The 144,179-nt window shown below is 38.6% G+C and overlaps 7 protein-coding genes and 7 pseudogenes across 13 annotated transcripts; 9 read left to right on the top strand and 5 right to left on the bottom strand.

Moving 5' to 3' along the window:
- Nucleotides 1–838: 838 nt before the first annotated feature.
- Nucleotides 839–2,539, top strand: LOC126585687 (protein CHLORORESPIRATORY REDUCTION 6, chloroplastic-like). 2 transcript variants are annotated; one of them, XM_050250168.1, is made up of 3 exons: nt 839–1,103; nt 1,547–1,681; nt 2,102–2,539. In XM_050250168.1, the coding sequence occupies exons 1-3, from the start codon at nt 890–892 to the stop codon at nt 2,269–2,271; spliced, it is 519 nt and encodes a 172-aa protein (XP_050106125.1). In that variant the 5' UTR covers nt 839–889; the 3' UTR covers nt 2,272–2,539. The 2 variants fall into 2 exon arrangements, with proteins under 2 accessions (XP_050106125.1, XP_050106132.1); XM_050250175.1 differs by lacking the exon at nt 2,102–2,539 and adding an exon at nt 1,789–2,048.
- A 179-nt stretch (nt 2,540–2,718) lies between these two features.
- Nucleotides 2,719–6,340, bottom strand: LOC126585660 (uncharacterized). Of its 5 annotated transcripts, none has more exons than XM_050250133.1 (6): nt 6,164–6,340; nt 5,995–6,060; nt 4,089–5,301; nt 3,896–3,966; nt 3,157–3,735; nt 2,719–3,056 (listed from the first exon to the last, which is right to left on the bottom strand). In XM_050250133.1, exons 3-6 carry the CDS (start codon nt 4,126–4,128, stop codon nt 2,751–2,753), a joined length of 996 nt encoding a protein of 331 aa, XP_050106090.1. In that variant the 5' UTR covers nt 4,129–5,301; nt 5,995–6,060; nt 6,164–6,340; the 3' UTR covers nt 2,719–2,750. The 5 variants fall into 5 exon arrangements, with proteins under 5 accessions (XP_050106090.1, XP_050106101.1, XP_050106083.1 ...); XM_050250144.1 differs by lacking the exons at nt 5,995–6,060; nt 6,164–6,340 and adding an exon at nt 5,432–5,960 and having other exon boundaries at nt 4,089–4,488; nt 5,238–5,301; XM_050250126.1 differs by lacking the exons at nt 5,995–6,060; nt 6,164–6,340 and having other exon boundaries at nt 4,089–4,246; nt 4,408–4,488; nt 5,238–5,959.
- A 9,166-nt stretch (nt 6,341–15,506) lies between these two features.
- LOC126584616 (uncharacterized) lies at nt 15,507–17,474 on the top strand. The gene is made up of 5 exons (XM_050248949.1): nt 15,507–15,754; nt 15,867–15,922; nt 16,221–16,302; nt 16,758–16,822; nt 16,917–17,474. The coding sequence occupies exons 1-5, from the start codon at nt 15,688–15,690 to the stop codon at nt 17,139–17,141; spliced, it is 495 nt and encodes a 164-aa protein (XP_050104906.1). The 5' UTR covers nt 15,507–15,687; the 3' UTR covers nt 17,142–17,474.
- Nucleotides 17,475–19,361: 1,887 nt separating this feature from the next.
- On the bottom strand, nt 19,362–25,001 carry LOC126585898 (uncharacterized; annotated as a pseudogene).
- Nucleotides 25,002–26,591: 1,590 nt separating this feature from the next.
- Nucleotides 26,592–32,633, top strand: LOC126614042 (ubiquitin-like domain-containing protein CIP73). Of its 2 annotated transcripts, none has more exons than XM_050281682.1 (16): nt 26,592–26,802; nt 27,841–27,984; nt 28,284–28,401; nt 28,566–28,646; nt 28,863–28,969; nt 29,059–29,130; nt 29,282–29,443; nt 29,567–29,636; nt 29,736–29,908; nt 30,150–30,314; nt 30,406–30,477; nt 30,563–30,692; nt 30,797–31,231; nt 31,562–31,944; nt 32,131–32,208; nt 32,323–32,633. In XM_050281682.1, the coding sequence occupies exons 2-16, from the start codon at nt 27,862–27,864 to the stop codon at nt 32,329–32,331; spliced, it is 2,178 nt and encodes a 725-aa protein (XP_050137639.1). In that variant the 5' UTR covers nt 26,592–26,802; nt 27,841–27,861; the 3' UTR covers nt 32,332–32,633. The 2 variants fall into 2 exon arrangements, with proteins under 2 accessions (XP_050137639.1, XP_050137638.1); XM_050281681.1 differs by having other exon boundaries at nt 29,721–29,908.
- Nucleotides 32,634–32,738: 105 nt separating this feature from the next.
- On the top strand, nt 32,739–47,165 carry LOC126614060 (40S ribosomal protein S11-like). Its single transcript, XM_050281698.1, has 7 exons — nt 32,739–33,313; nt 33,423–33,463; nt 33,617–33,716; nt 34,312; nt 40,464–40,608; nt 40,714–40,803; nt 47,075–47,165. The coding sequence occupies exons 1-7, from the start codon at nt 33,302–33,304 to the stop codon at nt 47,163–47,165; spliced, it is 480 nt and encodes a 159-aa protein (XP_050137655.1). The 5' UTR covers nt 32,739–33,301.
- A 910-nt stretch (nt 47,166–48,075) lies between these two features.
- LOC126587630 (KRR1 small subunit processome component-like) lies at nt 48,076–51,250 on the bottom strand (annotated as a pseudogene).
- An 11,437-nt stretch (nt 51,251–62,687) lies between these two features.
- LOC126587620 (40S ribosomal protein S11-like) lies at nt 62,688–71,723 on the top strand (annotated as a pseudogene).
- Nucleotides 71,724–72,452: 729 nt separating this feature from the next.
- On the top strand, nt 72,453–79,225 carry LOC126614058 (40S ribosomal protein S11-like; annotated as a pseudogene).
- Nucleotides 79,226–95,595: 16,370 nt separating this feature from the next.
- On the bottom strand, nt 95,596–99,095 carry LOC126614053 (KRR1 small subunit processome component-like). Its single transcript, XM_050281692.1, has 9 exons — nt 98,983–99,095; nt 98,586–98,773; nt 98,220–98,357; nt 98,050–98,126; nt 97,682–97,789; nt 97,459–97,548; nt 96,631–96,681; nt 96,274–96,312; nt 95,596–95,989 (listed from the first exon to the last, which is right to left on the bottom strand). The coding sequence occupies exons 1-9, from the start codon at nt 99,069–99,071 to the stop codon at nt 95,831–95,833; spliced, it is 939 nt and encodes a 312-aa protein (XP_050137649.1). The 5' UTR covers nt 99,072–99,095; the 3' UTR covers nt 95,596–95,830.
- A 723-nt stretch (nt 99,096–99,818) lies between these two features.
- Nucleotides 99,819–125,736, top strand: LOC126587613 (ubiquitin-like domain-containing protein CIP73; annotated as a pseudogene).
- Nucleotides 125,737–128,280: 2,544 nt separating this feature from the next.
- Nucleotides 128,281–128,989, top strand: LOC126614066 (40S ribosomal protein S11-like; annotated as a pseudogene).
- A 5,821-nt stretch (nt 128,990–134,810) lies between these two features.
- Nucleotides 134,811–135,341, top strand: LOC126614065 (40S ribosomal protein S11-like). The gene is made up of 3 exons (XM_050281707.1): nt 134,811–134,935; nt 135,057–135,146; nt 135,251–135,341. Exons 1-3 carry the CDS (start codon nt 134,811–134,813, stop codon nt 135,339–135,341), a joined length of 306 nt encoding a protein of 101 aa, XP_050137664.1.
- A 910-nt stretch (nt 135,342–136,251) lies between these two features.
- On the bottom strand, nt 136,252–143,630 carry LOC126614054 (KRR1 small subunit processome component-like; annotated as a pseudogene).
- Between the last annotated feature and the right edge of the window lie 549 nt (nt 143,631–144,179).

Raw genomic sequence — 144,179 nt, 5'->3', positions numbered from 1 at the left:
CGGAATTGAATTATAGTTTCTGTTGGCCAAACCAAACTAAAAAGCAATCTCTTTTTTTTTTTTTTTTTGGACAGTAAAAAGCAATATCTTAATTCTTATTTTCATGTGGATGGATTGGCAATGTGCATCATTCCATGTGGTTGGCACTTTTAATAGTGGTGGCAGGCTGAAGTTTGGACACAAGAACGTTATGTCGCAATTGGGAAACTTAGAAACATGTACGGGCTCAGTAGGCAAATCACAGGTATGCATCTCACAACTCGTGCAACGGTTAAATTTAAGGACTATGATTCTCTCCCCTCCTTTTTTCATCCCCTTCCATCCCCTCCTCTCACATTCTCTTATTTTATCTTTCTCTTGTTATAAAATATAAGATGTTGACGTGGCTTAACCGTGACCGTTCAAATAGGAAAGAAGGGAAGGGGAGGGAAATAAAAAGAAGAGAGAATCCTACTCCAAAATTTAAACTTTGAAAGTCGGTTTATACTAAAAGAATGGTCCACATTATTAGCTCCTCATTATGGAGAGATTTTTAAGTGTGCCTCGGAACGCGGACACATACACTATATGTCGTTATCCAAGTGGAGGGACATTTGAAAAAAAATAAAAAAATTCTTTCACTTATATAATAACATATAATATACCATTTCGTGTTTTAGACACATAAAAAATTATCTTCTCATTATGGGGCTCAAAAACACCAACGACCCTACATAATGGACTTTAAATTGGCCCAACCCAAGAAATGAGATGGTGGGCAAACTTGAAATAGATCTGTGATGCATGGAATAAAAAACCCACAAGGGGATATGAGCTCAAAACACAAGGCCACAAGAAACTGTATAAACTGTCTGAGACCATATCAGTTCACACACTGCAGTCTGCAGCAATGACTGCATTCTTCCAAACTCTGCTTCCCAGTTGTTCTTCGAGACCGACCATAATAGCCTCTCCTATTCCATGGGTTCCCCTCAAACCAATCTCAGATTCCATGGCCTCTTTGGCCATTTCACAGTTAAACAGGCAGCAGGGACAGACGGCAGTATCAGTTGCCTTCAACCCATCTAGGAATTTTGACATCTCTTCATATGATGAAGAAGAAGGTATGACCTTTCCTTAATTTGGTTTCTCCGGTTAATGTTTCTGTCCCTTCATCTTTGTAGTAATTTTTATTTGATGCTAACAATCACATACTCTTTTAAACGAGTAAATTTTCAATGTGGTTGTTGCACTGCTACATATTATAACACGTGTATATATTTATTAATATGACGATTTAGCGCAAATGAGGGAGAAAAATGAAAAAAACTATTAATCCAATGGTCAAGAATCCATTTATATCTCATCTTACGCATTAGTATTGTTACTACACCTTGGAAACACACTATCTTTGTTGTCCACTCATATTTAACATGTAAACTAGTAGCACAAAGGGGCGGTGCGACCATCACACTCAAAATTTGGGTGCTTTAATAAGATATAGAAGACACAATATTGGATATGAAAACTTGATTAAATCTGGCTCTAAAATGTTTGTTATTGGCAGACACATCTAGCAAAGTTGAACCTCCAATGCCACCAAGTGAAGGCCGTTTCGAAATAGTTATTGACAATGATATAATTCGAGGTCTTGATTTATCTCCATTTCATACTGCAACTAGGATTACCACTCCTTCATCAGGTAATTTAATTAACGAGTTAAGCATTAGCTGAACAAAGTTAAATTTCATGATTGACTTTTATGCAAACCCTAATGGAGTTTTACTACCATCAACTACACGAGAGAAGATTCGCGTGATCCTCGAGAACTATCCGAATTCCCTGCATAAGGCTCTGGTTTTTGAGACTTGATGGCTCTTATCCCTGGCTGCTAGTCCTCTTGGATTGGCGCGCTGGAGAGCTAGCTCGTTATGGTGCCATGTTGATTCACACCAGGTAGCATAATCTAGGGAGCTTTTATTAGCGCTCTGGGCAGTGCATGATGAATATTTTGGAGCGCTATTAATAGTTCTTTGTAATTTGTTACAATGCCATTGTGGAAAAGTTGGAGAGTGTGATGCTTATTCAATGGCCTGACTTTTGAAATCCCTCATCTTTGCAGATGAACATGAGGATGGGAGTTGTCTTCAACGCCGAGGCACTCAAGCTGTTCGTCATGCAGACATTCCAAAACCTAGATTGAAGACTAGTGACATGGCTAGGATGCTAGGTTTTGGGATTGGAGACGAACTTTATGACATGATCAACAAGCATCCACTGAAAACATCATAAAACAAGCCTAATGTCTCAACTTAGTGTTCCCTCAATGTCATACAGGATTGATTAAGAACGAGGCTAGGTGTTGATGCGCGTCTAGTTCACTGTCAGGAGGAGCTGCACACCGTATCCTTTGGCAGTGGCAGTAAACCAATATCAGAAAGAAGCTGCTACTATGATCGATGATTTTGCTACAGCTGTTTTTTCTAACTTCAATTTTTTATACAGGTTTGATTTACTGTACTTCTTAGAATGGTAATTTAAAAAATTCTGTTTCTGTTCATCTTGTTATCGTGCATAGAGATACATTTCGTACATAAAGTTCCAATCTGCACGAAAGAGAAATTTTTTGAGCATGTACATGAGATTCCTCATTGTTTTTTTATAAATAATCTGTACATTTACCAGACAAAAAAATGAAAGTAAATTAAACTAGCCTGGCGAAATTGAGAAATCGCCAAATACTTGGTCAACTTCATAAAAAATTAATTAGTTTACTGACTTTGAATGTGCGAAAATGAGGGTAGCTTAGAACTTAAACCAGGAGATTTGCACATAGGACAAACATTTTTATGCCCTAGCCATTGCTTAATGCAAGAAATGTGGAAGCCGTGTCCACAGTCCAATGTTCCTAGCTCATCCTCCTCTACAAAATCCTCCTGACCGATGCTGCAGAAGTCTTTCTGAACATTTTCTTCTTTAAACACAAAGTAATTGCTGCGTTTGAGAGACGTGACAGCTGCTTCCTCAGATAATCCTGTACTGACATACCCTATATGATCTTCTAAAGCCAATAGTTCCTACAGATGCCAAGAGAGATTATGACAATAGCGATACTCATCAAACCATTGTCGATCAAGATAGTTAATAAACAAAGAAAGTTCCGATGTGAGAGTGTACCTCATATGACATGCTATCCACATCGAGCCACATTGCTCCATAACGATCACGCATTTCAATCGAGAAGTGCAGAGGTCGTTGGTAAGTAGCTCCAGCGTTCTGCAAGCTATCAGGTGGCCTGTGCATGTATAGAGTCGACTCCGTGAGAAGTTGCCTCCACAGATCAATTTGGGTCTCATTTTGGAACCCGTTATCATCAGAAGACGCAGAAGCCTGACCTAATTGAAATGTATAATCTCCGTGTCTTATGTGGGGAGGCCATAAAGATCGAAAAAAATTGTTAGGCATCCCAAAAAGACGTTGAAAAAGATAAAATTGGCGAAGAAGAGGAGCAGATCCAAGAATTAATGTGGCGCAAGTTCCAGAATTGAACTCGTCTGAACCTGAAAAATTAGTATTAGTTCTTCCAATTTGGTTAAGTAATATTGTATGAGATGAGTTGAGGTCTGGAGTGTTGGCAATGCAACTTGTTATGCTCCTTGTGATGGCTGCTGAAAGCGGATCATGTGAGCTCCTTCGAACAATTAAGCTCACAGGTTTTAAAGCTTGATGTGATCCTCGCAGCGAGGACAAAGATGTCTGGAGAAGACGCAAACAATGTGTGAAAAATTGGAAGAACTTGTTAGAAAATTGTGCAACTTTGAAACTGAGGCCTATTGCTTGTGTCACAAGAAATCATATCGGGAATTAAAAAAATAAAACTCAGAAGAAGAGATAAAAAGTGTTTATTAATACTCACCCTCCCTGCAGATCCAAAATTGGCAAGTAAACCAGGATCTTCCCCCGTCTTTTTACTACAATCACATTTTTCTGAATTCAAACATTGACATATTCCGCGAATATAATAAATTACGCGTTGATTTCGCGTACAATCGAGTATCAAGTGGATGTGAAATAATTCGAACTTAATTTTGTTCTTCTAATCAACTTACGTTGGTTCTCGAGGAGGATTAGCATGGGAACAAGTTGCATGCATCGTTAGAACGAGAGGAGAGATTAACTCAAAGCATTAATCAAGCTACTACAATTAATGACACGCCCCGACCCCGATATTCCCCGAATATTAGGATAGGCATGTGCTGGCCAACACCTGAGGTGACGAAAGCCATTTATTGAATACAAGAGTAAAGATTAGGAGAAAATATAAATATAATTCTCAGAAGGTCTAAAGGAAATAAACAGTGCTTAAGAAAGTGGCTAGAGTGCACAGAGCATGTTCTAATTTGAGATTTCAAAAGGAAGGACTATTACAGATATCACACAAGGAAAACGGACGCAGCTATTGGTAGGTGAATGCCTCGTATATTGCGTCGTAGTCCTCGTCCCTAAGACCTGAATGGGGGCGCAAAATAAGGGTGAGTGGACCAAGTTTATATACATACATAATACGAAAACAATTATAAACATACTAACCCCCACAGTTAAGATAATGAAAACTACTAAATAATAAGTGATAGGTTTCTCAAAACCTCTAGCATGCCATAAAAACAATTCATATATCTCTCTGCAAATCAATCTCAGAAAATCATATCACAAATCATATCAGGAAGCATAACACAAGTTGTGTTGCTAGTGAGTGCACTGAATAACAATACTCCCGGCCCAATGCCTGCACCTCAGTCTCTGTGCCCGTAGCCAGAGATATCTCCCTCCCGACCCAATGCCTGTCTCCGTGTCCCTCAGCCTTTTGCTAGGGATTATTTCTCCTGGCCTCAATGCCAACACCAGATCCTCGCCTCAGTCGGCATAGTGTTCACTAGGTACGCACAAAACATAATTCATCTCTAAAATACAACTTCGTAGCATAAATTCATCGATCATCTATACTACGAAGAGGTGTTCGAAAGTCATTTGAAACACATTCTTAGTATCCTATCATCATCGATCAGATAGTCTACCAGAATGAGGGTTATATAGAAAATACAATATAATGAAAATAGTTCAAAATATATATAATCAATCATAATTAAATCATCATGCTTCTGTAAAGTATTCCTCAAATCAATCAATCTGCAAGGCATGCTATTAAATTATGCAATTCTATCAATAAAACATGCAATTTTTGAAGGTGGTCCACTCACAGATACTCCGAAGCAGCAGAATTGTGCGGAAAATTATTAAGGAAGTCTCCACTAGCAACTTCACCTAAGAACGAAAATGTACAACTTAATCAAACTACCCAAACAATATAATTCTAGGAAATGAAAATGGGCCTTGGGTTTGGATAGGTTAGGATCAAGAGGTGGTTTGGGCTTGAGCCCAAACCCATACTCACCAACACACACACACATGCAAAGCATGCATTACACACACACTTGCATATACATATACATATATAAACACACACACACACACAGAGCATGCATAAGCATGCGCTGCACACACACACTTGCATATATATATATATATATATATATATATATATATATATATATATACATATATAAACACACACACACACACAACATGCATAAGCATGCACTTCACACACACACATAACATGCACCGTACCCCACACACACACATACATGCACACGACATACACTCACACAGCACACGCACACCCACAGCACATACACGCACACGGCCCAACTTCCTACACAAACATACACACACAATTTACGTACATACACAACACATACGCACACACTCAACAGCTCACAACACACACCTGCACACACACACACGCACACCTTGCAGGGACCAAACATACCAAACACACACTCACGAACTCGCCGGAGTTCGTCATCGGAACCGGACATGCATGCACAAAGGATGGCAAGGGTTAGGGCTTGAATAAAGGGTTCTAAAACCTCACAAATATACCTAAGAACTCACCTGGACGCACTGCAGCAGGTTTTGGGAAGAAATGGACCTCGAACTCGTCGGAGTTCGTCGTCGGAGCTAGATTGTTGGCACAGAGAAAAACTGAGGTCAAAACCCTCGAGTTTTGTCATAAAACCAACATACATAACCCAGAAATTTGAAGAAGGAACACACTTCTCACCTGGGTTCGAGTTTTAGAGCTTTGAAGCATCTCGGCTTCAATGGCAGAAAGCTCCACGATGCTCTGATGGCGCATGCAAGGGTACCATTGAGTTCGTTAAGTTGATAACATTGCTAAGAAATGTAGAAAACTTAGGTATGAAGAAAGATAACGAATATCAGAGAGAGAGAGAGAAGACGATCTTTTGCAACAGATTTTTCTATTACTGTTTTAACTTAATCAATACAATGCAATTCTGCTATTTATACTCATACAAAATATAACACCCTAGATACAAAACTCAACAGCCATTAATAATCACACAAGACAATGCAGCAGTGGACAAAGTAGCAGTAATGAGTGTCATTAAAGCCTTATCATGAATCTTCCAGATTTTATATGCATCAGTTAACAGTTTGTGCATGTTCCACAGTATCATTATCAGAATCCGAGTCATCAAAACGTGCAGGACAAGGAATTGAGCCATCAAGAAAACCTCGAATTCCATTACCATCCAATCACAATTCCAGTTGAAAGTTCCAAGTAACATAATTGGAATCATCAAGTTTAACCGTAACAATATTACCAACACTGGGAATCAGTGAGGAAATCGGAGATTGTGTAAGAGCCAATTGAGCAGTGGTAACCATGTTTGTACAAATAACAATCAACAAATCGTGAATCACAAGAGAGTATACCACAGATAGGCGAAAAGAACCAAGAACAAGAATCAAGGAGTAGTAATATCACAGCAGAGAGAGAATGAACAAAAAATCAAGAATCCGCAACACCAATTTCCACATATTAGGATTGCAGTAGAGATCTTCAACAATAATCAGGGATTCAACCGTAACATAGAGAAGAAATCACCTCAGCAACTAGCGACAATGAACAACAGCTCAAGAACACCAAAAATCCCCAATTTCTAGGGTTTTGCAGAGCACCGACTTCGAAGACTAGCGACAGAAATCAGAACCCACCGACTGCGACTGAATCGAAATCCACAACCTGAACACCGACGACGATCGACAAATCACAACAACAATCCAAGAAAGAGAAAACGAGAGCGGAAGCAAGAAGGATCGACAACCGAAGGTGTTAACCGTATCGGCTTTGATACCATGATAACATTGCTAAGAAATGTAGAAAACTTAGGTATGAAGAAAGATAACGAATATCAGAGAGAGAGAGAGAGAAGACGATCTTTTGCAACAGATTTTTCTATTACTGTTTTAACTTAATCAATACAATGCAATTATGCTATTTATACTCATACAAAACATAACACCCTAGATACAAAACTCAACAGCCACTAATACAAGGACAAGTGGCATTCTCTACATAACTCTAATATAAGTCTCAAGGATTCCAAATATATAGATTTTGGGGTTTGATTTGTGAAGGAAGAGAGGTGAAAGCTAGAGAGAATCTCTCGGAGTTTAGAGAGTGAGAGAGAGAGAGAAGAAACCGAAAGAGAGAGAGCACTGAGATTGGAAAATTGTTTCAGGAAGAGAGGGAAGAAGAGAGAGATCTGAGAGCTGCCACATGGCAATTTAAGAACAATAGAAATTCTAAATTAAGGGTTAGGATTAAAAGAGAATAAGGGACTAAATTGATAGATGACAAATATGTTCTAGGGAAAAATAGAGATAGAATGAAAATATGGGGGTGGGGTTTAACAATTAAAACCTAATTATATGATTACGACTAAAGATTAGTGTAGGAAATGAGAGCCAGAGGGATTAATTATTAGTGAATGAAAATGAGAGAGGGGGAAATTAGGTTGTGACTTTGGGGGTGGCTTAGCGGTTATGGTGGGCGGGATTTGTAACGGTGAGTCTGGAGACGCTTCTCCACCAAATACTAGGGGAAACGAAGGCTGAACATGTAACTGGAAAAAGAGAAAAAAAAACATTATCAGAAGTGCACAATAAACTTTTTAGAGTGCCAATAACATCTCGTTAAAACTTTTATACTTGCGTAGAAATTAATTGTCAAATTATATTTGTTATTTTTTAACTTCTTTGATAAGCGTTGACGTATATTATTGGTAAAAACAAAACTTTATGATAGTTAATTAATAAAAATTCTTATAAACACATAAGATCACATTATTAATGCGGATAACCGTCCGTTAACAAATCCGATAGCGACTGCTAGTGACTTTGCCAGTGCAATCCATCCTTCTACAAGTCAGGAAGATTTACAATGACATTTCAGCCTTTTTTGACCACCATCATGAGATTTATGAGCCCCAGGAAATGGACTCAAAATATGTCGTGTGGGATACATACCTTAAATTCTTTCCTAACCACTGCGTCACCCCATGATGGTTAAAATAATGTTTATTAGGATTATCAATGATCTTTAGATTATTAGATCATGTCAAATGATTTTTCTTCTTAAATTGGATCCTATCACAATTGATTTAATTGATCCGTTTACAATCCTATTGATGAGTAATTTTTAGAGAAATAGTGAGGATAGTTGCTTCATGTAGAAAGAGTGATGGAGGTGGGAGGAAAAGTGAGGATTACTTGGAGAGAAAAAAAAAACGAAATTATTTTTGTGTGATTTGCTATATTGTCCATAACTTTTCTTTATTTTTGTTAGTAGGGGTAGAATGGTATTTTTACTTTCTTTTGATTGACAAAGAAAATTCTACTAAAGAGTAGAAATTATGTATTTATTTATGTCATTACATGATTGGCTGTATAACGAAAGATATAAACACATTACACATACTTATTAAACAAGACGGAATTTTTTTTTTTTGGGCCAGAGGTAGGGAGTCACTCACAAATCACAATCGTGTATGCGCGGAGGCTGCGTCGTATGAACCTACACAACACTTATTTCTTCATCAATTCATGTCAATGAATTAATGGATGTTATCTCAACATTAGTCGTCGTCTTCTTTTTCTATCATCAATCATGCATGAAAAGACAATAAGTAGCTATAGTATTGTCTATCAATCAACTATGTTGGTGTTACACCGTCATATGCCAACTGTGTCAAGACTCAAGGATGTGGAGTGGCTCCAATGCCTGCCCAACTGGTTGAAGAAACCTGTGTATAATTTTCAGCTATCTCCAAGGTTAGTTTAATTTCAACGTTAAGAAGTATTTGTTGCAACAGTGAACATTTTCTTGTACCTTTTTTTATATACAAGCAATATTTCATATATATTACGTTTATTAAAATTACGAAAAAGAATATTCGAACTTAGATGGAATCTTAAGATATTGACAATCTTTCATGAAGCATAGGAGGCAGTTTGAGCTTCTTTGGCGAAAATATTCAGTTCAAATGAGCTACTTGATCATTCAGCATCATTGTAACATAGCATTCATGCCATCAACAATGATTGTAGCATTCGTACTAACCTACAACGCCGGGGTGTTCGGTTGGAGACTTGTTGTCCACAATGTGGAGAGGAGACACAAGTACATCTCTTCTTCAAATGCTCTTTTGCTAGAATTTTTTGGTTTGGTTCACCATTACAGTTGGATGTGGTTTCAGTGGAGGGTGGGGATTTCTTGGGATGTTGGAAATGGTTATGTCGAAAATATAGTGTTGAGGTGGAGGCGGATAAGCTTTTGCGATGGGTGGTGTGTGGTTTGTGGCGTATTTGGAAATGTAGAAATAGTGTGGTATTTGAGAAGTCGGTAGTGGAGCCTCGGGTAGCTTTGGAGCTTATGCATCGTCAATGGAGTGAACTTGAGGGAGACCCCGGGGGGGGGGGGGGGGGGGGAGCACACACTTGTAGGTGGTCAGCAGCGGCAGGGAGGGGGGGACGGTACATGAGAGATGGGTGAAGCCTCCATTTCAAACAATTAAGGTTAATTGTGATGGAGCTTGGTGTAATCACACGGGAAGGGGTGGATTTGGGTGGGTGGCTAGAGACTTTGCATAAATTTTTCAAGGGGCCGGTGGTGTGGGGAATGTCTTGTGTGAGTCTAGTCTGATGGCGGAAGTGGAAAGGGTGAGGGGGGCTTTGGTGGCTTGTACAGAAAGAGGTTATGGGATGGTTTAAATCGAGACCGACTCGAAGGTTCTTGTGGAGATGTTAAATGGCCTTTTACTGTTGGATGCTAGTCTTGAAGGTGTGCTATGGGACATTGATCACATCAAACAACAATTGAGTTATGTGGAATTTATCTTTACTCCTCGGACCTCTAATGGGGCTGCGCACTTGATGGCGAATTATGTCACACGTATGGGAGGTTCTCACTTGTGGGATTGCTTTGAACCAGAGTGGTTGTTTGATACTCCGGCTATTGATGTAAACCTTTCTATTCGTATTTAATAATATTCCTCTCTTTGACAAAAAAAATGATTGTAGCATTCACGCTATTTTTGGGTGCATTATTTTTATTTAAAAATAATGTACTGATCTAGTTAACTTAACTAAACCAATATGCTATCTATCTTTAATTTCTCTAATTAATTAGTGCTTCTACAATAAATTGTGGAGCTTATATACGAGGGATGGCACCCATGTGCCAATGTAACAGGATGGAAAACACATGTTAGGTACACACTAGTACACACACACACACACACACACACACACACACACACACACACACACACACACACACACACACACACACACACACACACATATATATATATATGGGTATGGAAGGCCTACAAACAAACAAAAATGGGAACGAAAACCCAACATGTTTCTGTATCCATAATACATGATGATTTAGGTATTGATCATGTTTCACAATTTGGTGGAGACGACAAGTTCACAAACATTTCAAATCCCTGCATGACCCTATTTTTGTTTCTATCATTGTGAAGGAGAAGGGTTCCCACTTTCCCATTTTCCAATTCCCACTGTATACGTTAATTTGACAAGTTAAATGTTCAGCCCGAAGAGATTGAAAGGTTCTATCGCACTTGCACATGAATCAGTTTATCTTAAGAGGTAGAGAAGGTCTGCCTAGCTAGCACGTCTCACACAAACTTTCAAAAATCGAAATAAAAATTCATGGATGCTAATGTATATCGTGATTTATTTATTATGGATACCTAACCTGGCATTTATGCATGCATGAGATGTCACGTCGATCCCAACCAAATTAATTTTCATGAATCACGACGGTCTGTGCAAAACATCCATGTCATATCATAAACCTATCCATTGGGTCCAATATTAAATATGCATGTCTCCACATTGTTCAAATAAATCGCCCAACTCTCAACACAAATTTCTCGACATTTTTACAGACTTTTAATTTTTTGGTTACACTCGAATTATGGATCTAGCATACTCTTATCTATCATCATACACACCCTCACCATAACTAAGTTAACTTCATTGGCTTTCATCAGTCTCTTTGACGGATTGTGATGAGCTATATATAAGCTAGTTGAGGAAGTACCTAGGGTTAGCTATTTTATCTATCACCTTACCCACCTCCACCACTAAATTAACGACAACGATTTCCGTTAAGTCTCTCTAGCGGATTATGATGGGGATCAGATAACTATCAAATTTTAAGCTAGTGGAAGAAATATCTTGGTTAGCATTTTTCTCAGCTCATTAATTTTTGCAAGTATATATATTGTCAATCAGAATAAACGACAACTTAATACATAATTCGATGTTTTTATGTTCAAAGTCTATATACAGTTGTTAAGAACTTTCAAATATGGAAGCTTGATCCCATATATTCAAATTCGAATTGGATTATCTGGTTGTAAATGTATCCAGACATACGACCCTAAAAACACGTATCTAGAACAAAATGCAGGCGTTGAAATCACTGGACAGTGGTCCAATTCAAACATTAATTCAATCCCAAAAACATGTGATGTCTCTCTCTGTCGAGTGTCGGCTGATCAATATGTATTTCTCAATCCAACTTTTTAAGTAACTTGGATTTCTCCAGCAATATATTATTAATCCCATAATAATTTAATTAACTAAATATCTTAAATTATTCGTTGTACATGCGGCTCTAGAGGATGATTATGAGATCGATGTCTAATTGATGTTTTCTGTGGTCCTTTACTGCTTTTGCTCGGAGTTTTGGGTTCTGCCCTTCTGCATGCACTAACTATATTAATTATTTGCATCGATGACTTTAATTAACAATCATTTTATGTGTAGGAGACGCACTTTTCTTATAGTGTATAAATCTTCCTGCCTTTCCTTTTGATAAGATTTTATGTGCACTTTATACATTTATCATGCGATGTACTTTTTTACGTGTTATAATATGGGTAAGTAACATGTTTAATATGTCTCATTTTTAACATATATTAATAAAAAATAAATACATACGTTATAATTTGAATGAAATTGTAATATTACGTGACAGTATTTCAAGAACAAAAAGTTAGTCGTTCTGCTTTGATAAAAGATTTCAAATTAAGTAATAATTCCTGAGGGAGAAAACAAATAATTATTTCATTCTTCGTTAGGGGTGAAATAATATTCAGTATATAACTATAGACAGCACGTACGTACAAAGCATAATTGAAACTCTCAATGTCTGAGGAAAATAATTAGTTAATTGCATCATCAAGCCAATGACTTGCACTTTAGAGGAATTGTTAATAGTTAATTATGTTTCACTAATGATCAGATGATTAGGTCATTTGACAGCAGCCCACAATTCCAGCATTTTTTTATGATAAACAACATACACGGAACTTAGCATATTCCCATGGTGAGCGAATGGTGTGTAGTTTATTCAGTCTTGAGCTTAAACAATAGTATGGTCGTATGAATATCGTTCCAAAAGAAGGTCTCCAAAGTGGCTTCGTCGCTAAAAAAAATTAAAAAATAAAATAAAATAAAAATTCCTCCCAGACGAATAAACTTTTTTGGGCAAAATAACTTTTTATCACCTATGATTTTATCCAACCACATTCTGTTAGGTAAAGGTCGTCGCTCAAATAAATTAGATTGAGTGATTAAAAACATCATTGAAATAGTTGTGAGGGATATTGTTCCTGTTTAAATAACATAGTTAGGCAATTAAGCTTAACATATGCATGAAGAGCTGAGAGGAAAAAGAGAAATTTACGTGTAGGCGTGAATCCCCACCATTCACTTAGTAAACCAACAAAGAAATAAGAAACGGGAATCAAACTCAAAACATACATTTAGGAAGAAAAAAAAAACAATGATACTATGTTGAATAACCACTAACTAGGGCATGTGGTGCTTGAAATAGAATTTTAAGAACATTGGAGGTAAGAGAATGAAGGCTATGATTTAGGCTTGATGTTGTGGGTATACTCTAGCATTACTGGTGAGAGTAACTAATCTCTTCCTAAATTTTTTGTTAAAAAAATAATAATAATAATAAGCACAGTGCATGATCGGCAAACCGCCCTGAAAAGAGATGTTTGCGAAAGTCGTCACATTCCGCGCGCTTGGCAGCTTCGACAAACGTCGTCCCGGGTCCCGGGATGTTTCTTTGACGGTTAAAGGACAGACATGCCTCGTGATGCGGCGGTGCTCACATGGCCAAATTGTTTGCCACGTCATATTCTGGTGGGGGCCGCTGGATGTGGACTTCCACGTGGAGTTGTCGTGAGAAAGCAGCCATGAGCTAGAGACATTACTGCCACGTCCGGTGGGCGTTGTGAAATGGTGACTTTCAACTTCGCCTGTCGCCGTGGCATTTACTCCGCCTTGTCGCCGGTGACACGTGAGTTTGCTACCCACTTCGTTTTTGGTAGCTCAAGTCGTGACAGAGCCTAATTCACCATTGCGATAATTCTTATTGGAATTCCTGTCATTAGCATATTCTCACTCGATATATCAAACATATCAACATAGATATGAAGTTTTAAACTCAAACATATCAACACAGATATGAAGGTTTAAACTCCATTCACACGTAAATTAGACCGGTTGATTAAAACAGTATGTTTCTTGCTTTATATCAAGTTTTAATAGTCCCTTAGTGTAATTAAACATTTTGTGTTGTACATATATAATCTTGTTAAAATATAGAGGCGAAACGACATGACGTATATAGTATTAAAACACTTCTATGTGGTAATTATTTATTTACTATATATCTATACCAAAGTAGCATAAACCTAAACCCCCGAACTAACAATGCAAGGAGATAGAGTTATTTGATTTATCAAATGATGAAGAAGAATTATTATTTTCAACTTGAAACGTCAGTCTTGGTATTCCAGGGGCAACGAATAGTGCTATTTGGACCGTTTACGGGAGGAAGAGAGAGATTCAGACCCTTAATTTTTATTTTTTTTAGGCGGGCCAGTAGGATAAACTACTGAGATCGTAAAATTTAGAATTAATGAGTTGTCCAGATTACTTACTCCTTTTGCTCTGAAATATGAGATCCAGCGAGGATCTCGGCATGAAATTTCCATTTACCAAGGTTTTTCATGAATTACATCATGCAGTGCGGACAGTCCCATCCCTCACTCCAATCAGCCATACCATACGATCTGATTAATCACTCAAAACGGAACGCGTATGCTTTGCCACATATGATGTCTGTTGGCTTTCTCCAAGAACAAAGCTTCAAATTCATTAACTGACCAAATAATGTATAAAGCATAGCAGTTGGTATCACTTGGCAAGTCATGTTGTCTAATCCTACGGTAAGATTTGTTTATTTTGTTACATGAAAAATGAGATACAACATGAAAAGCAAAAGTGTACGAATTGTGAAATGGGATTTGATACATCATGCATATGAGAATATAGGACTCAAACCTAACTAGTGCAATGAACGAAGTGCATTATTACGTTCTCATGTCATGTCTATATCACTTTTTACCTAATGTTTTAGGTCAAGAAAAATATAAATCCAATTGTACCTAATTATCTCTCGAGTAAATAGAGCAAACCGGTAAATCATCTTGGTCAATTAATTCATATTTAAAACAAGATTTGAAAAGAGGATTCAGCAAATCCTCATCATACCCTGAAAAGATGGGACATTTAATTCTATGCAAAGAAAATCTGCTTTTCATACTTTATATGAGTAAAAGACAATTCTTGTCCCCATAATCAGCTGCCTTTTGAACTTGGAATTTTCATTAACACAACCTTAATCCAAATTATTATTCTATCCTTCTAAAAGATGTCTTTAATTTATTTGGACAAAGACTACACTTTATCCTACTCAAGTTACGGGGGAAAATAGTGTATTGAGAACACGGTTCATTACACTAAGTGTCATAATATAATTGGTTGAATTGTTTTTAAATTTTTAACCAGTTGTATTATTACATTTGTTGTGTCGGGACATGTTCCCGACACAAAAATCTCTTGTCGGGAGAAGATAAATGTGTGCCCAAAGATCTTATAAATATGTGCGTGTATATGTATGTATTTAAGCAGGCATCCCCCCAACCATACCATTCAGAAGTTCCCATACTGTCCATATTCAAGTTCCTCAACAGATATATACGAAAAGAGAAACCTGCAGAAAACACAACAGTTTTGTTCCTGACATCCAATCCTTTTTCATCTCTCCATATCAATTGATCTGCCATCTCTGCAGATTCATAAGATACACTCCAAATGACTACTTCATCTTCAGCAGTATCTCTTCTTCTTCTTTTTTCCCTCCTCCTTTCTCAGGCTCAAGGTAGTTATACAATTATATATATATGCAAAAATATTCACTTATACGCCTAGTTATTGTTATGAATATTGGTTATGAAAGTAACTTATATTTGTTGTTGTTTTCTTTCTTGAAGGGATTCGTTTGGAGAAAGGATTCATCTCAGTTAGACAGCAGAACAATAATATCCACGTGAGTACTTCTGTTCTTTGTTCTTAGTGAAGATCCCGCTGCACTGTAGCAAAAAGGGGATAGGTTTTCACGTTATGATAATACGTGGGTGATATATTGATGTATATGCAATATATGAGTGATACAACCATTTGGAAGGCGATGAATTATTTCATTAATCTCTGTCTGTTCCTTTGTTATAGTGCAACAGAATCCCTTATGAAGTTCCTCGTATATACATTTATACGTTTCTTAATTACGCTTTTAGTACAACATGATTCTTACAATAGTAATTCCATAATTTTTTTGTTAAATGCAGAAAGAGGAAAATTCTGTGGTGAAAAGAAGTAATATTGCAGCAGCTGGTCTTGCAGGAGAGCCTAGTAATATTGCATCATCAGGTACCTTGAAGAAAACAGTTTTTAGAGAATCCAAGAAGTTGTCACACCACCAGTTACCAAATATCCATGAAGATTATTGCGGACCTAGTCATCACAGACCCAAGCACCATTAGGATTACGTAGTTACCTTAATTTATAGAGAGCTAGAGCTAGATCATCAATTCATTCTTCTTTTATCCATTATTTTCGGCCATTAAAAGGACCGTCTGACAACGATTTAGTTTTCCGTTTTGAGTTTTATCAGAAGAATGATACCTCTACAATTATCATGTATTCTGCAGAACAATCTTTGTCCCGAAAAAACTAATCTAACTATAGACTTGCAGTACTAGTCATGAATTTTACTAAATCATGTGGCCATTTTCTTAGTAAGATTATGCAGTAAATTAAAGTTGCTGCTAAAAAAAGAGGACCTACCAAAATTAATCAAGTGGTTTTCATTTGTATTGTTGCAGGAAGCACTAGAAAACTAATCTCTGCCACATCCCCCTCTAGTACTACCACTACCACCACTTCAAAGGTTGGTTCTTAATTAATGAAAGTAACTAGAATTAATATACTGATAATTTCTAAGGGTTAGATGTGAAAACTTCCTCTATGTGATCCATGTACAGAATGAGAAGAATGGAAGGGAAAAGAGAGGTGATCCCGAACCGAAAGGCGAAAACATTAAAAGTACTACACAACATGGTGGAAAAAATGGGAATGTCAGAGCAAAATCACCAGTTATTTCTAAGCAGCGGGAGGCTGCTGCAGCTCACCAGCACTATCCGGACCTTGCAGACATGACGGAAATGGACTATTCTCCGGCAAGGAGAAAACCTCCGATACACAACTGATGAGTTTCTAGTAGTGAATAAAGATAAACAAAGAAAAACACAAAAACTAGTAGTGGAAAGGTGTTGGACAAAATAAATGAGGAAATATTAGATAGAGAAGTTGGACAGCATTTCAGAAAATGCTGCAGAATTTAGGGCTAGCTTTGTGTACAGGGAACTATGATATTCTATTGGGATTTTGTTATTGTTTTAGTTTTGAAGGCTAAGATTTGGATGATTGAGTACAAATGAGAAAAGCACTTATGGAGTGCTCACTTGGGATATTATTTGTAAGTTGTAACACTAATGTTACAAAGAAAAACAAAATGACACACTTTGTTGACGTTCTCTTGATTATGATATCCATATATTGATTATATCAAGATGTATTTTTTTTCATTATAACATTAACAAATTGATAACAAGTTAACAATACTTAACAATGTAAAAATCTCTCCGAAAATAGTGGACAATAATGAATGATTGTACTATCTGCAAGGAGCTAGAAATTTAAGTCTAATGGCTACAATGTTGGTGTTTGTATGGAGAAGTATGTCTTTGTTGAATCAGGCAACGGGGCCCACCAATGATTCTGGACTGAGCCACCATTTTTTAGATATTGAATGCATTTGGTGTGAAAATTGAGGGATCACTCCTTCTGCCTTTACATGTGAGCTCACATGTTTCTTGTTGGGTCAATATTTGCTAGGCCATTGCGGCCCACACAACTGAGAAGAACAACTTTTATGGCACAATACATCATGGTGAGTTGAGTCGGTGAAAATATATCCGTAAGTCGTAACATAGAAATCTTTCTCTACAGTTACAGTTGTGCCGTCAAACTTTAACGGTTGGAAAACTACCATACCAAAGCATGCATGAAATAGTGTTAGAAAGACTGCATTACAGACCACCTCTCTAATGTCAGTGGGTCTCATATACGATATTGGTGTCCTCTTTTATCAGGAGAGGTGTTCAACAATGTGATCAAGTTTGGAACGAGAATCTGCTTACGATGAGGTAAATTACTAGGTGAGAAGGGGTGAAAGTGAACAGAACATGAGAGGGGAAGAAGAAAGCAGTCAAACGCTAGGAAAGAAGAAGCCAATAAGACCAAAAGGCTCAAGTAACATAGTTGATAGTACTAATACATGCATCTAAGGGCCAGTTTGGGATTGTTGTGTTTTTTTTTAAACTGCTTCAGTTGTGCTTTTTTTTTAAACTGCTTCAGTTGTGCTTTATTAAGAATAATCAGCTGTAAAATAAAGTTGATGAGTGTTTGGTTAATTGAATTTTAAAAGCTATATGAGTATAAAAAGCACCGTAAAAGTAATAAATAATCAGCTGTAAAATAAAGTTGATGAGTGTTTGGTTAATTGAATTTTAAAAGCTATATGAGTATAAAAAGCACCGTAAAAGTGTTTGGTAAAGTTATATAATTGTATAGACATTGTAGTAGAATTGGAGGTGAGGACAACAGTGGTAGTAATGGTGATGGTGCTAATAGTGGGATGTGTTGGTTGGCGAGGAGAGGTCACAATGGTGGTAGGGCGGTGGTAGCACCGGTAGTGGCGGTTGAGGTGGTAGTGGTGGTGGTTGCGATTATGGTGGTAGTGGCGGTGGCGGCAATGATGGTGGTAGTGGCAGTTTTGGTTGTGGTGGGAGTGGAGGCGGTTGTGGTAATGATGGTGGTGGTGGTGGTGATGGCGGCAATGGTGTAACAATGGTGATAGTGATGGTGGTGACAATGTTGGTGGTGGAGGTAGTGATGGTGGTGACAATGGTGGAGGTTGTGGTTATGGCAGTGGTAGTGGCAAAAAGGGTTGTTGTAATGGTAGTGATGATGTAAAGTTAGTATTTGTAGTGGTAGATAGTAGCATTTAATTTTTTTAAAAGGATAAAATGTGTGTGGAAAGCTAAATAATGTCATTTAAAAAAAAATAATGAAGGTATAAAACAATTGTAAATATTTATTAAAGACACAACTCTGCTTTTTATTAAAGCAGCTTTTAAAAGCATTTAAAAGCTATTCTCCGGAGCCAATTGCTTTTAAAATAAGTAGGATATTTTACTTTTACCAAACATTTTTAACTACATAACTTTAAAGTGAATCAGTTTTTAATGAAAAAAATACAATACCAAACGGGGTCTAAGTCAAGGCTCAAAGGCTAATAGTTGACGCTAATACAAACTCTAGATATATCGTCTTGGCAAGCACTGCACTGCAATTACTAGTTACTGTTACAGGCATACGAAATCTACAGTAGAAGGCACTTTTTCCTTGAGATATCGAATAACATGATCTCTCGCATTCTCTTCCTCATTCTCCGGTAGGGCATTGCTCTCGATTCCCGTAGGCCAACACCAAAACCAGACAGGATTAATAACGATCTTCTCCCGTTCAACGTTTGTTCTTCATCAAGTACTTGACATGCTTAACACAACATTTATGACCACGATACCCCGCTATTTCTACTATCTTGAGGTTCTGATGGGGGGCACAGGGCAGCTTTCTCTATTTTTGCCATCTCTGCGTTGGATCCGAAACCCAACTACAACAACAACAACAACAACAACAACAAAGCCTTTTCCCACTAAGTGGGGTCGGCTATATGAATCCTAGAACGCCATTGCGCTCGGTTTTGTGTCATGTCCTCCGTTAGATCCAAGTACTCTAAGTCTTTTCTTAGAGTCTCTTCCAAAGTTATCCTAGGTCTTCCTCTACCCCTTCGGCCCTGAACCTCTGTCCCGTAGTCACATCTTCGAACCGGAGCGTCAGTCGGCCTTCTTTGCACATGTTCAAAATCACCGGAGCCGATTTTCTCTCATATTTCCTACAATTTCGGCTACTCCTACTTTACCTCGGATATCCTCATTCCCAATCTTATCCTTTCTCGTGTGCCCACACATCCCACGAAGCATCCTCATCTCCGCTACACCCATTTTGTGTACGTGTTGATGCTTCATCACCCAACATTCTGTGCCATACAACATCGCTAGCCTTATTGTCGTCCTATAAAATTTTCCCTTGAGCTTCAGTGGCCTACGACGGTCACACAACACGCCGGATGCACTCTTTCCATCCAGCTCGTATTCTATGGTTGAGATCTCCATCTAATTCTCCGTTCTCTTGCAAGATAGATCCTAGGTAGCGAAAACGATCGCTTTTTGTGATCTTCGCTAGATTGCTCCGGTCATTAGTGTGGATAAGTATATAAATGGATAGAGATAGGAAAGCAAACACAAGATGTACGTGGTTCACCCAGATTGGCTACGTCCACGGAATAGAAGAGTTCTCATTAATTGTGAAGGGTTTACACAAGTACATAGGTTCAAGCTCTCATTTAGTGAGTACAAGTGAATGATTTAGTACAAATGACATTAGGAAATATTGTGGGAGAATGATCTCGTAATCACGAAACTTCTAAGTATCGGAGTGTGGTGTCGTCTTGACTTGCCTTATCTGTCTCATAGGTAGATGTGGCATCTTCTCTGGAAGTACTCTTCCTCCATCCAGGGGTGGTATCTTTAACTGGTGGAGATGCACAAGGTAATGTATCAATTTCACTTGAAGCTTACTCGTAGTTTCAGGCTTGGTCAAGCGCGATACAAACCATGTAGTAGGAGTCCCCCAAGTCGCCGAGCTAGGGGGTCTGCTGAAAGAGGTGACAGACAAGGTAAGCAATCAGAGCTCCGACTGATTGTTCACCTTCTCCCCATCTTGCAGCAGCATGAAAGATAAAGAGAAGAAAAATGAGAAGAGATGATATGAGATACTTTTGCTTTTGAAGAAGTAACTTTCCACAGGTTTATTCTTGAACTGAGCTGGAGGGTTTTCTGGTTTCCTCCAGAGTATAAGGCCGACTGAAGAATTTGAGGGTCAAAACAAGTCCATCAAATCTAGAGTACGTTCCACCCTGCTGATATGGGATACTTTTGCTTTTGACAGAGTAATGAATGTATCGGCACGTGTGCTGTTACGCTTGTCTCCACATGCTTCCTTGTATCTTTCGCACTTGCCCTATCTGTTCCTCAAGCAGATGCGGAATCTTCCCTGGAAACATAAGATGTTGAAGATGAGTACTCGAGAGCAATGCCAGGTAAGTAATCAGGTAAGGGGTTCCAGGCAGTCAGTTCCTGGCTGGAAGCTTGATTCCAAGTGCTGACTGATTGCTCTCTTTCTCCTTGTCTTGCAGGTAAAAACAAGGCCAAAAGAAAAGACAGGGAAAAAGCATGATATGGGATACTCTTGCTTTTAACCCTGATGATATGAGATATTCTTGCTCTAGTATAGCTTGTTTGCAGAGGTATTATCGGGGGGAAAGAAAGCTGAATATTTCGAAAGGCTTCGTTGGGAGTGCCCTCTCCGATATGATGAAGGGTTGAGCATTTTTGCAGGTCTGCCTGTCCGTTGGGGATGGAGGTCGACATATATAGGAGTCTCCCTAACAACAAGTAGTAATGCTATTCCTTTACCCTGCTTGGTCATAGCACGGTAGTGGGAGCTGCCAGTTTCACATGTTTTAACTCTGTCAGAGCACTTTGAAAAAGTGGTCTGTGGTATCTGGCTCTCGAGATTCGGAGAACGATGCCTCTTCGATTTTTGAGAAAGCAATCATGCTGGGGGTATGACTCTCGAGATTCGGAGAGCAGTGTCTCTTCGATTTTTGAGGAAGTAATCATGTTGGGAGTCTGGCTCTCGAGATTCGGAGGGCGGTGCCTCTTCGATTTTGGAGCAAACAATCTTGTTGGGAGTGTTGTCTCGAATGTGAGTAAAGGTTGGGCATGTTTGCTAGTCTACCTTGCCACGAAGCACAAAGGTTGACACACAGGGACTTTCCAATTATCCAGCAATGGTACTGTTCATTTACCCTCTCTTCGATTTTGAGAAAGTAGTCATGTTGGGAGTCTGGCTCTCGAGATTCGAAGGACGGTGCCTCTTCGATTTTGGAGCAAGCAATCTTATTGGGAGTGTTTTCTCGAATGTGAGTAAAGGTTGGGCATGTTTGCTAGTCTACCTTGCCACGAAGCACAGAGGTTGACACACAGGGACTTTCCAATTATCCAGCAGTGGTACTGTTCCTTTACCCTTGTGGGTAATAATATGGTAGCTAGACCTTCAAAATTTATGGGTCTAAACTTTGTTAGTGCTGTTTCTTTACTATTCTTTTACCCTTCTTGGTCAGAGCGATGTAGTGGGAGCTGCAAGCTTCACGTGCTCAACTTTGGCAGAGAACTTTGGCAAAGTTATCTGTGGTACCCATGAGCTATTGTTGCGTGTGGGAAGTGGGTGATTGAACAGTAAGATTCATGTGTTTTCTACTTCCCCAGAAGTCTTTGACAGAATGCCCATAATTTCCGCAAAACTGAGTGTGCGTGTGACAGGTGCTGACAAGGCTGGAAAAGTAGGTGCCTCTTCGATTTCTGAGATCGGCCCTCGTGGTCTCTGGGGAGCCCAGCTTTTGAGAAAGCGAGCGCCTCTTCGATTTTTGAGATTGGCCTTCGTGGTCTTTGAGCAGCCCAACTTTTGAGAAAGCAAACGCCTCTTCGATTTCTGAGATCAACCCTCGTGATCTCTAAGCAGCCCAGCTTTTGAGAAAGCAAACGCCTCTTCGATTTCTGAGCAGGCGCCTCTTCGATTTCTGAAGCTTCGTCGAGTGCAGATTTTTATAGGGGCTGACATTAAGTTCCAAAGCACACTTGAATCTCCACCAGTAGAAGCTTCATTCTTGCACTTCTAAGATCTTGATTTGTCCGACCTCTTCTCTCTTCAACACCTTTGAAAATGTCTGGCCCCTCCGACCGTCGTTTTGACTTGAACCTTGTTGAAGAGGCAGCCCCGCATTCTCCAGACAACATATGGCGCCCATCCTTCGTCTCCCCTACTGGTCCTCTTACCGTTGGGGATTCCGTGATGAAGAATGATATGACCGCTGCGGTGGTGGCCAGGAACCTTCTCACTCCCAAAGATAACAGACTACTTTCCAAACGGTCTGATGAGTTAGCTGTTAAGGATTCGCTGGCTCTCAGTGTTCAGTGTGCAGGTTCTGTGTCTAATATGGCCCAACGCCTATTTGCTCGAACCCGCCAAGTTGAATCATTGGCGGCTGAAGTGATGAGTCTCAAACAGGAGATTAGAGGGCTCAAGCATGAGAATAAACAGTTGCACCGGCTCGCACATGACTATGCTACAAACATGAAGAGGAAGCTTGACCAGATGAAGGAAACTGATGGTCAGGTTTTACTTGATCATCAGAGATTTGTGGGTTTGTTCCAAAGGCATTTATTGCCTTCGTCTTCTGGGGCTGTACCGCGTAATGAAGCTCCAAATGATCAACCTCTGATGCCTCCTCCTTCTAGGGTTATGTCTAGTACTGAGGCTCCAAATGATCCCCCTCCGGTGCCTTCTCTTTCTGGGGCTCTACCGACTGCTGAGACTTCTCCTAAGCAACCTTTGTGAAGGCTCCATCTTGTGTGCTTATTTTGACTCATGTATATGTACATATTTGTAGCTTATCGGGGATATCAATAAATAAGCTTTCCTTCATTTCAACGTATTGTGTTAAATACACCAAAGCCTTCTTCGCTAAGTTCTTTGAATTTTCTTTTGTTAAAGCTTGTATGTTGAAGCTTTCTGAGTGGAGCATGTAGGTTGGGGTAGTGTTCCCTTAATTTCCCGAGTGAGGAAAACTTCTCGGTTGGAGACTTGGAAAATCCAAGTCACTGAGTGGGATCGGCTATATGAATCTTAGAACGCCATTGTGCTCGATCCTGTGTCATGTCCTTCGTTAGATCCAAGTACTCTAAGTCTTTTCTTAGAGTCTCTTCCAAAGTTTTCCTAGGTCTTCCTCTACCCCTTCGGCCCTGAACCTCTGTCCCATAGTCGCGGATCCGAAACCCAACTGCATCAAGGAAAACAGTTTGACAAAACTCAAAACCTTAACTTTTGCTCCCCAATATTTATACTATTGGTTCTTCGAAAATATTGGTAAAAGAAGGGAGAGAAGATACGAATGCAAATGCATACATACAAATATCAAGTTATACTTTGTAATGTATTGATAACAAACACATACATACCCCCAAAACAAGTTTCTGCAAGTTAGGAGCTGCGTTCATCAAAGAAGCTAAGTGAACAAGGGACAAACAGTATTCGTCATCAACTAATAATTCCAAATGCTTCAGATTTGATAGCACTGGAAATTTATAATTCTGATGGTAAACCTGAAACCCAGCGAAAAAGTTAGGAACAAAACAATACAACAAAGAAGAAAAGAAACTGGCACATCATATATAACAACATGGGTATACTAACCGCTCCTCTGATATCCAGCTTCAGAATCTCTATATGAAACAGTTGGCATGAGAGTCGGCTGAAGACACCCCTTAAAAATTCAGCAAGAACGCCAAACTTAGAAATGGATACCTCAATAACCAGCATCGGCACATTATTGAAATGAAAATCTGCCAGCCATCCATGATGACTAAACGAAACAATTTTTGCATAAAAAATCTCAATCTTTTGGAGTTCACGACAATATTCTCAGAAGATATTTCAATGCGATCGAGGGACCAACAACTCTTAGACTAACTAAGTCTTTGCCAAAACTCAGCGATAATCGTTCAAGAACTGGACAGTTGGACAATAAGAACTCAACAGCTTCTCCGGTCACACCAACATACTGAAAACGTTCGAAGAGCTTTGAGGGCCTTGAAACCAAAATTGTTTCCGCAAGGCGCGGTAGACTTGGAACGTCAGAAAACGGACCCATCTCCAGACCCAGTAGTAGTTTTTGGGGAAATGCATGTATAGTTATTACCTAAGAAAGCAATTGATTCTGCCAGAAACTCCAACTCAAGTATTTCAACCCTCTTTTCCATTGCAAATTGAATCCATTTATCAATGGAAGCTGCAAATCCGCTTTCTATAAAAAAGCAAGCCCTGAATCGTTCAATGCATGCATTGTCCTCTATGCTGCTCCACAACGTGATTCACCCAATTGACGTAGCCATGACTGTCCCGGTCTCTCGTTTCTTCTTCGAGGTACAAGAAGCGGTGTTAAGTATCACCTCCTTCAAAGTTAATAGCTTCGATATTGAGAGTCATAGCAGACGCCCAGACATACCGCCATGGCCTCGTAAGGACACTAGTAGCTGCTAGCTACTGCTTTCTTTATCGGCAAGAAAGACACTATACGAACAAGAAGTTCGGGTGGTGAATTACTGATTCGGTCCACATTGTTCTCATCATTGACATCCCACTGATCTGGTTCAACCTTGACCCTGTAACAATGGCGTATGAAGCTGGAGGTAGAAGACGAAGGAAACCCTAGAAGACGAAGGAGCAACAGAAGGATAAAACCAATTTCGTAACATATTAAAATACGAGAATGAGCGTTACGATATAAGGAAGGCCGTTGAGCCGTGCAAGTCACGTGGTGAGACCTCCATTGCCAACTGGCCCAATGAATAACAACCCTCTAACAGACAAAGCCCAGCAAATTACAATTTATTATTCCCAAAAGCCCATTTCACAAGATAATTATTTTTAGCGAACTTTAACGAAAAGCACCAGGTACTGTTCATTTTAACGAAAAACCACATTTTTATACTAAAAAGTCAATCCTGATACTATTCATTTTACCCTTTATTTTGTCATTATCATTAAAACTCAAAGTTTTCAAGCCTTTTTCATTAGTTTTCCATTTTTTTTATTATGATAGGAATACATATGATATATTACGTGTTTTTATGTAAGTGGTGAAAATTTTTATTTTTTAAGTTATTAACTTTTTAAAGATATTTTCACAAATATCGATACGCAAATTTGTGAAAATATCGACAAATAACGAATATCCATTGCTTTCAATAGAAATGATGGAAATTTAAAATGAAATTTTAGGGATTATATACATTAGTTTGGACAAAATTTAAGAGGACAAAATTTAAGAGGCTTTCTAGTATATTAACAGATGTGTAAAAAATATTAACGACATTTGTCGATTTTAACTTAAGTTTAAAAGTTTCTTTGATATAAGAACTTCATCCCTATTTCTATATCTTTCTCTAATATTTTTAGATATTTTCAAATATGGATGGTGTCGAGTAAACTTTAAATATTAGTCCTAGCTTACGTGCTCTATTTTATTTTCTCTTTCCCTTTGCTGCAAAGAAGCAAACTAGAGATTTTTCAGTGTGATCGTCACACGAAGTGGTATGCCATGTGTTTCTATATAAATTATGGAGTATGTGTGTTAAAAGGTTAATAATTTAAAAATTAAAATTTTTCACCACTTACATAAAAATACGTGATGTACTATTCATATTTCCGTCACATCAAAAAATTTCTCGAAGCAAACAGTAAGACAAAAAAGAACCAATCCCGACGGTGAAAATCCGGAGGTAAAAATAATATTTACCGCTCGATTTTGCCACCACCAATTTAGGCAAAAAATTTAGTAGACAAATATTTCCCTCCTGCCTCGACCTGCCCTACTCCCCCATCATTTGCCACACAGTGACAGAGTGGACGACGACCCAGAAAAATTTCAGTGGCAGAGACCACCACCTGCGTATAAACCTCTGTGTCTCCGAGGGCTTTTGTACATAGTTTTCCGCCGCTCTAGGGCTTCTGTCACGCTTCTGCATCTTCTGGAAGCTTTTCGAAGTTTCTGTATCGTAGGTAAGAACTATGATCATGTTTTGTGTATTGGGTTTTCGTTTTTTTCGATTTTAATTTGGTGTTCAATTGGGGGTTTTTGAGTTTTTGGTTTGGTGATTATTGGGTTGGTTTTTCTGGGTTTGAATGTATTGCCCTTGTTGATTTTTTAGATTTTGGAATTCTGAGGTTTTTGTTCTTGGGTTGTTTTTGATTCCAGGAATTCTGAGGTTTTTAGATTGTTTTTTGTTTAGGATGTGTTTTTTAATCATGTGTTCGTGTGGATGAGTAAAAGGTGTTCACTTTACTGAGGTTTTGAGAGATTGCATGCGATTGAATCCAATTTCACAAAGACAAAAATAATGGGAATTTAGTTGTTAATTCGAAGTTGTTAAATTCAAACAAAACCAAATCTTGTTTCAGCCTGCAAAAGTCGAACGAAGTTTTATGCGTGCTGCCAATGAATGCTGCCAATGAAAAGAAAAAAGAGAATGGGAAATTGTGATATGAGTGCTGTTGCTTTTCTTATAGTTCTCGTTACGATGTTTTCTTGTGGTGATGAGTAGATTTTGGTCATAAATTTTCTTGATGCGATGGGGCGTTTAACTGTAATGAATGCCCTTATGCTAACGTTTATGCTATGCCTTGCATGTGTGCAGACTGTGTAGTGCAATGTTGTTAACTAAGAATAGGGAGAAAGGGTTTGTATTTACACAAAATCATGTTTTGAAGTTGGCTTAGGTAATGGAATATCAAACATATTGTATATATGTTGGACTGGACATTCGAGTTTTTCGTTGGAAATACTTGTGGTGGTTTGGGAATTAACCAAGAATTGCTACCCATGTTTTTACTACAATTGTGTGTTATGGTTAAGTAGAGACGGGCATGCCTTATAACATTAATGGTTTTTCCTTTTTCTCATTTTGTTTTTCATGTTTTTCGATTATCAATGTCATTATATAAAGTAGTAGTTGATTGAATGCTCAAGTTTCCCCATCCCAACCTCTAATAATGGAGAAAGAAAGCTGTTTCATAATTTATACTCTTTCTCTTTTGCAGGTTCATTGCGGTCTGAGGAGAATGGGTAGTAATGGTACTGAACATATTCCCATGGATGAGCAGGTTGAAGGGTCTGAAGCCACTATTGAGATTAAAATTAAAACATTGGATTCACAAACCTATACTCTCAGGGTGGATAAACAGGTTGCATCTCTTGTGACTTTTCATTATATTTCCTGCTTTTGGGCAACAGTTATATCCTTGTGTACAATCTTGACCACCATAATGTTTGTGCATTTTTAGTGTACCCATATAATATGTTCTTACAGGTTGAGATAGTTTCCTTCAGTTAAAAGTGCTTTATGTGTGAAAACTCTAAACGTTAGTACTGAAGCTTATTTGTGAAGGGATATTGCATGTGAGGACATGCTAGTAGAAAGTCTTTTTTGTAGAAGTTTTCCAAACAGGTTTGAATTTACCAAATTGTGTCTTCTGAACTGCAGATGCCAGTTCCTGCTTTGAAAGAACAGATTGCTTCTGTCACCGGTGTGCTATCAGAACAACAACGACTGATATGCCGAGGAAAAGTTCTAAAGGATGATCAGCTTCTCTCTGCCTATCGTATCCTATTCTTTTTGTCTTTTGAATTGTGGAAGACTTTTTAGTTTTGAAAACCTTGTGGCACCTCTATGTTACTTAATTCTATGTGTGCTTCATCGGCCCATTTCCATTATACTCACCAACTTTTCATTTTACGGATTTGATATTTCCTTAACACAGTTTAGATGTTGAAGATGGCCACACCTTACATTTGGTTTTGAGACAACCTATTCCACCATCACCTGAAGGATTACCAGATCATCCAGGTTGATCTTAATACTATGTAGTATTCTACAGTTCTACATCTGTTAACATGTTTTAAGTTATGGGCACATTGATGGCAAATTATCTGATAGTTTGGGTTCCTGGGTTGTTTTGTAAGATTGGTTACCATTAGTGGCAAACCTTATTTCTCTTCTAGATCTTTGATTCAACTGTTACCGTCATTGACATTGTTTTCATACTGCCAACTCTCTGTGTAGGAACTAATCCGGCTTCAAGTACAAGCCGTCATGTTGGCCCTGGTGTTGTCATTGAAACTTTCAGCATGCCTGTTCAAGGGGATGGGTTTGCACCTGAAGTAAATCGGGTGAGTCTTTAATTATATACTTTGTATTCCTATTTGGTGTAAATAATTTTCATGGTAATGATTTCCACCTTATCTCTGTGTCTGAGCAGATAATCTCTGCTGTTCTTGGCTCTATAGGAATGCCAAATATTGCTGGTGGCAGTGAAGGGATCGAAGTCAGGGTAAATTTAAAATTGAAAATTTCTGAAGCTAATCTCACTTTAATGGATATTGCGTGTGTGTGTGCATATGTATATCATTTGCTATTTTAAATTCATGTGCACCTTGTGCTTACATATTTAATCTGTTATGGGGATGGTTGATATGCTGAAGGAACATGGGTCACAGAGGCCAGAAAGGACATCGGGTTTGGGGGGTATGTTTGATTTCTCCCAATTTCATTCTGAACAAGCTGCCACAAGGGGTCCATCTGACAGATCAAATGGGACTTTTATTCATTCAACATCATTTCCTTTGGGGCCTCATCCACCTCTGGCAAGTTAAAAGTTTCCAATTTGTTTGATTAAGTTTTAATCTTCTTGTGTGGTTTGAACTTAACTTAATGAATCTCCTTGAAACAATAGTATAAATATTCTGCTTTATCGGTGGTCTTTGCAGGTAATTCCTGATTCTTTGACCACTTTAACCCAATATCTGAGTCATATGAGGTGTGAATTTGAGGCCATTGGTGAGTTTTCTATGTGCAGGAATTTTTATTATATAAAGTTGTTTCACAAATGGTGCTAGTTTTCTGAAATATTTGAAGTGTCAGCTCACTTAACAACAGGCATAGATGCGGGAAGCAATCAAGCAGCTGCTAATCATAGGACGGAAGAAAGCTCCAATTCCTCCTCACGTTCAGGGACAAGGCAAGAGGGGCTCCCCACTCCTGCATCATTGGTAGAAGTCATGCGTTCTACTCGACAATTACTCGCTGAACAAGTTGGAGAATCCTTACTTGTGCGTTCTCATGTGTCATTGTAATTTTTCGCTATATTATTGCAAGTATATATATTGGTGTTCCAAGTTGACAACTAGTGCTGGTAGCTTGATTTTCCATTAGTTGTCACAAATGAGCAATTTATTGTTTAAAGTAGAACAATCTAGTTACTGTAATTCTATATTAGCTACAAGCTTTTGGCTGTTTGATTTATCATGTTAAACAAAAGGACCTTGCGATTTTCATGTTACATCTTGGCAGCAATTTGCAAGTCAACTGGATAATCAAGTGAATGTGACTGATCCGGCAGCACGGTTGAGCACCCAAGCTAGTGCATCGAGAAATGGAGCTTTATTTCATAACCTAGGTGCCTTTTTACTTGAACTTGGTCGTACAACCATGACATTGCAAATGGGTCAAGCACCGGTAGTGTTTCCTGGAATTGTCCTTGTCATGTCATTTTGTCCATTTAGATCTCTGCTGACTTATAAACTTTTATCTGGGTCAACTTATGCAGTCTGACGCGGTGGTTAATGCTGGACCTGCTGTTTTCATATCCCCTACTGGCCCTAATCCCATTATGGTTCAGGTACTGTAACTTTCTAAACACTTAATTAAGACCTTGTTGAAAATAGTTCTATTTGTACTGACTGAATTGAATCATATTTGGCTAGCCTCTTCCTTTCCAATCTGGAACGAACTTTGGTGCCATCCCCATGGGAGCTGTGCAGCCTGGTTCTGGTCTTGGTAGTGGACTTGGTACCGGTTTTCTTCCAAGGCGTATTGATATACAAATACGAAGAGGTACCTTTAAGTATTTATTCCCAGGTTATTTCCGTCGTTTGGTTTACTTTTATTTAATGCTTAAGTAGAAGTTAACTTTAAGAATTATTCATTTTATCCATAAGGTTCGTCAGCAACCACATCCAATGCCACTCGAGAGGAAAATGGGGAGACTCATCAGCCGTCAGGGCAAAGAAACCCAGCAACAAGTTCTGGTGGTGAAGATCCTACTAATCAAGCCACTTCAAGGGTCCCAGGTGGTTCAGCTTTTGCTGGAGATCCGGCTGTAAGGATAGTGCCAATGAGGACCATGGTTGCAACAGTCCCTGCTTCCCTCAGTCGCCAACCATCAGATTCTTCTGGTATTTCGGGAGGGTTATACTATCCACTGCTTGGAAGGTTTCAGCATGTAGCTTCAGGGAATGTGAGTAGTGAACGAGTAACTCCAGCGTCTAGAGATCATCACCCTGCCAATCTCCATACTGATCAGCAGTCTTCTGAATCTGCAGCAGAACAGCAAAATGCTGCAGATTCTTCTGCTGCAGATTCTGCAAGAGATGGTAATATACTCGTTGGCAGTGCCAAGAGAGGACAATTTGTTCTCTGTGGTGGTGCCAGAAGTTTCTCAAATATTTTATTCTTTTAATTTAGATAATGCATGTGTCTTAATTTGCTGTACTACGTAATTTGTGAAGTAGCATCTAAAGAAAAGATTAGTTCAACAAATAATAACACATAGCTCGTCCAAGGTCTTACGCACAAGAATTGAGTTAGGCAGTAGCTCATCCAAGGACTGGATTTGAGTTTTTCATCTCTTCTAATGTAGTTAACCATGGTGGTTAAGTTGCTGTCATTGGTTGAGTGTATTCATTAGTGGCTTTTTCCTGCAGGATCAGCTCCCAATGTCAGACGGCCATCTATCTCACGAAGTGTCAGTATCAATATTTTATCAGCTGGCGGAACCCCAAACAGCCAAGACTCTGAGAGACAGGTCCCAAGCAGTATATTACAGTTTATAAGGACCCTCTTTCCGAATGGTGAACTTCATGTAGAAGATGGCAGTGCTGAGGGAGTGATTGCAGGTTCTGTACCAGATCAGGCAAGGACATCTAGTGGTGGTGTAGCTGCACCGGAAGCAGAGCCAAGGGCCACCGATGAAGGAATATTTTTGTCTAATTTACTTCACCAAATCATGCCATTCATATCTCAAGCCACAGGGGGAGAGCCAGGAAATTCTTCTGAGCACAGAATGGCCCAAGATTCTTCCACCAGGGTACGTTTTCTACACCAGTCATCATTTCCATGGCATTTTACGCCAACATTCAGTGCCCTCGTTCTCGTGAATGGCCAAACAAAGCATACCTGCACATTAAGTTGTAAATCTTGATGTTAGGCTGAAACAAAATGTTATATCGGTTTGAAAAGTGATAAAGAACAAAAAGATGACTCTGTTTTGCAGGCTGAAACGTCCAATGTTGGGTCATCCCATCAACGTAGTGATTCTGAACCAGATCCTCCAACTTCAAAACGCCAAAAGGTGACAACGATGTAGATGAAAATCTAAATCCGTTTTCTTTTCTTTCTTGTACTCCTTATCTGCGTTCTTTGATTTTCCGATGTTTATAACTAGTATCTCATTTCTTCAATGCAGACGGAGTAATTATGATCGGACAGTTCAAGCAACGTTATTCATTGTCGTGAAAAAGTGATCGGTTTTTTTTTAGCACAATCATTAAGTATGGCTTTTGTTTTTTCAACACAGATTGCTTCTTGTTTTTCACTTCATGCGAGACTGGAAAAATTTCTTTCGAGTTGTGGAGATAGTATTGAGATATAGTTTTTGGTCGGATGTAATATCATAGTGTTACATAAAATTCGTGAAACAGAATTTCGTCTTTGCTAATTAATGCCTAGTTCTCCATGGAGTTTTGATCCAGAGAAGGCAGATAGATGCTTTGTTAATTTCCATTCCTCACCATATTGGACTAACCTGACGGAATTTGGATCCTCTATGGACCTTAGTGTTCGTAGGCTAAGGACCACGAAATATGGACCCTTGGTTTGTGTGCCAGAGAGATCGAAGTACTTGATTTCTATGAGCCGAGCCGATGGAATGAGTTTTTGAGGACTGTCAAATTTAATTTGAATGGTTCGGATTGTCTGGTCCTTGGACTCTGGATAGTGAGATTCAGAGAGGATCTTTGTCCAACCTGATGGGCTAACGGATAAGAACTTTACACCGGGCTACTTGGTTGCACTTATCATCTGTCGTGAACATACAATTAATTGTATGCATGAACGGCACTACGATATTTGACAAAATCTCCCACAAGTAGTAAATTAATCTAGTGAATATATTTTTTTCAAACAAGTAACTGGTAAATGTAGCTTAGAGTAGTAATATGCTCGTAATAAAAATAAACTTGAAATTCTCTCATCGAAAAAAAAGAAACGGAAACAAAGGCTGGCAGAGTGGGAGTCGGCCCGAACTCACTCAATTCGCGCCTTCTTTAAAAGATACATGCTAATACAAACACGCGTGCGGAGCGCCAACGTAAGAGGGGTAGGGTTTTGTGAAACGTTGAATCGCCTCCTCTGCTAACACCTGGACTCCTCTCGAGCTATCAATCATGGCAGTACAGGTAGGTTCTTTTCTTCTATACCTGCTAGTTGTTACTGTGTCCAAAATGTCGTCGTTTATATCTTTCAAGCAGTCGTTCTATTTGATATTTTTGACATTTTTGGTTGCAGACTGAGAAGGCGTTTCTGAAGCAGCCCAAAGTGTTCATCAGGTAACCGGTTAATCAAATAAATTTCAATTTTCTTGTTGGGATTAAGATTTGTTTGTTTTAAATTTGTTTTGCTTAATTATGCATTTGCATTTGGGTTTTATTTATATTTATATTTATATTTTTTGTTCTACTGTAATCGAATTTATTAACCAGCTCGAAGAAATCGGGGAAGGGAAAGAGACCCGGAAAGGGCGGCAACCGGTTCTGGAAGAGCGTTGGGCTCGGTTTCAAGACCCCAGGGATGCCATTGAAGGTCCCCTTGTAAGATGATTGTAAATAAAATCAGCGGAATAGATTAATCACAGTACCATAAGTAACCACTTACCTGAAGAAGACATCTCTTGGGAACTAGGAATCTTCTGCAGCTCTCCTCAACTGGATGCAATCGCTCAATGAATGGGATCTGAGTATTCTTTACGTTTGCGTGTGTTTGAGTGAGCGCAAGGACCCCTTGTTTTAAACTGTATACGATGATCATTGATTATGACTCTTCCCATTATGCAATCCTAATCATTCTAACCTTATCACCGAGAAAACCTATCATTCACATCCATTATAAGTGTTTTAACACTATCGTGACTGTTTTAGCTGAAACTCCAATTACACAAAATCCTTATCAGCTTACAACGTTAGTTAATTCCAATCTCTTCTATCCTCACGTCTCCAAACTAAAGATGATACAAGTGTTCATCTCTCATTAGAACTTACATTCTCCCACTAGAGCTAACACTTGATTCAATAGTAGCTGGCGTTATGTGAAGCTATTCTTAAATGGCCACGAGATCAGCACCAACTTGAATCACGAATACAAGTTCAGGTCATCAATTAGTATTCATGAAGAACTAAAGGGTAACATGTTCATTTCGTCGAACAATATCCCCATAATTACTTTCACAAATCTAACTAACACATTGAACTCCCACAAGATGCAAAAATTTGTGTAAAATGTGTCTGTAGATGTATAGTTTCTCACATCCTTCACTTGGTCCCCTTAAGAATCGATAGATCAATTCATCTTAAAGTTTCATATTGAAACCCTTTGGTTGTTTGCCCTACTGACAATCATAACATTGTCAAAACCCTTATGCATAATAAAATATACACATACTGTCATAACTAAAGCTGTGCATCTAGAGGGAAAACTTTGAAACAACCTCACAACTTTAAGACTTCAGTAGTGGGGAAACCCTATCAATGAAGAAAACTTTATTAATACTTATTCAAAAATACCAGTCATGTGAACTAGTGACTGATAACAAAACACGTTCGAAGATTTACTTGCTCCCACTAATTAACATCATCAAAACTAGCTAACAGACCCATCTTTGCAACATGCTTCTTGAAAACCACAATTGGAAGTGCTTTGTTTAAAGGATCTGCAATCATAGAACTGGTCTCTAAGTAATCAATCTTCACCAAACCTGCCATCACTTTCTCTCGAGCAATCAAATATTTGATATCTAAATTCCTCGTTGCAGATGATCTTTTGTTGTTCTTGCTGAAGAAAATAGCTGCATTATTATCATAATAAATTTGAATTGGTCTCGAAATAGAATCCACAACACTAAGTCCTCCAATGAAAATTTTCAACAAAATAGCTTGATTGAAAGTTTCACAACATGAGAGATATTCAGCCACCATGGTAGAGGCTGCCACTGTTGCCTGCTTCACACTTCTCCACGAAACTGCACCACCTGCCATAGTGAAAATATAACCCGAAGTAGACTTAAGGTCATCTGGACATTCAGCAAAATTTGAATCACTATACCCTTCTAAAACAAGCTCACCAGTTTCCCTGTAAATAAGCATATGTTCCTTGGTTCTTTGAAGATACCTCAATACCCTCTTGGCTGCATTCTAGTGAGTCTCTCCTGCGTCTGATTGAAACCTCCCAAGAACACTGATTGTGAAAGCAAGATCAGGTCTTGTGCACACTTGTGCATACATTAAGCTTCCAACAAGAGAGGCATATGGTTTGCCTTCCATGTTTCTTCTTTCCAACTCATTCTTGGGACATTGTTCTTTGCTTAATTTGTCACCCTTTGAAATTGGCATTTCAGCAGTGCCACAAGAAGCCATGTTGAATCTTTTTAAAACCTTGTCAATGTAACCCTTTTGCGATAACCCCAGCATTCCATTCTTCCTATCTCTTTTAATTTTAATACCGAGAACATATGAAGCTTCTCCAAGGTCTTTCATTTCAAAGTTTTCTTGCAGCAATTTCTTGGTTTCATCCAATAAGCTAGTTGTGTTCGTTGCAAGTAGTATGTCATCCATATAAAGAACCAATATTATGAAGCTACTCCCACTGATCCTCAAGTATATGCAGTTATCAGAAGAATTCTCAACAAAGCCATTCACTTTAACAACTCTATGAAACTTGAGATACCATTGTCTCGATGCTTGTTTTAACCCATAGATTGACTTTTTCAATCTACAAACTGAATTTTCATTCCCTTCTTCTATGAATCCCTCTGGTTGCTTCATGTAGATGCATTCTTCCAAGTCACTATTTAAGAACGCTGTCTTGACGTCCATTTGGTGCAAGATTACATCAAAATGTGCAACGATAGCCATAATAACTCTAAATTCATCTTTTGTTGAAACAGGACTGAAGGTCTCTTTATAATCCATTCCCTCTCTCTGAGTAAACCCTTTTGCTACAAGTCTCGCTTTTTGCCTCTCTACGTTTCCCTTCGAATCTCTTTTAGTCTTGAATAACCATTTGCAACCTATTGGCTTCATGTTTTCTGTTTTCTCCACAAGCTCCCAGACTTCGTTATTTTTCATTGATCTCAGTTCATTTTCCATTGCTTCTATCCATTTGGTAGCATTTATATTTAAGACTGCTTCTTTAAAAGTTTTGGGATCATCGAATTCTGACAAATCAATGTCGTTGGTTGCTGCTTCAGTCATGTACACAAAATCTTCTAAGGCGGTTGATTTCCTTACCCTAGTTGATTTCCTTAGAGCCATTGGTTGATTTTCAACTATGCCACCCTCTTGCCCTTGTTGTGTTTGCATGTTTAATGCTTCGGTGTCCATAGGCTCATTGACATCATTGGTATTATCAATCGGTGGTATGGCTCCCACATTATTTCCTTGCTCAGAATTCATGTTCCCTTCAACTTCATTTGTGTCATCATGCATGTGCATTGGAAATTCAATTGCATCCATGTCATTATGCATGTGGTTTGAAAATTCACTTGCATCCGTGTCATTATGCATGTGATTTGAAAACTCACTTGCCATTGTTGGTGCCTCGAGATAAGAAGTCTTTGCATGTTCTATAGTAGTGTCAATGTCTATTTCCTCTTCAAACACAAAATCATTATCATTTGTCCCAAAATCATCGTCCAGATTATACTCCATAAATATTGCTTTCCGTGTCTCAACAATTTTCGGACCTTGATTGCTAGAACAGTAGAATCTAAACCCTTTTGATCTCTCGGCATAACCAATGAAGTAACAACTAATTGTCTTGGGATCAAGTTTAACACTACTGGGGTTGTAAATTTTGGCTTCTGCTTTACATCCCCAGATGTGTAAATGATTCAAGCTCGGTCTTCTTCCAGTCCATAATTCAGATGGAGTGTTTTCTACTGCTTTTGAAGGAACTCTATTCAACAAATAATTTGTAGTTTTACTGCGTCTCCCCATAAATATTTAGGCAAGTGAACCCTACAAATCATGCTTCTTACCATATCCATTAGGGTTCTATTCCTTCTCTCTGCAACCCCATTCTGCTCGGGTGTGCCTGGGGTGGTGTATTGAGCCACTATTCCATTGTCTTGTAAAAACAAGGCAAATGGTCCTGGATGCCTACCATTTTGTGTATATCTGCCATAATATTCTCCACCTCTATTAGACCTTACGATTTTAATTTTCTTTTCCAAATGGTTTTCAACTTCAGTTTTATAAATTTTAAACACTTCCAAGGCTTTTGATTTTTCTGGGATCAAATATATGTAGCAATATCTAGAATAATCGTCAATGAAAGTGAAAATATTTATTTCCTTCGATTGTTTGTGTAGGGAATGGACCACATATGTCTGTATGGATTATTTCTAGGAGCTGCTTACTCCTAGTTGAACCCTCTTTACGTTTATTAACCATTTTTCCCTTAACACATTCAATGCAAAAATCAAAATCATTGAAATTCAATGGAGGCAAGATGTCACTTTTAACCAAAAGTTCCATTCTTTGTTTTGATATGTGGCCGAGTCTCCTATGCCAAAGATTTGAAGAATTTGTCGAATTTTTGACTTCCTTTTCAACATTAAAGACACTTTCAATCAAATTGGTTTTGAATTTAAACATACCGTCACATAGAAAACCAGTGCCGATATGAGAAGATTTATAAAAAACATTGAAGCCAATATTATTTAAAGTAAAATAAAATCCCAATAAACGGAAACCAATTTCCTTCTCATGGAAGGTACATAGACCACGTTTTCTAGCTCTAAGCAAAAACCAAAATCTAATTTTAATCTAACAGTTCCTAGTGCCTTGACTTCAACTCTTCTTCCATTGCCAACTGAAACCTTGACTTCATCCTTATTTGGTGTTCTCTTTGTTATGAAGTCCTGCAATGAATTTGTAACATGAATAGAAGAGCCGGAATCAAGCCACCAAGCATTGCTAGGTGTATCAATCAAATTGGACTTAAAACAAGCAAAAACATTTGAAAATTTATTTTTACCTTTATTTGCCTCTTGTTTGGCAAGCCATGACTTGTATTTAGGATAATTTCTCTTCATATGGCCTGTCTTTTTGCAAAAATAACACTTAAAAACTGATGAGTTATTAACTTTGAAGGTCCTTTTAGAGGGAGGAATGTTTTTGGCAGAATTCCTTTTGGTAGTATCTGAGTTATAGTTATTGGCATTCTTTGCATAACCTTGAACAAAATTCACCGACTCACCCTTCTCCTTTTCAGCCTTTTCCTTCTTAATCCTCACTTCCTCACCCACACATATAGATATTAATTCATTGACATCCCACTTTGCTTGCAGTGCATTATAGGATACTTTCAACTGAGTATAAGAACTAGGCAAGGAATTCATGATGACATGGACCAAAAATGTTTCAGAAATGGGTACGTCGAGTGTTCTAAGCTTCCCAGCAATGTCGATAACCTTGAGAATGTATTCACGGACACTCCTTTCACCATCGTATTTGATGGTTGTCAGTGAGTTCATCAAGTTCCCAGTTTTTGTCTTTTCAGATTCTTTGTTCTTCTCTTCGATCGATTTCATGAACTCCTTTGCATTAGTTGCATCTCGGAAGCCTCCACGAACTACATCAGTCATGGCCCTCTTGATTATCATGAGGCATATTCTGTTTGATTTCTCCCATTTTTCATGCTTGGATCTTTGGCTCGAAGTGCATCCTTCATTTGGCATTGGTGGTTCTTCCGTTCTCAGCTCTAAATCCATATCTATGACACCCAAAAGTATCTCCAAATCTTGTTTCCACTTCTTATAGTTGACACCGGTGAGATGTTCAACTGTGTTGAGGTTCATGGAACTTGGGTTCATGGCTGTATTCATATATAATGAAAGTATTAATCTTTAATCCCCATCTTTATTTCACAGACTCAACAATTTTATATTGAGAAGTATGCGAGTAATTCTCTTAATCATACCACCTTCATATCCAATGTATGAGTTTTCTGTAGTCATGAATAGAAACCTTTATGATTTATAAACTGACTTGATTCACACGTTGATATATGAAGTGTTATGCCACTTCGAATCCAAGACATAAACAACTGAACTTCTTTAGATGATCAGTGTCTATGTTTCAAATCCTAGTGCCATTACTGATGTATATATATTGGTATTGATAACACTTTCGTCAACACAGACAGCTTTAGTTGTCATGTGTTCATAGACATCCTTCTCTGTATAATATATATCAGTTCTTTAATCTGCAACACAAAAGAATTCTTGATGCTTTCTTCTTAGGGTTAATTGGTATGTGAAAGCTCTGATACCAAATGTAAGATGATTGTAAATAAAATCAGTGGAATAGATTAATCACAGTACCATAAGTAACCACTTACCTGAAGAAGACATCTCTTGGGAACTAGGAATCTTCTGCCGCTCTCCTCAACTAGATGCAATCGCTCAATGAATGGGATCTGAGTATTCTTTACGTTTGCGTGTGTTTGAGTGAGCGCAGGGACCCCTTGTTTTAATCTGTATACGATGATCATTGATTAGGACTCTTCCCATTATACAATCCTAATCATTCTAACCTTATCACCGAGAAAACCTATCATTCACATCCATTATAAGTGTTATAACACTATCGTGACTGTTTTAGTTGAAACTCCAATTATACAAAATCCTTATCAACTTACAACCTTAGTTAATTCCAATCTCTTATATCCTCACGTCTCCAAACTAAAGATGATACAAGTGTTCAGCTCTCATTAGAACTTACACCCCTTCCCACCCTCATCTCTCTCGATCTTCCTTCTACTTTTGTATCTTACTATCTTGTATATGTATAGTATTTCAAGTTATGCAATGAATGAATTTAAAGCGTTTTAGTATGATTGATTAGTTGTAACCGGATTGATTAGAACACGGTGTCTGTGTAATGTTGCATTAGCATTGCCCATTTTATAGATGATTTGCATTTTTGAAGTCTTCAGGGTATGCAACAATGTGGTTGATTAGCGTATACACAACTACCTTTGAATTAGAAGAATTAAGCAGACAAAGACTATTGTGGCGGGTTGACTTCTAAGTTATAATAGAAAGTTTAGGTACCATTATGATCTTGATATATGAGTGTTGTTCCGTGAAATAACTCGAATTTCAAATCAATCACTTGATATGCTTATGTTTTTTGGGATTTCTAAAGTTCGGTTCATAGTTCTACTCCAAATTGAGCATGGTTGTACTCTTCATTTCTTGTCTCAGTATTGGGCACGTGCAGTGTTGTATTGGCTGATACGATGGCTTCCTGTGCTTACTGTATCTTACAGGGACCTACATTGATAAGAAATGCTCTTTCACTGGAAACGTTTCTATCAGGGGCCGCATCTTGGCTGGCACTTGCCAGAGTGCTAAGATGAATAAAACAATCATCGTTCGAAGGAATTATCTACATTATATAAAGAAATATCAGAGGTATGACGTTCACGATCATTTTTTTTCACTTTCTATTGTGAGAATTGACAAGTACCATCCTCTTTGCTCTTCTGAAATCTTTTTCTTTCATGCCACTTACTTAAGATATGAAAAGAGACATTCCAACATCCCGGCTCACGCATCTCCATGCTTCCGTGTGAAGGAAGGAGATCATGTTACCATCGGCCAGTGCAGGTGATTTACCTCCGCTCGTTTCTAACTACATGTTTATATATGTAATTTGGCATGCGCTAGTGCTCATTTTGTTTATTTTCTTTTGTACTCTGCCAATGTTCAGTCCGCTGTCCAAGACTAAGTCTCCTGCTGGATCTTCCGGCACTGGCAAGAAGGCTTTCGCTGGAATTTGAATTTGGAATTCTTGAGTTTCATGGTAGGCCGGCGCTGTAGGCATTGAGGAGACAAAGTAGCTTCCCCTGTACCCTTTCAATTTCTTCCGCTGTAGGCATTCATCCATGCAACTTGGTGGTGGGGAATCAAAGACGGGCTGCCCGTCCTGGAAGGGGGAGGGGGATGCTTGCTGGGTTATTTTATGTTATTTTGGCCTTTTAGCGAAAATCTTCTCTAAAATGGGCATAACTCTTTATTTTGGGTTTTGAGATTTGAAATCACTAGAAATTGTCATTCCCTAAAAAATCTTCATTAAATAAGGATAAAATGACAAAAATACCCTCAATTTTGTTGTCAAATCATTTTGGCCAATTGCTTATTAAATTGAAGGTATTTTTTTGTCATTTTGGTCCTTATTTAACAAAAAATTTCACGTAAAGATTATAATGATTGATAGTGGACAAACTGAAGAACCACTTCTATCGATTTCAAATATCATGGACCAAAGTGAGGAATTATGCCAATCTCAGACCTTTTTGGCTATAAAGCCTTTTATTTTTTCACTATTTTTTGTAATTCAATTATTAAAAAATATTCAATGGATGAGATTTTATTAACTAGGCTATATATAATTGTGCCGTGTGTCCATTTATTTCTGTGTTGAATAATAGAGTTAATTAAACTTTAAAAGGCTCCTCCCCAACGCCGGACTAGCGCCTAACGCTTTTTAGAACCTTGATTTTCAATAAATAGTATCGTTCGATGCTTGAGCCCGAATAAAAGATGAATTTAGGCGTTTTACTTCGTTTAGAGGGTTAAATACAAACTTTGATATATTTATGTATATTTCAAGTAGTGTTATAACTCGCACCATTGATATCTTATAATATTTTAATAGGTTGATGCATATCTAGGGAAAGATCATATAGAATTTTGGTGTGAGGATGAGAAAAATTGGAGGAGAAAACTAGCCGTTGGACATTTTTGAAAAAAAAAAGGATTTTTTTTACCTTTTTTAATTTTATTTACAAAAAAATGAGGGTCGATGGATTAAATTAAGTGTTAGAATTGGATAATAAAAAACTTGCCATGTGGATTTTTTTTTTCATTCAAACCTGAACCCGAAAGAGCTTATTGGAGAACAGTAACAAGAGTAATTAATTAATGGCGGATTCACTCTCAAATCGTCCTTCTCATCTTTAAAAGCCAAATCATCGTCGGCATCTAAATTGGACTAGTATTTGGAATTACAGCTGACCATCGTGACAGGACCTGTCCGTCGATTATTATCAGTCACTCTCCCTCTCATGTGGCGTAAAGTGTACACGTTTGGCGCAAAAAAATAAAAAATAAAAAATTACCTCGTGGCTGACGTCAGCAAGAACAATCCTAATCCTCCTTTCCATTTCCTTAGTCACAGAGTTGTAATTTCGTTTGTAATGAAGGGTGACAAGAAAAAAAATGTATAAAATGATTATAACAAATAAATTGATCAAACTTTGTTTGAAACTTTCTATTTTATAACAGCAACAAGAAGGCTAGCAGGAAAACCGGACGGAGAGGAGTACTAAAACGAAGAAATTTTACCAAGACTCTGTTTTATCTTGCTTTCTGCTTGCCCGGCCCTGAGATTTCCCAGGTACGCCATTAATGTTTTTCCATTTCCTAGATCTTTTCAACTTTTTGCATGCATGCTTTCTTTCTTCAACTTTTTCGCTTAGATTTCCCAGGTATGCAACTAATCCTTTTCATTCCTACATCTTTCTAACTTTTTGCATGCATGCATGCTTTCTTTTCTTCAACTTTTTCGCATGCATGCTTGATTGCTTTGCTTTCTTTTCAGGTCTCTTGGTAATATGACAAATTTAAATGAAGAAATCAAACAGTACGAGCCAATGCTTTAATATTTACTGTCTTTTTAATTACTTTCACTGTTTGTCTTTTTAATTACTCTCGCTGTTTTGTACTTATGCTTCCTGCTTATGGGTTTCTTCTTCTGGCCATTGTTTTCTCGAATTTAGGGTGGATTCCTGGCTCAATTATGACTATGATCCATTTAACGAAGAAGCATCAAATCCCGAGGGTAAAAATGAGACGATAGAGTAAGTACAATTTTATGTGTATATGAATCTTGATTGATTCTTTGATGTTTCTTGGTTTTCTTTACATATTTATTCAATGTCTTTCTCTTTCTTTCTTGCGAACCACAAATCACATGGGTTTTCTTGTAATCTTTCTCTCTCTCTCTCTCTCTTTATAATTAGGGTTATCGTCTTCGGTGTGATCGGAGGAATAAGTCAACAGCGTACTGTAGCATTGCCCACTCAAGCCACAGTGGGTATCCTGAAGAAAAAGATACAGGAAATGCTAGGCCTGCCCATTGCTAGGCAAGTCCTGTTGCTCGACTCTTGCATCCTTGCGGACGATGAGAGAGAAGTCGTTGAGTCACTTGTATCGCCTTCACCCATAAGAATCGAGCTTACATGTCCAGACTCACCAGAACCCGTTGCACCTTCAACTGCAGATGCGACATTGGCAACAGCCACAGCTGCAGCTGTACAAGTGACAGACACAGCCACAGCTACAGTGCCAACAGCCACAGTTGCAGTGCCAGAAGTGACAGACACAGTTGCACTGCCAACCGTCACAACTTCAGCTGCAGAAGTGATAGCCAGCACGACTTCGTCAGCTCTGCTTCCAAAAGCACGGAAGTCTAGGGAGCCTAGTGAAGTGCTTCCAAATGCACGGAAGTCTAGGAAGGCTACCGCTGCACGTACGCTGAGGCTAAATGTAATGCTGAATGCAGGAGGAAATTCCATGGAGGTGGTAGTAGATAGACTGGACAAAGTCGAGGGATTGAGACAAATGCTACCATCACTGTTTCCTGCAAATGAAATTCCAAATTTCTATTTGTTTGCCCACAACAAATCAGTCATGGACGATAGCCAGTCATATTCGTGGAACGGCGTTCGACTAGAGGGGGAAGCCGTACAGGTTCTTACACAGGAGCAGTCTCCTGCAATGCCCTACAACATAAATGCCAACCTAAACGTTTGGGTGGCTCAGCGTGGGTGTGACAGCAAAGTTCTGGTGCAAGTGCACCCGGGAGCTACCGTGGAAGTGTTGAAGAGTATAGTTTCAGAACACCATTTGGATTTCAACGTTCCAGCACGTATCTTCTGGAACCTGTTCCATGAACAGAAAAGCACTGGATTGTTGTTCCAACTCAGTAATGTAAACAGGTCCCTCAGTTCCTACAATATTCGTGAAGAAGATATTTTACATGTGGTTCCAAGTTCTGCAGAATTGACTACAATGAAGGTGGAGTTTGCAGGGACAAATCAGATAATTGAAGTGCCTGTGCAAGTAACAGATGATGTAAGGATGCTGAGGAACTTGCTGATACAGAAGGTCCAGCACGAGCCTCTGCCACAGGGGTATTCCTTGATGTACAATGGACATCTGATGCACGAAGAAAAACCCTTCTATTGGCACAGAATTGTTGGGGACGGTCCTCATCAGAATATAAAGCTGCTTCCTCTACTTGACCAGTCTGCAGGATCAAACACTGTGTAAGAAGATGATCATACCTTCACTATTAGCTAGAATGCAGCAATGGGTAGCGAGCACCTACTAGCTTGTATATAACCTGATACACATTGGTTCACAAATCATTACTCCTCCGTATAGCTAGAAATGAATGTTCTGAAATTTGAAAACTTGTTAATGAGTTCCGAATTCTGATGAATGAAGTTAAGAAAAGAACTTGTTAAATAATCTCACATGTTTAACAGACCTGCATTTTTTTTTGTTTTTTTTTGAGCAATTTCACTACAAGAAAAATGGCCACCATACAGAATTATTTGTGCCGTATGAGACTTAATGACACTAATATATGTGTTCTATAATAATAGCAACAGTGCAGAACCAAAATATTATTTATGCATATATGGCCGTGCCTTTTGGTCATTGGGCATAACATGGGTGTTGTGTTAATATGGCAAGGCACAATTTGTGCCTTGGTTCTGACAGGTCCGACAACCTTTTCAACTGATTGGCACTACTTTGTAATCATGCTCAATACTATACTTACTTAAAAAATTAGAAAATTTATTTTAAAAAAAATAAAAACATTTCACATGAATTACATCTGGTCCGGGTCATCTTTTGCTCGAACCCGGCCAAGGCCTTGGCATCTGGGTTGCTGTTCCGGGTCTCCTAGCAGAGAAAAAACACGCGTTTGAAATTGGGGCTGGAATACATAGATGGAGCGAAAATGGCAGCAAAATATTGAGAGTGCGAGGGTTTATACCTTTTCTTGTCTGGTCAGTGAAGTATGAGATCTCTGTCATGCTTGTATTCATCCCACCGTGAGCTATGGCCCCCACCACGCACAGAACTCGTTGTCCAAGCATTTGTAAATCTCAATAAATCGCAATGGACTTAATTTGTCTGGCACTTTGTCTCCAAGCATTTGTAATCTTCCTTACTTAACTGAATTCAATGTGTCCAAGAACTTCTTCTCTGGTCCTTTCCCTAAGGGTTTGGCAAATTGTCATTATCTCGAGATTCTCGACTTGTGCACAAATAGGTTTCATGGAGAAATGTTGACCACTTTCTGCAAAATGACCAACCTTAGATTATGTGTTTGGTGAAATGCCTGAGGAGATAGGGAATTTAGCTTCACTTGAAGAGATTTTCATTTACAGTAATAATCTTATCGGTGTCATTCCCACGTCAATTAGTAAGTTGATTTGACTGTGAAGTTTAAAAGAAATGCCGGTTGGTGAAGAACCTTGGGTGGGGATTTGTGTTGACTTGACTGTGAATATCAGAATCTAAGTTGAGTTTTTGAAGATTGTGTTCAATTTGACCCTTCACTGAATTGCAGTTCGTGCCTTTGATTTTGGTGTCAAATTATAATGCTCAATTGAAGGATTGATATTTTTATACATATTGGATGTAATTATGCAGTTATTTTCACCATGTATGTCGAATTTCGAGTCAATTCGATATTTCTGAGAGTCCTGTATGTATTGTATCAAAGTTGGTTTTTTTTTCGTATACATTTTTGTACTAGAGATTGGCCCTTCTTGATCGAGTCGATTCGATTTCTGTAACTTTTCCATTTGCATTGTATTTGAGTTAGTATAGATGCATTGTATTTCTGTAACTTTTCCATTTGCATTGTATTTTACTTTTCCATTTGCATTGTATTTGAGTTGCAAAGAATTACAGCAACTCTATCTTTCCTATGAGAACACACCATCATTTTCATGGTTAATTTTATTTTTCTTGATCTACTTCTAATCTGAACCCCTCAGTTTCCCTAAACACAATCCGATGGCCCTTCTTATATCCAAACAGTTCCCTAAGTAGCTGGATCAAGATATCACTTAATTGGCTAACGGAGATAAAGAGAACCATTAGCAATCCGGACCGATGAGAGGCGCAATATATGAGTGTTAGTCCGTGAAATAACTCGAATTTCAAATCAATCACTTAAAATGCTTATGTTTTTTGGGATTTCCAATGTTCGGTTCGTTGATCTACTCCAAATTGAGGCGATTTGTACTGTTTATTTCTTGTCTCAGTATTGGGTACGTGCAGTGTTGTATTTGCTGATACGATGGCTACATGTGCTTTTTGCATCTTACAGGGACTTACATTGATAAGAAATGCCCTTTCACTGGAAATGTTTCTATCGGGGCCCCATCTTGGCTGGCACTTGCCATAGTGCTAAGATGAACAAAACAATCATCGTTCGAAGGACTTATCTACATTATATCAAGAAATATCAGAGGTACAACGTTCGCATTTATTTTTTGTCATTTTCTATTGTATCGGCTGTCATTTTGGAGAATTAACAAGTTCCATCCTCTTTGCTCTTCTGAAATCTTTTTCTTTCTTGTCGCTTACTTAAGATATGAAAAGAGACATTCCAACATCCCGGCACACGTATCTCCATGCTTCCATGTGAAGGAAGGAGATCATGTTACCATCGGCCAGTGTAGGTGATTTACCTTAGCTCGTTTTTAACTACATGTTTATGTATGTAATTTGGCATGCGCTAGTGCTCATTTTGTTCATTTTTTTGGGGTACTTTGCCAATGTTCAGGCCACTGTCCAAGACTAAGAGGTTCAACGTCTTGAAGGTGACTCCTGCTGGATCTTCCGGCACTGGCAGGAAGGCTTTTGCTGGAATTTGAATTTAGGAATTCTTGAGTTTCATGGTAGGCCGGCGTTGTAGGCATTGAGGAGACATAGTAGCTTCCCCTCTACCCTTTCAGTTTCTTATGCACTGGTTAAATTTTGTTCTTTCGACGACTCTCGTGGTATTGAAATAGGAACATTTTTTTTATCATGTTTGAATTATAGTGTTTCTATTTTGGTATGTAACACAAAGAATCTCCGGGTGTGCCAAAACTATGTTAGCTCACACAATTCGCCCTACGAGTATTTGTAACTCTTGCCATTTTAAAATGCCTTTGAACACCTTAGGCAGGCATCCGACTCTTTTAAATGAGTTATTTTTACGTTAGGCATGCCAATATTGGTTAAAACCAAGCAAAAGATTGAATAATTTTATCATTAGAATGTAAACTTGCACCACAAGTGAGTTGAGTGTTTTAATCAGATTACTATACCATGAATAGGGTTAAAATTCATGTTAGTTTCTTTTCTATGCCTTGTTCTTTAAAGGACTTCAAATATTGTCTTTATGTATGCCAAATGATAATCACAAACTAATTGGATATTAGTTTGACTCAGTTTGCAATCCTCATATAAATATAATCACATAAATATATGGCAGGCTATATGAAAATGAAGTAACAAAAATGAAGTGACGTTATTAAATACTTATCAAATATCCCACAACAAAACAAATACGAAATATAAGAGATTGGGAAAGTTTGTATTCAAGCAAACTTTCTCGCCAGTCGGACAAGTTTTTTATTGTGGTTGACGTGCTCCGGAATGAAGTTTTCTTAAAGGAAATTGATACTACTAACAATGTAGCAAAACTAAAAACATAAACACAAATGCTTAAGTTGGAACCCTAATATTCTTCATGTGAATTGGTATTAGGGTTTCACAATGATGTATATATGAAATCCTTCATAAATGCAAATGCTTAAAACTCCGCATCACTCGAGCGTCCCGTTTCATCGTGTTGATAATGCAAGTCGGACGCACTTTGTGAAGAATGCAGTCTCCCGCAATTTTCTTTACTAATTTCAACCAACGCAATGGACCTAAAGCACTGATATAATCTTCCTGTCCATTTACGAGCAAAATAAAATTTATTAATTTCATCATTCCCCACTTACGAGAAATTTTTTAGTGCTTCGGAAATAAGGCTCGTGTATAAGGTGTCATTAACACAAGTGGTTAGAATTTTTTTAAAACATCCAACTACTTGTATACAACACTTTTATAACAAATCGTGTTCCAAGCGTATTGAAAAATCTCTGTTTGCTCACATGGACGTGAAAAACCTAACAAACAAACGTACAATTAATAAACCATTTAATCACAAAAGGGGAATGGTAACACTACGCGGAAGAAAATATGGCAGTCTAGCTGTGCTGCAATTGCCTACAATTGTATTAGGAAAGTTTAGAGATATATACAACAAACATGAACAATTCTGAACTTGTTTGGAAGTGTTTAAAATCGATTAAAAGCACTTTTAGAGAAAATATTTTTGTAAGCACTTTCACTTGCATTTTTACTAAAGATTTGTTCACAAAAACTTTTCCCTAAGAACATTTACAGCCATATTAAAAGCACTTCCAAATAAGATTTAAGGTTGTGTAGACATAAATTTTCTTAACAAAAGATGAGTAAAACGGGATTAAAAATAATCTATGCACCTTTAAGCCTGAGGGACCCATGAGAAGCTTCCGTCGTTCGACATATTGGTCCTGCACGCACACAATTTCACCGTTACATCTTTGTTTCAATAACCCCAACTAACCAATTCTCAGAAACTTGAATTTCATCAACATTATTATTATTTTCGCATTTATATTACTTTTCACACATTTTTTTAATTCTTGACTGTCGTATTTAATGAATTGAAGAAAATTAATGATAAAAAATTATCAAAAGTGTGCAACATTCATGAATAAGCGATAACCCTATATTTAGAATGTGGGACTTTCAAAATACCAATAAGACTCAACGGTAATTATAAGTGCACTACACAAACATTACTATGAACTACTCGAACAATAAAATGCTACAATTTAAACAGTATACGACACTAAGCAAAGGACTTTGGGGTTAACATAGTCATTTAAAATTCTCTCCAATGTATTGCATTTGGTCATTTTTAAGTCTCTATTCAACTTATGTGGTGCATCCGTAATACATCTAACCTAAACTACATAAAACTTTAAAGCCTCATCCAACCATAAGACAAAAGTTATTCATAACTTTCCATGAATAACTAACACTAAGCTCCCAAAAAGGTAAATGGACGTTTGATCCCCTAAACTAACATATCCTAGTTGAGAATGACAACCCCCTCCTCCCCCCATGATTTTTATTTTTTTTTTGAAAAATTAAGGACTTAAACTTATTTGAATTAGTTAATTAACCTCCGGTCGGTAGATTCCGTCCAATAACAATTTACTCGCTCTAAAAATTAAAAATGAAAGAAGAGAGATAAGCAATACCCACCCGCGTGATCCCAAATTTTATGTGAAGACCATCACTTATATGCCCAATCCTGATCATTTCATACTGAATTTCACCCAGGACTTTCATTGCCTGAAATCAAAATATTGTGTGCTGAAATTTAAATTTTTTTATCGGAGATAAAGATATAAAAGGAGTTGCATGAAACAATAAATATATTTTTTTTTCAAATAAAAAAAATCAAAATATATTACCAGAGGTATAGGAATACTCTCTGATAAAAGGTCAACAATATCCCTGGCCTTGGGAATAATATCTGGGTCTGTTTTCTTGGTTGTTCTGAATACTAGGTTACAAAAAACCTGTCAAATATTGAAAATATACTAATTTAATATGTCAATTACACATTAGAGAGTGTGCTCGGAATAGAGTTTGGTAACAAAGTGTACTAATACAATAATACCAATCGATTGGAAGTTTGAAAAAAAAAATTCAATTAGTTGTATTATGACAGTGCCATTTGGTGTACGGGGTTCGTATTTCCAGTATATTCCAAACATTGGTCATCTAATAAAAATTTACAAACTCAATATTTCTATCGTAAATATATATACCAGATCAATTATGCATAAAATGCCGTATTCTTCTAAAGTAGATTTCAACGTCGGCCAAGCTTGAAGCAAATTTTTTTCTGAAAAGAAATATTCATAATTAATTAACAATTTGCAAAAAAAAAAAGGAATAAGTTCTTGTAATGGAAACTAAACAAAATTAAGTCTGATATAATTAGGTACCAAAGCATTTTGGATAGATCCTGCGTAGAGAGGGGCCTTCAGGCTTGCCATCTTCGTCCAGTTGAGGGCCCCACCTCTTGTTCGTCATATGGCGGATGTCTGGATCATCTTGATAGTAGAGCCGCAGCAACTTCTCTTCTGCCAAAGTCTCATAACAGTGAGGAAAGTATATTATATATCAAGTTACAAACAAGAAATTAATGAAATACACGACGTAAAACCGAGGACACTAGCGTTTTAGGATCTATACAACCAGCTCCACTTAACAAGAAGTTACCGAAAGACATGCCACAAAACGGAGCGACTCTTATAGTGATATGACTCGATTGTTGTTGTTGTATATATTAACAAGAAGAGAAAAATGTTACCAAAGCCTCTAGGGCAACGGCTGAAGAAAGAGGTGGCGTCAGGCATGCCATCTTCGTTCAGCTAAGGATCAAACATTGTCTTCGGTATCTGGAGGATCTCTGGATTCTGGAACCACTTGACTTTCTTCTGACCAACAGTGACGTCCTTCATGCTGTCGATCTCCATCATCGCTGTCACGGTTGAAACCCTAAGCACAAACAAAAATAGCAAAGACTTAGAACTCGATCAAATTGTTTTATTTTTTATATAAATTTGAATTGGATATGAGGATGGTTTTTATATCCTTGTTTTTGAAAATTCTAGTATGATCTAGTGTATCTCATACACCGAAAACTTTGCACCGGAGCATATTAGAAAATCCGGCTTCGTTTCCCTTCAACGGACGGCCAAACTAACCTCTTCTTCACCATCTGGAGGACTTTTGGATCTTCGTACCACTTGATTATTACCTTATCAATGAAGCTTCTCCCCTCTTTGGTCTCCATCGTTGCTCTTGAACAGATGAGATGAGAGAGAGTAATTTGGAATTTAATAGGAATAGAAGGAAATATTGTATATATGGTGGTTTGCCATGTGGATCAAGACTCTGTCTCTCGAAAAAATAAATCCACGAAGATCGCAGCCGCTCAATTGATCAGGGACAAAAGTTAGGAAATCTGAGCCGTTGAACATAATTGAATGGATGGGATTATAGGGAACTGAATCGCACACACCATCATTTTCTTGGTTAATTTTATTTCTCTTGATTTACTTCTAATCTGAACCCCTCAGTTTCCTTAAACACAATCCGATGGCCCTTCTTATATCCAAACAGTTCCCTAAGCAGCTGGATCAAGATCACACTTATTTGGCTAACGGAGATAACGAGAACCATTAGCAATCTGCACTGATGAGAGGCGTGATGTTTTACAAGGTTATCTTGTACTCTCTCCAAACTAAAGCGTTCCCACAAAAATAGGGTTTGCTCAGAATGGGAATTGAGTTGTTCATTCGAAGTTGTTAAATTCAAACAAAAATCGAACAAAGTTTTATGTGTGCTGGCTAGTGAGAGTGGATCAAAGTCAAAAGGGTCATGGATGCTGCCAATGAAAAGAAAAAAGAGAAAAGGAAATTGTGATATGAGTGCTGTTGCTTTTCTTATAGTTCCGTTACATGTTGGTTTGTGGTGATTGTTGATGCAAATTTCTTCGTCCTTGATTTTGGACAAAATTGCACCTACAAAACAATTAATACCTTAGAGTCAAGGCCAAGAGCCTTACGAGCCCACGATGAATGAGAGGGTTTTGGCCGAAGAACCTCCGATGCCAAAGTTAAAATTTAGAGAGAAAATTGTTTAGAGAGTTTTTGGAGTTTTGCAAGAGTGTGGACTTAGCTTTTTAGAGAAAATAGAGTTCAATATATAGAGCATGGCCGGCCCTCTTGGGAGAGAGAGTGGCCGGCCTTTTGGGTAATTTTGAGTGTAATGGGTGATTTATTTGGCAATTAATGGATTAATTAGGTAATTAATCCATTAATTGGCCAATTAACTCAATTTATATGGAATGTTTTGAAGGTTATGGAATAATTTCCTTGTAGGGAATATAAGATGGGGATGAATGATTTTGTCATTTTTACCAAAAAATCCACATGTCGCCTTGTGATTATTTTTGGCTCCACGGTGATCAGTAGATTTTCGTCATAAATTTTCTTGATGCGATGGGGCGTTTTTACTATAATGAATGCCCTTATACTAATGTTTATGCCAGTTCATGCTTTGAAAGAACAGATTGCTTTTGTCACCGGTGTGCTATCAGAACAACGACTGATATGACGAGGAAAAGTTCTAAAGGATGATCAGCTTCTCTCCGCCTATCGTATCCTATTCTTTTTGTCTTTTGAATTGTGGAAGAATTTTTTAGTTTTGAAAACCCTGTGGCACCTCTATGTTACTTAGGATTCTATGTGTGTTTGATCGGCCCATTTCCATTATACTCACGAGCTTTTCATTTTACGGATTTGATATTTCCTTAACACAGTTTAGATGTTGAAGATGGCCACACCTTACATTTGGTTGTGAGACAACCTATTCCACCATCAGCTGAAGGATTACCAGATCATCCAGGTTGATCTTAATACTATGTAGTATTTGTAAGACATATTCTGAAATCACAACAATAAGACATTATGATTACGAATAAATCAAATCAATATAAAATAGAGATTAACTAATTATATTAAACTTATCTGTGGAATACGGAAGACATTGCAGATTTCTAGGTTGTCTTCTACTTCCAGTACTTCAATAATATCTCTCTGCTATATGAATAGGGTTTAGCGTATCTGAGAGATTAAGCGTATGGAAGCAGGGACTTCACCATAGTATTTATATCATTAGCGTTTAATCACAGCCAGCCTATTATTGGTTGTGAAAGTCAAACCCTATCCCTTAAGTGTTTAAGTCCCACCATGATACTATATCTTTGTAGAGAAATCCATCAGATTTCTTTAGGTCAATTGCAAAGAATAAGACTTCATAATCCTTATTTCATTAGGACTATCAGATTACTTAAGTTGTTAACAACTCAATAAACAAGTGGCCTACAACATAAGTAATCCAATACATCATTCATTGTCATTCACAACCTTACATTCTCCCACTTGAATGTTAATGATTTATCCTAACAAATAAGAACTCATAGTGATCACTGAGTCTTCATAAGTATCCAACAACCTTTCCTAGCAACCTGTCACTTTGAATCGAATGCAAAACCAAAGAAAACAAAGAACAACTTGGTATGTTCCTTGCACTCCAAGCTCACATACACATTCAACTTAAAGCACTTTGTTGCTAACAAAGTCATGGTGTCAAGAGCTAATAGTCAAAACATTAGCTCACAATTGTCGAATTGAAAATATGAAAATATATTTTAGTACAAAAGTAGTTCACAAAAGAACTCAACAACGTTGGTAACAACATCCAACTTTTCTATCAATTTAGAATATGATAAAAGAACAAGTAAAATACGACATACTATTTACAAAATTAGGATCTCTTATTAAAACTTATGAACAAAACTTAAACAAAAAACACTTAAAATATCAGCCACTAGCACTTCAAAATTTTAACACAAAGGTAATCTCTTATTCCCACTGATTAAAAGAGACAAAATTATATAAATTATTATTACTCCCACTGATTAAGAGAGTAAAAAAAAACTTTGTAAAGGTCTACATAATGAAACATATACCTTTCAAATACTCCCATTAGCAAAGCATTAGGCACGGGATCTAAAACATAAAATTTGTGAGCTCAACATCTTTATTCTAGATATTTGTAGGGAAGTGATTCTTGTGACTAAAAAACTATACAAAATCATTTGGTTAGTTTTGTTCGTCTAACATTTGACAGAAATAGAAAACTTTAACTAAATGTTTTCTTACTGCATCAAAAACATATCATTCTAGAATCATCTTTAGACATAAACTAATTATATTAGGTTTGCATAGCTAAAACATAAAATACAAGGGCAAACGTATATAACTTCAACACTTTTGAGCAGATGAATTATATGCAATCTTGTCAATTTCATGTTCACTATACATTGATTTATAGTTGTATTGAATAAGAAAACACTTTTGAGCAGATTAATTATTCATCAATAACATATAAATCACAAGTCCAATTTCTTGAACAACAAACAAGAATTAATAAGCAAAACACTTTTGAGCATAATATACTCATTAACCCTTCTTGAATTTCCTACAAGATTAGTTGCATAGATAAAATATAAACTAGTATGATAATGTACGTTTTATCTACCAAAACTATGACCATTAAAAGCATGCAAAATTGATGAGTGTGAAGCCCATAATACATTATTTCTCCCACTTGGGCAAACACTAAAAATTGCAAGATTAAACACTAAAGAAAATGGTTTTCATATAACAAAATATAGGCTAGTTGAATCAATAAAGATAGTGTACACAATCCATTATATAATGTAACATGGCAACTTTTTACAAAGTTTGGAGTTAGAAAAATCTATCAAAATTGTAATCAAATAGGACACGTTGCAAGGTATGCAAAACTCCATCAGTATTTCCCAAGCTCCACCAAAATTTTAGATTTAATCATAATTTAAATAAAACCAATTTACAATCTTTAATATGCTCAAAACATGAAAATTTCTGAAATAAATTTGCCGAGTCACAAAATAGTTGATTTGGACATAATGAATCAATCTATATGTATCAAAATTAGGATTATTTAAGGAACAATATCTCAACATCATTAATCGATAAAAGTGACAAGTGATTAGATAAACCAATGGCTACAAAATTTATTTTAGTGTATGAGAGATGTGACGACCCGTCCCTAATTTTTTTATGTAATTTCTCCCCGAGTATGTGTATTGACGATTATACCCTTATTGGCAAGAGACGTGGACTTATTCTTATTGCTTTCCTTTTTATTTCTCACTATCGCATTTAAATTGTACACGCTAGTACGAGTAGACGTAGATTTTAAAGTGTAAAAATATCTACTTCGAATAGATTTCGATTTCCTTTTACTGTAGGAAATCTAAAACTTATCCATTGGATTCCTTTTTATCCCATCCTGTGCACTTCTCTTCATTATTTCACTCTCACATATCCCATCTCTTCTTTATTTTCTGTCCCCCTCTATCAGAAAAGGTTCTCTCTCTCTTCTCTCTCTCTCCCGTATTTTCTCTTCCTTTGCAACGCCATGAACGAACATCAAAGCTCATAGATCGAGCTTGAAACCAACCCCATTTTACTCCTCTCATCCTCACGAACACACCCATACCAACCAAACCAAGAATGGACGAGTTTTGACTCGCCAACTCGGAAGGTCTGAACTTGGACGAGTTGAGTTCGACGTGTTTTCAACCGAGTCACGATGTTTTAGGACTCGGTCAAGCCTCTACGCAACTCCCTAGGGTCTCTAGTCAAGGTTTGAGGAAGCTTTGACGTGAAACAACTCGGTTTCGAGAAGTTCAAGTCTGACCCGTGCCTTTCGAGCCAATTTTTTCGTCCAAACCACGGAGAGTTAGATATCGTGCGAGGTACCATTCTCTTCGTCTCTTCGAGAACTACAACTTTCGTTTTTGTTTCACTCGATTTCGTTGCGTAACGAGGAAGTTAGTAACGTTTAAAGGTTGTTCAGTTTTCTGGCCGAATCCGGCCTTCCCTTCCGTTTAACTCCGGCGAGCTGCAACCCAAACTCAGGCCCTTCGGGCCGTTCCTGCCAAGCCCAAAACCCTGGGCAGCCCAACCTAATCCTTTATTATTATTTTTATTATTATTTGGTTAATTAAAGGCCTTTGGCCATTTCCTTTTGGGCTTTAAGCTCATGCATTTTAAATCTTAAACCTTTTAGTTTAGGCCTTTAGGCCTAAAATCCTTAAGTCCAACCTATTAATCTAACCCAACCTAATAACCCTTAACCCAAATGAAATATTCCGTTAGAGAATTTTCCATCCGTCAGAGAATATTTCGTCTTTCAGGGAATATTCATCCTGTTGACTTTTCGGAAATTTAAGCAGGACCCTTCTTAGGGTAATTCGACGTTCTGAATCCGTTTTTGACATCCGTTTTTCCAAATTCAATTGTTATAGTATATTTTTATTAATTGTACCTTTATGTGCTTAGGGACAATTATTAGTGGCGTTTCCATCTTTGCTAGGTTGCGTGGCTTGTCAGCGGCGAAGTATTTGTGAGTGGGCAATTTGTTTTTATACCTATACATATTATAGTTTCCATGAATGCGTATTTACTTCAATTTTACGCTTATATTGCCAAGTATTCGATATTGTGATATGAAATGTGATAAATGCTGCTATATGGTTGAGATATTATTGTCATGACATTCATACTTGTGTACATGCTCATCTTGCTACACCCGGTGTTAGTACTCGCCCCAAGGCCAGGGCCAGTCCTTCACGTGTATGTTCACATTCACACCGTTCGCTCACCTTGGATCCAAGTTTAGGTGCCAGTCTTGTCGGGTAGATTGCATTAGGCGATCCGACTTGTATGTGATGTGTTTTTGCACCAGTTTTCACGTGATCGTAGTACTAGAGCATATTGATTACACCCAGTCCTGTTCGTGTCAGAAACCATCTGTTCGAACTTGTGTGTGTAGCTTAGATGATGAGCAACCTGCTTATAATTGATTATCACATAATTACATTACCTTGGCATTTGATATATCATGACTTGGCATTTTTCTGGTTATATTGCGGTTATATTTGATTACATACTTACGTAGTATGTTTTGAGGAAACTATACTTATTTTACAGTGAGGGGTTAGTATATTAAAAAATAAAGGTTTTCGTATAAGTATTGTTTTACTGACCCACTCAAATTGTTTTTCACCCCTCCAGGTTTAGTAGCGGTGTTTACGCGTATACGAGGATTCTGGCAAATCTCAGGAGATGGTTACCTTCAGTGGTGTAACCCTCAACCTATTTACTATACTGTCTTTTGCTCTGACATCACGTGTGAATAGGGTTCAAATCTGCTCACCTGCACACTCTCTTGATTAGGCACTTTAGGTTTAAATTTACCCATACCTTCCACATCACTACACTTTATGGCTACGTCACCCTTCAAGTGTCGGCCAGCACAACTCGATTTGGAGTCCAAGTGGACATTCCGGGTCGGGGTGTGTCAAGAGAAGACACATATGTGTTAAAGATTAGGTCATAAATTAAAATGAAACCTAATAAGAGAATCCAAACTTAAAATTTATGTTTTAATTCTAAAACAAAGTCGATTAAAGTAAACATATAGATATCTCAACAACATCAATTTTTCAATTTTAATCCAATTTAGAACTCACAGAAAATTAAGGAAAAAGATTGGCAAATTTACCTACTCATTCTCGATTCTGAAAGATTCATCATGGAAGTAGTCGAGTTGTGGATGATCGAACCAACTCCAAATTGCATGATTGTTACACCTTTGGGCAGAAACTAATCATGCAAAGAAAATACCTGCATAGCTAGCCAAAACATAAAATACACAACATACATATAGCTTCAATAACTTTGGCCAGATGAAAATATGTTAGAAGTACTTTAATGTTTGCTATAATACTAATTTATAATTGGTGAGTGATTTCCTGAAATTCCCATTGGGACAAAAGTATTCACCATATAAATTAGCAGAATTCTGATTTTTCAAAATAATTCTTTAGAACAGTATTAAATAACCGTTTTGTTGGATATTCAATGATTCTGAAAAGATTCAATCAGACACAAAAATATGTCATTGTTGACATTGAACAATAGAGTTCTCGAAAGAGGAAACATGGTTATTTAATTATTCGATAGGGACCAAAATGATCAATTGGTAAACTGATGCCACTTTCCAAGTTTCTCTCAAAAGACAATTATCATCATAATCAGAATTGATGACCAAACAAAACATTGGTTTAAACAAAACAAACCAATACATCTTTAAATCAAAATTTAATCAGTGTTGTCTATAAAATTCATTAGCATTGATAATTTGCATAAAATAAGGACATATTGGAACCATAAACTTGTATAATAGTTGGTACCAATAGATGTGCACAAATCAGTGAAACAATATCACATAACAAAGCTAGTTTTGAAGTACCAAAATTCAGCAGTACTACTTTAGTTTGCAAATTCACTAAGAACTCAATTCTCTTTAGATTGTCATGAAACTTTTAAAGTATGAACTAGACATATATGACTACTATTTTGCAAAATTTCATGATTTTTAAAATCGTATAAGCGAGCCAAAAATGAATTTGAAAAGAGAGGTGCTGCAGAAACAGCAGAAAATGTTCAGTACATACCTGAGATTATAAATTCACCAAATATTCATTGTTCATCCGATATTCATCAGAATTTTCAGACATAAAGTAAACATAAAAAACTGTTATTTCCCAAAATTTCATAAGTTTTGAGATTTTACAAGTGTACTAATAACAAATTCGAAATATGTTGTGATGCTGAAACAACAGAAACTCTGCAAAACATACCCGAGACTAAATAATTCACCAAAACTTCAATCTTCCTCCAATGTGCATGAAAATTTTCAGAAATGAAGTAGACATATAAATTTATTGTCCCCTAAAATTCCATAATGTTTTCATTCTTAAAAGTGGGCTTGAAATAAAATTGAAATAGAATGTGCTGCAGAAGCTGTGTAAATTCTGCAATGTACTCCCGAGGTTAAAAATTCAGCAATAAGTCATTTTCAAACCAATGTGCGTGAAAATTTTCAGACCTGAAATAAATATTTGAATGTATATCATACTAATATTTCATGAATTTATGAGTCACATAGATATGTCAAAATAATATCACTAGCAGACTATTCTACAGAAGTCTGCAGAATTCCAGCAATATGGTATCACACTTAAAAAAATTACCATAAATCCATTTCTGGTCCAAAAAAACGTGAAAAAATATCAACGTCTACAATCCATTTGATATTATGACATGACCAAATTTCATAAAATTTGGAGTTATGAAAAATCTATCAAAAACAGAAACTAAAATAGAACAAATTGCAAGGTATGCTAAATTGCATGAACATAGCTAGTCTTGTTTTCATAACTTTACTAAAATCTCATAAACGCACATACCTCTTAAACGCTCCCACTGATCAAGCATTAGTCAATGATTTATAATTACAAGAGTTGAGGATTCAACATCAACTACTAATTTTTCTCCTCATCTCTATGTCATAATTGAAACGGACAACCAATTTTAGAGAATACTAAAAGTAATATTCATTGCAATAATAGAAGCGACTATCACTTCATAGAGAAATAACCAAGAACCAAAACTTACTTATTCATTTGCATATGCGCTATAAGGATAAGAGTCGAAAACTGCAAAATTGAATTAATCCCAATTGAAAACACTGTATTTGCTTCAAAACAACAGGATAGTTTTCAACTTCTCAATTATAATATCACAAAATCAATTCAGTTGGAACCAAAAGCTTAATTTCAATTCAACCAAATTGCAATAATTTATGAAAAGCAGTTTCATACCTTCGCGGGAATACCCCGAAATTTCAAGCTTCAATTCGAGCATTACAGTGATTGAAGGAGGTTGGTGTAAGCTGGGCATTGATGAACAGCAACCCTCACACGAGGGAAAAACCATTTACTGTTCCCATGTTTTAACCTTTTTTTTTTCTTTTCTTTTAATAATCAAATAGGAACGGGTAATATTTATCAACTAAATTAATAATCAGAAAATTATATAATAAATCAAAATATTACCCAAGATAAAATTAGGTCATTGTTCACCGAAAACAATAGTGACCTTGATATATATATTTATTAATTAATAATTCATAATTATCAAATAGGAGTCCATAAGTCGCATACAACAAACCTAGTTAGAGTTGTATACCAAATTTCAGTTTATCTTGATGCCCAGGTAAACGTAATAAATAATTTATTTAAAGATACTTGATTCATATAATTAGAAAAATCACAACATAGATGACACGATCTTCTCGGCAATACAAGGTTAACATATACATACAAGAATAAAAAATAAAAAAATAAAAAAAAAACGCGGAAGCAAGAAAAACTCCACAGAATCATATCACAAGAGCGCAATTAGTCGAACCAAAACATACCCACTCTTAATAATTAAATGAGTGCCAACAAGAAAAATAAATAATTAAATTTCATGAAAACTACTTAAGGGCAGCAGTATTCATAGTCACCACCCAGACCAATCCATATATTATTAACCACGAAAGATCATTGCATACCAACACAAAATTGCGGAAGCATCAAATTTTTTTTTCGTGAGATGGAATAGTAGAAGGCATCCAACCAACATTTTCTTAGTATGTTAATCATCTTCAATAAACAAATTTGCTTATACCTTTATATCGGACCCTAAGCTTGTTGTGCGGCTCTGATACCATATGTAAGACATATTCTGAAATCACAACAATAAGACATTATGATCACGAATAAATCAAATCAATATAAAATAGAGATTAACTAATTATATTAAACTTATCTGTGGAATACAGAAGACATTGCAGATTTCTAGGTTGTCTTTTACTTCCAGTACTTTAATAATATCTCTCTGCTATATGAATAGGGTTTAACTCATCTAAGAGATTAAGCGTATGGAAGCAGGGACTTCACCATAGTATTTATATCATTAGGGTTTAATCACAGCCAACCTATTTTTGGTTGTGAAAGTCAAACTCTATCACTTAAGTGTTTAAGTCCCACCATGATACTATATCTTTGTAGTGAAATCCATCAGATTTCTTTAGGTCAATTGCAAAGGATAAGACTCCATAATCCTTATTTCATTATGACTATCAGATTACTTAAGTTGTTAACAACTCAATAAACAAGTGGCCTACAACATAAGTAATCCAATACATCATTCATTGTCATTCACAACCTTACAGTATTCTACAATTCTACATTTGTTAACATGTTTTAAGTTATGGACACATTGATGGCAAACAGTCTGATTGTTTGGGTTCCTGGGTTGTTTCGTAAGATTGGTTACCATTAGTGGCAAACCTTATTTCTCTTCTAGATCTTTGATTCAACTGTTAACGTCATTGACATTGTTTTCATACTGCCAACTCTCTGTGTAGGAACTGATCCGGCTTCAAGTACAAGCCGTCATGTTGGCCCTGGTGTGTCTCGTGTGTATTTGCGTGTTCCGTACATGCCAGTAGGCTTTCAGGTCACGACTTCGAAAGTCTTTAAGTCTTTTACAACCTTCCTCAGTATCCTTAACTCTTTTACAACCTATAGTGGCAACAACTTCATCCTATTCATTTGCATGCAGGCTGTTGCACCTATATACTCAACAGCTTCTCCACCCATGAAATTACCCAATTGATATGATATTTCCTTAGACAAAAATAAAAAGATATTTCCTTGAAATGTGGGGGCAAGGCTGCATGTTGTTCGACTGCGCACTACCTCAAAGAAATTGAGGGGTGTTTGTTTGGCCTCACTAAGAGGGACTAGACTAGACTGGATTAAGTATTTAGTGTAGTCCCATGTTTGGTAGGTAGAGGGACTGAGTTTAGTGGGATAAACCCGGACTCGCTCAGACATACTCCTTCGCTAAGAGTTCTTAGTGAGGACCCCCAAATTTCACGGTACTGCTAAAGCCCGTCCAGCGAGAGAGAGATTCGCGCTTGTCTGCAAGAGAAGACGTCCTACTCCTTCACCCTCGTCCTGCTCGCCCTCCTCTGCGTCCTGCTCGTCCTCCTCTGCTCCTCGTTAGGTAAATTTCGAACCTTGGGTGGGAATTTGTGTTGATTTGACTGTGAATTTCAGAATCTAAGTTGAGTTTTTGCTGATTGTGTTCAATTTGACCCTTCACTGAATTGCAGTTCGTGCCCTTGATTTTGGTGTCAAATTATAATGCTCAATTGAAAGATTGATATTTTTATACACATTGGATGTAATTATGTAGTTATTTTCACCATGTATGTCGAATTTTGAGTCAATTCGATATTTCTGAGAGTCCTGTCTGTATTGTATCAAAGTTGGTTTTTTTTTCTTATACATTTTTGTACGAGAGATTGGCCCTTCTTGATCGAGTCGATTCGATTTCTGTAACTTTTCCGTTTGCATTGTATTTGAGTTAGTATAGATGCATTGTATTTCTGTAACTTTTCCATTTGCTTTGTATTTGAGTTAGAAAGAATTCCAGCAACTCTATCTTTTCTATGAAAACACACCATCATTTCATGGTTAATTTTATTTCTCTTGATCTACTTCTAATCTGAACCCCTCAGTTTCCCTTAACACAATCCGATGGTCCTTCTTATATCCAAACAGTTCCCTAAGCAGCTGGATCAAGATAGCACTTAATTGGCTAATGGAGATAAGGAGAACGAGAACCATTTAGCAATCTGGACCAATGAGAGGCGCAATATATGAGGGTTAGTCCGTGAAATAACTCGAATTTCAAATCAATCACTTGAAATGCTTATGTTTTTTGGGATTTCCAATGTTCGGTTCGTAGATCTACTCCAATTGAGCCAAGTTGTACTGTTTATTTCTTATCTCAGTATTGGGTACGTGCCGTGTTGTATTTGCTGATACGATGGCTACATGTGCTTTTTGCATCTTACAGGGACTTACGTTGATAAGAAATGCCCTTTCACTGGAAATGTTTCTATAGGGGCCGCATCTTGGCTGGCACTTGCCATAGTGCTAAGATGAATAAAACAATCATCGTTCGAAGGAATTATCTACATTATATCAAGAAATATCAGAGGTATGACGTTCGCGATCATTTTTTTTCGCTTTCTATTGTATCTGTAGTCATTTTGGAGAATTAACAAGTACCATCTGTTTGGATTAAAACTTGATTTTTGGCCCAAGGATGGAGTCGGCCCAAAAGGAGGCATGGAGGAATAGAAGATCAAAGCCCAGCCGAAACTTGGGAAGGCAGGAAATGACCTTTTCTGACTTGATACAATTCACAAAGGCCACTTGCCTACCTACCCAAGGACCAAGTGGTGTAGACTGATCAGACTGCACAGCCCATAAAGTACTTTATGGTGGCATTACATGTAATAAAGCTGATGAGTCATCACCCTCAGACCGCATTCGGGCAAAGCTGTCGCTACAGGAGCCAAATCGAGTAGTCTATAAAAGGAGGAAGAGAAGACAGGAATAAAGACACTCAAACAAACAAACAAAAGCACAAACTCTGCTCAAACCAGATTTGCCAAAAGCCTTCTTTTATCTAGTTTATTAGCTCTGCTGCTCACTTGCGGTATCGATCTCATTTGTAGCTTTTATGTACTCATTTCCAGCCATATAAATTACAAGCAATCTGCAATTTTAGTCACTTTCCTCTATCATTTATATTTCCAAGCAACCTTGTCATTTACATATTGTTCTATCTCTTCATATAAGTAAAGTCCTTATTTTTAAGGAAAACAAAGAACCTTAATTTGAGCAACTCCCACTCAAATGGCACAATCTCTTGATTTGAAGTCAAAAGGCGCAACCTCAATCATTCAAATCCCGTCTACTAGCGGCATCTAGTAGTGGCACGCCCGCACCCACCAATCTCGTATGTGAAGTAAATCCCCGGCTTGCCCGCAAGGCACCATGGCGGATTTAGGGAGCGAACATATTTTGGCACGCCCGGTGGGATCTCTAATCAGAAGATAGAGAAACAGATATGCCAGAAGACTTGCAGACCACGTTATTTCAAATGTTGCAACGCTTGGAGAAAGCCTCCACGGGCTCTAGAAGTGATATTGATGTGGTTCCTCCCAAAGGAAAAAGACGTAAAAACAACCAGCCAGACGGGATGGACGTAATCAACCCTGCATTTCCCTTTTCAGAGGCCCCTATAAATATGCTCAATATGACGTGGGCGGAGAAAGGAAAAAGGAAGATTACAAGGGAAGAAGAAGAAAGACTGGCCAAAAAACCTACAGAGAGAATAGACAAACTACCCGAGTATCCAAAGGCTGCCATAATCAAGGGGATGGTTATGTGCAGTAAATGCCAGTGTGAGTGTGAGCTCGAGATTCCTTCGGCTGGAGTTCTCATTGATCACGAGTTAATCAGGAGGAAGGAAGAAGATGCAAGAAGAGAAGCCCGCGAGAAAAATAAGCAGGCAACAAGGAAGGACACCTCCTGAAGTGTTTTTCAACGCTTAGGAGGTGATTCCCAACCCAAGGCTTTGTTAGAAGTGTTTCGAAACCATGAAGCTTCTGACGAGGCAGAAAAAATGGAGGCCACAATCCAAAGAGGTGCAGATCATCCTCAGAATGGCCAGATGGGGAGGGAAGTCAAGAGAACTGATGGGATAGCTAATCCCGACAGAAAAGGGAATCCTGCCCACCTCGGGCGAAAATGGTATGTAGTCGGGAAGAACGGACAGCCTACCCAACCAATGGGAGCCTCTATGATCAGAAGGGTTCAAAGGCAGCACAAGGCCTACATGAATTCCTTAAAGACCCCTACTACCTCTGAAACCTCAAAAACTCAAAAGTTGGAAAGAGCAACATCTGGAGGTAGTAGCCAGCTCCGTTGGCGAAATAAGAAGGAGGTAGAGAAAGCCAACAGCAAAGCAGAGGGGGTGGGGGATCATGTGCCGCAGAACCAACATCCTGGGAAGTATAGGATCTTGAGAAGAGCTCAAGAAGATCTGATCATGGTACCAACTCCTGGATGGAAGCCGGAGCCTATTCACATGGGAACTGTTGCGAAACCACTTTCTCTGCCATTGGTGGATCCCTTTGGTGAAGTTCCGAAACAAACGCCGTACGAGGGCATGGATCAACCACAACAAGATGGGATACCAGAACCTCTGCTTCCAGCCAATGCGATGGCTTGGTTAGATGAGTTCATGGACCAAATTGGGAGCAAGAAGGAGGATTTACTCGAGCCCAGTAATTTCCACATCAACATGGCGTATATATTATCCGCCACGTTTGGTGCCAGACCTGGTCAGCCTGCTACTATGGAGGGTGATTACTTAACAACAGAGCCAATGACGACACAAGTCAATGTGGATATAGCGGAAGAAGAAGACTCGGGCAAGGCTGAGCCCTCAGAGGCATCCAACGGTGGTCCTCTAAGGATTTACACAGATGAGATGGTGTTCAGCCGCCCGAGTATTTCGTTGGCCAACCATCTGAAGCCTATATATGTTTCAGCTCACCTAGAGGGTGTGCCCTTCAAAAGAATTTTGATTGATGGAGGAGCAGCTGTTAACGTGTTACCGGCCAAGCAGATGAAGAAGATGGGGAGAGGTACGGAAGATCTTATTCCCACGGACCTTACGGTATCTAGCTTCTCAGGTGCTATCACTAAGACTCATGGGATATTACCTTTGGAGGTGGACTTGGGATCCAAAAAGATAATGCTGGCATTCTTTGTGGTGGACTGCACCTCCACTTATGGAGCCTTACTCGGAAGAGATTGGATCCATCAAAGTTTAGCCATACCTTCCACTCTTCATCAACAGTGGCTATATATCATGAGGCGGGTGTTGAAGGACCAGGCTTTTGGGAGATAGTAGAGGCCGAAACACGGCCGTTCCTCCCCTCAGCCAATGTTGCGGAAGCAAGTTTCTACAATCCCAACGTAGGAATCTTGAAATGTTCAGGAGCTGATAAGAACGGCCGCCCTACCAAGGTGACGGCCCAAAAGCTTTTGGAACAAGGAATGCTCCTTACTAAGGAGGAGTGGGATAGACCCTGTCTCATACCAAAATCCCTACACCATCAATGACTGGACAAAAGAAGAAAGATCAGGTCATGGCAGTCAGATCCCTGATTAAAAGACTGTTGGTATATGGGAAGGGAAGAAGATAAGAGAGGGAGCAGGAAGAGCGAGAATGGCAGGGAGAAGCTTCGACCAGCCAGCATGGAAATAAAGAGGAATCTTGCAGTGAAGAACTGGATAGGGCCATTCAAATGGCCGAGTGCATATATGATCTAGATGGGCCAGACGACTTGCCCGAGAGCCTAGAGTTGGTCGAATTTTTATGTGCAGAACCTGATAAGCCATCACCCGAAGTACAGGATCCTTTGGAAGTTATTGATCTAGGCACAGAGGAGGATCCAAGACCAATACAGATCAGTGGTTTATTAGGGGCCGAGGATCGGGCCAGGATTATTTGTCTTTTGCAAGAATTCAAAGACTGTTTTGCTTGGCATTATACCGAGATGCCAGGGTTAGATCCAGCCTTGGTGGAACATAGAATGCCCATCAAGGAAGGATATAAACCGGTCAAGCAAGCACCACGGAGGATATCAAAGGAGATAGAAGAAAATGTCAAATAAGAGATTGAGAGGCTAGTGAAAGCTGGTTTTATCAGACCAGCCAAATATGTGGAGTGGTTGGCCAACATCGTACCCGTTTTAAAAGCTGTAACAAAAGCAGTACGATGTTGTGTTGATTACAGAAATATTAATGGCGCTACACCAAAAGATGAGTACCCCATGCCTATGGCTGATTTATCCATAGATGCAGTAGCAAAGCATAAAGTTTTATCTTTTATGGATGGAAATGCCGGATATAACCAGATAAAGATGGCTCCAGATGATATTCATAAAACAGCTTTTAGGTGTCCTGGTCATGTGGAGGCATATGAGTATCTGGTCATGCCATTCGGGCTCAAGAATGCTGGCGCAACATATCAAAGGGCAATGAATGCCATTTTTCATGATCTAATTGGCCAGAGCATGGAGGTATATATCGACGACATCGTGGTGAAATCTAAAACAGAGGAACATCATCTAGTTGATCTCAGGCAAGCATTAATAAGGATGCGGATCCACAAATTGAAGATGAATCCAAAGAAGTGCGCATTTGGAGTAAGAGCGGGCAACTTCTTAGGATTCTTAGTGCATCAGAGAGGTGTGGAAGTGGACAAGAACAAGTCTCGGGCAATATTGGAATCACCTCCACCCACCAACAAAGTGCAGCTTCAAAGGCTACTAGGCAAGATCAACTTCTTGAGGAGATTCATTGCCAATTTAGCAGGCAAAATCCAGCCGCTGACTCCTTTACTAAGATTGAAAGATAAAGAGAATTTCCAGTGGGGGCCGACCCACAAACAGGCATTTGACAGCATCAAGGCCTACCTAACTTCTCCACCAGTGCTGGTACCACCTCAAAGGGGAAAGCCCTTGAAGCTATACATTTCTGCTTCGGAAAAGTCAATTGGGAGTTTGCTAGCTCAAAATAATGAAGGTGGAAAGGAGCAGGCCGTTTACTACCTCAGCAGAATTTTGACCGAAGTAGAAACAAGATATTCTCCGGTGGAGAGATTGTGTTTGGCTCTATATTTTACTGCCAGCAAGCTAAGACATTATATGTTACCTTGTCACGTACACATCATTGCCAAAACAGATGTGATAAAATACATGTTGTCAATACCTATGCTAGCAGGAAGGATTGGGAAATGGATCCTAGCACTGTCAGAATTCAGCTTTCAGTATGTACCTCAAAGAGCAGTCAAAGGCCAGGCAATTGCTGATTTCTTGACCGAGCATCAGGAACCTCAAAGTGAGGTAATCAATATCCCAGGAAGTTTGGAGGTTACTAGCGTTTGGATCCCACCAAGAAGTGATGTTTCGGGCAAAGAAGAGTGGATCCAGCAAGAGATAAGAGAAGTAACGGGCCTCTGGATTACTCCTTGGAAGCTGTATTTTGATGGATCCCACACTCAGAAGGCTGCAGGGGCTGGGATTGTGGTTATAAATCCTCAGGGGGTTTATCATTATTACTCATTCTTGCTCGATTACCAAGAAAATACTAATAATCGGGCAGAGTATGAGGCATTGATTATTGGTCTGGAAATCCTGTTGGATTTGGGGGCAGCAGAAGTAGAAGTCTTTGGTGATTCAGAGTTGGTAATAAACCAGCTAAATGGCGAGTTCAAGTGCCGACATATCACTATGGCGGGGTACTATATGGCAGCAACACAATTGTTGAGTTTCTGGGAATCTGAGATATCGGTCAATCATATTCCTAGGGGATCTAACTTGGCAGCCAATGAAATGGCGCAACTAGCCTCATGAGTGCCAATACAGGAAAGAAAGTATGGAATAGATGTCGAGATTCAAACAAGAAACCTTCCTTCCATCTTAGATCGGGGATTTAGTTTGGATGTAATGGTTCTAGAAGCCAAGACGGAAGATTGGAGGGCACCCATCATTCATCATTTGAAGGATCCCTCTTCGCCTACAAGTAAGAAGAATAGGCAGCAAGCAACCAGATATGTCTTATGGGCGAAGAACCTGCTAAGGAAAACCCCAGATGGATTACTGTTAAAATGCTTAGGCCAGGAAGAATCCATGAGAGTGATGGCCGAAGTACATGAGGGAATATGTGGAGCACATTAAGCAGGGACAAAGATGAGATGGCTACTCAGAAGGTACGGTTATTTCTGGCCCGACATGGAAAAAGACTGCAAGTCTTATGCCCGCGGTTGTGAAGAATGTCAGAGGCATGGACCTCTCCAACACGTGCCTTCAATACCTTTGAATCCAGTGGTCAAGCCTTGGCCGTTCCGAGGATGGGCGATGGACTTCATCGGGCAAATTTATCCAGCTTCTAGTAAAGGGCATACTTTTATAATTGTAGCAACGGATTACTTCACCAAGTGGGTGGAAGCATCAGCAGTAAAATCCATAACTTCCACCGTAGTCAAGAATTTTATCGAGACCAAGATCCTGCACAGATATGGGGTGCCCGAGACTATAGTGACAGACCGTGGGCCATCTTTTATTTCAAAAGAAGTCGAGGAGTTTGCAAGCAAGTACAAGATAAAGATGATCCAATCCAGTCCGTACTACCGTCAGTCAAATGGGCAGGCCGAAGCTAGCAACAAGATCCTGGTCAACATTATTAAAAGAATGGTGATAGATAGTCCAGAAAAGTGGCATGAGATGTTGGGGAACACGTTGTGGGCATACAGGACTTCCAAAAGAGCGGGGACAGGCACAACTCCTTATGCCTTGACGTTCGGGCAAGATGCAGTGCTCCCCATGGAGATCAACGTTAGTTCCGTAAGAATTCAAAACCAATTTGGGTTACATAGTGTAGAATATATTGAAGCCATATGTCAAGGTATTGAAGACCTGGATGTAGCCCGAATTGAAGCCTTGAACCAGATTCAAGAAGGAAAGATAGCTGTTGCCCGAGCTTATAACAAGAAGGTGAAGGTAAAGTCTTTTAAAGAGGGAGATTTAGTATGGAAAACAGTTCTCCCGCTGGGAGCTCAGCTTCGGGGTTTTGGAAAGTGGAGCCCGACATGGGAAGGTCCTTTTATTATTAGTCGTGTCTTGAATAAAGGAGGATACTACCTAGCGGACCTCGAAGGAAATGGGCAGAAACATCCCATTAATGTTAGATTCTTAAAGAAATATTGTCCTACATTATGGGATGTTAGAGATTGTTACATTGAAGAGGGGACAGAGTGAAGCGAGCTTCGGGAATCTCATATGCAGTGTTTTTTGTTCATCAAACATTCAAAGAAGGCAGAAAGACAGAAATTGCTAAAATAGTATTTATTTCATGTCGACAAATTGATGAAAATTACAGAGTTCCAATCCTATGTATTACATTTAATTCTCTCTGAGTTTGGTAGTGTCTTCAGCTGGTTTCCCGACGTCTTCATGGATGGAACCCAATTGGGTGATCGGGTTGTGCGGCCAACATGAGCCTGGTAGAGGATCCTCCGACGGGGCTGTCACCATATGTGATGGTGAAGCCCAACTTATCACCGCAACTTGCGGGAAGGCAAACTATCGGGAGGAAGCCGCCTGACCAGGGGTGTTGGAGATAGAGGGGCGGTCGACCAAGGGTGTTGGAGATAGCGGTCATCAGGTGAAACCTCATTTTCTCGCGAAAGGGGAGTTTTAGGAAACTCCACTCAAAACATAAGGAACCCATTTCTCAGTTGCTAAGAAAAAACAAGAACGCTCAAGCTGGATGGAAGTTGAAGGCCAGAGCCAAAGGGAAGTTGGTAGTTTGATAGGAGAAGTCCCGAGCTAGATTTTATAGGGCTCAAAGGACAGTTCAAGGGTCATGAGAAGAGCAAGGGGCACTGGAAGCACCAATTCCCAAGGACGGATATGCATGCATGCGGGTATTCAATCAATGTCGACGCTTGGGATTCCAACCTTCACATTAATTGAAGGGGGCACTGTTTGGATTAAAACTTGATTTTTGGCCCAAGGATGGAGTCGGCCCAAAAGGAGGCATGGAGGAATAGAAGATCAAAGCCCAGCCGAAACTTGGGAAGGCAGGAAAGGGCCTTTTCTGACTTGATACAATTCACAAAGGCCACTTGCCTACCTACCCAAGGACCAAGTGGTGTAGACTGATCAAACTGCACAGCCCATAAAGTACTTTATGGTGGCATTACATGTAATAAAGCTGATGAGTCATCACCCTCAGACCGCATTCGGGCAAAGCTGTCGCTACAGGAGCCAAACCGAGTAGTCTATAAAAGGAGGAAGAGAAGACAGGAATAAAGACACTCAAACAAACAAACAAAAGCACAAACTCTGCTCAAACCAGATTTGCCAAAAGCCTTCTTTTATCTAGTTTATTAGCTCTGCTGCTCACTTGCGGTATCGATCTCATTTGTAGCTTTTATGTACTCATTTCCAGCCATATAAATTACAAGCAATCTGCAATTTTAGTCACTTTCCTCTATCATTTATATTTCCAAGCAACCTTGTCATTTACATATTGTTCTATCTCTTCATATAAGTAAAGTCCTTATTTTTAAGGCAAACAAAGAACCTTAATTTGAGCAACTCCCACTCAAATGCGTAACCTCAATCATTCAAATCCCGTCTACTAGCGGCATCTAGTAGTGGCACGCCCGCACCCACCAATCTCGTATGTGAAGTAAATCCCCGGCTTGCCCGCAAGGCACCATGGCGGATTTAGGGAGCGAACACCATCCTCTTTGCTCTTCTGAAATCTTTTTCTTTCATGCCGCTTACTTAAGATATGAAAAGAGACATTCCAACATCCGGCTCACGTATCTCCATGCTTCCGTGTGAAGGAAGGAGATCATGTTACCATCGGCCAGTGCAGGTGATTTACCTTAGCTCGTTTTTAACTACATGTTTATGTATGTAATTTGGCATGCGCTAGTGCTCATTTTGTTTATTTTCTTTTGTTCTCTACCAATGTTCAGGCCGCTGCCCAAGACTAAGAGGTTCAACGTCTTGAAGTTGACTCCTGCCGATTTTTTTTAGCACAATCATCAAGTATGGCTTTTTTTTTTCAACACAGATTGCTTCTTATTTTCACTTCATGCGTGACGGTGGAAAAATTTCTTTCGAGTTGTGGAGATAGTATTGAGATATAGTTTTTGGTCGGATGTCATATCATAGTGTTACATAAAATTCATGAAACAGAATTTCGTCTTTGCTAATTAATGCCTAGTTTTCAATGGAGTTTTGATCCACAGAAGGTAGATAGATGCTTTGTTAATTTCCATTCCTCACCATTTGGACTAACCTGACGGAATTTGGATCCTCTCTGGACCTTAGTGTTCGTAGGCTAAGGTAAGGACCACGAAATATGGGCCCTTGGTTTGTGTGCCAGAGAGATCGAAGTACTTGATTTTTGTGACCCGAGCTGATGGAATAAGTTTATGAGGACTGTCAAATTTAATTTGAATGGTTCGGATTGTCTGGTCCTTGGACTTTGGATAGTGAGATTCGGAGAGGATCTTTGTCCAACTTGACGGGCTAACGGATAAGAATTTTACACCTGGCTACTTGGTCGCACTCATCATCTGTCGTGAACATACGATTAATTGTATGCATAAACGGTACTACGATATTTGACAAAATCTCCCACAAGTAGTAAATTGATCAAGTGAATATGTTTTTTTTCAAACAAGTAACTGTTAAATATAGCTTAGATTAGTAATATGCTCGTAATAAAAATAAACTTGAAATTCTTTTGTCGAAAAAAAGAAACGGAAACAAAGGCTGGCAGAGTGGGAGTCGGCCCAAAATATCCCGGCCCGAACTCACTCAATTCGCGCCTTGTTTATAAAGTTATTTGCTAATACAAACACGCGTGCGGCGCGCCAACGTGAGAGGGGTAGGGTTTTGTGGAACGTTGAATCGCCTCCTGTGCTAACACCTGGACTCCTCTCGAGCTATCAATCATGGCGGAACAGGTCGGTTCTTTTCTGCTATACCTGCTAGTTGTTACCGTGTCCAAAATGTCGTCGTTATTATATCTTTCAAGCAGTCGTTCTATTTGATATTTTTGACATTTTTGGTTGCAGACTGACTAGGCGTTTCTGAAGCAGCCCAAAGTGTTCATCAGGTAACCGGTTAATCAAATAAATTTGAATTTTCTTGTTGGGATTAAGATTTGTTTGCTTTAAATTTGTTTTGCTTTGTTATGCATTTGCATTTGGGCTTTATTTATAATTTTATTTTTATTTTTGTTCTACTGTAATCGAATTTATTAACCAGCTCGAAGAAATCTGGGAAGGGGAAGAGACCCGAAAAGGGCGGCAACCGGTTCTGGAAGAGCGTTGGGCTCGGTTTCAAGACCCCCAGGGATGCCATTGAAGGCCCCCCTCCCACCCTCCTCTCTCTCTCTCTTCCTTCTACTTATGTATCTTACTATCTTGTATATGTATAGTAGTTCAAGTTATGCAATGAATGAATTTGAAGCGTTTTAGTATGATTGATTAGTTGTAACCGGATTGATTAGAACACGGTGTCTGAGGAATGTTGTGTTAGTGTTACTCTAATTTAGCTGGGTTTGTTTTAGAATGCTGAACAGAAGCAAAGCAAAGATGGAAGATGAACCGAAAAATAGTTTTTTCTTTCTTGTTCTCTACTGCAAAAATATTGCAGAGGAATATTTTGTACTACACAGAAAAATGAGCACTCACACTGCTTTACATTTAACTGATGGCCTTAGCTTTAGGACCACACTAAACACTACTTTTAATCTTAGTCACTCATCAACCTAATTACATGGATCAAACACCACATGGCACTCATGGCCTTACATCATTTAACCTTACACTTGGCATATATGCTCAAATGAATACACACATTAAAACTCATCTTATTTCTAATACTTAATCAGCTAGAGACTTATAATTCAACACTCCCCTTTAAGTCTTGAGCTGATTTCACTCCTAGCATGTTCCTGAGATAATTAAACCGATCTTTAGGCAGAGGTTTTGTGAAGATATCAGCAAGTTGTTCATTAGTTGGACAGTACACCAGATCAATGATACCATCCTTCAGTGCATCCTTGATGAAATGGTATCTTCTGTTAATGTGTTTGGTCTTTTGATGAAACACAGAGTTCTTGGTGATTGCAATTGCTGAGGTGTTGTCACAGTGCACTGGAGTGGCTTCGGTTTGAAATTCACCAAAGTCTTCAAGCACAAATCTCAACCAAATGGCTTGAGTAGTTGCTTCTGAAGCACTGATGTACTCTGCTTCTGCAGTGGAAAGAGCAACGCAATTTTGCTTCACAGATGCCCAAGAGAATACTCCACTGCCAAAGGAGAAAGCATAACCAGAAGTACTTTTACTGTCCTCAATTGATCCACTCCAGTCACTGTCACAGAACCCAATTAACATTGAGTTCTTACCCTTCACATATTCCAGACCATAATCAAGTGTACCCTTAATGTATCTTAGCACTCTTTTAGCAGTTCCAACATGCTTACTGGTAGGGCAGTGCATAAATCTGGCTAACAGACTGGATGCATACATAATATCAGGCCTGGTTGCAGTGAGATATAAGAGACTTCCCACCAAACTTCTGTATAACTCTTCACTTGCAGCACCACTTCCATCATTCGTGGTTAACTTCTCAGTTGCAACTAATGGAGTAAGCACAGGTTTGCACTCTTTTAGACCAAATTTGTCTAACAAAGAGCTTGCATATTTCTTTTGGTGGATGAAAATGCTTGAAGTGGTCTGAATTATTCCCATTCCAAGAAAATGATGTAGAAGGCCCAAATCAGTCATCTCATACTTTCGTTTCATGTCTTCCTTGAATTCTTCAAGCATTTGTTTGTTGCTCCCAGTATAGATTATGTCATCCACATAGATCGACACAATCAAAATGCCTTCCTCTTCTGTCTTGATGTACAGTGTTGGTTCACTTAAGCTTCTTGTGAAACCACATTGTGAGAAATAGGTATCTATTTCTCCATACCAGGCCCGTGGTGCCTGTTTTAGACCATACAAGGCTTTGTGAAGTTTGTATACCCTGTCTTCCTCCCCTTTAGCTACAAAACCATCAGGCTGCTCCACATAAACCTCCTCCTCTAGAACACCATTCAGAAAAGCCGATTTGACATCAAGTTGATAGAGTTTCCAACACTTTTGTGCAGCCAATGCTATAAGAGTTCTGATTGTATCTAAACGGGCAACAGGAGCAAAGGTCTCGTTGTAATCTATTCCTGGTTTCTGGGCATATCCCTTTGCAACAAGCCTTGCCTTGTTCTTTTGCACAGTTCCATCCAAATTGAGCTTGGTTTTAAACACCCATTTTACTCCAATTATAGGCTTGTTACTTGGCCTGTCCACTAACTCCCAGGTTGCATTTTTTTTAATCATTGAAAGCTCATCCTTCATAGCATTCATCCAAGATTCATCCTTACTTGCATCTTCATATCTCTCTGGTTCCATAATGCACAGATTACATTTAGCAAGTACATCATCCAGCCTTCTCCATTTTAATGGAGTATGATCAATCACTTGTGAATCTCTTGTACTTTCCCATGATCTACTAGAGGATTCAGTAGATTGGACTTGAGGAGTAACCGGTGCATTATCAGTATCACTTGTTATTTCTGTCAAACTTCTAGATGGCAAAGTATTAGAGGCTGGGGTCTCAACCTCTGTGAATGCACTGCTTGGTGACTCACCAGACTGCCCTTCATAATTGAACATAGACACATGTTTCTCTGTGCTTTCCTGCCAATTCCAACTTGAATCTTCATCAAACACAACGTCTCTTGACAGTATTACCCTTTTAGAAAGTGGATCAAAGACCCTATAACCTTTCTCACACCTTGCATAGCCAATAAAAACTCCCTTTAGACTCTTAGCTTCTAATTTGTGCCTTAATTCAGCTGGGATATGAACATAACAAACTGAGCCAAAAATCTTCAAATGTGCAATACCCGGTTTCCTTCCACTGTAAGCTTCAAAGGGGGTTATGTTATCAAGAGACCTGGTAGGACATCGATTCAGAATGTACACAGCAGTATGCACAGCTTCTGCCCACATATAATAGGGCATTCCTTTATCGTGTAGCATAGACTTAGCCATTTCAACCACGGTTCTGTTTTTCCTTTCCACCACTCCATTTTGCTGTGGAGTGTATGCAAGAGAAAGTTGCCTTTGAATGCCTTCTGTATCACAGAACTGATTGAACTCAGTAGACAAGAACTCCCCTCCTCTGTCACTCCTCAGACATTTCACCCTTAAACCAGTTTGTAACTCAGTCATTGCTTTGAATTTCTTGAAGCAGGAGAAGGCCTCAGATTTATATTTAAGAAAGTATACCCAGATCATTCGTGTTGCATCATCCACAAGCAGCATAAAGTATTTGTTTCCTCCAGTGGATTCATTTCTCATTGGTCCACATAGATCAACATGGATCAATTCGAGTGAAGCACCAGCTCTTTGTGTTTGACCACTAGGGAAACTTTCTCTGTGCTGTTTACCATATTGACAACCTTCACAGACTCTATCATTCTCTTCTAGATCTGGTAATCCATGAACCATATCTTTCTCCTTCAATTTTTTGATTCCACCAAAGTTTAGGTGGCCAAGTCTTCTGTGCCAAGTCCGGGCACAGTTAGCAAAACTGAGCTTCAACACAAGTTGCTTTTCAGAACTTAGAGATAGAGGATAGCATCTATTTCCTCTCATCTTCACACTGATAATTTGACATTCCAGAGAAGGGCCATCAAAGACAGTACACATACCTCCACCAAACACAAGATAGTATCCGTGCTCATCCATTTGTCCTACACTAAGTAGATTCTCTTTCAAGCCAGGTAGGTACATGACTTCTCGAATGTATTTTCTTCCTCTGTTAGTCTCAATTTCCAGTGATCCAATTCCTGCCACATTAACTAATCCTCCTGTTGGCATTTGAACCTTCCCTGCAACATTCGTATTCACATCAACAAGAAGATCAACATTTCCTGTCATATGATTACTGCAGCCGCTATCTATGTACCAATCTCCATTAACCTTAGTCTCAGCAACTGCACAATTTGCATAAAACAAGTTCCCTGTTACTTCCATTTGACTGGCACAGTTTGCCTTTTGAACAGACTTTCCAACAGTACATTCTTTTGCCCAGTGCCCAAATCTGTCACAGTTATAGCACTTAGATTTCCCCTTATACCTACATTCACCATAATGAAACTTTGAACACACCTTACATTGAGGTTTTACACTCTCTTGACCCATACCCTGTGAGGAAGTACTATTCTGTGCAACACTTGTGTATGATTTTTGCTGAAACTTTGGTTTTGACTCCCATTTCTTGCCCTTTTGATTCCAATTTCTCTGTGGTTTAAAGGTACTAGACTGAGCATAACTTCGATTCTGCCCTTTTGAACTAACAGTAAGAGAAGAAAATGCTCTCTCAGTTGCATCTGAGGAATGCAAATCAAACCTCTGCTCTTGACTCTTCAATATAGCTAATACCTCTTGCAGTTCAACAGATTCTAAACATTTAGTGTTTTCTATCACTAAGCATATAGGATCATATATCTTAGTGAGACTGATTAACACCTTCTGAACTAATCTCTCATTTGACATAGTTTCACCAAACGTCTTCATTTGATTAATCAGATCATTTAAACGAGTAAGATACCCAGTCAAAGATTCATCATCACGCATTCTAGTGTATTCAAATTCTCGTCTAAGATTCTGGAGTTTCACAGATCTTACCTGATCCCCACCGTGATATTCGCCATATAACAGATCCCATGCCATTTTTGCTGAGTCTGCGTTTGCGATTCGAGGGAAAATCTGATCGGAGACTGCGCTTTGAATGATTCCGAGAGCTTTTGCATCTTTCATGAAGATTGCAGCCATTTTCTCATCATCGTCAACATCAACCTCTGTATGTTCATCAGTCTTAGCTTTCTTCTTCTTCGAATCAGGAACCGGAATCCCTTTTTCCACCAGATTCCACAGTCCATACGACTTGAAAATGGTAACCATTTTGATTCTCCAGAACTCGTAGTTCTCACCGGAGAAGATCGGGGTCCTCACTTCAGCACTCCCAGGTCCAGCCATCGTGAGCTTGTGTGAATCCAGAAACACGTAGTTCTTAGATCACAGATAAGCTCCGGCAAACTTCACCAAGTCCAGAGACGGTGACGTTTGAGCTCACAGAAACATGCCCAGATCTAATCGAAACAAGGCTCTGAGGCCATGTTAGTGTTACTCTAATTTAGCTGGGTTTGTTTTAGAATGCTGAACAGAAGCAAAGCAAAGATGGAAGATGAACCGAAAAATAGTTTTTTCTTTCTTGTTCTCTACTGCAAAAATATTGCAGAGGAATATTTTGTACTACACAGAAAAATGAGCACTCACACTGCTTTACATTTAACTGATGGCCTTAGCTTTAGGACCACACTAAACACTACTTTTAATCTTAGTCACTCATCAACCTAATTACATGGATCAAACACCACATGGCACTCATGGCCTTACATCATTTAACCTTACACTTGGCATATATGCTCAAATGAATACACACATTAAAACTCATCTTATTTCTAATACTTAATCAGCTAGAGACTTATAATTCAACATGTTGCATTAGCATTTGCCCATTTTATGGATGATTTGCATTTGTGAAGTCTTCAGGCTATGCAGCAATGTGGTTGATTAGCGTATACACGACTACCTTTGAATTAGAAGAATTAAGCAGACAAAGACTATTGTGGCGGGTTGACTTCTAAGTTCTAACAGAAAGTTTAGGTACCATTATGATCTCAATATGAGTGTTGTTCCATGAAATAACTCGAATTTCAAATCAATCACTTGAAATGCTTATGTTTTTTGGGATTTCCAAAGTTCGGTTCATAGTTCTACTCCAAATTGAGCATGGTTGTACTCTTCATTTCTTGTCTCAGTATCGGGTATGTGCAGTGTTCTATTAATTTGCTGATACAATGGCTACCCGTGCTTATTGTATCTTACAGGGACTTACATTGACAAGAAATGCTCTTTCACTGGAAATGTTTCTATCAGGGGCCGCATCTTGGCTGGCACTTGCCATAGTGCTAAGACGAATAAAACAATCATCGTTCGAAGGAATTATCTACATTATATCAAGAAATATCAGAGGTATGACGTTCGCGATCATTTTTTTCACTTTCTATTGTATCTGTAGTCATTTTGGAGAATTAACAAGTACCATCCTCTTTGCTCTTCTGAAATCTTTTTCTTTCATGCCGCTTACTTAAGATATGAAAAGAGACATTCCAACATCCGGCTCACGTATCTCCATGCTTCCGTGTGAAGGAAGGAGATCATGTTACCATCGGCCAGTGCAGGTGATTTACCTTAGCTCGTTTTTAACTACATGTTTATGTATGTAATTTGGCATGCGCTAGTGCTCATTTTGTTCATTTTTTTGGGTACTTCACCAATGTTCAGGCCACTGTCCAAGAGTAAGAGGTTCAACCTCTTGAAGGTGACTCCTGCTGGATCTTCCGGCACTGGCAGGAAGGCTTTCGCTGGAATTTGAATTTAGGAATTCTTGAGTTTAATGGTAGGCCGGCGCTGTAGGCATTGAGGAGACATAGTAGCTTCCCCTGTACCCTTTCAATTTCTTATGCACTGGTTAAATTTTGTTCTTTTGACGACTCTCGTGGTATTGAAATAGGAACATTTTTTTATCATGTTTGAATTATAGTGCGTGTATTTTGGTATGTAACACAAAGAATCTCCGGGTGTGCCAAAACTATGTTGGCTCACACAATTCGTGCCATTTTAGAATGCCTTAGAACACCTTAGACCATCTCCAGTGGTGACTTATAACCTAAAATTTCCCCTTCCCCCCCTCCCCCCCCAAAAAAAAAATCCACTCCAACCCATGACCCAAAATTAACCAAAAATTTCCCCTCTTTTAAATGAGTTATTTGTTATGTTAGGCATGCCAATATTGGTTAATACCAAGCAAAAGGTTGAATACATTTGGAATGCAAAGATCAACTGGCATTAGCATTTCAAATTTCCTGATATGATGGCAACTGGGACATTGGCAATCGCCTTATTAGCAGTAAACAAAGAAAATTAAACAAAATCTCCGATCCTCGAGGTCGTAATTCTGTTGAAGTTAATTCCTTTCGACATCGTTGCTGTTCTCAACTTCATCACGACAGCATGTAAAACATAACGGTGAGGATAGTATATGATCATCTTCTCTAAATCGTCAGCATGCTCGAAACATAATATGCGAACTCAATAACATTAGACCCACATTCACAAACAAACCCTGACTAAATTGCCAAAAAGATAAATAGTTCCTAAATATCTGAGCAGCCTGAAAGAAAAGCCAGAAAAATAAAGACAATTATATTGTATTATATATTAAGTTATTAACAAGAAATTAATGAAAGACATGACGTAAAACCTAAGGCACTGGTGTTTGATTGCACTTAATATATGAATAACTATGTTTGTACCATACTTGACGAATCCCGAAACTATCGAGCACTGGTCAACGTTATGCCGTCAAGGACCCAGAAGAGTTTCCCTCCAACCAGGAGGCCAATCACAGTGTGACACGTGTCGACATCAGAAGCCAATCATAGCATGACACGTGTCAACATCAGAAGCCAATCACAACACGACACGTGTCAATGTCAGAACAAAGCTAGAAACTCTCTTCTATAAAAGGAGATCATTCTCCCACAATATTGCCTAATGTCATTTGTACTAAATCATTCACTAGTACTCACAAAAGGAGAGCTTGAACCTATGTACTTGTGTAAACCCTTCACAATTAATGAGAATTCTTTTACTTCATAGACGTAGCCAATCTGGGTGAACCACGTACATCTTGTGTTTGCTTCCCTGTCTCTATCCATTTATATACTTATCCACACTAGTGATCGGAGCAATTTAGCGAAGGTCACAAACTTAACACTTTCTGTTGTACCAAAGTCTTCACTGATTTTGTGCATCAACATTTGGCGCCGTTTGTGGGAATGACACTTATTCCCACTCTCTTCAGCTTTGTCAAGCTGGTTTCCACCATTTGTACACTCTGTTTTGACCAGGTATCCCTCTCGAACATGGGGAGCGAAGGAAGCCATAGCACACAGAATGATACCCCTCTTGCACCTAGTGCGAAGCAACGAAAGAAGGAAGGAAATAGGGTTGCTCTTCAAGCTAAAGTCGATGAGCTAGAAGCTCAGAACAACAAAATAGCAATGAAGAATGAGGTCATCCAGGAGCAGTATGAGAAGCTCTTTGAGACGCTCCACGAAACTAGGCGTACTCAAACACGCGAGCTCATTACCCCTGTGGACATCAACCATCATCTGGGTGCCCCCAACACGGAGGGTCACCTTCATTCGACATGGGTATCCTTGATAAGGAGCGAGCTAATAATCAAAATATTGATCAACATGAGACTTCTCTCAACCCAGCTGCTTTGACCCGAAGCAGGAGAAGTGGAGGAAGACACCTCATTGCAGAAGCGTTGGAAGGGTCGAAAGCCGTTTATTGTGACCGCTGAGACTTCCTAAAGCAACGTCGAGATAATCCCCTCCATTTGTTGAAGCTTTTGTGGTGAAGCTTTTGTGGTGAAGCTTTGTAGGTGAAGCTTTGTTGGGTACCATGAATTGATTTTGCTTCACACTATCTTGATCAAGATAATGTGAAGCTTTTGAGAATTTGTAGTTGTCCTCCATTGATGAAGTTTTTTTTATTTTTTGGGAAACTAGAAATTTGAAAATGTGGGAGAGACAATATATACAAATTTTGCTTCCACACTGTTGAGCAAGATATTATGATGCAAACCATACCTTGTAGTAGTCGAAGGTTTGGATGAACCACATAAATTGAATTTGCTTCGAACAGTCTTGATCAAGAGTGTGTGAGGCTTTCTACGAGTTGTAGTGTTTGCATTGTTACAGAGGAGAAATGTTTGAAGTAGATGCAAGGGGGCTGAAAAGCTTGATCTTCGTATACCATGCACTGAAGCCGTTGTTGGCTCGCAATAAGACTTTGTTGGTGACTATAACTCTTGTTAGGCATAAGTGCTCCCCTAGTTGAGTTGTAAAGCTTGAGGGTTTTGGATTATTTGTGAATGCTAGAAGTTCACATGTACAAGTTGTACCACTCGTCTTCTGGATGGTGGAATGAATGGTGAGTTGCTTTCATCACTTGGTTGGTGGTACGAATATGAGTTCTTCATCACCTTTCATCACATTTCATCACCAGGTTGGTGGCACGCAGATGAGTTCCTTCTTTACTTGGTTGGTGGCATGAGTGGCAAGTTGCCAAATGATATTAGAGTACGGGTTGTACATTTCATCACCTGGTTGGTGGCACAAAGATGAGTTCCTTCTTCACCTGGTTGGTGGCATGAGTGGCAAGTTGCCAAATGATATTAGAGTACGGGTTGTACATTTCATCACCTGGTTAGTGGCATGAAGGAGAGTACGGGTTGTACATTTTATAACCTGGTTGGTGGTATGAAGATGAGTTCCTTCTTCACCTGGTTGGTGGCATGAGTGGCAAGTTGCCAAATGATATTAGAGTACGGGTTGTACATTTCATCACCTGGTTGGTGGCATGAAGGAGAGTACGGGTTGTACATTTCATCACATGGTTGGTGGCATGAAGATGAGTTCATTCTTCACATTTCATCACCTGGTTAGTGAGAATAAGGATAAGGTGTCGAGGCACATTGTAGCAAGTCTCGAATGACACAAAGTATGTTGAACCCTTTCGAAGTACAGTTGGCTTATGTACGGATGTGTTGGAATGTATGATGTTTATGTATGAATGTGTTGGAATGTATGATGTTTATGTTAATTGACATGAGTGATGCTTATGAATGTTTTGCTATGCATGAAGGGATCCATGCTTTCGATATGTGAACCATGTTGGTTGTAACACTTAGTATCACATACTTTGTGTCAAAGTACGCATGTTGAAGCTTTGAGTTGGAGTATAGGGGTAGGTCAGCGTAGACCAAGTGTTCCAGTGCTAGGAATGCAAAAAACTCAAGAGAAGTTGTCTGAATTCCCTCTTCTTGCCGAATGGCTTGTGTGACAAAAGATCTCAAGCGGTTGAGGGTCAAAACATTTCTAATGTGTATGCCTTCTTATAATAGTATTTCCTTCAGTACCTGGTCCTCCTATTTGAAAGAGTGAGGCTTGGCCACATAGTCATAATAGTCGACGGTACGTTCACCCTTAGTTGTCTTGATACGAACTTTTATCCATCTTGTTGTAATGGGCTTGCTGAGAGTAAAAATCATTCCTCTTACCAAGAGACAAATACGTTTGGTGACTTAGCGAGTAGCTAAATGAGGCAGGAGATGATGCAATGGGTGTCTGAATGGTTAATATCTCCTCACTTGGTAAAACTTGACTTCCATTTCCCACTTGTTGATAGGGGTTAACCATATGGGGGTTTCCTTGGTATATCCTTGCTTCGGCGGAGTCGTGGTTGTAAGCCTGTGCCATCACCTCAGAATAAGTCCTCCAAGTGTTGGCATTGATCATGTACTTGAAGAAAAAATCACGTAAGCCTGCCGTGAAGGCCTCGAGGGCGGTCTTGTCATCTGTCTCAACGCAGCGAGAATACTCATGGTTGAAGTGACTGGCATACTCTCGTAGTGACTCATCCAGCTTTTGGCTAATAGTGTACAAGTTATCAGTTTAGAGCTCTGCCAGAGAGGGTGTAAAGGAAGAGAAGACATCCCACTTCGTCGGTGTGCATCTGATATGCCATGGTGGACTCAAAGTGGTTAAGGTGTTTAATTGGGTTCTCCCTTTCAGTATAGAGTTGTAAACCAAGCTTTTGTTTTGTCTTCGCTTAAAGGAGGGTGTCGAGGATCCTCATTGTGAGAGGGTCAGGCCTGGGTTGGTTCCAGTCAGGGATCTCGGCCTGACGTTCGGCCTTCAACTTGTTTACTTCCTCAATGAGCTGTAGGACAAAAGGGTCCTGAGTGGAGTCATGTACGACTAGAATTTTCTTCCATAAGTCTCTATCACCTCTTGAAAGTAGGAAAGTTTGAGCAAGAGCGTGTGGTTTTTTCTTGAACATGCCGTACTGACTTCTAGGGTGAGTCTATCGGAATACCTCCGAGTCCCCTGTACCTTCATGTTCCTTTGGGACATGTCGTTCATTCCCTAGATTAGCAGCTGGCCTGGGTCGTGGGAGGGGACCGAGTCTTTCAGAAACCCTTGGGTCATTGATCTTCGAGCTTATGTGGAGGGGATTTTCTCGACGTTGCTTTAGGAAGTCTCGGCAGTCACGATAAACGGCTTTCGATCCTTCTAACCTTTCTGCAATGAGGTGTCTTCCTCCACTTCTCTTGCTTCGGGTCGAAACAACTAGGTTGAGAGAAGTCTCATGTTGATCAATGTTTTGATGATTAGCTCGCTCCTCATCAGGGGTACCCATGTCGAAGGAAGGTGACCCTCTGTGTTGGGGGGCACCCAGATGATGGTTGATGTCCATAGGGGCAACAAGCTTGCGTGTTTGAGCATGCCTGGTTTTGTGGAACGTCTCAAAGAGTTTCTCATATTGTTCCTGAATGATCTAATTCTTTATTGCTATCTTGTTGTTCTGAGCCTCTAGCTCATCAACTTTAGTTTGAAGAGCAACATTCTTTCATTGCTTCGCACTAGGTGCAAGAAGGGTGTCATTCTGTGTGCTGTGGCTTCCTTCGCTCCCCATGTTGGGAAGGGATGCCTGGTCAAAAGAGAGTGTACGAATGGTGGAAACCAACTTGACAAATCTAAAGATAGTGGGAATAAGTGTCGTTCCCACTGACGGCGCCAAATGTTGATGCATAAAATTGGTGAGGACTTTGGTACAACAGAAAGTGTCAAGTGACCTTCGCTAGATTACTCCGGTCACTAGTGTGGATAAGTATGTAAATGGATACAGACAGGGAAGCAAACACAAGATGTACGTGGTTCACCCAGATTGGCTACGTCCATGGAGTATAGGAGTTCTCATTAATTGTGAAGGGTTTACACAAGTACATAGGTTCAAGCTCTCCTTTAGTGAGTATTAATGAATGATTTAGTACAAATGACATTAGGAAATATTATGGGAGAATGATCTCCTTTTATAGAAGAGAGTTTCTAGCTTTGTTCTGACATTGACACGTGTCGTGTTGTGATTGGCGTCTGATGTTGACACGTGTTGCGCTATGATTGGCTTCTGATGTCGACATGTGTCGTGCTGTGATTGGCCTCCTGGTTAGAGGGAAACTCTTCTGGGTCCTAGATGGTATAATGTTGACCGGTGCTCGGTAGTTCGGGATTGGTCAAGTATGGTATAAACAGACTGGATTTGAGTTTTTCATCTCTTCTAATGTAGTTAACCTTGGTGGTTAAGTTGCTGTCATTGGTTGAATGTATTCATTAGTGGCTTTTTCTTGCAGGATCAGCTCCTAATGTCAGACGACCATCTATCGCACGAAGTGTCAATATCAATATTTTATCAGCTGGCGGAACCCTAAACAGCCAAGACTCTGAGAAACAGGTCCCAAGTAGTATATTAGAGTTTATAAAGACATTCTTTCCGAATGGTGAAATTCATATAGAAGATGGCAGTGCAGATGGAGTTACTGCAGGTTCTGTACCAGGTCAGGCAAGAACATCTAGTGTTGGTGTAGCTGCACCGGAAGCAAAGTCAAGGGCCACCGATGAAGGAATATTTTTGTCTAATTTGCTTCACCAAATCATGTCATTCATATCTCAAGCCACAGGATGAGAGCCAGGAAATTCTTCTGATCACATAATGGCCCAAGATTCTTCCATCAGGCGCCCAATTCTTATCGATTTGGACAGGAATGTTAAGAGCATAATCTTTTCACAAGCTTACCAGACTTACCAGAAACAGTTCCATGTAGGTGTGAAGTTAAGCCGTCTTTTGGTAAGAGATTGGTGAAGATTGTAGTGTAAGTGATCAGCAAGTTGCATCACTATCTTCACGTTAAATTAAATGGTCACCACTCATTATCTTACTATAATTCATAACCATCATATCTTATTTTGGTAGACCTTTTCGATGACGTGATGTGTTTGTCTTAACGCATCTTTTTATCACTTGACTCCAAGACTCTTTTGTTTATGAGTATGTGGATATCGAAACACTTCTAACAGATCTTTTGGTGCACTCTGGGATGGCACTATAGCATGGTCGAGGCGAGAATCGGAAGATCTTTACACTTTTCTCGAAAGGTGTGTGCTTTCTTTGGTTTTTAGGTTGATCACTTGAGAGTTTCTCTTCTTTTCACCAACTTTAATCTTGTTTGACTAGAAGTCTGCAACTAAGCAAAAATGGGAAATTGCCAAGAGATATTGCCTGTTGGGAAATGTGACTTCTCATTTTCTGGTTGCTTGGCTCGAGCTTTTGGGTATATTACTAACATGGTAGCCACTTTTCTTGAATTCCAAGGTACAATTTTCAAGTGAGTTCTTTGTTGGCACACTGAAGTAGTTGGTCACTTTTGGAAGAACTGAGAAGAATAGGATGTTTGGTTCTGGATAGAGTTTTACGACGACAGTTTCTGTTTTATTCGGTTTGGGGTATGGCACTTTTTGTGACATGGTATGAAAGTTGCTACATGCAACACTGGTTGACAGAAGAGTTTTGCAAAATGATATTCAGAGGATCGAATTTACGACGTGTGAGATTGTGCATCTTCAGGAAATCACTATTTGCTTAACGAGAACAAATGGGTGGTCGATATCGCGGGTGGCCGACTGTGGTATCGATAACTTATTCGTTGGGTTCGTTAAGCAAGTGGGCAAGAAGATTCATTTACGGCAGCTGTCACGGAATTGTTATTCTTGGGATTCGATTCAAAGACACATCTGTTCTCGGAGTACGTAAGGTTACGAATTCTTAGGCGAGACCCACTCTCATTTTCAATTTTGGATTTCAGTACAAGTATTTTAACTTCCTTTACTTTAGTTATTTGTTTTTGTCGTTACAAATTTTTTGGGGGAATTATTTCCGTTTTTAGTTTTAAGTTCAGCAAGAAGTTTTTGACCTATATGTTATTAAATATATATTTTGACGTTATCATATTTTACGTACTTACTTTTGACCTTAAGCTATTTTGTGTTTCGACTTTATATCTTTATAAAGTATGTTTATACTTTTACACTGATGGAGAAGAAAGTGAGCTTGGAGGCATGATAGAGGATTTTGCAAACCGCCCGAGATGTTGTGGCATATTCTCTTTTGTGCACCCACTTTAACTTGATTACTCTTAATACATATATTCTTCTTTCTATTTTTTTTTTGAGTATTTCAGTTTAGTAAGTGATTTTAAATTTCGAGGATGAAATTCTTTTAAAGGGGTAAATTGTTAAACCCCACCCCCGAATTTATATGTAATTTTATAATTTCCAAAGTTTTATTGAAAATTTCATTTTGGTCCCCTAGCTTGACTAAATTTGGACCCTTTATCTAGATTCCTAAACTCTCTCAAACTGCCACATGGCAGCACCCCAAAAATCCTCATCTTTCTCTCTTTCTGTCCCCTACCCCGTGACCCTTTTCCTTTCTCTCTCTTTGTCTCTGCACTCACTCTCCCTTCTCTCTCTCAAAACTCTCATCCCTCTCCCTTTCTTGCACCTTGAGCACACACATCCATACACAGAGCTACACCACCTGCGAGGAAGACACCACCATCATCATCATCAAACCTCGTCTTTTTCTCTCTCTCCCGTCGCTGCGAGGAGCGGTGGAACCCAGGAACTATCTGGCGAGATTCTTTCATTTTTTCCAGTTAGGTAAGCATCGGGTATCCTTCTATTTATTATAGGTCGATGCTTGGATGTGGTTTATTGATTTTATCTCATTATTTCCAAGGTTTTAGACCGATTTTGGCTCGGAGGAAACACACCCAGCTTCGGTGAGCCCGTAGTCGTCCAGGGGTTTTCCGGTCACTTCCAACTGTTTCACGGAAAGCGGAAGGTATAAACACACTCCTCTCACATTGTGCTTCCTTTTGGCATCTAGATCGGAGCTTAGGGTTCGTGTTTGCAGTCGGCCGAAGCTAGGAAAGCTCCGGCTTCTATCCCGTAGAGATAGGCCTTCAGGCCGTGTAGAAGAACCCAGGGCCTTAGGCCTTCACCCAAGCCCAAACCTTTCGTGAACCCAACCCAATATCCTCACCCAGTCCATTTTTATTTTTAGTTAAGTTCTTATTAAACCAATAGGCCTTAGGGCCGTGGTAACCAAACCCAAACCCTTAGCTTCCAAGCCTTAGGGCCGGGAGGAACTCGGGCTTCAAGCCCGTTAAGCCCATTTTCTTTTATTTATTTTATTTTAATTGTTTTAAGAATCAAACAGGCCTTTGGGCCATTTTTGTTGAGGGCTTAATGCCCAAAACCCAAAACCTAATTGGCCCAACCCTAAGACCTTAAACCCACTTCCCTTTTTAAACCCTTGGGCCCAATCTGGACCCAAACCCTAAGCCCAGACCCGTTTAACCCAGTCTGACCTTTGACCCGTTGACTCTGACCGTTGACCAGGTTAACGGTCAGCGTTGACTTTGACTTTGACTGGTCAACGGCCAACGTTAACTTTTTAGGGTTTTGTCCGGGACATCTAGACTAATTTCGACGTGCTGGACCCGTTTTTTAAGTCCGTTTTCCCAAATTCAATCATTTGAATAAAGTTTGACTAAAGGTACCCGCTTTATGTGATTAGATGCAATTATTAGCGGTGATTCTGTTATTCCTTTTTGGTACAGCTTTGCACCATCGGTGTAAGGTGAGTGGACCCTTTCTAAAATTACATGATTTCATAGTTTAATTTCATAAATGAATAGCATGCCTTACGAGTTTATGAACTGATTTTATGTTAAGCATGTTTATGGAATATGTTGTTTATTGTCTCGTTTTTGGTGAGGAATTAATTTTTAGCTTATATTGAGCTATAGTTTGATGTATCATATTTTCTATAAAAACCATGAACTGGTAGACTATCTGATGGGTGATGATATGATGCTAGAATATGTTTTAGAAACCCCCCTTTATAGTATAGACGATGGATGACTTTATACTATGAAGTGATTATTTATGAGAGGTGTAAATATTCGTGCGTACCTAGTGGACACTATGCCGCCTGGGGTGAGGATCTGGTGTTGGCAGATAAGCCGGGAGAAATAATCCCTAGCTACGGGCTGAGGGAGATGGAGCAGACATTGGGCCAAGAGTTGGAAATCTCTGGCTACGGGCGCAGAGACCATGGTGTTGGCATAGGGCCGGGAGTTATATATATTCAGTGATCTTACTGGCAGCACACCGCGATTACGAGACGATCTGTGAGATGTTTGCTGTTTTGATTTCCGCGATGTTATTCCACGATATGTCTTTAGAGATGTTTTTGGCATCTTAGGGTTTTCAGTAAACCTATCACTTTTTATGATAGTAGTTTTCTGTATATAAACTGTGGGGGTTACTATCTTGATAACTGTTTTATTATTACTGTATTTATAAACTTGGTCCACTCACCTTTGTTTTGCACCCCCATTTAGGACTTAGAATCGAGACATACAATCCCGACGTCAAGGCACTTCCGCAGCGGCATCTTCGAATCCTCTTGGTGTAGGACATACTCCTTTGTTCATTCAATTTTATATTATTTCTTCTAGTATTCTGGTTAGTTGTATGCTCTAAACATGTTCCTTAAATGCATATTCATTATTCTTTTATATTTATAAGTCTTATCTATCCCTTGTTTTCAGCATTTGCACTCAATAAATGGCTTTCGTCACCATCGGGTGTTGGCCAGCATATGCCTATCCTGGTATTTAGGGAATATCGGGATCGGGGCGTGTCACATGCAAGAAAGTGAATCCTAGACATCCTTAGTCATACCCTCCATCAATAGCGCAGCCTAACTACCCAACAACATTAAAGTCGGGTAGTAATGAAGAGGTAAGTTCTCATGGGTGGATACAAACTCTGGTTAATTTGTGTGTAGGGTTGTGGTACTTTCAATTGGAGTCTAAGAGTTGGAAGGTCAACAAGAGAGTCAAGCAAAAAGAAAGTCAGATATGGAGTTCAATCACAATTGTCTAGTTGTTGTATACTTTGTTTCAAATTGTCTGTGAGTTTTCTCAATCGAGCAGACAAATGGCTAAGGCTGAAGTTAAGGAACTAGTGGTGCACTTGGAGAAAAATTTGGAGCTATCTACAATGGAACAAGGAGTAAAGTTAGTGGGCACTGCTTTGGTAAACAAAACCCTCAACAAATGGGGAGTTCGAAATATACTCAGATCCTCATGGAAAAAGATGGGGCAGATAGAAATTAAGTGGGTTAAGGACAATACTTTCATTATCATAGTTCAAGATAAGAGTACAGCTATAAAGATCATTGACCAGGTTCCTTGGGGGGTAATGAAGCAGAAATTTTCAGTAAAAAAATGGCCACAAGAGTTAGCCCTGGAGGAAGTCAATGTGGAAATAGTTTTGTTCTGGATAAAAATCAGGAGTGTCCCGTCTAATCTGAGTTCAGAAGAAAATGTGAGGTGCCTTGCGTCAAAGATTGGGGAAGTAGAGGAAATTGAAGATCTAGCAAAGGCAAGGGGTTTTTTGAGAGTCAAAGTTGCTATAGATATTATGAAACCCCTTACTACTGGATGCTGGCTTCCGAGGGAAAACAACAATAAGACTTGGATTGAAGTTATATATGAAAGACTTCAAGATTTTTGTTATCGTTGCGGGAGAATTGGACATGCAAATACCGAATGTACTTTTGAAGCTGTGAAGGGTGGTATGGTAGGGTATGGGGACTGGACAAAAGCTGCACCAGTGCGAGATTTTACTAAAGTGCTAAGACCTTTGGCCATAACTATGGGCGAACGTAGAAGTGTGGGAGCAAGAAGAGTGGGACCAAGGGCTACAATTATGCATCGAATGAAGGATGGCATGGGGGAACACAGTGAAACAAATGCAACAGGTGAGGGGGTCCCCAAACAACCAGCATTGCAACAAGGATAAAACAACAGTCTAAAGAAATGGCAAATGGTGCATAGAAGGAGAGAAAGACTGAATCCTAACCCGGCCCAATGGTTCATGGATGAGTGTGGGCTGATGTGGCAGAACTGCCTAGTAGTGGGCTTTGAATCGGGGGGGGGGGTCCCAAATGAGTATGGAAGAATCCCATCTGTATTGATTGAGGAAATACTAGAACCGAATCTTTTACCAAATGTGGGTGGAACAATGGTGCTGCATAACCATGGTCAAAGTTCACAGACACATTAGATGACTGCTCAAAGTATGGAGAGGGCGGAATTCATGAGTGTCTTAGGCCAAGCTATGGAGGGGATGGGAAGTAAGAGTAAGCGAGAGCTGGAAAGTGTGAGTAAGGAGGTGAAGTTCTTATCTCAGAAGAAAACAAAAACTGATGAAGAAACAAAAAAAGAAAGAGAAATAAAAGAAAGGGCTGCGGAGAGATTGGGAAAGATGACCATCAGAGAAAGATGCATGATGATGGAAATGGCGATATATGCGAATGATGAATTATAGGAAGTCCCGATCGAGTATCAAGACATGTGGGAATACATGGAGGCGATCTCTGCAGGTGAGAATGAAGCTTTGATGAAAAAGAAAGCGGGTACTTCATCCCGAGGTGTTGGCGGTTGGCTTTCAACAGCCGCAAGATCGCCATGATACACCTTTTTTGGAACTGCCCTGGTCTAGGGTCGGACATGGGGGTTCGTGCCCTACATGGGCAAATTAGGGAACATAGACCCTTTATGATCTTTCTTTCAGAAAAAAAATGAAAGATCACAGAATAACAGGAGTAAGAAGACGTATAAGGTACTCGAATGGGTTTGACGTTGCACCAGTTAGGAGAGCGAGAGGTCTTAGCTTTGGTTGGAGGATTCGGTCCAAATGGAGGTGGTGGACTATTCAAAGCATTTCATTGACGCTGGATATAGGTTGGTTGACTCACAGTCTAGATTTCGGTATACCGGAGTTACGGAACGTCGTATAGGGAGGAGAAAAAGGAATTTTGGAGGGGCATGATAGATAAATTTAGTCCGGATAATATCCCATGGATTTGTGGAGGGGATTTTAACGAAATCTTATAGGACCGTGAGAAATCGGGGGGAGCATAAGTGAGATACAACCGGCCTAGATACTTAGAGGCGTTTATGTGCAAGGTAGAGGTTATGGATTTGGGTTTTAATGGCCCCAAATACACTTGGAAGGGGACACGAAATGGGCAGCTGGTGGAGGCTCGGTTAGACATGGGGTTAGTGAATGCTAGTTGGCAATCTTTTTGGCCGAATACCTCAGTTAAAATTGGCATGACCTTAGGGTCCGACCATAGTCCAGTGTTGGAATTATGTGAGCCACAACTTCAAAAAAGGAAAAAGTTGTTTCACTTTGAGGTCTTTTGGGCAAAGGATAAGGAATGTAAAGAAATTATGAGAGAATTGTGGAATATTACAAGGGAGGGGAATCCTATGGAGAGATGGAACTTCAAGATTAATGCTTGTCATGCCAAATTAATCAGTTGGAGCACTAGAAAGTTCAGAAATCGCGGGAAGCAGATAAAGGCGATTGTGGACAATTTGGGTGGCCTCCAGCAGAATTAGAGAGAGAACGCCGAGGAAATTGGGTCTCTTTCCAAAAATGTTGACCAATTATGGAGGCAGGAAGAGTGTTACTGGCAGCAAAGATCTCAGGTGCAATGGCTAAACGATGGTGATGCCAACACAAAGTTCTTTCACCAGTCTACCCTTTAGAGAAGAAGAAGAAACAAGGTGGTGACTTTAAAAATAGCAACGGGGATTGGATTGATAACCCAAATCAGGTTAGAAAGATGGTGGATGAGCATTTTGTGGATTTATTCAAGTTTTCGGGGCTGCGTGAATGGGGAGAAATCCTTGACTGTGTGAACACGAAGGTCACCAATGAAATGAATGCATTCCTCTCAGTTACAGTTTCGGTAGATGAAGTGAAGGTTACAGCCTTACAGATGGGTGGGTTAAAGGCTCATGGACCGGATGGCTTTTCAGGGATCTTCTATCAGGCTCATTGGGACATTCTTGCTTCTGATGTGAATGAAATCATCGGAGAATTGATGCATGGTTTGGAAAATCCCAAGTGGATCAATGCTACTCATTTGGTGTTGATACCGAAAGTTCATAACCCGGAAACAGTTTCCCAATTCCTGCCCATTAGTTTATGTAACTACTCTTATAAAGTGCTTTCAAAGGTTTTGGCGAACCGCCTCAAATTAATTCTTCCAGAGTTGATTTCCCCAACCCATAACGCTTTCGTGGCAGGAAGTCAAATCCAAGATAATATTGAAATTGCACATGAAATATTCAATTTTCTGAAAACGAGAAAAGCGAAAAGCAAGTTTGAGTTGGGTATCAAATTGGATATGCACAAGGCCTACGATCGAGTGGAGTGGGATTTTTTAATGGCGGTGATGGAGAAGATGGGGTTTGATTGTAGATGAAGAAGCTTGATCATTGGTTGCATTTCTTCTGTGAATTTTGCAATCCTTCTTAATGGTCAACCTGGACCAAAGTTTGCGCCATCAAGGGGTCTTAGGCAAAGAGATCCACCTTCCCCTTATCTTTTCTTGTTAGTAAGTGAAGTATTATCACTTCTTATACAACATTCAAGTGATCGAGGTTGGCTTAGAGGAGTTCAAATGAGCAAGCCTGGCCCGACAATATCCCACATTTTTTTCGTTGATGACACACTGATTTTTCTAAGGGCTGAGGAGGAGAATTGCCGACACTTAACCCAAGTGATTGATGATTATTACTTGGCATCAGGTCAGAAGGTTAACAAGTCCAAGTCAAGTGTCTTCTTTGGAACCAATGTGCCTAAGTCTTTATCCCAACAATTGGTGAATATTCTTGGTATGGAGAGGGTTGAAAATCCTGGTTTATACCTGGGAGTTTCTGCCATTTGGGGCTGATCAAAGAAAACTAGGCTAGCATACGTTAAAGGAAGATTAATGGGAAAACTCCAAGGTTGGAAGAAAGCTGCTCTCTCTCAAGCAGGGCGGGAGGTCCTCATAAAGGCGGTGGCGCAAACAATCCTTGCATATCCAATGAATTTATTCAAGTTTCCCACATCCCTTTGCAATGAATTAAATGCCATGATTTCAAAATTCTGGTGGGGGCAAAAAGATGGTGAGAACCAAATACATTAGGTATCTAGAAAGAAGTTGGGATGGGCGAATGAGAGGGGTGGTTTGGGTCTAAGGAGTTTTCAGATGTTTAACGATACTCTGTTGGCGAAGCAGTGTTGGAGATTAATTGTGGTATCGAATTCACTGTGGGCATTGGTGCTGAAGGCCCAGTACTTCCCTAATTGTTCTTTCATGAATGCAAAAAGGGGCGGGAGAGCCTCTTGGGCTTGGCTGAGTCTCGTAACTGGAAGGGACATTTTATGTAATGGAGGTCATTGGCAGGTTATGAGTGTAAATGAGGTTAGGGTTTGGGTTGATAGATGGATCCCGTTTATTCCTTCGGGAAGACATTCCCCCTTGGGCACGGTGCAGGTTTCAAAACATTTTATGGTTAACTTGCTAATTAGCCCTGAGAATGGGGAGTGAGACATTGACTTTTTGAAACCTTTCATGGTGATGTCAGAGTTTGACGCAATCCTCGAGACGCATATTGGCGATCCTTTGTTGCGGGATCGGTTGGTTTGGCATTTTGATAAAAAGGGGATATATTCGGTTAAATCCGGATATCAATGGGCAGTTACTCGAAATCTCTCCCAAGGGGGCTTTAACGTTTCTGTTCCGGACTACTTGTGGAAGTGTATATGGAAATTGAAGGTTCCTCCAAAAATCAAATGCTTTATGTGGAAGACCCTTCATGCGGCTATGGCTACAATGGCAAACCTATACCAAAGAAGATCTTCCTCTTCTCCATTGTGCCCTATTTGTATGGTGAAAGATGAGTCTATTGAGCATTTATTTCTGCAGTGCTCGTGGGTGGCAGTTATATGGTTTGGGGGAAGTTTGAGCTTGAGGATTAACCGGACGGAGATTACAACTTGGGTGAACTGGTTGCTTCAAATGTATGACTCAGCTAAGGGTCCAAAGGAGGTGAGAAATAATATGTTTTCATATATTACCTTTACATGCTGGCATATATGGAAAGCTAGGTGTAATTTTCAATTCAACCAACAACAAATTTACCCTAGACAAGTTATTATGGCTATCTCTTTGTTGGCTTCTACCTTCTCAGAGGCAAGATGTGAGCCACCCACTTCGCCAACGCCCAGAGTGCAAGAGACAAATGAAGGTGTTTGTTGGTCTCCACCGAGTTCGGGCATCGTAAAGATTAATGTGGATGCAAGTTGGGGAGCTAGTGATGGTCAGGGATTTACGGGGGTAGTGGCTCGGGATGAGGAAGGAATGTTTCTAGCAGCTTGCAGATCCGGTGTAAAGGCTATAAGTGCGGCTATGGGGGAGGCTTTAGCTATCATGTATGGGTGTATGCTAGGTAAGAGAAGGGGCTGGAATATGATTGTTGTTGAGTACGACTCTTGGGAATCAATTTCTTGCCTTAGGGACATGGCAATGAAAGGCAATTGGGATGCCTTCCCCACTCTTGTGAAGTGTTGTAAATTGGGAAAGGATTTTCTTGATTGCCGCTGGTCTTGGGTTCCAAGATTGGCCAATTCAACAGCGGACCATTTGGCGTCGCGATTTATAAGGAAATATGTGATCTCGTGTGGGTTGATAGACCCCCATCTTCCCTTGTTCATGTTCTGTGTAATGATGGCCTTCCATGGCCCCCCCTAAGTGCATATGGTAGTGCGAGGAGGGACGCTCTAGCATTAGATACTACGTCGTGGTTACAATGTGACCTTCCATGCCCCCCCTAAGTGCATACGACCTTCTCGCACTACTCTTTTCTAGTATTTATCAGTTGTTTGCCTCGGTGTAGGCTTTTCTGTAACTTTGGCATCTTTGCCCAGAAAATGATATATCTTGTCTTCCAAACAAAAAAAAGAACAGAAATGAAATGACGTTAAATAATTATCAAATATCCCATAACAAAATAAATACGAAATATAAGAGATTGGGAAACTTTGAACTTATTCAGGCAAACTTTCTTGCCAGTCGGACAAGTTTTTTATTGTGGCTGAAGTGCTTTGGAATGAAATTTTCTTAAAGAAAATCGTTACTACTAACAATGTAGCAAAGCTAAAAACATAAACACAAATACTTAAGTTGGAACACTAATATTCTTCATGTGAATTGGTATTAGGGTTTCACAATGATATATATATGAAATCCTTCATAAATGCAAATGCTTAAAACTCTGCATCACTCGCGCGTCACGTTTCATCGTGTTGATAATGCAAGTCGGACGCACTTTGTGAAGAATGCAATCTCCCGCAATTTTCTTTACTAATTTCAACCAACGCAATGGACCTAAAGCAATGATATAATCTTCCTGTTCATTTACGAGCAAAATAAATTTATTAATTTCATCATTCCCCACTTACGAGAATTTTTTTTTAATGCTTCAAAAATACGGTTTATGTATAAAGTGTCATTAACACAAGTGGTTGAATTTTTTTCAAACATCCAACTACTTGTATACTACACTTTTATAATAAGTCGTGTTCTAAGGGCATTGAAAAATCTCTATCTCCTCACATGGAGGTGAAAAACCTAACAAACAAACGTACAATTAGTAAAACCATATAATCACAAAAGGGGAATAGTAACACTTACGCGGAAGAAAACATGGCAGTCTAGCTGTGCTGCAATTGCCTACAATTGTGTTAGGAAAGTTTAGAGATACAGCAAACATGAACAATTCTGAACTTGTTTGTAAGTGTTTTAAATTGATTAAAAACACTTTTAGAGAAAATATTTTTGTATTCTAAAAGCACTTTCACTTGCATTTTCACTAAAGATTTGTTCACAAATTTTTTTCACTAGAAACATTTTCAGTCATTTTAAAAGCACTACCAAACGAGGTTTATGTTTCTGTACACATAATTTTTCATTAGAGTTTATCCTTTTGTTTCATAATTTAGTTTCCCAAACAAAAGATGAGTAAAACGTGATTACAAATAATTTATGCACCTCTAAGCCTGAGGGACCCATGAGAAGCTTCCGTCGTTCGACATATTGGTCCTGCACGCACACAATTTCACCGTTACATCTTTGTTTCAATAACCCCAACTAACCAATTCTCAGAAACTTGAATTTCATCAATGTTAGTATTATCTACACATCTATTCTCACTTTTTACACTTTTTTTTTAATTCTTGGTTGTTGTATCTAATGAATTGAAGAAGGTCAATAACAAAAAATTACCAAAAGTGTGAGACATTCATGAATAAGCGATAACCCTATATTTAGAATGAGGGACTTTCAAAATACCAATAAGACTCAACGGTAATTATAAATGCACTACACAAACATTACCATGAACTACTCGAACAATAAAATGCTACAATTTAAACAGTAGAAATGCACATACGACACTAAGCAAAGGACTTTGGGGATAACATAATCCGATAATCGTTTAAAATTCTCTTCAATGTATTGCATCTGGTCATTATTAAGTCTCTATTCAACTTGTGTGGTGCATCTGTAATACATCTAACCTAAACTCCATAAAACTTTAAAGCCCTCATCCAACCATAAGGTAAAAGTTATTCATAACTTTCCATGAATAACAAACACTAAGTTCCCAAAAAGGTATACCGTACGGACGTTTGACCCCTAAACTAACACCCTAGTTGAGAATGACAACCCCCACCTCCCCCATGATTTTTTTTTGAAAAATTAAGGACATAAACTTATTTGAATTAGTTAATTAACCCCTTGTCAGTAGATTCCGTCCAATAACAGTTTACTCACTCTAAAAATTAAAAATAGAAGGAGAGAGAGATAAGCAATACTCACCCGCGTGATCCCAAATTTTATGCAAAGACCACCACTTATATGCCCAATCCTGATCATTTCATACTGAATTTCACCCAGGACTTTCATTGCCTGAAATCAAAATATTGTGTGCTGAAATTTAAATATTTATATAGGAGATACAGATAAAAAAAGGAGTTGCATGAAACAATAATTATATTAAGTTTTCAAGTAAAAAAATCAAAGTATATATAATATATATTACCAGAGGTATAGGAATACTCTTTGATAAAAGGTCAACAAGATCCCTGGCCTTGGGAATAATATCTGGGTCTGTTTTCTTGGTTGTTCTGAATACTAGGTTACAAAAAACCTGTCAAATATTGAAATAAACTAATTTAATATGTCAATTACACATTAGAGAGTGTGCTCGGAAGAGAGTCTGGTAATAAGGTGTAATAATACAATAATATAATTGATTAGAAATATGAAGAAAAAAATTTTCAATTAGTTGTATTATAACAATGTCATTTGGTGTATCGTGTTCTTATTTCTGGTATACTGAAAAACTTTTCCAAACATTGGTCATCTAATAAAAATTTACAAACTCAAATATATATATATATTATATACCAGATCAATTATGCATAAAATGCCGTATTCTTCTAAAGTAGATTTCAACGTCGGCCAAGCTTCAAGCAAATCTTTTTCTGAAAAGAAATATTCATAATTAATTAACAATTTGCAAAAAAAAGTTCTTGTAATGGAAACTAAACAAAATTAAGTCTGATATAATTAGGTACCAAAGCATTTTGGATAGATCCTGCGTAGAGAGGGGCCTTCAGGCTTGCCATCTTCGTCCAGTTGAGGGCCCCACCTCTTGTCCGTCATATGGCGGATGTCTGGATCATCTCGATAGTAGAGCCGCACCAACTTCTCTTCTGCAAGTCTCATAACAGTGAGGATAATATATTATATATTAAGTTACAAACAAAAAATTAATGAAATACATTACGTAAAACCGCACGCGCTAGCGTTTTAGGATATGTACAATCGATTCCACATAACAAGAAGTAATAAGAAGACATGCCACAAAACAGAACGGCTCTTATTGTGATAAGACTCGGTTGTTGCTGTTGTATATATTAACAAGAAGAGAAAAAATTTACCAAAGCCTCTAGGGCAACGGCTGAAGAAAGAGGTGGCGTCAGGCATGCCATCTTCGTTCAGCCAAGGATCAAACATCGTCTTCAGTATTTGGAGGATCTCTGGATTCTCGAACCACTTGACTTTCTTCTGACCAGCAGTGACGTCCTTCATGCTGTCGATCTCCATCATCGCTGTCGCTGTTGAAACCCTAGGCACAAACAAAAAGAGCGAAGACTTAGAACTCGATCAAATTGTTTTATTTTTTAAATAAATTTGAATTGGATATGAGGATGTTTTGTATATCCTTGTTTTTGAAAATTCTAGTATGATCTAGTGTATCTCATACATCGAAAACTTTGCACCGGAGCATATTAGAAAATCCGGCTTCGTTTTCCTTCAACGGACGGCCAAACTAACCTCTTCTTCACCATCTGGAGGACTTCTGGATCTTCGTACCACTTGATTATTACCTTATCCATGAAGCTTCTCTCCTCTTTGGTCTCCATCGTTGCTCTTGAATAGATGAGATGAGAGAGAGTAATTTGGAATTTAATAGGAATAGAAGAAAATATAGTATATATGGTGGTTTTCCATGTTGATCGAGACTCTGTCTCTCGAAAAACTAAATCCACGAAGATCGCAGCCGCTCAATTGATCAGGGACAAAAGTTAGGAAATCTGAGCCGTTGAACATAATTGAATGGATGGGATTATAGGGAATTGAATGGAACACACCATCATTTTCTTGGTTAATTTTATTTCTCTTGATCTTCTTCTAATCTGAACCCCTCAGTTTCCTTAAACACAATCCGATGGCCCTTCTTATATCGAAACAGTTCCCTAAGCAGCTGGATCAAGATCACACTTATTTGGCTAACGGAAATAACGAGAACCATTAGCAATCTGCATCGATGAGAAGTGTGATGTTTTACAAGGTTATCTTGTACTCTCTCCAAACTAAATCGTTCCCATAAAAATAGGGTTTGCTCAGAATGGGAATTGAGTTGTTCACTTCCTTCGAAGTTCTTAAATTCAAACAAAACCAAATCTTGTTTCGGCCTGCAAAAATCGAACAAAGTTTTATGCATGCTGGCTAGTGAGAGTGGATCAAAGTCAAAAGGGTCATGGATGCTGCCAATGAAAAGAAAAAAGAGAATGGGAAATTGTGATATGAGTGCTGTTGCTTTTCTTATAGTTCCGTTACATGTTGCTTGTGGTGATCAGTAGATTTTGGTCATAAATTTTCTTGATGCGATGGGGCGTTTAACTGTAATGAATGCCCTTATACTAACATTTATGCTATGCCTTGCATGTGTGCAGACTATTTAGTGCAATGTTGTTAACTGAGAATAGGGAGAAAGGGTTTGTATTTATACAAAATCATGTTTTGAAGTTGGCTTAGGTTATGGAAAATCAAAAGTATTGTATATATGTTGGACTGGACATTCGAGTTTTTCGTTGGAAATACTTGTGGTGGTTTGGGAATTAATCAAGAATTGCTACCCATGTTTTTACTACAATTTTGTGTTATTGGTTAAGTAGAGATGGGCATGCCTTATAACATTAATGGTTTTTCCTTTTTCTCATTTTGTTTTTCATGTTTTTCGATTATAAATGTCATTATATAAACTAGTAGTCGATTGAATGTTCAAGTTTCCCCATCCCAACCTCTAATATAATGGAGAGAGAAAGCTGTTTCATAGTTTATACTCTTTCTCTTTTGCAGGTTCATTGCGGTCTGAGGAGAATGGGTGGTTATGGTACTGAACATATTCCCATGGATGAGCAGGTTGAAGGGTCCGAAGCCACTATTGAGATGAAAATTAAAACATTGGATTCACAAACCTATACTCTCAGGGTGGATAAACAGGTTGCATCTCTTGTGACTTTTCATTATATTTCCTGCTTTTGGGCAACAGTTATATCCTTGTGTACAATCTTGACCACCATAATGTTTGTGCATTTTTAGTGTACCCATATAATATGTTCTTACAGCTTGAGATAGTTTCCTTAAGTTAAAAGTGCTTATATGTGTGAAAACTGTAAACGTTAGTACTGAAGCTTATTTGTGAAGGGATATTGCATGTGAGGACATATATGCTAGTAGAAAGTCGTTTTTGTAAAAGTTTTCCAAACAGGTTTGAATTTACCAAATTGTGCCTTCTGTGTTGGTATTGAAAAGTTTACTAACTCAATACCAAAATATGTGGGTGATAAGTTTACAAACTCTATCACACCTCTCACTTTGCACTCTCAATAAAATTGGACAAAGAAATATAGAAAGGAGGGAAGCTATAAGCTTTGGCAAAACACTTGGACTTTGATATATGAAAAGAGAGTTTACAAACTCAATAGCTTACAAGCTGAAAATGAGAAAGGAATTGGAATGGAATTGATATTCTAAAGCCTAGCAAGAAGGCCTATTTATACAAAACAGAAATTGAAAAACAATACAACAACACATACAATGAATGATGGTGTTTACCATCTTTCCACCCTTTCAAACACATGCAACAACTTTGGATAGTTGGCACACACATACATTGCATCCTTCCAGCTTGCAAACACAACCTTTCGGCTAGCACACAGCAGCTCACATCTCTGCTGTCTTTCAACACACTTTCAGCTAGCACATGGAGGAAACTTTAGTCTTTGTAGTTGCAGCAAGTGTGAGTACAACCTATAAAGAAACTAACAGCTAGCAGCTGCCATTTACAACCTGTTTTGATTTGAATTTCCAACACACCTCCTCAAATCAAAATGCCTTCATTCCTAGCATTTCACGTAGCAGCCGGAATGATTCAACTAGTAGTGGCTTAGTGAAGATGTCTGCCACTTGTTCCTTCGTGTGACAATAGACAAGTTCGATTGTCTTTTGCTTTACATGATCCCTTAGAAAATGGAACCTGGTATCAATGTGCTTGCTCCTTCCATGTTGAACAAGATTCTTTGCAAGCTTGATTGCAGACATGTTATCCACATGAATCACAGTCGATTCCACTTGTGGATGACACACTGACTTCAATAGATTTCTTAACCAAATTGCCTCACACACTGTTGAGGCTACAGCAACATACTCGGCTTCACATGATGACAAAGCAACAATTGATTACTTCTTTGAAGTCCATGAGAAAGCTGTTGATCCTAGAAAAAACACATAGCCAGTTGTGCTTTTCCTTTCATCTTGGTCACCTCCCTAATCACTATCTGAATAACCAAATAATTTTGCATCTTCACCAAAATTATAAAACAGACCATAGTTTAGAGTACCTTTTATGTACCTCAAGATTCTCTTGACAGCCAGCTAATAAGACTCCCTTGATGTTTCCATGTACCGACTCACGAGTCCAACTCCATAAACTATATCAGGTCTTGTGATTGTAAGGTACCTTAGACTTCCAACCAAGCTTTTGTACACGGTTGAGTTTACAAACTCACCTTCTCCTTCTTTAGATAGCTTCAATCCAGTTGCAACTGGAGTGTTGACAATATTGCACTTATCCATATTGAATTTCTCCAATATATCTCTCATGTACTTTTGTTGAGAGATGTAAATACCGTCACTTTCTTGCTTCACCTCTATGCCAAGAAAGTATGACATTAATCCATTATCAGTCATCTCGAATTCACTGAACATGGATTGCTTGAACTCACAGAACATTGCTTCATTGTTTCCTGTAAACAACAAGTCATCTACATAGAGACAAATAATTAAGAACTCCCCTTTTGCACCATTCTTCATGTAAACTGAATGCTCGTATGGACATTTTTGAAATCCATTTTGGTGAAGGTAGTTGTCAATCCTTGAGTTCCAAGCTCGTGGTCCTTGCTTGAGGCCATACAAAGCCTTCTTCAAACGATACACCTTATCTTCTTTTCCTTGTACTTGAAAGCCTTCTGGTTGTTCCACGTACACTTCTTCCTCAAGAACTCCATTAAGGAAGGCTGACTTGACATCTAGTTGATAAATTTTCCATTTATAATGAGCGGCAAGAGAGATTAGCAATCTTACCGTGTCAAGTCTTGCAACTGGAGCATAGACTTCATCATAGTCCACTCCATACTTCTGTTTGTAGCCCTTTGCTACAAGCCTTGATTTGTACCGATCCACACTCCCGTCTGCAGTGCGTTTGATCTTGTACACCCACTTGACACCAATAGCCTTCTGATTTGGTGGGAGCTTTGTCAACTCCCAAGTGTCATTCTTCTCGATGGCATGGATCTCTTCTTCCATGGCTTTCTTCCAACAATCTTCTTCCACAGCTTCATTGAATGAGAGAGGCTCGTGGTCTGCATACAAGCAGAAAAAGTTGGTTTTTTCTTCTTCTTCTTGTCCATATATCTCGGTGAGACTTCTTAGCCTTACTGGAGTTGAGGAACTGCTTTCTTCACTGGATGTAGGACCACTCCTTGCAATTCTGTGCACTGGAGTTGTTGTGATTGTTTGAGCAGGCTGTTGCTCAACAGGTGGTATAACTTCTGGTTCTTCAAAAACAGTGGAGACAATCTTCTCTTTACTGACTTCTTTGTTGTTCCACTTCCATGCCTCTTCCTCACTGAAGATGACATCTCTACTAACCACTATTTTGCCAGTTAGTGGGTTGTAGAGCTTGTATGCCTTGGACTCTTCACTATAACCCACAAACACACACTTTTCACCTTGATCATCGAGCTTTCTCCTTTTGGCTTCTAGAACTTGAGCATATGCAACACACCCAAAAACTCTTAGGTGTGCAACACTCGGCTTGTATCCACTCCAAGCTTCTTGTGGTGTCATCCTCTTGACACTCTTTGTTGGACATCGATTCAACAAATAAATCGAACAAGCTACAGCTTCTGCCCACAATTCTTTTGGCAAATTCTTCTCCTTAAGCATGGACCTTGTCATGTCAAGGATGGTTCGATTCTTTCTTTCGGCTATCCCATTTTGCTGTGGGGTATAGGCAGCAGTCAGTTGATGCCTAATTCCTTGCTCCTTGCAGTATGCTTGGAAAACATTGGAGGTGTACTCTCCACCTCTATCTGATCTCACAGCCACAAGCTTATGGTTGCTTTCAGACTCTGTGAGTGCCTTGAACTCCTTGAAGATTCTTAGGGCAGCCGACTTCTCCTTGAGAAAATAAACCCAAGTCTTCTTACTGAAATCATCAATGAAAGTAATAAAATACCTATTACCTCCATAAGACATAGGATCCAATGGACCACATATATCCGTGTGTACCATCTGCAGTGGTGCCTTTGCTCTCCATGTATCACCAACAGGGAATGATAGTCGTGCTTGCTTGCCAAGCACACAACCTTCACATACTTGGCGTGTGGCTTCAATCTGGGGTAGACCACGAACCATTCCTCCACTTGACAGCAACTTTAGGCCATTGAAATGAAGATGGCCATATCGAAGATGCCATTTCCATGACTCATCTTCCATTACACCAATGTTGCAACTCCCAATCTTTGTGTTCAACTTCAACGAGAACATTCGATTTTTTAACATTTGAACACGTGCAATAAGCTTTCTCCTTGCATTCCTGAGAGTGAGAAACATATCCTCCATATGTATAACATACCCTTTCTGGAGCAGTTGACCAATGCTCAGAATGTTGCTCTTCATACCTGGTATGTAGTAGGTATCGGAGATGTATTCTTCTTTTCCATCCTTCTGGATGATTTTGATCTTTCCTTTGCCTTCAACTGGCAACTTTGAGGAGTCACCAAGACTCACAGATCCATAAGGCCCATCTTTGAGTTCGGCAAAAAACTCTTTCTTTCCACACATGTGGTTGCTTGCACCAGAGTCTAAATACCAAACATCTTGTTGGCTACTGATATCATGGTGTGCTAGTAAGACTGTAAGTTCCTCACCAGCATTTCCATTTGATTCTGCCATGTTGACATGCTCACCATTTTTATATGAACATTCATTTGCATAATGTCCATATTGCTTGCAAGTGTGACATTGGATATGCGCCTTTCCTCGGGTAGATCTCCACTCTTGAGATTGACCTCGGTTTTGTTCATAGCCTCGACCTCTTCCTCGGGCTCGTCCTCGGCTACGGTTGGATGAACTCCCACGACGTGAGTGCCCACGACTTTTATTTGGTTTGTCAATATTCAACTTTGACTCCAAAGCTTGCTCTAGCGTTGTGGGGCTTGCATTCTTCTGAATGTGTTGCTCGTGAACTAGGAAGGATCCTAGTAGCTCATCTGCATTCATGACCTCCAAATCCTTGGATTCCTCAATGGCAGTCACCACTTGCTCAAACTTAGATGTGAGTGATCGAAGTATCTTCTCCACAACTCGTACTTCATCGAGTCTCTCCCCATTTCTCCTCATCTGATTTACTATCACAATGAGCCTTGAGTGATAGTCGGAGATGCTCTCCCCTTCATTCATGTGAGCAGTTTCAAAATCTGCTCGAAGTGACTGTAATCTCACTTTCTTGACTCGATCTACTCCTTTGTAGATTGTACTGAGTGTGTCCCATACTTGCTTGCTCGTTGTTGCTTCTGCAACCTTCTCGAACGTTGAATCTTCTAATCCTTGATAGAGAAGATACAACGCCTTCTAGTCCTTCTTTCGTAAATCCCTGAGAGTGTTCCTTTGATCTGCAGTATATGTGGCTTCTTGCTCGGTAGTGGGTACAACATACCCACTACTGACAACTTCCCATAGCTCTTGTGATCCAAACAATGCTTTGAATTGGATGCACCATCTTTCATAATTTTCTTTCTTCAATGTGGGAACTTGGAGCTGTACTAAGTTGGATGCCATAACTGCTGCACCTACCAGAATGGTATTCTGGCTCTGATACCAATTGTTGGTATTGAAAAGTTTACTAACTCAATACCAAAATATGTGGGTGATAAGTTTACAAACTCTATCACACCTCTCACTTTGCACTCTCAATAAAATTGGACAAAGAAATATAGAAAGGAGGGAAGCTACAAGCTTTAGCAAAACACTTGGACTTTGATATATGAAAAGAGAGTTTACAAACTCAATAGCTTACAAGCTGAAAATGAGAAAGGAATTGGAATGGAATTGATATTCTAAAGCCTAGCAAGAAGGCTTATTTATACAAAACAGAAATTGATAAACAATACAACAACACATACAATGAATGATGGTGTTTACCATCTTTCCACCCTTTCAAACACATGCAACAACTTTGGATAGTTGGCACACACATACACTGCATCCTTCCAGCTTGCAAACACAACCTTTCAGCTAGCACACAGCAGCTCACATCTCTGCTGTCTTTCAACACACTTTCAACTAGCACATGGAGGAAACTTTAGTCTTTGTAGTTGCAGTAAGTGTGAGTACAACCTGTAAAGAAACTAACAGCTAGCAGCTGCCATTTACAACCTGTTTTGATTTGAATTTCCAACATTCTGAACTGCAGATGCCAGTTCCTGCTTTGAAAGAACAGATTGCTTCTGTCACTGGTATGCTATCAGAACAACAACGACAGATATGCTGAGGAAAAGTTCTGAAGGATGATCAGCTTCTCTCTGCCTATCATATCCTATTCTTTTTGTCTTTTGAATTGTGGAAGAATTTTTTAGTTTTGAAAACCTTGTGGCACCTCTGTGTTACTTAGGATTCTATGTGTGCTTCATCTACCCATTTCCATTATACTCACCAGCTTTTCATTTTATGGATTTGATATTTCCTTAACACAGTTAAGATGTTGAAGATGGCCACACCTTACATTTGGTTTTGAGACAACCTATTCCACCATCAGCTGAATGATTACCAGATCATCCAGGTTGATCTTAATACTATGTAGTATTCTACAATTTTACATCTGTTAACATGTTTTAAGTTATGGACACATTGATGGCAAACTATCTGATAGGTTGGGTTCCTGGGTTGTTTTGTAAGATTGGTTACCATTAGTGGCAAACCTTATTTCTCTTCTAGATCTTTGATTCAACTGTTAACGTCATTGACATTGTACTGCCAACTCTCTGTGTAGGAACTGATCCGGCTTCAAGTACAAGCCGTCATGTTGGCCCTGGTGTTGTCATTGAAACTCTCAGCATGCCTGTTCAAGGGGATGGGTTTGCACCTGAAGTCAATCGGGTGAGTCTTTAACTAAATAATTTGTATTCCTATTTGGTGTAAATAATTTTCATGGTAATGATTTCCACCTTATCTCTATGTCTGAGCAGATAATCTCTGCTGTTCTTGGCTCTATAGGAATGCCAAATATTGCAGGTGGCAGTGAAGGGATCGAAGTCAGGGTAAATTTAAAATTGAAAATTTCTGAAGCTGATCTCACTTTAATGGATATTGCGTGTTTGTGCATATGTATATCATTTGCTATTTTAAATTCATCTGCACTTTGTGCTTACATATTTAATCTGTTATGGGGATGGTTGATATGCTGAAGGAACATGGGTCACAGAGGCCAGAAAGGAAATCGGGTTTGGGGGGGTATGCTGAAGGAACGCGGTGGTTAATGCTGGACCTGTTGTTTTCATATCCCCTACTGGCCCTAATCCCATTATGGTTCAGGTACTGTGACTTTCTAAACACTTAATTAACACCTTGTTGAAAATAGTTCTATTTGTACTGACTGAATTGAATCATATTTGGCTAGCCTTTTCCCTTCCAATCTGGAACGAACTTTGGTGCCATCCCCATGTGAGCTGTGCAGCCTGGTTCTGGTCTTGGTAGTGGACTTAGTACCGGTTTTCTTCCAAGGTGTATTGATATACAAATACGAAGAGGTACCTTTAAGTATTTATTCCCAGGTTATTTCCGTCGTTTGGCATGATGTGGACCTCAGATTTTGTGAAACATTATTGATCTTGATTTTAGTTTGCAAAGAATATATGATGCATTTGGTTATCGGATTATCTAGGTCCTGTTCTTGTCCTGTACCAGACATTAGACGGAACAGGGGTAAGTTAGTCATTCAATCTTTTGGTTCCGTTCCTTCCAGCGCGTACCAAACGCAGAACGGAACAACCGTCCTGTTCCATCCTGTGCGTACCAAACATAACACGGAACCCCATTCTGTCCCGTCCTGTTCCATCCCGTCCCGTCCCGTTCTGTCCCGTTTGCGTACCAAATGGTACCTAAGGTTCGCCAGCAACCACATCCAATGCCACTCGAGAGGAAAATGGGGAGACTCATCTGTTGAATTAGTGGCCAAGTGGCCAAAAACCTTTCAGTGCATTTAATAAAAATGGACATAATGATGTGGAAACATCATTATGAGGAGACAAATGATTATGTTTGTTGAAAAGAAAAAAGAAGGTCATGATGATGTTTGTAGAGGAATGATTATTCCTTTACTTTGAATTTTTTATTTAGCCTTTGGAAATGAGAGAAACAGAAAGGGAGTTGTAAAAGGTGTAGAAAATAGAGAGCATTTTCTGATTGTAGTTGTAGAGTGCACCAGAAAAACAGAAAAGAAAAAATAAGTGTTGCAGCCCCTCTTTGAAGAGAAGAAGAAAATGCTCCTCTCTTTGGTTAGTAATCAACGACCAAGATAATTGTTGTTGTAATAGCTTTGAGCTTTGTATAGAGAAGAAATTAATTACTATATTTCTTTCTCTATTTGTTTTTTTGGTGTGTGAGAGCTATTGGTTGTATTGGGATTTTTTGAGTTGTGAGCTTGCCAACACTTTGTAAACTCCCATTTGGTTTATAGGGAATTATTGGGTGAGATCCTACTGCTCTGAGGATGTACTCCAGTTACACTGACTGTTGAGGAACCTCGTTAAAATCTTGGTGTCTTTAATATTTTGTTCTTGCATTTCATTTGATATATTTCCTGTGGGTTAGCTTGAGTTGGTTATAATTGGTGTGGTGATATCCTAGCACAATAATTGGTATAAGAGCACTGGTTGCTCTTGGGTACTGTCTAGTTGCCAAAGATGTCAGACGGGCAAGATGAGAATCCTTTTGGAAGCAGCTCTGGGTTTGCAAGAAATACGTTGCAAAATGCAAAGTTCGAAGTGGAAAATTTTGATGGCACAAACAACTGGCAATGTGAGGTCAAATATGTGTTGGCTCAACAAGATCTACTTGCTGCTTTATGAGAGAAGCCGGAAGCTATGTCGAAGCCGGAATGGGAGAAATTAAATTTGTGGGCTTGCTCTTCAATCGGTTGTGCCTTGCAAAAACTTAGAAATATTTTGTGATGCGGGAGACAGAGAACCGGCTACACTTGAAGAAAAAGCTCTACCGCTTCCAATACAAAGAAGGCACAAAAATGATTAGACACCTTGATGCTTTTACTAAGTTGATTGCCGACTTGCTAAATTTAGATGAGGATATTAAAGATGAAGATAAGGCCTTAATATTGTTGAATTCTTTGCCGGACTCTTATGAGCATTTTGTTACCACTATTATGCATGGTAAAGAAACTGTGAAATTTGAAGATGTGTCAAATGCCTTGATGAATTATGAAATGTGGCATATAGATAAAAATCATGATAGTACCTCTGAAGTTTTATTTGTCAGAGATAGATCATCGGAGAGGAGATCCTCTTCTAGTAAGAAAAAATCACACTCTCGACCTAGAGGAAACTCTAAAGGTAGAAAAACCTTAGAAAAGGATGAATGTGCCTTTTGTCATAATAAGGGTCATTGGAAGAAAGATTGTCATAGGTTGAAGACCAAAGGAAAAGAAAGTTCTGAAGCCAATGTTGCTGAGGTTGAAACAGATTTTTTTTATTTTGCTTTAACCACTTCCTCATCATTTGATTGTGTTACTAAATGGGTGTTGGATACGGGTTGTACTCATCAAATGACTCCTCATAAGGATTGGTTTTCAAGCTTGAAAGAGTTTGATGGTGGTGTTGTGTTCATGGAAGATGACAATCCTTGTACAACAAAAGGGATTGGTACAGTTCGTTTGAAGTTGCATGATGGCATGGTTAAAGAGTTGACAGGTGTTCGGTATGTACCGAATTTGAAGAAAAATCTTATTTCTTTGGGCACTTTAGAATCCAAGGGCCTCATGTTTCATTCAGATGGGCAGACATTGAAAGTTACTTATGGTGCACTTGTTGTGATGAAAGCTCATCAATGTGGTCATTTGTATCTATTACAAGGAAGCACCGTGACAGGTGAAGCATCTGTAGTCTCAGAAAATATGGGCTCATCTGATTCAGATACTACTAGACTGTGGCATATGAGATTAGGCCATGCCGGTGAGAAAGCTCTACAAGGGCTTGTGAAAAAAGGTCTTCTAAAATGTGCCATGACTTGTGAGCTTGATTTCTGCGAGCATTGTGTCTTAGAAAAGAAAACTAGAGTGAAGTTTGGTACTGCAGTACATCAGACGAAAGACATTCTTGATTATGTGCATTCGGATGTTTGGGGTCCTACAAAGACTCCCTCTTTGAGTGGTAGACATTGGTTCGTGACATTCGTTGATGATTATTCAAGAAGGTCTTGAGTCCACACTATGAAGCACAAAAGTGAGGTATTGAGCATTTTCTTAAGTTGGAAGAAAATGGTTGAGAACCAGATTGGGAGAAAGATTAAGATTTTGAGATCGGATAATGGTGGTGAATACAAATCCGATCATTTCTTTAAAGTTTGCAAAGAGGAAAGGATTGTGAGACATTTTAGTGTCCAAGGAACTCCACAACAAAATGGAGTTGCAGAAAGATTGAATCGAACCTTGCTTGAGAAGGTTAGATGTATGTTGTCTTAGTCGAGTTTAAGCAAGTCATTTTGGGCAGAGGCAGTTAATTATGCATGTCACATCATCAATCGGTTACCCTCAACTGCTGTTCAGGGTAAGACACCAATGGAGGTATGGACTGGGAAACCTTCTACTGATTATGATTATATTCATATTTTTGGTTCGCCTGCTTATTTTCATGTAACTGAAAATAAAATTGTTCCTAGAGCCAAAAAGGCTATCTTTCTTGGTTTTAGTAGTGGTGTTAAAGGTTACAGGTTGTGGTGCCCAGAGATGAAGAAACTTGTAATCAGCAGAGATGTGACATTTGATGAATAAAGTATGTACAAAGACTCTGAGAAGAATGTGAAAGATGTTAAACAGGTGGAGCTTGAGAAAGTTGCCTCTGGTACTTCAAATCCTATTTCCGCTGATGTCGAAGCCACTACAAGTGAAGAAGTTGGAGACCATGAGGATGTTAAAGAAGTTGAACTTGAAGATTCTATTCAAGTTGAAGAGCAAGTTTCACCTCAAGAGTCTATTGCCAAGAACAGAGGAAAGAGACAAATTACTAAGCCAGCTCGGTATAGTGACTATGTTGCTTTTACTCTTCCTATTATCATTGATGATATTCCATCCAATTTCGAGGAAGCCATTGAGAGTGAGGAGAAGGGGAGGTAGTGTAATGCCATGGTTAATGAGATGAATTCTCTCTTGAAGAACAAGACTTGGGAGTTAGCTAAATTGCCTAAGGGCAAGAAAGTTATCGGTTGCAAATGGGTGTATGCCAAGAAGGAAGATGCTGATGAGAAAAGCAATGTGAGATTCAAAGCAAGATTAGTTGCTAAAGGATATGCACAAAAGGAGGGCATTGACTACAATGAAATCTTTTCACCGGTTGTGAAGCACTCTTCAATTCGCATTATGTTAGCTCTTGTTGCACAATATGATCTTGAGCTTGTGCAACTTGATGTGAAGACGGCTTTCTTACATGGTGATTTGAATGAAGAGATCTATATGTGTCAACTGGATGGGTATACAGTGAAAGGGAAGGAGAATTTGTTTTGCAATTTGAAGAAATCACTTTATGGCTTGAAGCAATCTCCAAGGCAATGGTATTTGAGGTTTGATAAATTTATAAGAAGCCAAAAATATTCTAGAAGTCAATATGATCATTGTGTGTATTTCAAGAAGTTGCAAGATGGGTCTTTCATTTATTTGTTGATATATGTTGATGATATATTGATTGCCTCAAAGAATGTCGAAGAGATTGAGAAATTGAATAAGCAAATGAAGAATGAGTTTAAGATGAAGGATCTTGGTGAAGCGAAGAAGATCCTTAGCATGGAGATCACTAGAGATAGAGAAAAGGGTTTGGTCAGTTTGAATCAAAGACAATACCTTGAGAAGTTGATTCGAAAGTTTGGAGTTCATGATTCAACCAAACTGGTTAGTACCCATTTGGCTCCTCATTTTAAATTGAGTTATCTACAATGTCCTAAAACTGATAAAGAGAAGCTGCAAATGAAAAATATACCATATGCAAATTTGGTTGGTAGTTTGATGTATGTAATGATATGCTCTAGACCAGATATTGCTCATGCAGTTAGCATGGTGAGTCGATATATGCATAACCCAGGTAAAGAGCATTGGCAAGCAGCTAAGTAGATATTGAGGTATCTCCATGGTACTCCAGATGTTGGTTTATGCTTTGAGAGAGATGACTATGGTATTGGTCATTTTGCAGTTGGTTATGTTGATTCAGATTATGCATGTGATCTGGATGGAAGGAAGTCTACTATAGGCTATGTGTTTACTATGGCTAAAGGGCTAGTTTGTTGGAGGTCCATTTTGCAGTCGTCTGTTTCCTTGTCTACTACAGAGGCGGCAGTTGCTGAAGCTATAAAGGAGGCCATTTGGATACATGGGCTGATTAGAGATTTGGGGGTTGACCAAAAGCAGGTGGAGGTACATTGTGACAGTCAGATTGCCATTTATTTGGCTAAGTATCAGATTCATCATGCGAGAACCAAGCACATAGATGTGCGATATCACTTTGTGCGTGAAGTCGTTGGTGAAAGAGAGATCATTCTCCAGAAGATTCCAACTAAAGACAACCCCGCTGATATGTTGACTAAGGTTGTTGGTGTAGCCAAGTTTGTTCATTACTTAAACTTGGCTCACATTTTGCCTATATAAAGAAGGCATTGAGCAGTAGGAGTTTTGGAGCATTTGGCTCGACATGAGTTGTTCTCTTGCTAGTGTTTGGGAGTAATTTTTGTTGATTATGTTGTTTTGGTCAAGGTATTAAATATCGATAATATCGGAAATATCGGTAGTCCGAAAACACGGAAATATCGATGGAAATATCGGGATAATATCGATATCGATAAAAATAATATGGAAACCACGGAAATTGTAAGAAAAACTTGGAAATTTTTATTGAAACTTTGCAGGATGTTTATTTAGTCAATTATCTATTAGTTTATCCCAAAAAAATTGGAAGGAAATTCATTGCATGATGGATTTAACATTATCAAGTTGATTATATAGCGAGCTGGCAAACATTGTGAATGTAGAAAATATGTAGTAATTAATGAAAGAAGTTTAAACACACCATAATAATTTATATATAATGAATTAGTACAATATTTTACACTTTATACATTGCATGGTAAGATACATGAGTGACTTAGTACCATATTGAGTTCCTATGAGGTTCAAATTTTTCACTATCTTCATCATCTCTATGTGTAGAGTGAGTGTATTGTGAAGAGTAGTTATCAAATGATAAATCCCCAAAATAGTTTTGCATGTAATTGTTAACATGCCACCTATATGGATCCGAGATTGGTTGACCTTGTCCATAAGTAAAATCATTTGAAGATTGAGTCTTGAATTGTTTCCATGAGTCACTCGATTCCATCCCAACAGGAATCGGATATGAAGGGTAGGGAAATGGTTGGTTATGAGTATAACCATAGTTACTACTTCCCAATCCAACATAGTCCGAAGTTATAGATAACAAGTCATCTTCTTGACTTGACAAAATCCCCTTGCATCTTTCTCTACGAGTATAGTCCTTCCCTATGGCACAAATTCCTGGTCCTGCCCACCTACTGCCATGGTCCTCATCCTGTGTTGCATGCGTAAAGTTTGCCTTACCAATGAAGGGGCTCATAAATCCGGGATGTGGTTCAACATAGTTTCCATATCCACCACCACTACCTCCAGCTCCACTATATCCTTCATCATTCCCACCTCTGATGGTAGGTGAGTCTCCTCCTGATCTTGTACTAGAGCTATCATTAGTATCAGCACGATGTTGTGGTTGTGTAGGATTGGAAGAAGGTGGAATTCCAGTGTTTCTTGGTCTTGGGCGTAAAAGTTCTTCCAAAGAGTCAGCGCTGCTAGATCGCACCTCCTCCGCTAATACTCTTTCTACATTTATCCCTTTATTACGTGCTTCTTCAGCAACTCTGGGAGCTGGGTTGCCTTCATCATCATCTAAATGAAGAGGTCTAATCCATTGATAAAGTTGGTTACCCTATGTATCATCATCTTCAGCAACAATATCAAACACATCTAGTAGGTCACCACGGTCGACATGATCTATTTCTGCTTCCTTATCTCGAATTTGAAGCTTCATGTTGTAGTAGCAATAAACTAATTTTTCCAACCTACCATGAGCCAACCTATTTCTTTGCTTTGTGTGTATGAGTGCAAATGTGCTCCAATTTCTTTCACAAGCAGATGAGGAAGCTGTTTGTGATAATACTTTGATTGCTAACTTTCTCACAGTTGGTGCATCGGTCTCATACATGATCCACCATTCAGCTACAATGAAAAACAATGTTGATAAGCCTAATAACTCCAACAAATTCTATTATAAACTTATCGTGAAATATGTTTACACTCACCAGGAGACATTTTTGTTCCAGCAGCAACTGATGTTGGTTCTCCAAAAGTTCTTCTTGCATCTTTAAACCATGTTAGCTGAATTCAATAAATCATGTTAGTTTAATCCAACAAAGTAATTATTATAATTTAAGTAATTGTGTACCTCATTTCCAAATTGGCCAACTGCTGGTGATGCAGGGTCTAATTTAGAGTATACATTATGTACAACACGTATAAGAGTACCATCATCTCCAACACCGGGTCTGTATTGGTATCGAGGATTCAAATAATATGTTGTTCAAAGAAACACATACTCTAATAAGAGAAATAATACTTATGCAACTAAAGAAATGAATTGCAAATTATGACATAATTTATACCTGCTGCATGCAAATCGTGGTATAATGTTTTATACCATCGGTCTTCAATTATCTTTATGACCCACCTTGCACCATGTTTTCTTTCCAATTCATCCTTCACTACACGCATCAACTCATATATTGCTCCCATAGTAGGATACACTTCTGTGTCAACGATCCGTAAAACTTTGTAAAGAGGTTCAAACACTTGGCACACATGTTCTGATTGAGTCCAAAAAGCATGATCAAGCACTATACTTTCCACCATACGACCTGCATTTGAGCGGCTGAAATTGTGGTTGGCCCAATCGTCACTAGTGAATAGTTGCTTCAACCCTGCTTTCTTCTTAAGTAGGCTGTCTAATGCAATATAGTTGGTGGCGAATCGAGTGGTAGTTGGACGAATAATTTCTCCTTTGCAAAATTCACGCATCTTTGCCAACAACCAACCGTGATTATAAATATAATTTGTGATCGTTCTAGCTCTTTTTACCACAGTAGCAACATTCTCTCTCTTCCCCATTGCCTCAAACATGAGATCAATACAATGTGCTGCACATGATGTCCAAAACACATTATGATGCTTCATTAACTTTTTTCCAGCTTTGACAAATGCAGAACCGTTGTCGGTCACGACTTGGACAACATTATGCTCTTCCACCTCCATGATTACATCCCTCAATAATTTGTAAATATACTTGTAGTTCTTTATATGGTCTGAAGCATCAACAGACTTCAAAAAAATTGTCTTTCCCTTAGAGTATACCATGAAGTTTATGATAGACAATCTGGTCGGGCCAGTCCATCCGTCACACATGATTGTGCAACCATTATTTTCCCACTTTGACCTCAACTTGTTAACATACTCGCCAATGTCTTTATAATCCATATCCAAATATTTGTTTCTTATCTCATAGGGAGTGAGAGGTTGTACTCCAACACCGGCCTGTTGACATCCCACTACCATATTTTTGAAATGATGTGATGATGCTTTCTCAGCAGAGACATTTTTATAGATAAAGAACTTGCTAATTAGATGCCCCATTCCCTCCAGTGAAATAACTCCAAACACTCTTTTGACGTGTTTTGGAGGGCTTATATAAACTTAGGGCTATTGGTGGTGTTGGTTGTGATTCTCTAAGACTGCCCCCCCCCCCGTCTCATTTGTGCACCACCACTTGTCCCAGAACCTTGCTGACTGTTTGGAGGCACGTAATGCTTGTTTCAAACTGCGTCGTTCTTCAGGTCCCATGTCATCATCACATTCGTCCTCATCGTCATCATCATCACTGTCAACCGCTTGGCCAATGACTTCTCCTCGTAGCCCAGCTCGAATATTTTCCATTCCATGTGTTATATTTTCCTTCTGCTGTTTTTTATTTTTTAATAATGTGTTGATGAATGCCTTCACTTCTGGGGGGACATTATCGCATCGTTGGACATTTTTTGCTGGATCTAATCCACTAAGATGGTACTTAAGCCGTGTCACTCCGCCACTCTTCATTACCTGACCACAATATTTGCAAATTGTGCCATGTTTGTTTCCGTCTATTGGGTCTCCATGTTCCCAAGCTGGATCACGTCTAGTAACTCCACTGGACATCTTAAACGTACCTATATTTATTTTGCATGAAAATTAGACAATTATTTTTTGGCCAAAAAATATAGTAGTGATGACGGTTATATAAGAGAACTTACATAAAAAAGTTATTCTACAGAAGAATTAAATACGAAGTAAAGAAAATGATTGTAAAAATTTAAGTAATTATAAAAATAATATGGAATAATAAAACCTAATATTAATGAATAATAATCCAATTTGATAAAAAAATAATCCTAATATAAAACATAGTGATGAATAATAATCCAATTTGATAATAATCCAATTTAATAATAATCCAATTTAATGAATAATCCAATTTGATAATAATCCAATTTAATGAATAATAATCCAATTTGATAATAAAAAAAACCTAATATTAATGAATAATAATCCAATTTGATAATAAAAAAAAACCTAATATTAATGAATAATAATCCAATTTGATAATAAAACCTAATATTAATAAAATAATAAATAACATTAAACATATTAAAATTATCCTAGGGAATAATTATACAACATTACTTAATTATTTAAAAAAATTAACATGTAATTGTTAACATTACTTAATTACTTACAAAAACTAACATGTAAGTATTAATTACTTAAAAAAATTAACATGTAATTGTTAACATTACTTAATTACTTACAAAAACTAACATGCAAGTATTAATTACTTAAAAAAATTAACATACGAGTCCACACAAATTTTGTTGTTGTTGTATAAATTACAATAATATAAATATAAGTTTGTAAACTTACTTTAAATATGGAACTCTTTGTGTTCAAGCTCTGGAATGGATCTAGAATGACTTTAAAAGGGGTAAGGGAAGAAGAAGAAACGAAAATGCTCTGAATGGCTCTAATACTCCACCTCTTGAAAGAATATCACAGTGGCACACGATTTTGAATGAAACCACCATCCATGGTCTGAAATTGTACAAGTTATAATTGTAAAAGTTGTCTACGCTTTGAATTATTTAGATTCTTTTCAAAGAAATCACTATTATTTTTTTCCATGGTCTGAAATTGTCAAAATAATTGTAAAAGTTGTCAGAAGTTCCTGAGTGTGTCCTGAGTCTTGACAGGAAAAACCCCACACACACACACAACGCACGCAACCACACACGCACACAACAACGCACGCACACAACAACGCACACGTAGACACACAGAGACCTATGTCTCTCTCTCTCGATCCTTCTCTATTCTCTCCATTATCCACTCCCCCACACACACACAGAGATCTCTCGATCTCTCTTCTCCCTTCTCCCACACACACACACACCACGACCTTCTGCTCCTCCCTCTCTTTTCTCTCTGCATTGAGACCCACATACACCTCACATTTCTCTCTGCACCGAGACCCACACGCACACCATCGCACCTGATCCGGTGAGTTTCTTCAATTTCTCCGGTTAGGTAAGCTTCGGGTTTTTCTTTTTCTGTTCTAGATCGAAGCTTAGATGTGAAATTGAAGTTCTATCTCGTGTTTTTGCAAGGTTTTTGGGATGAAATCAGCTCGGGAATAGGCACACCCATCTCCGGCGAGGCCGTGGGTATCGACGAACTTTCCGAACACCTCCGACTGTTTCACGGCAAACGGACGTTATAAAGACGTTCCTTTCGTCTTCTATTTCATTTTCATACCTAGATCGGAGTCTAGGGGGCTCTTTTACAGTTGGCCGGAGCTGTAGAAGCTCCCGCGTTCTTCTCCGATTTGCACAGTTATGAAATTCCGCGATAATATCAAAATATCACGATATTTTGACGAAAACCAATTGGATAACCATTAAAATATCGGTCTCGCTAAAAACCGATAATATCGGTGAAATATCGCCGACATTATCGGCATTTAAGACACTGGTTTTGGTTTATCATGACATTTTCGGAACTTGGCCAAGGTGGAGATTGTTGAATTATTGGCCAAGTGGCCAAAAACCTTTCGGTGCATATAATAAAAATGAAGGACATAATGATGTGGGAACATCATTATGAGGAGACAAATGATTATGTTTGTTGAAAAGAAAAAAGAAGGTCATGATGATGTTTGTAGAGAAATGATTATTCCTTTACTTTGAATTTTGGGTAAAAGACTGTTTACCACCCTTATGTTTCGTGGTTTTCAACATTTAGTACATCAAGTTTTTTTCGTCCCAGAGTCATACCTAAAGTGTAAATTTTGGGACAGTCTCATACATCTGTTAGTCAAACTGTTAGTTCTCCCGTTAAGTGATGACGTGGCGCTCTGATTGGACGCCACGTGTCATTAAAAAAATAAAAAATTTATTTAAATAAAAATAATATTAAAAAATATTTAAATAAATATTAAAATATTAAAATATTAAAATAATAATAAAAAAATTTTTTTTCTTCTTCTTCTGGGTTAGGTTTTTTTTTTTTTTTTTTTTTTTTTTTTTTTTCCTTCTTCCTCCTCCTCCTTCCTCTTCCTTCTTCTTCTCCTTCTTCTTCTTCTTCTGGGTTCGGTTTCTCTTTTTTTTTTTTTTTCTTCTCCTTCTTCTTCCTCCTCTTTCCTCCTCCTTCTTCTTCTCCTTCTTCTTCTTCTGGCTTCGGTTTCTCTTTTTTTTTTTTTTTTCCTTCTTCCTCCTCCTTCTTCTTCTCCTTCTTCTTCCTTCTTCTTCCTCTTCTTTTCTGGGTTCGGTTTTTTTTTTTTTTTTTTCTGTTTTTTTCCTTCTCCTCCTTCCTTCTTAAGAAGGAAGAAGAAGGAGAAGAAGAATGAGGAGGAAGGAGAAGGAAGAAGAAGAAGGAGGAGAAAGGAGAAGGAGAAGGAGGATGAAGAAGAAAAAAAAAAAAAAAAAAAAAAAAAGAGAGAACCGAACCCAGAAGAAGAAGAAGAAGAAGAAGAAAAAAAAAAAGAAGAAGAAGAAGAAGAGAAGAAGGAAAAAAAATATTTTATTATTATTTTATTATTTAAATATTTTTTAATATTATTTTTATTTAAATAAATTTTTTATTTTTTTAATGACACGTGGCGTCCAATCAGAGCGCCACGTCATCACTTAACGGGAGAACTAACAGTTTGACTAACAGATGTATGAGACTGTCCCAAAATTTACACTTTAGGTATGACTCTGGGACGAAAAAAACTTGATGTACTAAATGTTGAAAACCACGAAACATGAGGGTGGTAAACAGTCTTTTACCCTTGAATTTTTATTTAGCCTGAAATGAGAGAAATGGAAGGGGAGTTGTAAAAGGTGTAGAAAATAGAGAGCATTTTCTGATTGTAGTTGTAGAGTGCACCAGAAAAACAGAAAAGAAAAAATAGAAGTGCAGCATTCCCTCTTTGAAGAGAAGAAGAAAGTGCTCATCTCTTTGGTTAGTAATCATCCATCAAGATAGTTGTTGTTGTAATAGCTTTGAGCTTTGTATAGAGAAGAAATTAATTACTATATTTCTTTCTCTATTTGTTTCTTTGGTGTGTGAGAGTTATTGGTTGTATTGGGGTTTTTTGGGTTGTGAGCTTGTCAACACTTTGTAAACTCTCATTTGGTTGATAGTGAATTATTGGGTGAGCTCTTACTGCTCCGAGGATGTACTCCAGTTACACTAACTGTTAAGAAACCTCGTTAAAATCTTGGTGTCTTTAATATTTTGTTCTTGCATTTCATTTGATATATTTCCTGTGGATTAGCTTGAGTTGGTTCCAATTGGTTTGGTGTTATCCTAGCTCAACATCATCAGCCGTCAGGGCAAAGAAACCCAGCAACAAGTTCTGGTGGTGAAGATCCTACTAATCAAGCCACTTCAAGGGTCCCAGGTGGTTCAACTTTTGCTCGAGATCCGGTTGTAAGGATAGTGCCAATGAGGACCATGGTTGCAACAGTCCCTGCTTCCCTCAGTCGCCAACCATCAGATTCTTCTGGTATTTTGAGAGGGTTATACTATCCACTGCTTGGAAGGTTTCAGCATGTAGCTTCAAGGAATGTAAATAGTGAACGAGGAACTCCAGCGTCTAGAGATCGTCACCCTGCCAATCTCCATACTGATCAGCAGTCTTCTGAATCTGCAGTAGAACAGCAAAATGCTGCAGATTCTACAAGAGATGGTAATATACTTGTTGGCAGTGCCAAGAGAGGACAATTTGTTCTCTGTGGTGGTGCCAGAAGTTTCTCAAATATTTTGTTCTTTTAATTTAGATACTACATGTGTCTTAATTTGTTGTACTATGTAATTTGTTAAGTAGCATATAAAGAAAAGATTAGTTCAACAAATAATAACACATAGCTCGTCCAAGGTCTTACGCACAAGAATTGAGTTAGGCAGTAGCTCATCCAAGGACTGGATTTAAGTTTTTAATCTTGTTGGTACCACATATTGGGCCTCGTCTTTGGGCTTCATGATGCGAAAATTATCTTAACACACAAATTTAACCCTCTTTTGACAATTGTAGTATAAGTATAAGTAGGGATAGTTCTGGACCGGGGATTAGGAGGGCTTGCTAATAACCTCTAAACTGACTAAAAAACATAAAACTAAACTTAAAAATACTTAACAAGACTCACAAGACTCAAAGGAAACTTAAAATACTCAAACCAGCTTAGAACAACTAAATAAACTTAAACTAGACACTAGGAATGACTTTGGACGAAAATTGACTTTTACTTGAATCAAAACATTTAAAAACACAAATTAAAACAGATTCTAACTAATTAGACACACTAAAGTAAAGGGGGATTGAGTTTTGGACGAAGTTGAAACAAACAAACAAGTATGAAAAACTAGACAGATTGTAAAACAAATTTGAGAAATAAGATGATGGATGTGATAGCTAGAGGCTTTTTCTCCACACATGACATGTATGCAAATAACTCGATATCCAGTTACCACTTCATTGAATTATGAACGACAATGCTCCAAATTAACCGTGACATTACTAGTTAACTCTCAGATTTTCCTTGTTTTATTGGATTGGATGACATCATTCGACAACCTAAAACATTCTTCTAAAGTTCCTTACATGACATCATAATAGAGATACAATCAAAGATCATTACGTTTAATGAAAATCATAAGCATTGACAAAGCACTTGCAACTATGACATCATGTTACTCATGCTAGAATTAAACTTAACGCGATCATTTATAAGCGACCTTCACTACATATGAATATAAGTTTGTAACGATTATGTGAAACTTCCTTATATTCTAGCAACGGATTTATGCATGCCAATTAAGTGTCGACCCTTAATTAACAAATACAAATAAGTTATCAATCAAATAGTTAAGCCAATTGCATTTACGATTCAAGAGTTCATAACTGGAATTTATCAAATCATATTACACACATAATCATGGCTTTGAAATCACCCCTAGCCAAGAGGGGTTTAGCCATTCATATTCACAACAAAACAAAAGAAAATGAATTTAAACATTGGAAACAAAAGAAAGAAAACACCTAAACGCTCCAACGATCGAAGTTGGACAGCAAGCACGTCCAAGCACTTTCCTTCCCTTCCTTTGCTAGGGCACAAGGTGTTGGTAAGTGTTTGAACGTTTGTTTGTATGGAGGAATGGATGTGCAGATGAATAGATGTGTTTGGATGAAGGTTGTATTGAATGCAGCAAAGAGTGGAGAATTGTGTAGATGATGTGTGTGTATTTTGGATGGATTTTTTCTCCCTTGTTATGGTGAAGGGTGGATGTATTTATAGGCTAGGGAGAGGATCACCATCTAATTAAGGTGGTAGTGGTGTATGTTGTGGTAATGAGTGGATGTAATGGGTGTAGTGGGTGAATGTTTGGTAATGAGTGGATGTAATGGGTGTAGTGGGTGAGTGTTGTGGTAATGAGTGGATGTAATGGGTGTAGTGGGTGAGTGTTTGGTAATGAGTGGATGTAATGGGTGTAGTGGATGAATGTTTGGTAATGAGTGGATGTAATGGGTGTAGTGGATGAATGTTTAGTAATGAGTGGATGTAATGGGTGTAGTGGATGGATGTTTGTAGTTGTAGGTCAACACACTTGCACACATACATGCTGATTTCTAGCCTTCAAATCTTCAAAAACGTCCATCCTCATGTCTCCATGCTTGCACTATCCAATCTTGGCCCAAAAAAGCTCCAAAATGCTCCAAATAGCACTTTGTTGCTAACTTTGTTATTTGAACCTACAAACACACGAAAATAGCTTAAAGTACTAAAATAACTAGAATTAAACTAAGTAAATGCCAAGAAACAAGCTAACTAAGTTGCATAAATATGCTTCTATCACTTCATCTCTAAGCCCATGATTTATGTAAAAGGGGAGGGAGCCTCTATTCCATAAAAGGGATCCATCACCCTCATTAAGGGACTCACATTCAGCCTGACCTTCACAGAAGGACAGGGAGTTTCACACTCAACCCTCATAACAATAGAGGGCAATACCTTCTCAGCCAAACAGAGAGCAAAATGGCAAGGGTTGCATCCACAGAGAGCTCCCTTGCCGATCTATTGTAATTCATACATTCATATAGAGAAATGGAATCAACATCAGTGTGGACGTAGCCCAAACATTGGGGTGAACCAAGATACATCTTTGTGTTCTTGTGCGTTTGTGTGATTCACAGCCTGATTTACGTTGGTCCAAGATCCTCCGGATTTTATGCATCAACATTTGGCGCCGTCTGTGGGAAACGACACGAAAAGCTATGTCGGTTCTCTTTCATTTTTTTATCTCACCACCGTGAAACCTCACCACAACCTCCACCGTCAATCTGCAGAAACCCAAGAACCAAACACCTGCACATATACTCCCTAACCTACTCTCTCATCCCTCTCTCTAGACCTTTTTTTACCCTATGAACCTGTAAACCCAGCATCTCGTCTTCACCCAGCTCAAGACGTAATCATGACCTGGTGGAGGGTTGCCTTCAATTTTCTTCTTTTTTTTCTTGCAACATTTACTCTCAACTCAGATGGGGTTCTTCTGATTTCCTTAAAATACTCAATCTTCAGCGATCCGCTCTCAGTCCTCGACTCCTGGAACTACGAAGACAAAACCCCATGCTCTTGGACTGGCGTCACGTGCACCCAGCTGGGAAGCCCAGGTACCCTAGACATGTTTAAAGTCACCAGCTTAGTCCTCCCCAACAACCACCTGCTGGGTTCAATCTCACCCTAGTTGGGTTCACTCCAACACCTTCAAAGGCTCGATCTTTCCAATAATTTCTTCAATGGGTCTCTGCCTGTCGCCCTCTTCAATGCCTCGGAGCTTCAGGTCATCTCTCTCTCCAGCAATGTGATCTTCGATGACCTACCGAATCAGTTGGTCTCCGGCCTCAAAGGCCTCAAGTTTCTCAACGTCTCCGACAATGCATTGGCCGGAAGAATCCCAGAAATTCTCACTTCTTTACAAAACCTCACTGTAATTTCTTTGAGGAGTAACTACTTTTCTGGGAATCTACCCACTGGTTTTAAGTCCGTTGAGGTTTTGGATCTCTCCTCCAACCTCCTCAATGGGACTCTGCCTCTCGACTTCGGTGGTGAAAACCTGCGCTACTTGAACCTCTCCTACAACAAAATCTTTGGGAAATTTCTAGTTGGTTTCGCGAAAAGGGTTTCGGAGAACTTCACTATTGATCTCTCCTTCAACAATTTAACTGGACCGATACCGGACTCGCGGGCTCTGCTCAGTCAGAAAACAAAACAGTTTGCAGGAAACAGTGAGCTCTGTGGGAAGCCATTGAAGACCCTTCTATGACCATTCCTTCACCACCACCACAACCACCATTACAGACCCAACTCCAGCACCAAGACTCTGGTCCAGTACAAGATTCTGCTCTCCGACAACAATCCATCAAAGAAGATAAAGACTCCATCTTCTACAAATTATCTTTGTTTATTTAATATCTTATTATTATAATATTTGTTACATGATTGCGACACTTCACAAAACTTTCACTATTGCTAATGGAATAATAAAATTGAAAGGTTGGAATCAATCATGATGTTGGAAAAAGAAGAAAATGAAATAATAAAAACACAAAAAGTTGTAAATTGGAGCTTACCTCCACGGATTGGCAGGTATCTTTACTTAAAGTGAATATATTCCTACTTTTGCTCTAAACCTTCCCCACAAACATCATGATGATATCTTTACTTTTCCTTTTTTATTTTTATTTGCTGAAAATGGATGTGAGTTGGCAGTCGAAAATATACAGGCTAGTCCGCACGATGTCTTTATATTATTTTATTATTTGATGTCTGCATCACACACACTAGGAGCAGCATTATAGGCTACATACTAGCTGTTCACGCGCTACTTAATTATGTTATAATATCATTAGTCTTTGTATCTTATTAATGGTTTATCACATGACTATTTCCCATAACATGTGACAAGTCTGACCAAATTGGATATCAACAACTTGAATGAAAATATATAATATATATATTATTCATCACCTAGTGACACATATTTAACCCAAGTACGTGTGCAATATTTATTCATGGCCTAAAGTATTGTGACTGCCATTAAACTATGTCACTTATACAACATGTGATTTACCACACAACTAAATAAATTATTTATTTGTAGTAGGTACATGGTACAATATTTTGTCTTGACAAACTCTGTTAATTTGATTTATTCAGTATATGGTTATACGTATACTATCATTTATTGTCAGGAATTATTGAGCAACTAGATTCACTAATCAACATTGTTGCTGATTAACAGAACCCAATATGCGAACCCGACAAGCGGACCCGAATCATGTCGAGAATCAACTTATACTAAGTGCACGCTGACATAAAGTACATACTTGCAATGAGGAACACCACGAGCCGAGCCGCCTCGCAGCGAGCATTACCTCTAGCCGAGTAGCCTCGCAATGAGCATCGCCTCCAGCTGAGCAACCGCCTTGCCGCGAGCATAGCCTCTAGCCGAGCAGCCTCGCAACGAGCATCGCCTCCAGCCAAACAGTCTCGCAACGTGTGATACCTCTAGCCAAGTATTGCTTTATGTTGAATTGGATTTGAAGTCTCCAGCCAAAAGACTCTCTTGACTGAAGACTTGGGGGACTCCTGTTGGTACCATATATTGAGCCTTGTCTTTGGGCCTCATCCCTAAGCCCATGATTTATGTAAAAGGGGAGGGAGCCCTTATTCTATAAAATTGACTCTCCATCACCCTCATTAAGGGACTCACATTCAGCCTGACCTTCACAGAAGGAAATGGAGCCTCACACTCAACCCTCACAACAATAGAGGGCAATACCTTCTCAGTCAAACAGAGAGCAAAATGGCAAGGGATGCATCCACAAAGAGCTCCCTTGCCGATCTATTGTAATCCATACATTCATACAGAGAAATGGAATCAACATCAGTGTGGACGTAGCCCACACATTGGGGTGAACCATGATACATCTTTGTGTTCTTGTGCGTTTATGTGATTCACGGCCAAATTTACGTTGGTTCAAGATCCTCCGAATTTTGTGCATCAACACATCCCTTCTAATGTAGTTAACCTTGGTGGTTAAGTTGCTGTCATTGGTTAAGTGTATTCATTTGTGGCTTTTTCCTACAGGATCAGCTCCCAACGTCAGACGACCATCTATTGCACGAAGTGTCAGTATCAATATTTTATCAGCTGGCGGAACCCCAAACAGCCAAGACTCTGAGAGACAGGTCCCAAGTAGTATATTATGTTAGATAGTGGCCAAAATTAGTGGCCAACTTGCAAATACCTTTTGATTAAATAAAGAAAAGAAAAGGTAGACAACATCATTGTGTCCCTTCCTTGTTTTGGGGAAAAAAGAGGCACCTTATCTAAAGTTAGTTGTTTTGGCCATCAACACCCGTGGGTTTTGGTTCTTAATATAGTGCTATTGCCTTTGGAGCAATTTGAGAGAGCAGAGAGGTATGCATCAGAAAAACAGAGAAGAAGAAATAGGGGTGCTGAAGCCCCTATTTGAAGAGAAAAAGAAAGTGCTCCTCTCTTTGGTTAGTAATCATCCACCAAGGTAGTTGTTGTTGTAATAGCTTTGAGCTTTGTATACATAAGAAATTAATCACTATATTTCTTTCTCTATTTGTTTCTTTGGTGTGAGAGAGCTATTGCTTGTATTAGGGTTTTGGGTTGTGAGCTTGCCAACACTTTGTAAACTCCCATTTGGTTGATAGTGGATTATTGGGTGAGCTCCTACTGCTCTGATGACGTACTCCAGTTACATTGACTGTTGAGGAACCTCGTTAAAATCTTGGTGTCCTTTAATATTTTGTTCTTGCATTCCATTTGATATATTTCCTGTGGGTTAGCTTGAGTTGGTTCCAACGGGTTTGGTGCTATCCTAGCACAACAATTGGTATCAGAGCACTGGTTGCTCTTGCATTCCATTACTGATGTATATATATTGGTATTGATAACACTTTCGTCAACACAGACAACTTTAGTTGTCATGTGTTCATAGACATCCTTCTCTGTATAATATATATATCAATTCTTTAATCTACAACACAAAAGAATTCTTGATGCTTTCTTCTTAGGGTTAATTGGTATGTGAAAGCTCTGATACCAAATGTAAGATGATTGTAAATAAAATCAGTGGAATAGATTATTCACAGTACCATAAGTAACCACTTACCTGAAGAAGACATCTCTTGGGAACTAGGAATCTTCTGCCGCTCTCCTCAACTAGATGCAATCGCTCAATGAATGGGATCTGAGTATTCTTTACGTTTGCGTGTGTTTGAGTGAGCGCAGGGACCCCTTGTTTTAATCTGTATACGATGATCATTGATTAGGACTCTTCCCATTATACAATCCTAATCATTCTAACCTTATCACCGAGAAAACCTATCATTCACATCCATTATAAGTGTTATAACACTATCGTGACTGTTTTAGTTGAAACTCCAATTATACAAAATCCTTATCAACTTACAACCTTAGTTAATTCCAATCTCTTATATCCTCACGTCTCCAAACTAAAGATGATACAAGTGTTCAGCTCTCATTAGAACTTACACCCCTTCCCACCCTCATCTCTCTCGATCTTCCTTCTACTTTTGTATCTTACTATCTTGTATATGTATAGTATTTCAAGTTATGCAATGAATGAATTTAAAGCGTTTTAGTATGATTGATTAGTTGTAACCGGATTGATTAGAACACGGTGTCTGTGTAATGTTGCATTAGCATTGCCCATTTTATAGATGATTTGCATTTTTGAAGTCTTCAGGGTATGCAACAATGTGGTTGATTAGCGTATACACAACTACCTTTGAATTAGAAGAATTAAGCAGACAAAGACTATTGTGGCGGGTTGACTTCTAAGTTATAATAGAAAGTTTAGGTACCATTATGATCTTGATATATGAGTGTTGTTCCGTGAAATAACTCGAATTTCAAATCAATCACTTGAAATGCTTATGTTTTTTGGGATTTCTAAAGTTCGGTTCATAGTTCTGTTGGAGTATGTGGCCAAGTGGCCACCTTTTAATTAAACAAATCAAAAAGAAAAAAAAAGACAAAATAATTATGTCTCTTCCTTGTTTTGGGGAAAAGAAAAGGGAATTGGTCTAAAGTTGTCTTGGTCCATGGGAAGTCACGGATGAGTTCTTTGAAAGAGAAATAATTGCTATTTTTGATGAAGAGTAGTAATGAAGCCATAAGAGAGGAAAAAACGTAGCAGAAAATGAGAGCAAAAACAGAGGTGCTGCAGCCCCATTTTGAAGAGAAGAAAGAAAGGTGATTTTCTTTCTTTGTTGGTACTCACTCAATCAAAGTTGTATTTGTGTATTAGCTTTGAGCTTTGTATAGAGAGGAAATTATTCACTATATTTCCCTCTCTATTTGTTTCTTTGGTGTGTGAGAGCTATTGGGTGTATTGGGCTTTTGGGTTGTGAGATTGTCAACACTTTGTAAACTCCCATTTGGTTGATAGTGGATTATTGGGTGAGCTCCTACTGCTCCGAGGACGTACTCCAGTCACACTGACTGTTGAGGAACCTCGTTAAAATCTTGGTGTCTTTAATATTTTGTTCTTGCATTTCATTTGATAAATTTCCTGTGGGTTAGCTTGAGTTAGTTCCAACGGGTTTGGTGCTATCTTAGCACAACAAGTTCTACTCCAAATTGAGCATGGTTGTACTCTTCATTTCTTGTCTCAGTATTGGGCACGTGCAGTGTTGTATTGGCTGATACGATGGCTTCCTGTGCTTACTGTATCTTACAGGGACCTACATTGATAAGAAATGCTCTTTCACTGGAAACGTTTCTATCAGGGGCCGCATCTTGGCTGGCACTTGCCAGAGTGCTAAGATGAATAAAACAATCATCGTTCGAAGGAATTATCTACATTATATAAAGAAATATCAGAGGTATGACGTTCACGATCATTTTTTTTCACTTTCTATTGTGAGAATTGACAAGTACCATCCTCTTTGCTCTTCTGAAATCTTTTTCTTTCATGCCACTTACTTAAGATATGAAAAGAGACATTCCAACATCCCGGCTCACGCATCTCCATGCTTCCGTGTGAAGGAAGGAGATCATGTTACCATCGGCCAGTGCAGGTGATTTACCTCCGCTCGTTTCTAACTACATGTTTATATATGTAATTTGGCATGCGCTAGTGCTCATTTTGTTTATTTTCTTTTGTACTCTGCCAATGTTCAGTCCGCTGTCCAAGACTAAGTCTCCTGCTGGATCTTCCGGCACTGGCAAGAAGGCTTTCGCTGGAATTTGAATTTGGAATTCTTGAGTTTCATGGTAGGCCGGCGCTGTAGGCATTGAGGAGACAAAGTAGCTTCCCCTGTACCCTTTCAATTTCTTCCGCTGTAGGCATTCATCCATGCAACTTGGTGGTGGGGAATCAAAGACGGGCTGCCCGTCCTGGAAGGGGGAGGGGGATGCTTGCTGGGTTATTTTATGTTATTTTGGCCTTTTAGCGAAAATCTTCTCTAAAATGGGCATAACTCTTTATTTTGGGTTTTGAGATTTGAAATCACTAGAAATTGTCATTCCCTAAAAAATCTTCATTAAATAAGGATAAAATGACAAAAATACCCTCAATTTTGTTGTCAAATCATTTTGGCCAATTGCTTATTAAATTGAAGGTATTTTTTTGTCATTTTGGTCCTTATTTAACAAAAAATTTCACGTAAAGATTATAATGATTGATAGTGGACAAACTGAAGAACCACTTCTATCGATTTCAAATATCATGGACCAAAGTGAGGAATTATGCCAATCTCAGACCTTTTTGGCTATAAAGCCTTTTATTTTTTCACTATTTTTTGTAATTCAATTATTAAAAAATATTCAATGGATGAGATTTTATTAACTAGGCTATATATAATTGTGCCGTGTGTCCATTTATTTCTGTGTTGAATAATAGAGTTAATTAAACTTTAAAAGGCTCCTCCCCAACGCCGGACTAGCGCCTAACGCTTTTTAGAACCTTGATTTTCAATAAATAGTATCGTTCGATGCTTGAGCCCGAATAAAAGATGAATTTAGGCGTTTTACTTCGTTTAGAGGGTTAAATACAAACTTTGATATATTTATGTATATTTCAAGTAGTGTTATAACTCGCACCATTGATATCTTATAATATTTTAATAGGTTGATGCATATCTAGGGAAAGATCATATAGAATTTTGGTGTGAGGATGAGAAAAATTGGAGGAGAAAACTAGCCGTTGGACATTTTTGAAAAAAAAAAGGATTTTTTTTACCTTTTTTAATTTTATTTACAAAAAAATGAGGGTCGATGGATTAAATTAAGTGTTAGAATTGGATAATAAAAAACTTGCCATGTGGATTTTTTTTTTCATTCAAACCTGAACCCGAAAGAGCTTATTGGAGAACAGTAACAAGAGTAATTAATTAATGGCGGATTCACTCTCAAATCGTCCTTCTCATCTTTAAAAGCCAAATCATCGTCGGCATCTAAATTGGACTAGTATTTGGAATTACAGCTGACCATCGTGACAGGACCTGTCCGTCGATTATTATCAGTCACTCTCCCTCTCATGTGGCGTAAAGTGTACACGTTTGGCGCAAAAAAATAAAAAATAAAAAATTACCTCGTGGCTGACGTCAGCAAGAACAATCCTAATCCTCCTTTCCATTTCCTTAGTCACAGAGTTGTAATTTCGTTTGTAATGAAGGGTGACAAGAAAAAAAATGTATAAAATGATTATAACAAATAAATTGATCAAACTTTGTTTGAAACTTTCTATTTTATAACAGCAACAAGAAGGCTAGCAGGAAAACCGGACGGAGAGGAGTACTAAAACGAAGAAATTTTACCAAGACTCTGTTTTATCTTGCTTTCTGCTTGCCCGGCCCTGAGATTTCCCAGGTACGCCATTAATGTTTTTCCATTTCCTAGATCTTTTCAACTTTTTGCATGCATGCTTTCTTTCTTCAACTTTTTCGCTTAGATTTCCCAGGTATGCAACTAATCCTTTTCATTCCTACATCTTTCTAACTTTTTGCATGCATGCATGCTTTCTTTTCTTCAACTTTTTCGCATGCATGCTTGATTGCTTTGCTTTCTTTTCAGGTCTCTTGGTAATATGACAAATTTAAATGAAGAAATCAAACAGTACGAGCCAATGCTTTAATATTTACTGTCTTTTTAATTACTTTCACTGTTTGTCTTTTTAATTACTCTCGCTGTTTTGTACTTATGCTTCCTGCTTATGGGTTTCTTCTTCTGGCCATTGTTTTCTCGAATTTAGGGTGGATTCCTGGCTCAATTATGACTATGATCCATTTAACGAAGAAGCATCAAATCCCGAGGGTAAAAATGAGACGATAGAGTAAGTACAATTTTATGTGTATATGAATCTTGATTGATTCTTTGATGTTTCTTGGTTTTCTTTACATATTTATTCAATGTCTTTCTCTTTCTTTCTTGCGAACCACAAATCACATGGGTTTTCTTGTAATCTTTCTCTCTCTCTCTCTCTCTTTATAATTAGGGTTATCGTCTTCGGTGTGATCGGAGGAATAAGTCAACAGCGTACTGTAGCATTGCCCACTCAAGCCACAGTGGGTATCCTGAAGAAAAAGATACAGGAAATGCTAGGCCTGCCCATTGCTAGGCAAGTCCTGTCGCTCGACTCTTGCATCCTTGCGGACGATGAGAGAGAAGTCGTTGAGTCACTTGTATCGCCTTCACCCATAAGAATCGAGCTTACATGTCCAGACTCACCAGAACCCGTTGCACCTTCAACTGCAGATGCGACATTGGCAACAGCCACAGCTGCAGCTGCACAAGTGACAGACACAGCCACAGCTACAGTGCCAACAGCCACAGTTGCAGTGCCAGAAGTGACAGACACAGTTGCACTGCCAACCGTCACAACTTCAGCTGCAGAAGTGATAGCCAGCACGACTTCGTCAGCTCTGCTTCCAAAAGCACGGAAGTCTAGGGAGCCTAGTGAAGTGCTTCCAAATGCACGGAAGTCTAGGAAGGCTACCGCTGCACGTACGCTGAGGCTAAATGTAATGCTGAATGCAGGAGGAAATTCCATGGAGGTGGTAGTAGATAGACTGGACAAAGTCGAGGGATTGAGACAAATGCTACCATCACTGTTTCCTGCAAATGAAATTCCAAATTTCTATTTGTTTGCCCACAACAAATCAGTCATGGACGATAGCCAGTCATATTCGTGGAACGGCGTTCGACTAGAGGGGGAAGCCGTACAGGTTCTTACACAGGAGCAGTCTCCTGCAATGCCCTACAACATAAATGCCAACCTAAACGTTTGGGTGGCTCAGCGTGGGTGTGACAGCAAAGTTCTGGTGCAAGTGCACCCGGGAGCTACCGTGGAAGTGTTGAAGAGTATAGTTTCAGAACACCATTTGGATTTCAACGTTCCAGCACGTATCTTCTGGAACCTGTTCCATGAACAGAAAAGCACTGGATTGTTGTTCCAACTCAGTAATGTAAACAGGTCCCTCAGTTCCTACAATATTCGTGAAGAAGATATTTTACATGTGGTTCCAAGTTCTGCAGAATTGACTACAATGAAGGTGGAGTTTGCAGGGACAAATCAGATAATTGAAGTGCCTGTGCAAGTAACAGATGATGTAAGGATGCTGAGGAACTTGCTGATACAGAAGGTCCAGCACGAGCCTCTGCCACAGGGGTATTCCTTGATGTACAATGGACATCTGATGCACGAAGAAAAACCCTTCTATTGGCACAGAATTGTTGGGGACGGTCCTCATCAGAATATAAAGCTGCTTCCTCTACTTGACCAGTCTGCAGGATCAAACACTGTGTAAGAAGATGATCATACCTTCACTATTAGCTAGAATGCAGCAATGGGTAGCGAGCACCTACTAGCTTGTATATAACCTGATACACATTGGTTCACAAATCATTACTCCTCCGTATAGCTAGAAATGAATGTTCTGAAATTTGAAAACTTGTTAATGAGTTCCGAATTCTGATGAATGAAGTTAAGAAAAGAACTTGTTAAATAATCTCACATGTTTAACAGACCTGCATTTTTTTTTGTTTTTTTTTGAGCAATTTCACTACAAGAAAAATGGCCACCATACAGAATTATTTGTGCCGTATGAGACTTAATGACACTAATATATGTGTTCTATAATAATAGCAACAGTGCAGAACCAAAATATTATTTATGCATATATGGCCGTGCCTTTTGGTCATTGGGCATAACATGGGTGTTGTGTTAATATGGCAAGGCACAATTTGTGCCTTGGTTCTGACAGGTCCGACAACCTTTTCAACTGATTGGCACTACTTTGTAATCATGCTCAATACTATACTTACTTAAAAAATTAGAAAATTTATTTTAAAAAAAATAAAAACATTTCACATGAATTACATCTGGTCCGGGTCATCTTTTGCTCGAACCCGGCCAAGGCCTTGGCATCTGGGTTGCTGTTCCGGGTCTCCTAGCAGAGAAAAAACACGCGTTTGAAATTGGGGCTGGAATACATAGATGGAGCGAAAATGGCAGCAAAATATTGAGAGTGCGAGGGTTTATACCTTTTCTTGTCTGGTCAGTGAAGTATGAGATCTCTGTCATGCTTGTATTCATCCCACCGTGAGCTATGGCCCCCACCACGCACAGAACTCGTTGTCCAAGCATTTGTAAATCTCAATAAATCGCAATGGACTTAATTTGTCTGGCACTTTGTCTCCAAGCATTTGTAATCTTCCTTACTTAACTGAATTCAATGTGTCCAAGAACTTCTTCTCTGGTCCTTTCCCTAAGGGTTTGGCAAATTGTCATTATCTCGAGATTCTCGACTTGTGCACAAATAGGTTTCATGGAGAAATGTTGACCACTTTCTGCAAAATGACCAACCTTAGGGCTGGTTTGGTATTGCTGTGCTTTGAAAAAAAGCTGCTGTGAGAATAAGCGGCTGTGCTGTGAGAATAAGCGGCTGTGAAATAAAGCCAGTAGAGTGTTTGGTAAACTTTTTTGTGAAAGTGCTTTTGGAAAAAAAATCAGGATGATAGTGTGTCTTTTCATTAAAGGAGCACTGTAGCTCCGTGTGCTTTGAAAAAACTGGCTTTTTTTCAAAGCAGCAAATAGCAGCTTCAGCTTTTCCTTTGATTTTCAGCTTATTCTCACAGCAGCTTCCAAAATAAGCCATTTTTTTTCAGTTTACCAAACACAAAAATGACCCTCAGCTTTTTTTCACAGTGGCTTTTTTTAAAATCACCTCAATCCCAAACGGGGCCTTAGATTATGTGTTTGGTGAAATGCCTGAGGAGATAGGGAATTTAGCTTCACTTGAAGAGATTTTCATTTACAGTAATAATCTTATCGGTGTCATTCCCACGTCAATTAGTAAGTTGATTTGACTGTGAAGTTTAAAAGAAATGCCGGTTGGTGAAGAACCTTGGGTGGGGATTTGTGTTGACTTGACTGTGAATATCAGAATCTAAGTTGAGTTTTTGAAGATTGTGTTCAATTTGACCCTTCACTGAATTGCAGTTCGTGCCTTTGATTTTGGTGTCAAATTATAATGCTCAATTGAAGGATTGATATTTTTATACATATTGGATGTAATTATGCAGTTATTTTCACCATGTATGTCGAATTTCGAGTCAATTCGATATTTCTGAGAGTCCTGTATGTATTGTATCAAAGTTGGTTTTTTTTCGTATACATTTTTGTACTAGAGATTGGCCCTTCTTGATCGAGTCGATTCGATTTCTGTAACTTTTCCATTTGCATTGTATTTGAGTTAGTATAGATGCATTGTATTTCTGTAACTTTTCCATTTGCATTGTATTTTACTTTTCCATTTGCATTGTATTTGAGTTGCAAAGAATTACAGCAACTCTATCTTTCCTATGAGAACACACCATCATTTTCATGGTTAATTTTATTTTTCTTGATCTACTTCTAATCTGAACCCCTCAGTTTCCCTAAACACAATCCGATGGCCCTTCTTATATCCAAACAGTTCCCTAAGTAGCTGGATCAAGATATCACTTAATTGGCTAACGGAGATAAAGAGAACCATTAGCAATCCGGACCGATGAGAGGCGCAATATATGAGTGTTAGTCCGTGAAATAACTCGAATTTCAAATCAATCACTTAAAATGCTTATGTTTTTTGGGATTTCCAATGTTCGGTTCGTTGATCTACTCCAAATTGAGGCGATTTGTACTGTTTATTTCTTGTCTCAGTATTGGGTACGTGCAGTGTTGTATTTGCTGATACGATGGCTACATGTGCTTTTTGCATCTTACAGGGACTTACATTGATAAGAAATGCCCTTTCACTGGAAATGTTTCTATCGGGGCCCCATCTTGGCTGGCACTTGCCATAGTGCTAAGATGAACAAAACAATCATCGTTCGAAGGACTTATCTACATTATATCAAGAAATATCAGAGGTACAACGTTCGCATTTATTTTTTGTCATTTTCTATTGTATCGGCTGTCATTTTGGAGAATTAACAAGTTCCATCCTCTTTGCTCTTCTGAAATCTTTTTCTTTCTTGTCGCTTACTTAAGATATGAAAAGAGACATTCCAACATCCCGGCACACGTATCTCCATGCTTCCATGTGAAGGAAGGAGATCATGTTACCATCGGCCAGTGTAGGTGATTTACCTTAGCTCGTTTTTAACTACATGTTTATGTATGTAATTTGGCATGCGCTAGTTCTCATTTTGTTCATTTTTTTGGGGTACTTTGCCAATGTTCAGGCCACTGTCCAAGACTAAGAGGTTCAACGTCTTGAAGGTGACTCCTGCTGGATCTTCCGGCACTGGCAGGAAGGCTTTTGCTGGAATTTGAATTTAGGAATTCTTGAGTTTCATGGTAGGCCGGCGTTGTAGGCATTGAGGAGACATAGTAGCTTCCCCTCTACCCTTTCAGTTTCTTATGCACTGGTTAAATTTTGTTCTTTCGACGACTCTCGTGGTATTGAAATAGGAACATTTTTTTTATCATGTTTGAATTATAGTGTTTCTATTTTGGTATGTAACACAAAGAATCTCCGGGTGTGCCAAAACTATGTTAGCTCACACAATTCGCCCTACGAGTATTTGTAACTCTTGCCATTTTAAAATGCCTTTGAACACCTTAGGCAGGCATCCGACTCTTTTAAATGAGTTATTTTTACGTTAGGCATGCCAATATTGGTTAAAACCAAGCAAAAGATTGAATAATTTTATCATTAGAATGTAAACTTGCACCACAAGTGAGTTGAGTGTTTTAATCAGATTACTATACCATGAATAGGGTTAAAATTCATGTTAGTTTCTTTTCTATGCCTTGTTCTTTAAAGGACTTCAAATATTGTCTTTATGTATGCCAAATGATAATCACAAACTAATTGGATATTAGTTTGACTCAGTTTGCAATCCTCATATAAATATAATCACATAAATATATGGCAGGCTATATGAAAATGAAGTAACAAAAATGAAGTGACGTTATTAAATACTTATCAAATATCCCACAACAAAACAAATACGAAATATAAGAGATTGGGAAAGTTTGTATTCAAGCAAACTTTCTCGCCAGTCGGACAAGTTTTTTATTGTGGTTGACGTGCTCCGGAATGAAGTTTTCTTAAAGGAAATTGATACTACTAACAATGTAGCAAAACTAAAAACATAAACACAAATGCTTAAGTTGGAACCCTAATATTCTTCATGTGAATTGGTATTAGGGTTTCACAATGATGTATATATGAAATCCTTCATAAATGCAAATGCTTAAAACTCCGCATCACTCGAGCGTCCCGTTTCATCGTGTTGATAATGCAAGTCGGACGCACTTTGTGAAGAATGCAGTCTCCCGCAATTTTCTTTACTAATTTCAACCAACGCAATGGACCTAAAGCACTGATATAATCTTCCTGTCCATTTACGAGAAAAATAAAATTTATTAATTTCATCATTCCCCACTTACGAGAAATTTTTTAGTGCTTCGGAAATAAGGCTTGTGTATAAGGTGTCATTAACACAAGTGGTTAGAATTTTTTTAAAACATCCAACTACTTGTATACAACACTTTTATAACAAATCGTGTTCCAAGCGTATTGAAAAATCTCTGTTTGCTCACATGGACGTGAAAAACCTAACAAACAAACGTACAATTAATAAACCATTTAATCACAAAAGGGGAATGGTAACACTACGCGGAAGAAAATATGGCAGTCTAGCTGTGCTGCAATTGCCTACAATTGTATTAGGAAAGTTTAGAGATATATACAACAAACATGAACAATTCTGAACTTGTTTGGAAGTGTTTAAAATCGATTAAAAGCACTTTTAGAGAAAATATTTTTGTAAGCACTTTCACTTGCATTTTTACTAAAGATTTGTTCACAAAAACTTTTCCCTAAGAACATTTGCAGCCATGTTAAAAGCACTTCCAAACAAGATTTAAGGTTGTGTAGACATAAATTTTCTTAACAAAAGATGAGTAAAACGGGATTAAAAATAATCTATGCACCTTTAAGCCTGAGGGACCCATGAGAAGCTTCCGTCGTTCGACATATTGGTCCTGCACGCACACAATTTCACCGTTACATCTTTGTTTCAATAACCCCAACTAACCAATTCTCAGAAACTTGAATTTCATCAACATTATTATTATTTTCGCATTTATATTACTTTTCACACATTTTTTTTTAATTCTTGACTGTCGTATTTAATGAATTGAAGAAAATTAATGATAAAAAATTATCAAAAGTGTGCAACATTAATGAATAAGCGATAACCCTATATTTAGAATGTGGGACTTTCAAAATACCAATAAGACTCAACGGTAATTATAAGTGCACTACACAAACATTACTATGAACTACTCGAACAATAAAATGCTACAATTAAAACAGTATACGACACTAAGCAAAGGACTTTGGGGTTAACATAGTCATTTAAAATTCTCTCCAATGTATTGCATTTGGTCATTTTTAAGTCTCTATTCAACTTGTGTGGTGCATCCGTAATACATCTAACCTAAACTACATAAAACTTTAAAGCCTCATCCAACCATAAGACAAAAGTTATTCATAACTTTCCATGAATAACTAACACTAAGCTCCCAAAAAGGTAAATGGACGTTTGATCCCCTAAACTAACATATCCTAGTTGAGAATGACAACCCCCTCCTCCCCCCATGATTTTTTTTTTTTTTTGAAAAATTAAGGACTTAAACTTACTTGAATTAGTTAATTAACCTCCGGTCTGTAGATTCCGTCCAATAACAATTTACTCGCTCTAAAAATTAAAAAGGAAAGAAGAGAGATAAGCAATACCCACCTGCGTGATCCCAAATTTTATGCGAAGACCATCACTTATATGCCCAATCCTGATCATTTCAGACTGAATTTCACCCAGGACTTTCATTGCCTGAAATCAAAATATTGTGTGCTGAAATTTAAATTTTGGGTAAAAGACTGTTTACTACCCTCAAGTTTCATGGTTTTCAACATTTAGTACATCAATTTTTTTTCATCCCAGAGTCATACCTAAAGTGTAAATTTTGGGACAGTCTCATACATCCGTTAGTCAAACTGTTAACTTTGCTGTTAAATGATGATGTGGCACCCACGTGGACAATGACTGGGTGCCACATGTCATTAAAAAATTTAAAAATAATTAAACTATTAAAATAATTAATAAAATGAAAGTAAAAAAAAAAAAAAAAAATCCCCAGATCCCTTTGTCTTACCCACCCCGACCCCCCTCCCTTCTCCATCTGCACATCCATCCTTCCCCCATCCCCTCCGCCCCCTTCATCCCATCCACCCCCTTCATCTTCTCCATCCGAGCACCCCCATCAGCCACCCCTTGCCTACCCGAGCCACCCTTTCTCCATCCACTCCTCCCTCTGGCACTTGCTGCAACCGCCACCCTCTCTTCTCTCCTCTGCAACCACCCACTCTCCTTCCCTCTCTTCTCTCCTCTACAACCCACACCAACCACCCTCCCTCCCTCCCGTCCTTTCTCTCTGATTTCCTCACCAGAGTTCCGCCCTCCCTACGCCACCCCCAGAGCCATCTATGTACGCCCCCTCTCTTTTTCTCTCTCTACAATTTGAATTTTTGGATTTGGATTGATTGATTGACTAATTGGTTGTTTGATTGAGATTTGGTTGGTTGGTTGTTGTTCTTGAATCTCTGCAGCTAGGCAAGATTTTTGTGGAAGAGAGGGTCGTCGTGCTTCCATCCGAGGACAAGGGACTTGTCGGGGTTCCTGGACCTCGACGAAGTGGACAGCTGAGTTCTTGGATGTGCAGAGGGAGTGGACGGGACTAGGCCTATGCAGAGGGAATGGGAGAAAAAACGAAAGGGAATCTGGGGAGAAGGGGGAGGGGAAGGATGGATGTGTAGAGGGAGAAGGGATGGGGGGTCGGGGGTGGGGAAGACAATGGGGATCTGGGGTTTTTTTTTTTTTTTTTTTTTTTTTTTTAACTTTCATTTTATTAATTATTTTAATAGTTTAATTATTTTTAAATTTTTTAATGACACGTGGCACCCAGTCATTGTCCACGTGGGTGCCACATCATCATTTAACAGCAAAGTTAACAGTTTGACTAACGGATGTATGAGACTGTCCCAAAATTAACACTTTAGGTATGACTTTGGGATGAAAAAAAATTGATGTACTAAATGTTGAAAACCATGAAACTTGAGGGTAGTAAACAGTCTTTTGCCCTTAATTTTTTTATCAGAGATATAGATATAAAAGGAGTTGCATGAAACAATAAATTTTTTTTTTCAAGTAAAAAAAATCAAAATATATTACCAGAGGTATATGAATACTCTCTTATAAAAGGTCAACAAGATCCCTGGCCTTGGGAATAATATCTGGGTCTGTTTTCTTGGTTGTTCTGAATACTAGGTTACAAAAAAACCTGTCAAATATTGAAAATATACTATTTTAATATATCAATTACACATTAGAGAGTGTGCTCGGAATAGAGTTTGGTAACAAAGTGTACTAATACAATAATACAAATTGATTGGAAGTTTGAAAAAAAAAAATTCAATTAGTTGTATTATGACAATGCCATTTGGTGTAGCGGGTTCGTATTTCCAGTATATTGAAAAACTTCTCCAAACATTGGTCATCTAATAAAAATTTACAAACTCAATATTTCTATCGTAAATATATATACCAGATCAATTATGCATAAAATGCCGTATTCTTCTAAAGTAGATTTCAACGTCGGCCAAGCTTCAAGCAAATTTTTTTCTGAAAAGAAATATTCATAATTAATTAACAATTTGCAAAAAAAATAAAAGAAAAAATAAAGGAATAAGTTCTTGTAATGGAAACTAAACAAAATTAAGTCTGATATAATTAGGTACCAAAGCATTTTGGATAGATCCTGCGTAGAGAGGGGCCTTCAGGCTTGCCATCTTCGTCCAGTTGAGGGCCCCACCTCTTGTTCGTCATATGGCGGATGTCTGGATCATCTCGATAGTAGAGCCGCAGCAACTTCTCTTCTGCCAAAGTCTCATAACAGTGAGGATAGTATATTATAAATCAAGTTACAAACAAGAAATTAATGAAATATACATGACGTAAAATCGAGCGCACTGACGTTTTAGGATCTATACAACCGATTCCACTTAACAAGAAATTACCGAAAGATATGCCGCAAAACGGAGCGACTCTTATAGTGATAAGTGTAAGTTGTGAGTGTCAAAGAACATGTGCTCATTGTTTCTTGACATACAGTAACTTGGTCAATCCGAGTTAATGGTTGAGAAAATTATGGTGCCTTATTTGGTTAGGTTTAGGAGTCTTTATTTAGTGCAATTAATTATGAAAACCTTATTTAGTTGACAAAGAGTTCATTACCATTTAGGACTATAATGAAATCCTAATTGATTTGGAATATCCCTTTAATCAGTTAATAGGCCGGATTAAAGGGATGAGCCTCTATATATTAGGAGGTCCCTGCACTCACAGCATCATCCTATTCTAGTGCAAAACCCTATTTTTGTGCACAAGGACTCTCGGCTGCTAGAGTGTAGAAGTTCCTCCTTGAAACCCTAGCAGTCATGGCTTCTTCTTCTTCCTCCACTTCGGAAGATAAGTTTATTTCCCTTTTAATTGTTTGATTGGTTTATTGTAATTATTTTGATTTTATCTGTGATCCTAGTAACTTGTTGATTTTCATATTACATCTTACATGTGGTATCAGAGCCTCTCAACTCGTCTAGGATTCAAAATTTCGATCATGGTTGGTTTTGAATATATTGGTAACGTTTCAATATCATGCCATTACTTTTATCCTTACAATATGTAAAGCTTCATCGAATAACATGATTCATTGATTTATATTGCTGATAATTCAATATGTGGATTGATTATCGTGTTGGCCTTGCAAATAATTATTTAGTTATTATTATTATCTGACCCATCTGCAGAAATTACTTCTGCGTGTAGTTGTATTATCCTTGTCTGCAGATACAAATCAGCTAGGGAATTTGCAAAGTTTTGGGGTTCAGATTATTGGTAATCTGTTTGAACAAATTCTTAACAAATTAAAGGCATAATTATTTGTTGTTTTGGTTAAATGTCTTTTACTTGTGGATCCTGAGGCTTCCGCTTAATCTTAGAATATTTTTGTAATTGCTTTTCTAACCACAGTTTTGCAGCATGAATCACAAAGATTCATGGCAAAATTTATATTGTGAATGACTGTTGACCAACATGTTCAATTAACTTTATGATTTAGATGTCAAGTTACATCATACGACATATATACATAAGATGTATGGTCGGTAAAATATACATTATTCCAAGGATTTTGTAGTTTTTAGTATTCCTTTTCGATATCTCCGATGGAGTAAATTTGTTTGGTCGAAGGATCAGAGAGCTCCAGTATGCTGAAGATTTCTCCGTCATGATTGAAGCAGCCATGGTTCATTACCCATGCACTAGGGTTTATGCATAGAGCTTGAACCCCATTATGAATAGCTTGCTGCCAAGTCTTGCATAATGAATTATTTGCCATGCTTTATTATGGGTTGAGCTTTACGAGATTTTCATATCTTGCTTTATAATTTGATTGGTAGTGTTAGTGCTGGGTTTCCTAGGACTCGCCCAAAACCCTAGTGAGCATTATCCTTCAAGGGTGAGAATAAATTTTGACCCAACGGAAGTAAAATTAGTAAGTTTGCTCATATTTTTCTTGTTGTCTAAAGCAACCTTTTGAAATTATTTTGAGTTGATGGATTGAATTAAACTTATGGATACTGACTTCGTGGGTGAGCCATTGTATAGGATTTTCATGATTTAAAATTCTGAATTTGGATACCATGACACTAACATGTTTTATGCAGGCACACATGTTCATTCATAGCTTAGATGAATGTGTGAACTGATTCTGCAGGAATTAGAAAGGTTTGAGATCCCCTATCTTGCGATCGTAAGGAGCTTGATCTATATACACATATTAACGTCGTGGCCATTTTGGTATCACTTTTAAATTGTTTTCTTATCTTAAAAGGAGATCTTGATATATCACAATGGACATGCTAAATGTTGTTTTAAAAGAAAAATGAGATTTTAGTAATGTTATGAAAACAAGGCTAGCTACGTTCACGCAGTTTAGAGTACCTTGCAATTTGTTCTATTTTAGTCTCTGATTTTGATAGATTTTTCATAACTCCAAAATTTTATGAAATTTGGTCATGTCATAATATCAAATGGATTGTAGACGCTGGTATTTTTTCATGTTTCTAGACAAGAAATGGATTTATTTTTTCATGTTTCTAGACAAGAAATGGATTTATGTTAAATATTTAAGTGTGATACCATGTTGCTAGAATAGTCTGTTTGTGATATTATTTTGATATATCTATGTAACTCCTAAATTCATGAAATTTTAGTATGATATAAATTGAGATGTTTATTTCAAATCTGGAAATTTTCACGAGCATTGGTTTGCAAATGAATTATTGGTGTTTTTTTTTTTATCAGGACTGTACCGCAGAATTTACGCAGCTTCTGCATCACATTCCATTTCGATTATGTCATAAAGTAAAACAAAAAAAATAAAGGAATAAGTTCTTGTAATGGAAACTAAACAAAATTAAGTCTGATATAATTAGGTACCAAAGCATTTTGGAGAGATCCTGCGTAGAGAGGGGCCTTCAGGCTTGCCATCTTCGTCCAGTTGAGGGCCCCACCTCTTGTTCGTCATATGGCGGATGTCTGGATCATCTCGATAGTAGAGCCGCAGCAACTTCTCTTCTGCCAAAGTCTCATAACAGTGAGGATAGTATATTATATATCAAGTTACAAACAAGAAATTAATGAAATACATGACGTAAAACCGAACGCACTGGCGTTTTAGGATCTATAGAACCGATTCCACTTAACAAGAAATTACCGAAAGATATGCCACAAAACGGAGCGACTCTTATAGTGATAAGACTCTAGGGCAACGGCTAAAGAAAGAGGTGGCGTCAGGCATGCCATCTTCGTTCAGCTAAGGATCAAACATCGTCTTCGGTATCTGGAGGATCTCTGGATTCTCGAACCACTTGACTTTCTTCTGACCAACAGTGATGTGATGTCCTTCATGCTGTCGATCTCCATCATCGCTGTCACGGTTGAAACCCTAAGCACAAACAAAAATAGCAAAGACTTAGAACTCGATCAAATTGTTTTTTTTTATTTTTTATATAAATTTGAATTGGATATAGAGGTCGCACTTGGTGCGATGGCAAATGCCTTCGTCCATGAGCGGTAGGTCTCGGGTTCGAGACTTGGGAGCAGCCTCTCCATAAATGGGGGTAAGACTAACCGACATTTACCTCTCCCAGACCCTGCGTAAAGCGGGAGCTTTGTGCACTGGGTACGACAGAATAAATTTGAATTGGATATGAGGATGTTCTTTATATCCTTGTTTTTGAAAATTCTAGTATGATCTAGTGTATCTCATACACCGAAAACTTTGCACAGGAGCATATTAGAAAATCCAGCTTCGTTTTCCTTCAACGGACGGCCAAACTAACCTCTTCTTCACCATCTGGAGGACTTCTGGATCTTCGTACCACTTGATTATTACCTTATCAATGAAGCTTCTCCCCTCTTTGGTCTCCATCGTTGCTCTTGAAGAGATGAGATGAGAGAGAGTAATTTGGAATTTAATAGGAATAGAAGGAAATATAGTATATATGGTGGTTTGCCATGTGGATCAAGACTCTGTCTCTCGAAAAAATAAATCCACGAAGATCGCAGCCGCTCAATTGATCACGGAAAAAAGTTAGGAAATCTGAGCCGTTGAACATAATTGAATGGATGGGATTATAGGGAACTGAATCGCACACACCATTTTCTTGGTTAATTTTATTTCTCTTGATTTACTTCTAATCTGAACCCCTCAGTTTCCTTAAACACAATCCGATGGCCCTTCTTATATCCAAACAGTTCCCTAAGCAGCTGGATCAAGATCACCCTTATTTGGCTAACGGAGATAACGAGAACCATTAGCAATCTGCACTGATGAGAGGCGTGATGTTTTACAAAGTTATCTTGTACTCTCTCCAAACTAAAGCGTTCCCACAAATATAGGGTTTGCTAAGAATGGGAATTGAGTTGTTCATTCGAAGTTGTTAAATTCAAACAAAAACCAAATCTTGTTTCGGCCTGC

The sequence above is a fragment of the Malus sylvestris genome, chromosome 2, assembly GCF_916048215.2.
Source record: "Malus sylvestris chromosome 2, drMalSylv7.2, whole genome shotgun sequence".
Lineage (NCBI taxonomy): Eukaryota > Viridiplantae > Streptophyta > Magnoliopsida > Rosales > Rosaceae > Malus > Malus sylvestris.
This window is presented reverse-complemented; position numbering and strand designations above follow the sequence as displayed.

What these genes read in the sequence shown, in the direction of transcription:
- LOC126585687 (XM_050250168.1), top strand. Translation starts at nt 890, where the DNA reads ATGACTGCATTCTTCCAAACTCTGCTTCCCAGTTGTTCTTCGAGACCG. An exon ending in TTCATATGATGAAGAAGAAG is followed by an intron (nt 1,104 to 1,546) that starts GTATGACCTTTC and finishes TGTTATTGGCAG; the next exon opens with ACACATCTAGCAAAGTTGAA. An exon ending in GATTACCACTCCTTCATCAG is followed by an intron (nt 1,682 to 2,101) that starts GTAATTTAATTA and finishes TCATCTTTGCAG; the next exon opens with ATGAACATGAGGATGGGAGT.
- LOC126585660 (XM_050250133.1), bottom strand. Translation starts at nt 4,128, where the DNA reads ATGCAACTTGTTCCCATGCTAATCCTCCTCGAGAACCAAC. An exon ending in ATTTTGGATCTGCAGGGAGG is followed by an intron (nt 3,736 to 3,895) that starts GTGAGTATTAAT and finishes CGTCTTCTCCAG; the next exon opens with ACATCTTTGTCCTCGCTGCG. An exon ending in TGGATAGCATGTCATATGAG is followed by an intron (nt 3,057 to 3,156) that starts GTACACTCTCAC and finishes TGGCATCTGTAG; the next exon opens with GAACTATTGGCTTTAGAAGA.
- LOC126584616 (XM_050248949.1), top strand. Translation starts at nt 15,688, where the DNA reads ATGACTACTTCATCTTCAGCAGTATCTCTTCTTCTTCTTTTTTCCCTC. An exon ending in CCTCCTTTCTCAGGCTCAAG is followed by an intron (nt 15,755 to 15,866) that starts GTAGTTATACAA and finishes TCTTTCTTGAAG; the next exon opens with GGATTCGTTTGGAGAAAGGA. An exon ending in CCACTACCACCACTTCAAAG is followed by an intron (nt 16,823 to 16,916) that starts GTTGGTTCTTAA and finishes ATCCATGTACAG; the next exon opens with AATGAGAAGAATGGAAGGGA.
- LOC126614042 (XM_050281681.1), top strand. Translation starts at nt 27,862, where the DNA reads ATGGGTAGTAATGGTACTGAACATATTCCCATGGATGAGCAGGTTGAA. An exon ending in AGGATTACCAGATCATCCAG is followed by an intron (nt 28,647 to 28,862) that starts GTTGATCTTAAT and finishes CTCTCTGTGTAG; the next exon opens with GAACTAATCCGGCTTCAAGT. An exon ending in AAGTTGGAGAATCCTTACTT is followed by an intron (nt 29,909 to 30,149) that starts GTGCGTTCTCAT and finishes ACATCTTGGCAG; the next exon opens with CAATTTGCAAGTCAACTGGA.
- LOC126614060 (XM_050281698.1), top strand. An exon ending in CAGCCCAAAGTGTTCATCAG is followed by an intron (nt 33,464 to 33,616) that starts GTAACCGGTTAA and finishes TTTATTAACCAG; the next exon opens with CTCGAAGAAATCGGGGAAGG. An exon ending in GTTACCATCGGCCAGTGCAG is followed by an intron (nt 40,804 to 47,074) that starts GTGATTTACCTC and finishes GCCAATGTTCAG; the next exon opens with GCCACTGTCCAAGACTAAGA.
- LOC126614053 (XM_050281692.1), bottom strand. Translation starts at nt 99,071, where the DNA reads ATGGAGACCAAAGAGGAGAGAAGCTTCATGGATAAGGTAATAATCAAG. An exon ending in TGGGTCCCTCAGGCTTAGAG is followed by an intron (nt 96,313 to 96,630) that starts GTGCATAAATTA and finishes ACACAATTGTAG; the next exon opens with GCAATTGCAGCACAGCTAGA. An exon ending in ACTGCCATGTTTTCTTCCGC is followed by an intron (nt 95,990 to 96,273) that starts GTAAGTGTTACT and finishes GTAAATGAACAG; the next exon opens with GAAGATTATATCATTGCTTT.
- LOC126614065 (XM_050281707.1), top strand. Translation starts at nt 134,811, where the DNA reads ATGCCCTTTCACTGGAAATGTTTCTATCGGGGCCCCATCTTGGCTGGC. An exon ending in TATATCAAGAAATATCAGAG is followed by an intron (nt 134,936 to 135,056) that starts GTACAACGTTCG and finishes CGCTTACTTAAG; the next exon opens with ATATGAAAAGAGACATTCCA. An exon ending in GTTACCATCGGCCAGTGTAG is followed by an intron (nt 135,147 to 135,250) that starts GTGATTTACCTT and finishes GCCAATGTTCAG; the next exon opens with GCCACTGTCCAAGACTAAGA.